The sequence below is a fragment of the Heterodontus francisci genome, chromosome 31, assembly GCF_036365525.1.
Source record: "Heterodontus francisci isolate sHetFra1 chromosome 31, sHetFra1.hap1, whole genome shotgun sequence".
Taxonomy (NCBI): domain Eukaryota; kingdom Metazoa; phylum Chordata; class Chondrichthyes; order Heterodontiformes; family Heterodontidae; genus Heterodontus; species Heterodontus francisci.
The window spans coordinates 36,044,614-36,172,233 of record NC_090401.1 but is presented as its reverse complement, the minus strand read 5'-3'; the positions used below and the strand labels follow the sequence as shown (position 1 = coordinate 36,172,233).

At 42.0% G+C, this 127,620-nt stretch overlaps 1 protein-coding gene across 4 annotated transcripts; it reads right to left on the bottom strand.

Moving 5' to 3' along the window:
- Window positions 1-20,386: 20,386 nt before the first annotated feature.
- LOC137347151 (transcription factor AP-2-beta-like) lies at window positions 20,387-100,384 on the bottom strand. Of its 4 annotated transcripts, none has more exons than XM_068011300.1 (8): window positions 100,327-100,384; window positions 98,425-99,380; window positions 97,311-97,772; window positions 88,829-88,889; window positions 53,232-53,457; window positions 48,638-48,756; window positions 30,876-31,017; window positions 20,387-21,513 (listed from the first exon to the last, which is right to left on the bottom strand). In XM_068011300.1, exons 2-8 carry the CDS (start codon window positions 98,449-98,451, stop codon window positions 21,222-21,224), a joined length of 1,329 nt encoding a protein of 442 aa, XP_067867401.1. In that variant the 5' UTR covers window positions 98,452-99,380; window positions 100,327-100,384; the 3' UTR covers window positions 20,387-21,221. The 4 variants fall into 4 exon arrangements, with proteins under 4 accessions (XP_067867401.1, XP_067867403.1, XP_067867405.1 ...); XM_068011302.1 differs by lacking the exon at window positions 100,327-100,384 and adding an exon at window positions 99,946-100,273; XM_068011304.1 differs by lacking the exon at window positions 20,387-21,513 and adding an exon at window positions 24,063-24,713.
- Between the last annotated feature and the right edge of the window lie 27,236 nt (window positions 100,385-127,620).

The window sequence follows — 127,620 nt, the reverse complement described above, 5'->3', positions numbered from 1 at the left end:
ATATTATAGAACATAGTAGCAGACTATGTGATGAATCATAGACAGGTGGACATTGAATGAGATGATTTTTCAGCATTCTGTGATTCTGCCTAATAATGTGACAGTATTGTATTAGAAACAAGGATAATGTGTTTTCAGAGTAAATCTGCAGTGCTATTATTCTACTTGGCATTGGAAGGATGAATGAGAATGGACAGATTCTGCTGGAGTTGTGTACCTACCACAACCTCCGCATCACCAACTCGTTCATTCAAACTAAACCCTCTCACCAGGTTTCATGGAGACACCCAAGATCACGTCGTTGGCAACAGCTGGACCTCATCGTCACAAGACGAGCCTCTATAAACAGTGTTCAAAATCACACGCAGCTTCCACAGTGCGGACTGCAACACCGACCACTCCCTGGTGTGCAGCAAAGTTAGACTGAAACCAAAGAAGTTACATCACTCCAAGCAGAAGGGCCGCCCATGCATTAACACTACCAGAATTTCTTACCCACAGCTGTCACAAAAGTTTCTCAATTCACTTGAAAAAGCCCTTCAAAACACTCCTACAGGGGATGCAGAGACCAAGTGGGCCCACATCAGAAATACCATCTATGACTCAGCTATGACCACCTATGGCAAACATGAGAAGCAGAATGCAGACTGGTTTCAATCTCACTTTGAAGAGATGGAACCAGTCATAGCCGTTAAGCGCACTGCATTGCTGAGCTACAGGAAAGCCCCCAGCGAGTTAAATTCCTTAGCACTTAAAGCTGCCAGAAGCACCGCGCAAAGAACAGCCAGGCACTGTGAAAACGACTACTGGCAACACCTATGCAGTCGTATTCAGCTGGCCTCCAACACTGGAAACATTAGAGGAATGTATGAGGGCATTAAGAGAGCTTTTGGGCCAACCATCAAGAAGATCACCCCCCTCAAGTCTAAATCAGGGGAAACGATCACTGACACAAGCAAGCAAATGAACCACTGGGTGGAGCACAGCCAGCAATCGAGTCTGATATAGGACAGAAAATATCAAGTACTTGGAGCAATATAATTTATTTAGGATCAGGCAGCACAGATTTCCAAAAGGCAGATCATGGTTGATGAAACTTTGAAGAAATAATAGAGATGATACATAAAGAAAAGGCGGTAGATATACTTTATATGGATTTTTACGCGGTATTACATAAGAAATAGTGAAGGCTTTGACTATTCAAAATTTTGTGGAAAGGAAAATTATGCCAGATAATTGGAGGGTGGCAAATGTAATGCCTCGCTTCAAAAAAAGAAACAGGGAGAAGCCAATTATTCCGATTTCATATGTTGGTAAACTACCACACTATTAGTTTAAGATTGATGGCAAAGATATTGGTACTGCAGAGATAGGGAGATGGTTGGAGGGCAGAAATTAAAGGGTCGGATAAAAACAAGTTTCTCAGAATGGTGACATGGCGAGTAGTGTTCCATAGGGGTCTGTGTTGGGATCACTTATTTACTTGAAATATAAGTGATCTGAATTTAGACATTTAGAGAACAATATCAGAAATTACTGATTAGACCAAAGTGGGAAGTATGGAAACTGTGACACAGATGGTGGAGGATTACAGGAGAACATAGAAAGACGTACAGGATGGGCAGAAAGGGTGTGGTAGAGTTCAATGATGAAAAAAAAATGCATTAGTGCATTTTGGAAGTGAGACTAGGAAAAGAATATATATATTAAATGGTAAGGTTCTAAAAGGACTGGAAGGGCAGAAGGACTTTGGTGTGTAGTTTGCTTGACATCACATACACGACCCCCAGATATCCATTTCTGAATGTATCTTGGCTTCTGGTGTTTAATATTTATATCGAGTCTGCTCTGGAGTTGGTGATCCACCCCGATCAGACCTGCACTGTACCGACAGGAAGATCTCTGATAGCCTTGCACTGCTCAGGGATACGATCGCTTATGTGCAGGACAGAGAGGTGGACACCTGCCTCATCAGCTTGGACCAAGAGAAGGCTTTTGACAGGATATCACACACATACATGCTCTCCAAAATGGGGTTTGGCGAGGGAATCTGCAATTGGATCCGACTGCTCTACACAAACATCAGTAGCGCAGTCTCAATCAATAGTTGGGAATCAGAAAGTTTTCCGATCAAGTCTGGAGTCAGACAGGGCTGTCCTCTCTCCCCTGCCTTGTTTGTTTGCTGTATCGATCCTTTTGCTGAGTCCATTAGGAAGGATGCGGGCACAAGAGGGGTGACAATCCCAGGCAGTGGAGGCACTCAGATCAAAGCCTCCCTGTACATGGACGACATCGCCGTCTTCTGCTCAAATCCGCTGTCCATTCACCAGCTGATGAGCATCTGCGACCAGTTCGAACCGCCCTCAGGAGCCAAAGTAAATCACAGCAAGAGCGAGGCCATGTTCTTTTGGAACTGGGCTGAGCAATCCTTTGTTCCCTTCACCATCAGGTAAGACTACCTGAATGTGCTGGGGATATGGTTCGGAGGGGCCGGGGCATGAACCAAAAACTGGAAGGAGCGAGTAGCTGTGTGTAGACCTCCAATACGCAAACTCCAAGTGTCACTACATGCTGAGCTTCTATCCATCCCCGGTGTTGCGAAGGATGGGTCTGGCCACATTGCCGCGGAACGCTCCATCCAGGTGGACTGTGCCATACCACCTATCCTTCGTGGAAAAGTTTGTGTAGAAAATCACCTTTGATCATCAATCCATCAGGCAGTGGTCTGCACGGAATGTTCTCAAGGCCCTACGGGAAAATTAAATAGTGGATCCTGTCGGATGGTTCCCCAAGCCGACTGCCAAAGTCATTTGGCAGAATGCCTCATCACCAGAACTTTCAAACAAGCACCAAGATGTAGCTTGGCTGGTGGTGAGAAGAGCCCTCCCCGTCAGATCCTTATTGCATGCCAGGGGTCTCATCGCCTCCACACGCTGCCCTTGAGGTGGTTGTGGTGAGAAAGAGACTGTTGTCCACCTCCTTCTGGAATGTGCCTTTGCAAAGCAGGTCTGGAAAAAGTTGCAGTGTTTTTTGTCGAGGTTCTTCCCAAGCAGCTCTGTAACACAGAGTCTGTGCTCTACGGGCTGTTCCCAGAGACACACACCGAGATAAACATCAACTGTTGCTGGAGGACCATCAACTCGGTGAAGGACGCATTTTGGTCTGATCAAAACTTGCTAGTCTTCCAGAGCAAACAGTTGTCCAAGACCAAGTGTTGCAGACTGGAACATTCCCAGGTCCAGGACTACATGCTGAGGAAAGCTTGGGGCAGCCGCCGCAAATGCTCAATGGGGAAAGGCCATTGTGTAAGGTCCTCCCACCATTATGAACTGAGGGTCTGGAACCTGTGTAAAACCCCTCGGGCTGTATGCACCAAAATGTTTTTTGCTATGTAATGCCAATTTACATAGCATTTACAATGGAATGGCAAGTATTGTGAGGCACTTCATGTTTTCTGTATCAAAGAAATCTGATCTGTATTGTACTTCCCGAAATGTGAAATGTGAACTGTTTTGTCATGTATTTTTGCAAATTTTTAATAAAGTATATTCTTGGGGTAAAGAAATCATATGTTAAGGTCAGAACTCACCCCCTTTGTTCTGTGAGGTCTTTTTCAATGTGACACAGTTCTTTAGATGCATGGTTTGTTTTCAAGGCGTCCCAGAAACTAGTTCCATTTTCTGAGCCAAAATGAGTGAGAGCTGATAGCTGTCAAATTATGGCTTGTTGGTGGCACCCAACCAAGAGAGATAGCTGTAATTAAAGATCTAATTAAATGGCTTTGAAGTGTAAATAAAATCTGCAGTGCACGATAACTCTACATTCTCATATGTGACACGGAGAAAGAAGAGCAAAAAAACTCCTGATTGGTTCTAATCCAACATCCAAACATTTGATGACACGTTACAACTCAAGTAGGGTCAATTATGTCATTAGGATTCTGTGACTCTTTAGGAGATGCCTGCTGTTTGTTCCTCTCTCACTTCAGAATATGAGGAGACATTTGGAACCTGGGAGTGTGCAGCAAATGAAGTTAGCAGTTGATTACAGTGACTGGTGATGATGACAGGTCAAGTAGCATCTCAATAAAACAAGCACAGCTTTGACTCGTCAACCCAACTCCAAACTATAAGCCTTAAATTTCTCGAGATGCCAAAACGAGTTTAAGTTTGTGTTATGCATTTATTTATCTTCCATATGCATGCATTGTGTGAATTTAAACATAAATAATTGTAAAAGTGACTGGACATGTGGTTGCCTGTCACACTCCCTCTCAGATGCCGCATGATCTGCTGTGCATTTTTGGCAATTTCTGGTTTTATTTCAAAACGTCAGATGGTCCTGATTTTTTTTTTCAGCTCTACCATTTTACAGAACAATTTTTGTTCCCTTAAATGATTTACGTTCTCAAGAAATTAATTCACATTTTATTCAGCCATTATACATATAGGTGTATGCACACTCATATATTTAATGAAGCAATCGTATATTTAGGTGTACAATCCCAAATGTATTTTGTGAAATTACTGTCTATGAAAGTGACACATAGATACATATAAGCATTCTTGGCACAAGTGCACTTGTACTGGGAGCAAGACAGATCCAGGCTCAGGCAGCTTGTTTAACCTTGGGTTCTGGGAATGGAGGGGGAAGGGCTGCATACTGATGGTCTCGTTATTGTTATATATGTGTAAAAATACATACATATGTCTGAATATCATAGGGAAAATTGGTTTGATTTGATTAACCAACCCTGGCATGAGTGATTTGTCATAGCTTGAATTATTTCCTCATGAATCATCCCTGTCTTGTAAGTTGTAATTATCCAAATCGCCATATCAAATGAATGTTATAATTTCCCTTCTAACTTCAAGTGATCTCCATGTTAAACATCACTGTAATTTACAAAGAACTTGGAAAAATATTTCCTCGTAATCATATTATTGTCAAGAAGATAAATGTACACATCTTTGAGACCATTACGTAGACCATAGATTTCTTTTTAATGGTGAAATGTGGTAGATTATAAAGTTATATTTGTAATTCCTGTGTGGCATAATCCTGTTCCTGGCTATATTGTCAAAGGAAGGTTCCGAGAGCCAAGAGGAGATCTGACACTGTCCCATAGGGAGGAGATGTGGGGATAACCATTCCTAGGCTGCTCCTGTATACCTCCTACAGACTGACTGAAGACTCAAAGTGGTAGAAGTTGCCTGCCCATCTCATTAGTTGGAGAATAACATGTGCCAAGTGGAGAGGCATAAAGAGACTGGGGATAAACCTTGGGCAGCATAGCATATCCAACTGTCAATATGCACTAGCCTGAAGTAGTCATGCCTGCAATTCCCCACTCAATGAATTACCAGTCTTAAGCATATCATCACGTGGAGTCAATAACAGAGACTGACCTCTTTCTCAGAGAGAAGAAGGAAATATTAAAGGGAGGTTCACAATCACATCCCACCCACTGGTCAATTAAAGAGCAGCACTGGAAGTAGTAAAATGGCCAGGAGTAAAATGGCCATTCTCCTGCCACCTTGGCTGGAGAAGGTGTGTGGAATGGATAGATGTAGCAAAGGAAAGAGACAAAACAATTTTAAACTGAACCTTTGTATTGTATTGATGTATCAGAATTTTTTTTTCCACATAGTTCCCTTGACCTCCAAAACTCTCTGTGCTGGTACTGCCCCAGCTACAAACAGGGATATTCATGCTGCCTGAAATTCCCAACATCTAAACATGTCAAACTATGGTCAGGGATTGAAATGTATGCCATGTCTCAGAAATAGATTTTTTTGAGGAAAATTACAATTCTGAGGCTGTTCCCACATTCTTCAAATCTCACTGGTGAGAAATTCATCTTGGATGCCAACACAACACGGGGTAGTTTCACATGGGCCACCTGTTATATACCTCCTTCTATATTCAGTCCTATTGAAGGCAATGGAAGTGAATACCAGACAGGGTGTATAACAGGAGGACAGGTTTGTACTACTGTCCCAGACATATTTCTCCCCAACTGACTTTTTAAAATTCTGATCAATTGTCCTTATGCTTTGGTTTGAAATAAAGTTTTGTGACAACATTGTATTGCTGATACTAAAGTCACAAATTTCTTTGTACAATTCTTCTTCTTCTTTGGCCTCCTTGTCCCGGGAGACAATGAGTACAATAGTCAGCAATTTAACAATAAAACATGTCTGTTTTGAGTGGTGGGGAACAGGAGAGTCACTATTTTTGTTAACTATCGTGTCCAGTCTCACTGAAATCCAACTCTTCAACTTGGCATCTCTGGAAATGCCAACAGTGTTGTGTACTTTATTAAACGCCTGTCATACCACGTCTGGAGTGTTGAGTTTTATTTGTATCACCACAGAAAGGCCTTCTGCTGTCAGCATAATTATTTTTTAGAATGAGCCAACTTTAAAACTGGCGCAAATTTGTTGGAGCATTTGACATTTAAACCACACTGGAGTTGAAAAGTGTTCCATATGTTCCACAGTGACAGCCCTGCTGCTGTTTGCTTGTTGGAGTTTAACAGTACAAGAATCAAGCTACAACACCCGCCTATGATTCGGAAACCTAACATGTTTCCTCATGGAAGAAGACAGATTTATCGATGCAAACTCCCTTCATTGTGTCCAAGCATAACTGCCAATGTCAGTGCATTGCCAAAGCACTGAGTGACATGGATGGCAAATCTAATAAAAGAATTAAGGATGTGTAAGACAGCCATATGAATTACATTCATATTTTTTAACATCGGTTTTCATGTAGGGTCTGGCAGAGCTTTTTGGAAGATATCTGGCTTCATTCACACAGCAAACTAGAGGGAATATTCTTCTCAGTGGATGAATGAGCTAGAAACTTGGTATTCAACCAGCCAATAGGGTTGATGCCAATTATCTGGCATTCTCCTAAGTTGTCCTGGAATTCCTATCTAGTGTCCAGGGTTCCGGAAAAGCCTGTTCATCTGAACAGTATACTTTTTTTGGAAAGTTCAAGTTTCAATGGGAAAGTAAATGTGATGGAGTGTACAACAGGCTGCTGACTTGCTATCACCTTACTATTCAAGACAAATTTTACTCCAATTCTTTCTATTCTACCCAACAACATACCTTTGTCAAAACTTCAGAAAAGAACCCTCCCCTATTGTAAGGCCATGTGTGAACCTCAACCCCTGCCAATTAGTTCTTGAAGTCCATGCGATCAGTCCTATTTGGGCTAAGATATCTTTTATTCTCTAGTTTATCCTGTTTGAACTTTGTGAAGGTTTGGATTTGATCATTTTAGACCTGGTGAATAAATCCTAATCAGAAAAACAAGGAAAGCAACTGATCATTTATGGAAATTAATAGGAAAATGAATTTCAACTGTGTATGTGGCCTCTGAGACTCCATTGAGTCAAGTAAAAGGGCACCCCTTTGTTATTTTCCATTTCCTATATCTGCTCTTCTTCCACCTGAATGGAACCTTTACAACCAGCAAATAAGATAAACTTTCATCCTATCAGTCAGGGCAGGATTGAATGCTGCTTCCAGAAATGAAAGGGCAGTTTTTCAGCGTTCTTCCTAATACTCTTCAATTCATGCTCAATAGGAAAGCCCACACTTTCTACAAACCAAAAATTAACCTTACACATGAAGTATGGGCTCTGACAACATCCCAGCTTAGTACTGAAGACTTCTACTCCAGAACTAGCCACACCCGCAGCCAAGCTGTTTCAGTACACTGGCATTTACTCGACAATGTGGAAAATTGCCCAGGTATGTCCTGTCTACAAAAAAGCAGGACAAATCCAATCCAACAAATTACTGCCCCATCAGTCTATTCATGACCATCAGCAAAGTGATGGAAAGTGTCATTGGCAGTGCTATCAAGCAGCATTTGCTCAGCAATAACCTGCTCACTGATGCTCAGTTTGGGTCCCACCACTCGGCTGTAGACCTCATTACAACCTTGGTCCAAATATGGACAGAAGAGCTGAATTCAAGAGGTGATGTGAGAATGGCTGCCCTTGACATCAAGGCAGCATTTGACCGAGTGTGGCCTCAAGGAGCCCTAGCAAAATTGAAATCAATGGGAATTGGGGGAAAACTCCCCACTTTTTGGAGTCATTACTAGCACAAAAGAAGATGCTTGTGGTTGTTGGATGCCAATCATCTCAACCCTAGGACATCACTGCAGGAGCTCCTTGGGGTAGTTTCCTAGGCCCTAGAACACCACTTCCCACCTACTGCCACTCTGAATAACTGCCCTTTACTCCCACTCTCTGCTTCTTGTCTTGAAACCAGCTAGCTATCCATTCTGCCACTTGCCCCCTGAATCTGCATTCTCTGACCTTATTCATTGGTATATTATGGGGCACCTTATCAAAGGCCTTTCGCAAATCCAGATAAATTACATCTACTGCATTACCATTGTCTACTCTCTCTGTTACCTCCTCAAAAAATGTAATAAGATTGGTCAAGCAAGGTTTTTCCTTTTGAAATTTATGCTGACTATCCATTATTATTTTTTTTCTTTTCTAGATGTCCGATTCTCTCCCTTAGTAGGGATTCCACTATTTTTGCTATCATTCATGTTAAGCTGACTGGTCTATAATTCTCTGAGCATGTTTTGCCCCCCCTTCTTAATTATAGGTATTATATTAGCTATCTGCCAGTCCTCTGGCACTACAGCTTTTTCTAATGGATTATTAAATACATGTAGTAATGCCTCTGCTATCTCTTTCCTAGATTCTTTTAAAATGTGTGGATGCAATCCATTGGACTTTGGGCTTTATCCTCTTTGAGTTTTATTATCTTATTCAATTTTAAATGCACTCATCTCATCATTCAATGTCATGTCCAACTGTTCTGAAACCCTGGAAAATACCAAAGCAAAGTAATTATTCAATATTTCTGCCATCTCTCTATCGTTACATGCGGTATTATCCTGTCTATCCCTTAATGGTCCTATTCCCATCGCAGCCTTCCTTTTAAAATTGATGTATCATAGAGTCATAGAGTTATACAGCACAGAAACAGACCCTTCGGCCCATCGTGTCCGTCCTGGCCATCAAGCACCTATCTATTCTAACAATCAATGCTGGAAATACTCAGCAGGTCTGGCAGCACCTGTGGAGAGAGAAGCAGAGTTAATGTTTCAGGTCAGTGACCCTTCATCAGAACTGGCAAAGGTTAGAAATGTAATAGGTTTTAAGCAAATAAAGCGGGGGTGGAGCAAGAGATAACAAAAGTAAAGGTGTTGATAGGACAGGGTTACAGAGAATAACTGACCAGGAAGTCATGGAGCAAAGGCAAACGGTATGTTAATGATGTGTTGAAAGACATACCATCCCTTTGGAATGCTGACAGGGGAGGGGAGGGGAAGATGCATTTGGTAGTCTTCCCCTCCCCTCCCCTGTCAGCATTCCAAAGGGATCGTTCCCTCTGTGACACCCTGGTCCACTCCTCCATTACCCCCAACACCTCGTCCCCTTCCCACAGTACCTTCCCCTGCAACTGCAGGAGGTGTAATACCTGCCCATTTACCTCCTCTCCTCACTATTCAAGGCCCCAAACACTCCTTTCATGTGAAGCAATGAGTTACTTGTACTTCTTTCAATTTAGTAAACTGTATTCACTGCTCACAATGTGGTCTCCTCTACACTGGGGAGACCAAACGCAGATTGAGAGAACACTTTGCGGAACACCTCCGCTCAGTCTGAAAACATGACCCTGAGCTTCAGGTTGCTTGCCATTTCAACACACCCCCCTGCTCTCATGCCCATATCTGTCCTGGGCTTGCTGCAGTGTTCCAGTGAACATCAACGCAAGCTCGAGGAACAGCATCTCATTTACCAATTAGGCACACTACAGCCTGCCGGACTGAACATTGAGTTCAATAATTTCAGAGCATGATGGGCCCCCCTTTTTATTTTCAGTTATTTTTTTTATTTTATTTTAGTTTGTTCCATTATTCATTTTTCTTACCATGTGCCTGCCCACTGTTTTTTCATGTTTGTGCTTTGGGACAGGACTGTTCATTTTTCTGTCCATTAACATCCTCTCTGCACTAATGCTTTGTCTTTCAACATCATTTAGTTTGTTCTTTCTTTTTAGCGGCATATATTTTTCCTGTGCTCTGTTGAACTCAATTTTTGTGCCTCAATCCAATGAATAAAGCATCCGAAATGTACATGCCATATGACAAGCAAATAAAGCAATTAAGTGTGAATGACATGATACAACAACCAATGAGATTATCGCAGAGGTTAATGGATCATATGTTTTCTCAAAGTTGGATCTGAAATCTGGGTATCCCAAGCTAGACTTAGGTAAGGAGAACTGCTATATCACAGCACCATGGTTTGAAGTGATACAAAAGGCTAACTTGTGGTATAGTTTCACCAATAAAAATACCGCAGCATATCATCAGACAAATTATTGAAGGGATTCGAGGCAGCTTGAATGCAATCGATGAGATTATGATACAGGCAGCCAACTAGGCAGAGCATGGGATGATGGCCATAGAATTAAATAGTACAGAAGTCGGCCATTTGGCCCATCGCACCTGTGCCCACTTTCTGAAAAAGTTATCCACTTAGTCCCATTCCCCTGCCTTTCCCCCATATCCTTTTAAATTTTTCAAATATTTATCCATGTCAATTTTAAAAGCTATTATAGACTGTGTTTCCACTACATATCCTAACAACCATCTGTGTAAAACCATTCTCTTAACTTCTACCTGTTTTTGGTGATGAATTTAAATTTATCCACTCCAGTTACTGACTCATCAATTTGTGAAAATTGTTTTTTCCAATTTACTTAATCAAAACTTCTAATGCTTTTTGATACCTCCATTAGATATCCTCTTAACCTTGATTTATCTAATGCAAAGAGCCCAATTTCCCTAGTCTCTCTTAATAACTAGAGCCTCTCGTCTCTGACAGCATGGCATATACCTTCACAGTATTCTGCACAAACTGCACAAAAATGGTCTTGCATGCCAACAGTGTGAATTTTATAAGAAATACCAGGAATATCTTGGCCTAGTCTTCATAAAGCAGGGAATGACATTAAACTTCAAGAAGATCAACAGACCTCAGTGCCATAGTTCCCAAGTGATGCATCAGAAGTCTGCAGACTTCTAGGTATAGTTACTTACTGCTTCTACTTCATTCCCAATTACAAGGCCATTCTGAGAATTAACAATTAAAGATCATAACTTCAAGTTGGAGTTCAAGATTGATCATGCACACTTCAGATCACGCAATGGCTGTCTAATCTTAAAGTAATAATCTATTTTGATATTGATAGACTAATAGCAACCTGTGTTGACGCCAGTCCTATGGGCTTAGGAGCTATTCTATATGCAGAAAGGTGATTTTGGTACAACTTGATCTCTCATTAAAGCCGGTCATTTGCTCAATTCCACAGAGCAACATGATAGCCAGATTGAACATGACTCATTGCTAATTGTATGCAATGATTTGATAGAGGTATTCAAAAGCATGAGGGGTCTGGACAAAGTAGGTAGGGAAAAACTCTTCCCACTCATGAAAGGATCAAGAATAAGACTGCACAGATTTAGAGTAATCTAAATTACTCTAGATTTAGAGTAAATCTAAATTTAGATTTAGATTCTATGGCTATCACCTTTTCACGCAGCAAGTGGTTAGAATCTGGAATGCCCTACCACAGACTGTGGGGGAGGCAGGTTCAATCGAGGCATTCAAGAGGGAAATGGATAGTAATCTGAAAAGGAGGAATGTGCAGGGTTACGGGAAGAAGGCGAGGGAATGACACCAAGTGAATTGCTTATTCATAGAACTGGTGCAGGCATGATGGGCCGAGAGGCCTCCTTCTTTGCTGTAACAATTCTGTAATTCTGTGATTCCACCTTTACATCTACGTTGATAATTTACCAAGCTATTGTCTAAACACATGTCTAGGAACCAGTGCTGGTTGTTGAAAGCAAAGGTGAATTTAAACCTTACTAAAGGGAGGTATGAGGATCCCGTTATGGATAATGCCACAGGGAAATATTCCACTGATGCCCTTGGTTTTGAAAACTACAGTGGGACTAAAGTTAAAAGCTGATTACAATCAAGACATTTTTTTTACAGAAAAATTAGGATGATTTCTGGTCATATCCAAAAAATATAATGATTGAAAAATTGTAACTTAATAGTCTTTTGCAAGACTTGCGGGTTAAGTGCTGATTCTGCTTTTATTGATGACTGTGGGAAAGAATTGCAGAGATTATGACCTAAGCCCTTCTACATCAGAATCCTGCAGAAAAAAAGGTCTAAATGATTCTAGGGTCTGTATGATTCCGAGACTGTTGTTGTGCAGGTTATTTGTAATTTAGTAACTGTTTCAATAAAGATAATTGGAGCCTATCCCTAAATGGAAATATTTATTTCAGTGTTAAAATTCGTGTTGATCAAGATCACTCTTTACACAATGTGTATTTTTTGCAGGACAGAAGTTAGACCCAAGTACAGACTAGAGGTAAGGGCGGTCAGGAGAGTTCAAAAGTTCATTTTGAAATGTGCTTGTTCGAGCTCTAAATGTAGACCTCAGATTCCTACACTGCCCATAGCATAGCAGTGGAATTTCTAAGCTGTGACACCTGTGTGCAAATGCTTGAGGCTGCCTTCACCTGAAGCACTCATTGCAGATTGTCCGCAGTGTGAACTGATGCAAAGTGCACACCTTCAGACTAATTTGTGCTGTTGAACAATTTCAAAGCTCACCCAGTGAATGGACACAAATGCAGAGAGATGATTTGACAGTCCCCTAAAGATAATGAAAAATTATAGGGCGCTGAGTAATTACAGTGCTACAAAGATTTAGTTTCTCGGTGAAATCCCAACGTACATGCTGGTCTTGAGTGTCATTTGCTATTTGCTTGCACAAGATAACAAGCTTTATCAGTGTTGGCTTGTTACCTAGGTCAGGAGGATGAGAAACTGTCAGCCTAAGAATCCATTCAATAAACAACCATGGTGCAACATTGACAGAACCGGCAGAGATGTTTTCAGGTTGCAGTTTGACAACCAATCGTGCAGTTGTGGGGAATTGACTTGTTGTGGGGGGACTTGGAAAGAAAGAAAGGAGGACTTGCATTTATATAGCGCCTATCATGATCACCAGATGTCTCTAAGCACTTTACAGCCAAAGAAGTATTTTTGAAGTTTGATCGCTGTGGTAATGTAGGAAAAGTGGCAGCCAATTTGTGCACAGCAAGCTCCCACAAACAACAATGTGATAATGACCAGATATTCTGTTTTTGTGATGTTGATTGAGAGATAAATATTGGTCAGGACACCAGGGATAACTTCCCTGCTCTTCTTCAAAATAGTGCTATGGGATCTTTTACATCCACCTGAGCAGGCAGATAGGGCCTCGGTTTAGAATCTCATCCAAAAGGCAGCACCTCCGATATTGTAGTACATCCTCAGTACTGTCCCAGAGTTGGACTTGAACATGGAACCTTGTGACTCAAAAAGCAAGAGTGCTACCAACTGAGCCACGAAAAAAAGGCAACACACCCACTTTTTTAATAAAAGAAAATGGAAACGTCAATTTGTTCTTATATGGTACAGAGACCTTGTAGCTACAGCAAGACATCCTTTTTATCCACAGATAATTTGTAACATGCTAATCACAGTAGCATGGGTGGGAGCATGTGTTCCAAAGCATAGAACAGAATCATGTTATTGGATCAGTGTTATCCAATATATTAGTGTTACATTAGACGGCTAATGTGGCGCATTGGGAATCCAGGTGTGGCATTTCTGATTAATTGCATTTCTGATTAATAAATAAAAGATGAATATTAGAAACCATTATTGCACATGTGATCTCAATACTCACATTCATACATTGTATGCAAGTGAACTTTAATCTTTTTGTGTATTTGCTGGTAAAATGGTAAGAGGAACGCAGAGTGTGTGAGTGCTTTACTTCCCTGGTTACAGAATGATGGTGAATGTTTGTTAAGTAAATATACACATATGAAGTATATTTACCTGTATTGTAAGGGTATGTAAGATGTTTCCTACTAAATCTAGTGAATGTGACTAAAACAGTGTCGTAGTGGCCACTCTTGTGGCTAGTCAACAATTTCTATTGGACGACACTGTCTTCGATCTCTGGTTCAGTAATGAAAGTTCAAGCAAATGACTTGAGGGAGGGAAGAACTATTACACTGGATTGCACACACATTCCAGCTAGCATTTTAAAAAGATTATTTAAGAGGATTCAAAGGCTGGTAAATTAAATTGACCTCAAAGAGAAAAATATATTTGCTATATAGTGCAACAGAATGTGCATGAAGAACCCTCCATAAGAACATATGTAACAAGATTTCCTGTGGCCGAGTACCTGTCTCTTGATCTGTCCCTTCGCTTTCTCATTTAGTTACTTCTCCAAAATTATTGGCCGTTTCAAAGTAACGTATGAACAGGAATTATTTCATAGGGTTGTGATTTTTCTTTAAAAATTATTTTCTATAACTTTTGTCAGGAGGACGAGCTTCAAAGCTTCCCTTTCTCAAACTCAGTTCACCATTCGCTGTATAAAATGCACCTTTACAGTATGAATGCAATTAGAATTACAATGGAATCTTGTTCTATGCACTAACTCAGGGCAGCACTAGAAACCAGTCTGATTACATGAGGAGCAAACCTGGGATTTAGCAGCAATTTATCTACATCAGGGCGTTTCCAGCAACGTGTCCATGTGATGACTCCACTTGGTCGCTGGATTCCTGTAGGGTGACACTCCAAGATTATTGTCAATGTTCTCCCTCACTGATATCATTGATTGCTAAATATGTGTTCTTTGTGAGACTCCTGCTCTGTCTCCTGGAATTAACCGAAAGAGCCAGATTTCTTTCTGTGTCACCTATTGCAGCTGCAGTTCAAAACTGTTCAGAAAATGAGTCGACCTCCTCGAAGCATTCCATATGTTTGCTCCTGTTCTTTTTCATCTTTTTTAAAGCTGCTCTTTAACTTTAACCTATTTACCGTCATATATTTGGGCTTGAACAAAATGTCCCCTAAACAGCATTAACTCAAATGAGCCTGAGGGAAGTTACTTCGGGCAACAAGATCATAGAAATTCTGTCAGCTATTATGACCAAGAAGCTAATCTGTTTAAAATAAATGGGGTAACAATTCCATTACATAGCAGAAAAAAAACCAATCTGTTACAAAAAGCTATTGCACAACAATATGTCAATGCATAATTTCCAGGCTAAATTGTTGAGATTATCCGGGAGACGTTTTGTTCATAGCTCTGATTAAGAGTCTCACCAAAATCTTAACCTCTTTTTCTCTCTCCAATGTTGATCATCCTGCTGTTTATTTCAGCATTTTCTCTCTTTCAGATTTATAGTCTTCACACTTTTTAGCCCGTCATGAACTTAGACACTTAGTTGCACCATGTGTTTTTTTTAATAATGTTTTTCTTCAGGGTCACATACTATGAATAAATTGGTGAATATTTGCAGTTAAGAGCACAATGGAGGCTGTGAGTTACTTCCTTCCTTACCCCACCCCCAGCTCATCCCATCACACAGACTGTTTCACATTCCAATCTGTTTTCATTACTTCTGCAACTCCAAACACATATTTCTCTACTCCCTGACAAATCAGGAACTGATTACATTCTCTGTTGAATGTTTCAATGGATAAAAGCATTTACTGTTTTATTTCACAACTCTAATAATAGTTCTTTAAGTTATATTTATTTGGGAATTTCTTTAGCAATGCTTCATTGTTGGAGGTACCATCTTTCATATGAGATGTTAACTTGAGCCTTTATCTACCTGTTCAGGTGGATGCAGAAGATCCAATGGTGTTATTCAAAGTATGCAGGGAGTTCTCCCAATGTGCTGGCTAATATTTATCCCTCAACCCCCACCACTGCAGCAATTTGCCAAGGCTTCTTTGGTAGCACCTTCCAAACCCACAACCTATACCACCTAGAAGGAGGGCAGAAGGTGCTTGGGAATGCCACCAGCTACAAGTTTCCCTCCAAGTCACACATCATCCTGACTTGGAAATATACCATTCCTTCATCATCACTGGGTCAAAATCCTTACCTAACAGCATTGTGGGTGTACCCTTGCCACACGAACTGTAGCAGCTCAAGAATGTGGCTCATCACTACCTTCTCAAGTGCAATTAGGGATGGACAATCAATGCTGGCCTTGTCAGCAATGCCCACATCCCATGAATGAACAAAAAAATTAACTGGTCATTTGCTGCTTGTGCAACCTTTCTGAGCACAACTTGGCAGCTTCATTTGTCTACAAAATGCTACATTTAAATATAATTAATTTACTATTAGGCACCTTGGAAAATCCTGCTGGTGTGAAAGACGCTTTCTTTTTGGTCAAGTTGTGAGTTCCCTAATTTGCACAAATTACCTCTTTACTTTCAGGTGATTGTTCACTGTCATTATTTTAAAAAGTTAGTCTATCTAATACCCTCCCTTCAGCTTTAAATTAATAAGAATTTGATGAAAATATTAATGGTTAGTTATAATTTTGAAGTAATCCTAAAATAGTTGAGAAAGATCAGCATAACCAGAGTTCAGTGCCGCATTCAGAGTTTCTGCCACTAGGGGAGCCCTAAGTAAATATTGCAGTTTATTTCAGTCCTATTGCCATATGCTCTTTGATTTAACTTCCTTCAAACTCATTGGCAGCGCTTTCCATTGAATGCGAATTCTTCAGTCCAGTTTTCCAATTATCTGGTGGTAATAGCAGTCTTCAAGTAAAATCATCTTCCGAGGGGCTGATAGATTACTGCCTATGGAGGCAGAATAGGCTAATGTGAGGGGGTAGGAGTACAGCAGAATCACTGACTGAAAACACCCCAAGGTGCAGGATTGATTGTTACAAAATAATGGACTTTTTCATCTTGAAAATAACAGCAGTCTTTTCCCTGTGAGGGTGCTCGTACACCAATCATGTGTTCCAATGTCACTTGTGGGTGAAAAGGAACTAGCTGTAATTTTATTTCATTGCTGTTTGTGGGAGCTTGCTGTGTGCAAATTGGCTGCTGCATTTCCCTACACTACAACAGTATTCAAAAGTACTTCATTGGCTGTAAAAGAATTTGGGATAGCCAGAGGTTCTAAAAAGCATCATATCAATTCAAGTTGCTTCCTTCTTTATTTATTTATTTCCAGCTCACACTTAGCTACTTCTCACCCATGCCTTTCCCTTAGCTGTAAGCATTCACGCCACACAAGTGCCAGACAATGAACATCTCAAACAAGAGAGAATCTAACCATCCCCCCTTGATGTTCAATGGCATTATCATCACTGAATCCCCTTCTGTCAACATCCTGGGGGTTACCATTGACCAGAAACTGAACTGGACCAGCCACATAAATACTATGGCTACAAGAGCAGGTCAGAGACTAGGAATTCTACATCAAGTAACTCATCTCCTGTCTCCCCAAAGCCTGTCCACCATCTACAAGGCACAAGTCAGGAGTGTGATGGAATACTCTGCACTTGCCTGGATGAGTGCAACTCCAACAACACTCAAGAAGCTCGACACCATCCAGGACAAAGCAGCCCACTTGATTGGTACCCCACCCACAAACCTTCACTCCCTCCACCACCGACGCACAGTGGAAGCAATGTGTACCATCTACAAGATGCAATGCAGCAACTCACCAAGGCTGCTTCGACAGCACCTTTCAAACCCATGACCTCTACCACCTAGAAGGACAAGGGCAGCAGATGCATGGGATCACCACCACCTGCAAGTTCCCCTCCAAGCCACACACCATCCTGACTTGTAACTATATCGCCATTCCTTCACTGTTGCTGGGTCAAATTCCTGGAACTCCCTTCCTAACAGCACTGTGGGTGTACCTCCACCCCAAGGACTGCAGCGGTTTAAGAAAGCTCATCACCACCTTCTCAAGGGCAGTTAGGGATGGGCACTAAATGCTGGCCTAGCCAGTGATGCCCACATCCCATGAACAAATAAAAAAAGTTTATCTGGCATTTAGATCGGAGCACCAGCAACTAATTGTTTAACTATTCACACCTAACACCCAGAACCAGCTGTGGAAATTTCCCTTTTTGTCTCCTTTTTTAAAATTACATTGCTTCCCTTCTTTTAGACCCTGAAACAATGCCATAAGATACTAGCGCACAAATGATTAATACGTTTGTCTGAAATTCCCATAAGCTACCATTTTGGCAAAGGCAGTAAAACTCATTAATTCCAGTGGCTCTATTTCAGGCCCCAATCTGCAGAAAAGCAGAAGATACTAACACTTGCAATCATGTTCTTAAATATACTATAGCCCACTTTTAATTATTTACAATTTCAAAATCCCCAAATAAAACGTACTATAAATTACATGTATATGTAGATTTGGGAGACTCAGATTGTTGGATGACTATCAGCTTTACTGGCATCCATCTCATAATGCTCATGTCTCCATTGTTCAGTCACAAAGCCAGAGATATGGGCATCAAACTGCTCAATACCTGGTTTTTAAAAATAATGCATGTCGGAGCAGAAACATCTTGTCAGTCAGTAATTTGTCACACTTTGTGATGATGCAAAGTGGTTTTCACTTCATATCAATGCAAAATGTACAATGAAAGTGTTATCATCCATATTAAATTTAGCTGATTCTAGATCATCTAGTTCTTCTTTAACATTTTCAATGTTAGCAGGGAGCTGACAGTCCCACTGAATCTTTCTTCATATTTTCCTGTACAGATAGCAGTATAACTTGGCTCTGCCAGCTTCACATTGTTCTAAGCAGGTATCTGTGGGAAAAAATGCTCTCTCACACAAAATCGGCAGCACATTTTCTTAAAGGATACCTTAGAATACCTTAGTAATCAGTGAGTAAAACTAATCAGGCCTCTTCAAACAGCAAATACTTCCTTATGGCCAGAGCAGTTTCGATTGGTTTCTCAACTGGATTGGGGCAGGAAAAGTGATTCAGAATTATTTTGTTAATTTTCAGGCTTAGAATAGACTTCCAGTGATTCAGCATGCCACCAATTCCTAGACCTAGCTTACTGTTCTGCTCATAGAGAATGGATCCAAAAAAAACCTGAGTTGGATTCATGTGATGTCCTTCAATGTTATTTCTTCTTAAATATCAAGAAACATTCAATAAGAGCTCATATATACAAGACAGTAACTGGGTTAATTCCACACTCTTGATTCAATGGCAGCAAACAGGAAACAACAGGAACTGTTCCTGAGAATGTATTTTTACTTTGCTGGATTTTTTAGTTTAGTTTAGAGATACAGCACTGAAACAGGCCCTTCGGCCCACTGAGTCTGTGCCGACCATCAGCCACCCATTTATACTAATCCTACACGAATCCCATATTCCAATAACATCCCCACCTGTCCCTATATATTTCCCTACCACCTACCTATACTGGGGTCAATTTATAATGGCCAATTAACCTATCAACCTGCAAGTCTTTGGCATGTGGGAGGAAACCGGAGCACCCGGAGGAAACCCACGCAGACACAGGGAGAACTTGCAAACTCCGCACAGGCAGTACCCAGAATCGAACCCGGGTCCCTGGAGCTGTGAGGCTGCAGTGCTAACCACTGTGCCGCCCATTTTGTACTGTGGCTTCATTTTTAAGGCATTTGTTCAAAGACACAGGTTTGAGTTTGTTATAATATAGAATGTGCTTGTACCTTAAGGCAACTTTTGATTAATTGCTCCTTAAGCTTAATGGACACCAGTGGAATGTTATAATGCACCCTATTACACAGCACCTAGGGCTGCACTTTCCCAAGAGGTATGGCAGTGAGACCTTACTGCTCATTGTAAAATGGAGATATGCCATCACAGTTATTTTGCAGTAATTATCTGATTTGAATATTTAAATAATCAATTGGTGGTATTCTGGTGTTTTAATTACTGGATAAAAAGGAATACCATCACAGGAATGGGATGATTGGGGGGAGGAATGTTCTGTTTAGAATTGAGGTGTGGATTGTGAGGAAAAGCACATAATAGGACTTCTGCCTATGGGATGCCTCCTTCTGTGTCTGATATGCAGCCCAATGTTTTTGCTAATGATTTGATGATATGACCCGCCCTATTGTTCTTTAAATGGTGGAATATCAGATACGGGTGGGTAATTGTGCCACTTACCCGGGTAACTCCACACTGACCACACCAGCAGTAAAGAATTTCTGCTAGTGCCAAAGAGATCAAGTTTAATCCAGTTTATCGTTACTACTGCCAGGTTAAAAGTAAAAATTGGATAGTGAAAGTTTCATCAGTTGCTGTGAAACCCAGGCCCTATATTTTCCCTTTAAAAAAAAATCAATCAAAGTAACATTTAAAGTTTAGCACCATTTAAATTATTATCTTTTATTAACAAGGCAGAGTGCCCCATAAGTTTAAAACCCAAACATTGGTTTATTTTAAGCCTTTTGTTTTGCAAAGTCCTGACAACCTTACTTTCATTACATGAAAGAAATATATAATAGAATTGTTCTGTATAGCAGCACAATTTATTCAACAATTTATGAAACACTCTAGACAAACAAATTAAGAGATTTGTAACCTCATACCTCACACGCCACCATTTCAAAATATGGTTCAGGAACACATTCACAAATATTCTTCTGTGCATCACTTCCACAAGAAAATACAATGACCTATACACAGATACTGCCAGTCTGTCCTTATCCTGTGCCTGAACCCTCAAGTTAAAAAAAAATCTAAAACCAAAGTCTTCATCTCCTATCACTCACTGCAGAAAACCAGGTCAGCAGATAAATAGCTTACACAGGTCTATTTAAAGTTCCCATTTAATTACACATAAATAAATATATACATATGGAACACTATTTGCTTGCTCTGCTGAGGCTGATGCTTCAAGCTTGTGCTTTGTTAATGTCGTCATGTTAAAGCTCCCAAATTCTGGATCAAATGTCCCAAGGTAATTCAATGTGCATGTCATTGACTGAGACAAGCCCGGATCCAGGCCTTATTTGGTCCTGACAAAACCAGGCTAACTCTTTTCTCTTGCTTCTTCCTCTCTTTTTCGCCTCAATTAGAAAGTTGTCACTGTGCAGCCACCTCCACACAATCCTCCTGATGATTTTTTTTTGTCCTTTTTTTTAATTGCACGTTGAATGACTGTTTAATCTCTTTAATAATTAGAACAGTTTGGTCCATGCCATCTGTCCCCGGTTATTTCCGATGTTTGGCCTCTTTGTCTGTGCTTTTAGTCACGGATTCCCCCGAGGGATGGCTGTTGGATGAGCTCAGGAACATCTTATCCAGCCCCTTTAGAGCCTCCACCAGGTAATTCTGGAAGGCGGTTAATGCAGCAATGATGGCGGGACTCCCGAAGCCATGTGTAATCAGGCTGAAGTGAGTCAGGCAGCTCTGCACTCCCTCTTCAAGGATTGCTGAGGGGCGGCTGTTCCCTAATGGAGAGCGGTCCTGAGCCAATAAATCTGTGAACTCTTTACAGATCTGCCTAAAAAAGAAAGGAAATTGGAACATTAAATATTGGCTGCCGAGGAATATATGTGTTGAAATCATACTGTGCAGTCAAAAGGAGAACTTTAAAGCTTTTTTGTAAAACTCCTTTGCCTTTTTAAATAAATAATTATTTATTTATTTTAAACAGATTGTCACCTTTGTTCAAATAGCAACGATTTTATATCATCACATTCAACACTTTGGTCACTATATTGGATTTAAGTCCCATTAAATATTTCCTCTTTTGCTTTTATGGAAAGAGTTTTGCCTATAAAATTGTTATCAAGAATTGTTAATGGATTTGGTATCCTTTCTTTAAAGCTTGGTTAAATAGTGAATATGGATGGCACTAAAGCAGAAATGTTTTGTGAGATTTAGCCTGATAGTCTGAGGGAACTGTATTAACAGCAGTCGGTAAATCCAGAGTCCATCAAAAAAATCAGCTCCAAAAGTGTATTCTTTCTCCTCCCACTGAAGGACCCAGTGGTGCCAAATTTCCTCTTAAAGTGCCATGTGCTCCAGTTCCCAGGGTGTTGGGCAGGGAAAATTGACCCATAAAGCCAGATCTCTGGCCTGTTTGAACCTTACATCCATTTCCTGGAGAATCCTGACTGGCTGAAACAGGTGGAAGTATTGAAATTGTTTGTAAATGTTGAGGAAGTGATGCCATAATGCTTCCGGTATCATTTTCTGGGAATTCCATTGAGTCGGCACCTTATCCAAAGACTTCCCGTGGACTGTGCATTAGAGTTACATGATGTAAAGGAACCGCAAGCAAACTCCTGGGCTTCTCTTTATGTCTATGGTGTAGTAGGGCTGCACTGAGGGATAGGAAACCATTTGGTTGCTGTTCCTCAGAGCTGTCAGCAGAACAAAAGAAAATGCCGGTAATTTGTACTGCCTTTAAGGCCTAGTCCAGGGAATAACTTGTCCTGCACCCTTCCACCGTTTGGAGAAGTAGTCCCAAGCTCAGCTAAAGCGGACTCAAGACACTTGTGAAAAACACATTGACTGACTTACAGCAGGAAGACAAAGCCCAACCCCAGGAACTCCTTAGTAACAGGCCAAAGTGATGTCATATTCAAAATTCAACAAAAAAAGAGAAAAACTTAAAGTGGACCATACTTCTCCATAACCTATTTCTTTTTAAACAGAAGTGATGTCATCTCTTCATGTTTTTATGGTAGAACTGAAACATTCCATTAATTTTATTAGTTTCCCCTTTGTTATTGAAGAATTTTTGCTTCTGGTAAGTCTTTTTAAAGTTCCAGTTGTATTAATAGCCGTGTCACGCTCAGTAAAACATCATTAATATCAGAAGTGTCCCCTTATAGAAAAGTAAACTTGCAGATTTGTCTCCATTTACTGTACTAAAAATTATAGAAGACAGTGGGGAAAAAATTGTTTAAAAGAGTGAAATAAAAGTGCCAGAGAAAATATAAGAAGCTAAAGCTGGATTTGGAGAATGCTGCTGAGTGACAAGTACAAGGACCAAGTGTACAACCTGTTTTTAAAATAAGATTTACTCTGCTCACAATACCCATAGGATATGAAAACAAAATGTGAAATAATTATAGGCCACATATTATAAGGGATACAAATGTCTGGCAGTAAGTTACCATGCAGTAAATCAATTAAGGGTTGTGATGTCACCATAAACCACGAGAGCAAAGTGGCTTACGAACCTCAGCAGAACCACAAGATTGAACTGCTGCATTAAATTTACTACCAGACATTTGTTATCCTTTATAATATAGAGTCTATAATTATTTCATATTTGACTTTTTAAAATTCTGTGGTTGGCTCACTAAGCCCAGGAAAGGTACTGAAATGTAGACAAGAAAGTGATGAAGCTGGGAAGGATTCAAGACCTGGAGGCATATGGTGATATGTGGCATTGGACAGTTCAGTTCAACTTCACAATATCAAGTATTGTACAGCAGCATACTGTAGGAAACACATAACACACTACAATACATATGACGATATATTAAGCCATGATTTACAATACATTGTATAATTTGCTCGTTGATCTCACATGTTGTTGCTCATGGGTAATCTGGGATCTAGTGTAATATTGTGATGTTCAGCTGTTTAAATTAATCTGTCCTTAACCTAGCCTGTCTCTCTAAAGCCACTGTTCACACAACCCAAGAGGGGAGTGATCTATAGGTACATTCTGAAATCATCTGGAGTCTAAATACTAGGAAAAGTTCTATAGATTGACAGCTACTTGTAAATTCCTGGCTCCTGCTCTAGGGTGAGTCCAGATTATCAAAATCAGTGAAATCAGCAGGCAATGGATCATTTTTTGCTTTTTTTCATAAGTCAGGTACTTTGAAGAGAGACAGAAATGTACTGGATTTTTATAAACCTTAACGGATCTCCCATAAAAATCAGTTGATGCATTGTTTCATAAAGGCAGAAGTGCTAAAACAAGTAATGTATTGTCTGCTATTCCACTAGTAAAATAGACTTTAAGGATACAAAGTCTAATTATTAAGTAAACAAAGCCTCAGGTAAATCATAGTTTAATTACTACTTGGTCAGGGAATTTAGCACGTCAGAATACAAAGTCGGAAAATATTTGTTGTTGAGTCAGGAAACGTTTCATATTGGAATACAAAGCCTCACATCAGTAATTATTTTGGAATTCTAAGTGTAAACAAAATAAAGCACAGTTTCTAATAATCATCTTCCTTTATCTCTCTGAACTAAACTCTTTGAATATAGGTTTGATGTGCAGCTTTCACTTAAAACAAAGTTTCTTAAATTCATCTTCCAGTTTGTCTTGAAATCATTTAGAAAAACAAACTGTTATAGCCTGAGTAAAGTTACAATTTGACATTGGTATTGATGCAAATAAATACATTTTCTGTGAACAACAATATTAGGATTTCTCACTGGGAACCAAACAAGGCACAAGTGGTGTATTCACTACTTTTCACACTAGCTCTGAATTAAAAATATTAAACTTTTAAAATTCATTCTCCAGTTTTCATCCCCATCATTCAGAAAAGCGAAGAAACTCAGAAATCCCATTACAGCATGAGGAAAAGCATACTTCCACTTGCACTGAGAAAATCATCTTAATGTTGGGAAATTCTTCACACTGCGTGCTCAGATTGTAGCATCATGGGAATCACAGGCACAGGTGTAGTTGATTAACTCTCTTCAGCTGACAGAGTGAGAGCTCTGGGAAAAATATCAACAGCAAAGCTCAGGCTTTTGAGAGAGGCTGACGTCCCCAAGTAAAAATCTTAATTATGGTACACAAAAGACAATTTTCATAGCTGAGCTTAATAATATAATTGGGAAATATGTAATTTTTACCATGTTTTTATTATATTAGAAATTGTATTTTGAGCCCACGTTCAGGCACCCTGAGTGGGCAAATGGTGGACTATAGAATTTTCACTAAGTATTCTGAGAGATTTGATTGGTTTGATTTCTTTTTTTTTTGGTAGAATTGTCTGACTGATCATTTAAGCCTGGTTGATTTCATAAATTCTTTGCAGTTTCTCACTGGTAGTTTTCCAGTCACTTTCCTTACTTTTGCTTCATATATTTTCTGATTCCTGAGTTCCAATGTGTCCCTGTTTACTTGATTGCATCAGTAAATTATGATACCAGAATGTGAGACTTGAAGTGCAACCGACAGGAAGCATGATTTTATAATCAGATACATTGGTTTACTATGAAATATTACGAAAGATAAATAGAAATATACACAATATAATATAATATTATACCCTATATGATTTGTTCTGATACACTATGTACTATATAATTTAGTTTATACATTGTGATGTTAATATTTTACAACATACTGGGGAGTGTACAATGCTTTCGCCATTCAGTATACTAGAATGATAGGAAGGATGATTCCATCATGATTCTCCCATATTATGAGCTTCTGACCACAATTCAGGCCCTTCCTCACAGAGAGGATGGGAAAATTAGAGGACTCCTCTGCTGCCAGCTCTAAAGCAACATTGACCACAGGTTGGGAGCAGGTCTGAAGACTGTCTTCATGTCCAAGGAAGTGCACAGGACAGGAAAAGTCAGAGGAAATAATACAAGAAAAACATATTTTATGACAATTGACTGCATTTATTTTTATGTTTTCTACTATATTATAATATGCATATATTTAAATATATCAGATACCTTATTTATTGTTTTTTTCTGACATCTTTATTCTTATCAATTGATTCATCATTCATTTATCTGGAAATGTCACCAGGGAATTTATTCCCGATTCCCATTTTCAGTCAACCTTTCTAAATGCAATATTATCACATATACAGATACCAGTCAGAATTACTAAATTCTCTTGGCTCCATTGGAACAGGTAATGGAACCCTGGGCAAGATTGCAATACCCACTGCTGCCTGGAATGATGGTCTCATTTGACATGGATTGTGCTAAATAATAGTTCAACTAGAAAGCTTCACAAGGGAAAACATCACACTCAAGTGAAACCCTAACACTGTCATTTCTTGCCTGGTGTCACTTACTAGCAGAGCTGGCAAATTGATGGTGACAGTAACAGGGATCCAATACAACACCAATTGTTTGAAATGTTGTGAAGATTATTCTTCCAAGAAAATTTAATGATATCACAGTGTTAAGCCCTGTGGGTCCAAGGTTGTTGGCAGGTGTACAAATTCCAGTTCAAACAAAATACACCCTGACGGCAATGCTTGAAAAACATTACATCATGACCTATTAATTAATACCAGACAGGGAAATTTGCCAGTTATTCCCCCATAGACGCACATACACCAGATACTGCACTGATATATCAACAGGCCAAAACCTTACTAAGCTAGAGCCCAACCTGTGGGCATATAAAGCACCCTCTCTTTGACTGGATGATGAACCTGTCTTCTGCATAAGTATCAACCATTTTCACTGGATAAATGACAATAATAAAAGCTGCCCCAGGAAATTCCAAAGTAGTCAGCAGGGGAGGGAGGAAATTGAGCTTCATCACCACTGGGTGACGTATCTCTCCCACAACCTCAATACTAATGAGAGCCATAGATAGTTACTCTGCATCAAGACTATCTCTGATATATTCTGAACAATAGCAAACAAATGAATTCCCTTTCATCAGTACACAACAGTAGAAACATCTTTGCATCAAGAGTGACATATTAATGAGCCTGATTTTCTTTGTATTTTTTCCCCTTCACTGCTGAAGGTGCTATCCCAATTCCATGGGTACTGGTTACCCTCCAATACCACACAAATAGCTATTCTTAATGTGTGAACTTGGGTAGTGAATGTTGGCTCTTTGTACATGTCATCACAGTCAAGCCAGATCTCATACACAAACACACACACACACACCTCACTGGACTACACTCTTGAACAGAAACCAAGGGGGAAAGACTTGTCCACATTGTGCCGCTTTGCAGACTACATTGATTCCCCACATGGCGTTCTTCAATTATATAAATGAGGAACGCCATGTGGGTAGCAGCCCTCATGCTGCCTGCCCACAGGGAATCAATGTTAAGTCAAGCAGCACTACGCAATAAAGATTTCCCTACCCCTCATGGCTGATTTTATTTTATTCCCTTCCTATGCCTAAGGACACCAAAATCAATTGTAGCACAACCATTGACATTTTAGCTAAGATCAGGAGCCTGCAGGTCAAAACGAGGATGATCCTGGTTGATTCCATGCTGGACAGTGGACTCACTGATATGAAGACTTCCCATCTTTAAATTTTTTTTTAATTTTAACCCTGTGATAACCTTCCAGCCATAATCATCACCATTCCATAGTTGACAGTGCAATTACTTCTCATATACTCCCCCCAAAAAGAAAATTCACATCTGAGGGATGATTTTCTTCTGCTCTGTTCCCAAATAGCACCCAAAAAAACAAGTGTAATGCTAAATAAAATGGCCACTAATCTATTCTACTCCTGAAAAGCACTGCACATGAATCTCCTGTATGGTTAATTTGATGACTGTTTCTGACTGTGCCTGAAAAGCATACAGCAATGTTAATTTGATACAGATGAATGTCAGAGAATTCTGCACTCAGATTTCCTCCAACAGTTCTGAGTGCAGATCAGGGGCAACTGGTCCCAGACAAACCTGTTGCTACTGATTCCAGTGCTGCTGTTCTGGTGCTAGCTGTCTCAAGGGGCAGTCTGGTATTATCAAGGAAAGTCTTATTTTTTGCTTTTAGAGTAAAAATGGGGTCATTGGTTTAAGACTTACTGCAGAATGCTGTTGTTCTTTTACATTTAGTGATGGAAGCCATGGTCAGTGCTGTGACCACTAATCCGCACCCCCCACAAAATCCCTTTGTGCAGCTGGATTGTATGTGTCAACTGTGGCTCAGTTGGTAGCATTCTTGCCTCTGAGTCACATGGTTCTGTGTTCAAGTACCACTCCAGGGCTTTAGCATAAAAATCAAGGCTGACACCCTACTGGAGTGCTGCACTGTTAGAGATTCTGTCTTTTGGATGAGACATTAAACTGAGACCCCATCTCTCTGCTTGGGGGAGATGTAAAAGACCCCATGTTGTTATTTTGAAGAGCAGGGGAGTTATCCCCGGTGTCCTGGCCAATATTTAGCCTCAATCAACATCACAAAAAACCGATTATCCAGTCATTTCTGTTTGTGGGATTTAGCTTGTGTGTAAATTGGCTGCCGCATTTCCTACATTACAACAGTGAATATGCTTTAAAAGTACTTCATTGGCTGCAAAGCACTTTGAGATATCCAGTGGTCGTGAAAAGCGTTACGTAAATGAAAGCCTTCCTTTTTTTTACATTATTTGGATGCCGATAAGGGGAAGCAACCACAAGCCCCACTGCTGAAGTCATTCACCCCAGCCTCTTCTGAGTCACTAACGACTGTTTCTCAACAACAGAGTTAACATTCGTTCTCTCCAGATCATGGGCTGAATTTTATGAGTGCACCACTGTTGCACTCTAAAAACGGCATGCATCCTGCACAGATGTGCCATCCCTGAGCTCCCGCAATACCATGCACGCCCCCGATGACGTAAGGGGGCGGCCACCGCGTCCCCGGCAACGGTGTCCGGTGCCACTGCGCAGGTGCCATTTTTAAAGGGCTTTAAGCCCTTAACACACATTTAAATTGTTAAAATAAAAACAAGAAATGCTGGAAACACTCAGCAGGTCTGGCAGCACCTGTGGAGAGAGAAGCAGAGTTAACGTTTCAGGTCAGTGGCCCTTCATCAGAACTCTCTCTCTCCACAGATGCTGCCAGACCTGCTGAGTATTTCCAGCATTTCTTGCTTTTATTTCAGATTTCCAGCATCTGCAGTATTTTGCTTTTATTTAAATTTTTATAAATAGATTGCACTTATAATATGTTTTTAATAAATAATTAGGAGATGGAGGCCCTTTCCCAACCGCAACTTCCCCCCCAAACAATGGTCATTTCATTGCCCGAAATGACCATCCATTAATTTTACAAAGACCTGAACTTCCCCCCCCAACCTTCAATCTTTTGCCCTTCAACCCCTTCCCACCATCCCCACATCCAATTAAAATTGATTTCCCTGCTCCTTCACCCCTCCCGCCCTGAAAATTCTATTGCTCCCCACTCCCCACCAGGTTCTCACCCGGAACTCCATGCAGAGTTCCGAAGGCGCGCGGAGCATGGATGGCGGCCACAATATCGGAGTGGGATGGCCGCCGCCCGCAGGTATGTTAATTTGAATGTCATTAGGGCTCATTTTTATATGGAGATGAAGGGCCTGCTCCCTCCTAGGTAGACTGCAGTGGTGCTTGCTCTGCTGCTGTTATCCCACCCTGCAGCACAACAGGGAATAGTGTCTTTAAATAAGCATGAAGACCACCAACTTGCAATCCATGGCTCTCTGGTACTTTGAGCAGCCAGCCACCATTAAAAATAGTAGTGAGAAGCCAAATGTAATGTATGTTTAAGGGCTATATAGTCCTCTATTTTTATTGTAATTTGTGATCTCAGGAGATAGTAGAAACATGTGGTTCTAGAGAAAGGGATGTTGTTAATCTAGATGAGAAAACAATAACAATCATACTGTACTTTCAAAGACCAATCTTAAACTCTTCTCAAGCAGCTAAGGAGTCACCAGGTAAATGTAGAACAATGTGCTGTTGCAGTTATGGCAAGGGTATTTTTTGAGGATAATGACTCAATGCCAAGTTCAAACAAGAAGACTTACTGACAATCTGACAACATGCTTGCATATGTTGGAAACCTCTGTTATGTCATACAGTCAGAAGTGTAACAAATTAGAGCTGCTACATTTTAATCTAAATGTTATTGGTAATGATATTTATTTATAGTCAATGACGAATACCACTATTCTTTTCGTAATCCTTTTTTAAATTTTCAAATCAAATAGTTATGTTCAAGAGTGACCAACTCTTCTAAGTGGTATTTTATAGCTCTGCATTATTTATTTAACGCATGGTTTAGATGCATTGCTATTGAGGCTTTGTACATTTAATTTTTCAGATCATTATAAATTATTGTGTTCCAGCTAAACAAAAGATATATTTTCTCTATTACAGTTGCAATGCCTGACTGCTGAGTGACCTTTATCAGCATTGCAGTTGCTCTGCATCCTCCAGTTAATTATGTACTGGAATAAGAGACTGGGAGAGCTGGTAACTAAGTGCTTCAATCAGCTCAAAGTACAGTATTCCATTGTGGAAACATCTGCAGACTGCACAAGATTATTGCTATTAAATGTAAAGAGTATTGATTAGAATAGTAAGGTCCTGTCAGGATTGAGAGCCTTGATTCCAACCAAAGAGCTTTTGGATACAATTCCAACTCTCCTAGTGTTGCACAAATCCTGGCTCCAATAGAACAGATGAAGCTCAATACCTCTGCTTCAACAAAAGCCAGATCCAGTAGAGACCTCAGGATTAACCCTTTTATGACAACCAGTTGAATTTCTATATCATGGTTAGAGAGTAAGAAACTTATGATTGCTCAGTTAATCTGGAGGCCAACAGTATAAAGAAATGAATTGGAATTTCTTGCATTTCCATAATTCACAGAACAGTTAGCTTTAGACATGTACAGGACATTGGTCTCAAAGGTGGGTATTAATGGATATGGGGATAAGGTGGAAAAGTAGAATTGAGGTAGGAGATCAACCATGATTTTAGTGAATGATGGAGCAGGCTCAAGGGGCCATGTGACCTATTCCTGCTCCTATTTTTGATGTTCTTATGTTCTTGCTGAATTTTGACAACTACAAATGTTCAAAAGGGTCCTGTTTGAACAACCAGAGCCCAAGTTAAGTGTACTTTAATATCTTCTTGACTGGATAAAGATATATATTGTAATTCTGGTACTCACTTGGTGGCAAGCAGCATATTTTTTCGAGCATGGAGCTCAGTTGGGTCTGAATGTTGTCGGGTCAGGAACTCTGCAGTTGCCTTTGCAGGGAACTCAGTCTCACAAACATACCCAAAATCCCGGGCCAAATGCACAGCCTCTCCTACAGAAAACAAAGCAGAAAAGAGAGTAAGTGAGGTCATTTAGTATCAGAGGATAGGAACAAAACTTATTAAGCATAAAATCAGAGGAATACAACAATTAATTTCTCCCACTGATGGCTCACTAAGGCTGGCATGGCATTGAGCTGAGTTTCAAACCACACTGCCTGTACAGTACCTAAGGCAGCCTATTTCCTTACCTCACCACCACTGCAGCTAAAACTCTAATTCAAACCTTTGACATCTCCAGGCTTAACTTCTCCAACCTTCTCCTAGCCAGTGTCCAGACTGCCACCCTATACTCTAACTCTTTCAGATTTCTGTAGCTACATTCTATCATGTGCTATGTCTCACACACCTATCGCCTTGCTTTATTTAACCTTATCTGGCTTCCCATCTCCTAATACATTGGTTTCAAAATCCTGACGTGTGTTTCCAAGTTCCTCAATGGCCCTTCGTCTGCTATCTCCTCCAGTTTACACTTTCAGATTCTATTGTGCTTGCTCCACTCTTCTCCCATATCGATGGCAGTCACTTGAACCATCACTCTCCTGAGCATTGTAATTCTTCCTAAACCTTGGTTCATCTCTCCCCAACTTCAAAAGCATCCTCAAAATTATTTCTTGGAGTACCCTTCCCTTACTCGCCACCTAATTCCTGCTCGGTGTTCACTTCACCTTCCCTTTTCTTCCCCTTGAAATGTTTTGCTTTATAAGTGTGTCATTTTTGTTTTTATCATAAACAACTAAATTCAGTGCAACCTTCTAATTACAATACCAGCTTGTTGAACTCTCAGATGGGAGAGCTGGTGTTTGAATCCCAGATATGGGTTTGCCCTTGCAAATGCATTTGATAGTAATCAGCAGGTTGTCTTAGATAAGCATTGGTCACATTTTGCCTTGGTCAAAAACATTTTCATACGATGGACCGAGGGCAATCCTGGACCACATCACGAATGCAGGAACTTAATTCATATAGAGGGAGCAAAAGAAAAACCAATAATGTTAGTTTATATGAAGAAAGAAACGATGGTATTCCCAGGTAGCACTGAGCCTGTATAACAGCTCTGATTTGTCTTACATGACCTCAGATGCATCTGGTGAAAAGCATTTCCTTTAATCAATACAGCTAAAAGTCACTTGTGAAATTGGGAAGTTGGATAAAAACTATTTTGTATTCAAGCTGAGTGCCTACCAGTGAATAGTCACTCTCCTCTGTTAGACCTTAAGGGAGCAAGAATGTTAGGCTTTAGATTCCTTTCAACTAGTGACAGCAATTTATTCTCAACAAATTTACAAAATAAAAAGGCCTTCACTAAAATATGTGTTCCTGAATGGTTTCATACTTTGTCCAACAGCCCTGCTGTCACAACATTTAAAAAGTAATTACAAATTTAGGAATACTAAAGGAATCATTACATATTCTGTATAAAGCCATCATATCCCAATTTTAAGTATTTTAAAAAATTGTGTTGATGCTAGTAACTCTGCAATGTTTTATTGTCTACTTTGGAATTTTACATTCTGGAGCTGACATCTCAGTGCTTAAAGAAGCACTCTCTTCATGAAAGGCTTTCTTCTTTGTTTCCCAAAAACTACAATGCTATGATGTCAAATCACATCTCACAAAATGCCATTACTTCATTTGAATATTATGACAAGAAGAACTTATAACGGTTTCACTACTCTTCCTCCCCAGGCACACTTCATGTATCCTTAAAACATTGAAATGTTCAACTGCTGCAAGTTTCAGGTGTATAGTTAATAAAATGGAACTTAATTCCCAAGATGTGGTGGTGAGACTTTATCGAGTATGGTTCAACCCCATCTGCAGTAGCGTATAACATTCTGGTCACTGTACTTCATATGGAATAGCCTCACTTTGGAAAAGGTACGTAGGAGACAATGAAACGGAGACTTGGGAAGCTGGAAATTTTACACTAAAGAAAAGAAAGCTTGCGAGAGCCTTTATTGATGTTCCTGGATTCTGTGGGGTACAAATAAATTGAACCAAAATAAACTGTTCGGCATAACTACAAATCCATTACTCAGGGCACAGACTTAAGCTGAGAAGAGGGAAGGTGCATAGATTGTTTAGATTAACAACTTCACACCAAAGGTGGTGAATGTGTTGAATAGAGCACCCACAGAGACAGCGAAGGCAGATAGTGCTGGCAAATTCACAAGCGAGCAGGACATTTTTGGCAGAACAACTAATTGGAGGCCTTTCGGGGCAGAGTACAATATGGGGCTGAATTTTCAGGGCCACCTGGCACTGGCAAAAATCATCAGGGTGGGCAGGAGACCCACTCTCCTCCCCATTGAGGCCAATTAAACTTGTTAAAAAGCTTGTTTAATGCTTGTTGAAGAGGGAGGGTGCAATATTTAAAGGGGTGCACAAGTTTCAGAAGCTGTCAGTTGCTGAACAGCTGAGAGGAGGCAGGTACGCAGTGTGGAGCCAGGCATGGCTACCCCAGAGCATCACCCTGGCCCCATAAGAGGGTCAGCAGAGCAAAGGGGGACTAGGCACTTGGTAAGGTGGTGCCCTTGACACTTCACAGGTGGGAGAGTGCATACTTGGTGCCCGGGCTTTAAATGGGGTTGGCATCCTCTGGCATCATGGAGGCAGAAGAGCAGGGGGCAAGGCTGCCAAGGACAATTGGGCGGCCATCCGGTTAAGAAGGCTCCAGCTGGCAATGAGGGCATGGCTGTCATATTTTGGGCCCAGTGGAGGGCACGGGAGAGGAAAGAAGAGCAGGAAGGCAATGAAAGCCTCAATGCAGGAACACAATACAGGTAGCCAAAGCTACCTGGAGATGACTGAGAACCAGTGCCACAGGAGACTACGACTCTCCAGGTAGATGGTCACAAACATCTGTGCCCTCGTCGCCAAAGACCTCACACCTTGCGGCACTGGTCACCATGCCTGCCAGTAGCCGTCAATGTTACTGTGGCCTTGAAATTCTTCGCTTCTGGCTCCTTCCAAGGATCAGCTGTAGACCTTAGTGGCATCTCAAAAACGGCTGCATGCCACTGCATCTCGCAGGTCACTGATGCCCTCTTTGCCAGAGCTAGACAGCATATTCATTAACGACAGACTCGGCCTCGCAGGGACAGAGGGCAGTGGGTATTGTCTCCATCGCTGTATTCCCCCAGCTCCAGGGCATCATCGATTGCATCCATGTGGGCATCAAGGCACCCAGCGACAGTCCAGATTCATCAACAGGAAGGGCTTCCACTCTCTCAGCGTTGAACTGGTCTTCAACTACAACAAGAGTTTCCTCTGTGTTTGCACTCACTTTCCTGGCAGCTTCCATGACTCCTTCATCCTCTGCCAGTCCAGGCTGCCTCAGATCTTCACTCCAACCCTTATGGATGGATCTCAGGGAACAAGGGATACTCCTTGAAGAAATAGCTACTCACCCCTCCAAAGGAGCCCCAGATAGAGGCACAGAGGCGATACAACCAATGCCATCTGCTCAGCTGGACAAGGCTATCAAGCTTCTGAAGATGCAATTCCAGTGCCTGGACCTGTCGGGTGGTGCCCTCCAATACCCTCGTAAGGTATTGCAAGGGTCTCATTGTGGTGGTCTGCTGCGCTCTTCATAACATGGCCCTCAAGGGAGGTGTGGACCTTGAGGATAGTGAGGCCCTGGTTGGAGACAGCTCATCGGGGGAGGAGCAGCAGCAGGAGGTAAGAGAGAAGCAGGAAGAGGAAACAGACGGAGATAACACTGAAAAGAGAGGTGCCCCTGCTGCATGACGAGGCGGCCACCTCCTGCTACAATCTAGGAAGAGGACATCCCTCCTCTCCTTCACGGCCTCCAGCATTCGATCCAGGCTGACATCAATGAAACGACTGTCTGCCGTGCTCCGTGTGCCAGGCCTCTGGCTCCCCGTGACACCTTGCTTCCCTCTGGTGCAGTGAAAGGCTTTGGCACAAACTGCAGATCTCTCCCTTAGGACAACAGCAGCCTCAGTGATGGCTGCCTTTGGGTGTCTAAACGAGTCCCACATTTCATCTGACCCAACTCCAAGTGAAACTAAGTGGACAGGCAATACATATCCATATCAATTAAGGGCTCACCCCCATGAAAATCCGAACTCTAATCAGTTTCCCACCGGTGGCGTGTTTCTGACCCTAAAGCAGACCTGTTCCTGTTTCCCAACTCCGTGGTGAAAATTTAGCCCATGGTGTTTTCTGAACTTTGGGATGTCAGATGGACTAGAAATGTGCTGAAGTTACATTTTGGTTTAAGATTTAGCCTGGTTCTCAGTTCTTTAATTCTGTCCAGGGTATATAAAGGCCTAAAACTAAAAGCCTGCTACCTGACCCGAACCCGACGGGACCCAACGACATGTGTCGGGTTCAGGTAGGGTTGGGTCGCTCTTCCGGGTCCGGCCTTTGGGCTCGGGTCGGGTCAGGCCGGGTCCGGGCCGGACACACACAGTACTCCACAGACTCTGAGTCTGCGCAGTGAGCGAGTGAGCGTCTCTATGGCGTCATTGCGCTCATGCTGCAGCAGTGTAGCTTCCTTCCATTCCATCCATCCAAAAGTGGTAAGTACAGTTAGTGCACTATGGTCGGGTCGGGCGCGGGAAAAAATGGAAGGACTCAGACCGGGTGGGGCTTGGGTCCGATGCGGTTCTGTCAGGTTCGGGTCGAGTTTTTTTTTCCAAACCCGAGCAGGCCTTTACCTAAAACCACCCTGACTCAGAGAAATCACATTCCAACTTAACCTGATACAATTGTTACAATTAGTTTGACTAAGGCAAGTATCTGAGCAAACCATTCAATTGAAACATCAACATTTGGGGGATTTGTTCAAATTTGTGTTTGCTATTTTCGTAGCTATTAAAAAAATATTACAAGCAGTTATTTAAATTTTCTGGAGTCTTGGGTCACATTTGTAAAGGTAATAATGAGCCTTTATCTTCAAATCTGTCAAAGGCAGATCATAAAGCCATAGCTTCTGTATAATAGGAGAAGAACTATATGTAAGAATATTTTGCACATCATAGTTATGCACAGTAGTTATAAACAATTTATTATTTCTGCTACATGAGGCGCTTGTTAAGCCTAAAAACTACTATAAAAATATATCTTGTGTTTTTATTTTATTTTACTGCTTAATAAATTTGTTTGGCAGTTAAAGCCTAAGTCAAAGTCTAACAGTGTTATTCTGCAATCTTCCGAAGACAAGAACAATCATGTGTGAACATGTGATGAAGCCAGTAGCTGAAATAAACTGAAGGAAGTTCTCTGTTCATTGTCTGGGCAGCCTACAAATTTAGCTCAATATCTGGACAAGTGAAAGCTGGATATAGGGAGCTGGAACTCACTTACATATCTGAAATGTAAAGGTCAAAAATACTTGGAGAAAAAATAAACACTATGTTCTTAGGTTTTACTATTTTGTTTCCTTCCTTTTCACTTCATCAATGATCTCCCTCTCTCTCATCTCCCTTCTCATATCTTTCAGTTTCTATCCCCTTGGAACTATCTACATCTGTCTTTGTTAAGAAGGATGCATTGCATGCTTAACTCTGAATTGAAAAGAAATACCAATGGCAGAGATGCACATTAAGGGGTTCAGTGCATGCAAGATATTTGTACATTTCTATTAAGTTTTGTCTGTGAGCAGTAAACCAGTTGCTCCTCAGGGGAGGAGTAAAAAGTGTGGGAATGCAATAGTTATAGGGGATTCAATTGTAAGGGGAATAGATAGGCATTTCTGTGGCCGCAAAAGAGACTCCAGGATGGTATGTTGCCTCCCTGGTGCTAGGGTCAAGGATTACAGGAGCGGTTAAAGGAAAGGGGGAGGGTGAACAGCCAGTGGTCGCAGTACACATTGGTACAAACAACATAGGTAAAAAAAAAGGATGAGGTCCTAAAAGCAGAATATAAGGAGCTTGGAAGTAAGTTGAAAAGTAGGACCTCAAAGGTAGTGATCTCAGGATTACTACCAGTGCCACGTGCTAGTCAGAGTAGAAATAGCAGGATATATCGGATGAATACGTGGCTGAAGGGCTGGTGTGAGGAGGAGGGTTTTAGATTCCTGCGGCATTGGGACCGGTTCTGAGGGAGGTGGGATCAGCCCAAACTGGACGGGTTACACCTGGGCAGGACCGGGACTGATGTCCTAGGGGGAGTATTTGCAAGAGTGGTTGGGGAGGGTTTCAACTAAAATGGCAGGGGGATGGGAACCTTTGCAAGGAGTCAGAGGAGGGGGGATCAAAGACAAGAACAAAAGACAGTAAGGGGAATAAGAAGTGATAGGCAGAGAAATCAAGGGCCGAATCAAACAGGACCACAGTGAAAAATAGTGGGAAGGGGATAGGTAATGTAAAAAGACTAGCCTTAAGGCTTTGTGCCTTAATGCGCGTAGCATTCGCAATAAAGTGGATGAATTAATCGCGCAAATAGATGTAAACGGGTATGATATAGTCGGGATTACGGAGACATGGCTGCAAGGTGACCAAGGATGGAAAGTGAACATCCAGGGATATTCAGTATTTAGGAAGGACAGACATAAAGCAAAAGACGGTGGAGTTGCACTACTGGTTAAAGAGGAAATTAACGCAATAGTGAGGAAAGATATTAGCTCTGACGTTGTGGAATCTGTGTGGGTACAGCTGAGAAACACTAAGGGGCAAAAAATGTTAGTGGGGGTTGTATATAGACCCCCAAACTGTAGTGGTAATGTTGGGAATGGCATTAAACAGGAAATTAAAGATGCATGCAATAAAGGAACATCTGTAATTATGAGTAATTACAAATGAGTAATAATCTGCATATAGATTGGGCAAATCAAATTAGTCACAATATCATAGAGGAGGAATTCTTGGAGTGTATATGGGATGGTTTTCTGGACCAATACGTTGAGGAACCAACTAGAGAACAGGCCATCCTAGACTGGGTATTGTGTAATGAGAGAGGAATAATTGACAAGCTAGTGGTGCGAGACCCCTTGGGGACGAGCGACCATAATATGATAGAATTCTTCACCAAGATGGAGAGTGACGTAGTTGATTCTGAGACAAGGGTCCTGAATCTTAGTAAAGGAAACTACAAAGGTATGAGGCGCAAGTTGGCCATGACGGAGTGGGAAACGTTACTTAAAGGGATGACGCTGGATAGGCAATGGCAAACATTTAAAGAGCGCATGGATGAACTGCAACAATTGTTTATCCCTGTCTGGCGCAAGAGTAAAGCGGAAAGGTAGCCAAACCATGGCTTACAAGGGAAATTAGAGATAGCATTAGATCCAAGGAAGAGGCATATAAATTTGCCAGGAAAAACAACAGACCTGAGGATTGGGAGCAGTTTAGAATTCAGCAAAGGAGGACCAAGGGATTGATTAAGAAGGGGAAAATAGAGTACAAGAGCAAGCTTGCAGGGAACATAAAAACTGACTGTAAAAGTTCTATAGGTATGTGAAGAGAAAAAGATTGGTGAAGACAAATGTAGGTCCCTTACAGTCAGAAACAGGGGAATTTATTATGGGGAATAAAGAAATAGCTGACCAACTAAATGCATACTCTGGTTCTGTCTTCACAAAGGAGGATACAAATATCATACCAGAAATGTTGGGGAACACAGGGCTTAATGAGAGAGAGGAACTGAAAGAAATCAGTATTAGTAGAGAAATGGTGTTGGGGAAATTGATGGGATTGAAGGCCAATAAATCCCCAGGGCCTGATGGTATGCATCCCAGAGTACTTACGGAAGTGGCCCTAGAAATAGTGGATGCATTGTTGGTCATCTTCCAAGATTCTATAGACTCTAACAGTTCCTACAGATTGGAGGGTAGCTAATGTAACCCCACTATTTAAAAAGGGAGGTAGAGAGAAAGCAGGGAATTATAGACCAGTCAGCCTGACGTCAGTAGTGGGGAAAATTCTAGAGTCCATTAACAAAGATTTTATAGCAGAGCACTTAGAGAACAATGGTAGAATCAGGCAGAGTCAGCATGGATTTACAAAAGGGAAATCATGCCTGACAAATCTACTAGAATTATTCGAGGATGTAACTAGTAGAGTTGATGAGGGGGAGCCAGTGGATATGGTTTATTTGGACTTTCAGAAGGCTTTCGACTAAGTCCCACATAAGAGATTAGCATGTAATATTAAAGCGCATGGGATTGGCGGTAGTGTATTGCGATGGATAGAAAATTGATTGGCAGACAGGAAACTAAGAGTAGGGATAAATGGGTCTTTTTCCGAATGGCAGGCAGGGACTAGTGGGGTACCACAGGAATCGGTGCTAGGACCCCAGCTATTCACAATATACATTAATGATTTAGATGAGGGAACTAAATGTAATATCTCCAAAATTGCAGATGACACAAAACTGGGTGGGAGGGTGAGTTGTGAGGAGGATGCAGAGAGGCATCAGGGTGATTTGGACAAGTTGAGTGAGTGGGCAAATGGCAGATGCAGTAGAATGTGGATAAATGTGAGGTTATCCACTTTGGTAGCAAAAACAGGAAGGTAGATTATTATGTGAACGGCTATAAACTGAGAGAGGGGAATATGCAGCGAGACCTGGGTGTTCTCGTACACCAGTCGCTGCAGGTAAGCATGCAGGTGCAACAGGCGGTAAAAAAGGCAAATGGTATGTTGGCCTTCATAGCGAGAGGATTCGAGTACAGGAGCAGGGATATCTTGCTGCAATTATACAGGGCCTTGGTGAGGCCACACCCTGGAATATTGTGTGCTGTTTTGGTCTTCTTATCTGAGGAAGGATGCTCTTGCTAAAGAGGGAGTGCAGCGAAGGTTTACTGGACTGATTCCTGGGATGGTGGGACTGACGTATGAGGAGAGATTGAGTCGGTTAGGATTATATTCGCTGGAGTTCAGAAGAGTGAGGGGGGATCTCATAGAAACCTATAAAATTCTAACAGGACTTGACAGGGTAGATGCAGGAAGGATGTTCCCGATGGTGGGGGAGTCCAGAACCGGGGGTCATAGTCTAAGGATACAGGGTAAACCTTTTAGTACTGAGATGTGGAGAAATTTCTTCACCCAGAGAGTGGTGAGCCTGTGGAATTCGCTACCACAGAAAGCAGTTGAGGCCAAAACATTGTATGTTTTCAAGAAGGAGTTAGATATAGCTCTTGGGTCTAAAGGGATCAAAGGGAATGGGGCGAAAGCGGGAACAGGCTACTGAGTTGGATGATCAGCCATGATCATAATGAATAGCGGAGCAGGCTCAAAGGGCCGAATGGCCTACTCCTGCTCCTATTTTCTATGTTTCCATCAATATCACCTGTTTCCAGAAAATAATGTTTAAGATTATTGTTTCATGATAAATTCTTTCATGTATTCTTCTTTCTGGATCAGAATGCCTTCCATTTATGAGAACTCAAAATGTCCAGTAATGTAAATCCTTTGTAAAAGTTTCTCTATTGGGCTAGAGATAGATCAACAGCTCAAAATAGTCACAGAAAATGTACAGAAAAATTACATTAAAATCACCCATCTGACCTCTGCACATTATAACATAAATTTCACCTCTTTGTAATAAAGTATTTGTCTGCATTTTACTGATGCCTGTATACAACGATCAACAGTAAATATTCAGCAAAAGAAATTTGCTGTCTTAGAAAAGGATAAACTGGAGCTTAAAGCATTAAATATGATCAATGACTAACCAGGTGATGATGGGTATTACTGAAAACCTACCATTTCTCAACTATTCATATATAAAATGAACCACGTGAAAAAAAACTGCATTTATAGCACCTTTCACAAATACAGGATATCCCAATTTGCTTTACAGCCAATGAGGTACACAGCAAACCCCCACAAACAGGAATGTACCGACACCACATGGGCTGCAGCAGTTCAGAAGGTGGCTCACCACTACCTTCACAAGGGCAATTAGGGATGGGCAATAAATGGTGGCTCACATGATGTGATGCTCACATCCCGTAAATGAATAAAGTTAACAGCAAACTAATTATTTTAAATAATATTTATTCATGATTTTGAGGCTGTGTTCAAATGACAGAGAAAATGGTTAAAAGACATGGTAATACAGAGAGACAGAAAGGGCAGTAAGGAGAAGCAAGAAGTGGCACCAGGAAGAATGTAACAATGAAAGAAAATGATAATGGAAAGAAAGTAATGAAAGACATATGCTTGCTAAAGAGAGCAATGACAAAAAAAGAAACAAGGAAAATTATGTCAAAAATACTGAGGAGGAAGTCAAGGAGAAAGACAACTTGCATTTATACGATAACTTTAAAGCTGAAAACAATTTCAAGGTGGTTAATAGAGAAGAAATGATGAAGAGCAGCGGTAGAACATTTCGTGATTTAATGGAGGTGACAGTAGGAATGGTTGATAAAGTAAGTTTTCAGGAGGATTTTGAAAGCAGGGGAAGAAGGAGCAACGAAAAGGGGTCTACAGCATAAATCATAACGATGAAAGATTGTTAGCGATGGTGGAGTGGAGGAATGGGGGGATGCACAGAAGGTCAGGGTTGGAAAAGCATTGAACACATTGGCAGGGAGGGCTGGAGGAGGTTACAGAGCGAGAATGGGACATGGGGCCGGAGGAGGTGGGGAATGGGGTTGTTATCAAGAAGGATGAAGATTTTGAACTCATTGCTCTGGGGGATGGAGAGCCAGTGGAAGTCAATGTGGATGGGGTGAAAGGATAGGTGTCAATGAATGAAAAAGAAAATGTTGGGTGAAACACTGCCCAATAGTACAGAATGAGACTGATTGAACAAGAAGGAAACAGCCTAAGGCTGTACAGGGATAATCTTTCTGCAAATATCACTGTGGGTGTGTGCAAGGGTACTTAGCCTCATTCTTTAGAATCACTTGGATTACAGTTAAGAAAGTTCAATACAACATAAAAATACCATCTAGATTAGCCTTCTTCAAAGTCCATGATTGAGAAAATAAACAGATCATCTATAAAGCAATTGTTTATTATTTGTCAAATGTTAGCAATTTCCTTTTAGAAACAGTTCTTCGTTTCCTTGAACAAACTCGAGCTAATCAGGCAGATAATTAGATTTGCCTACAAAAATGACCTGATTTCTCCTACCAGATTGCAGTGTCCACATTTTTCACATCACACCAGTCATAATAGCCTGTATTTTTTAAGTTTAATATTGCTTCAGTGCCTGCAAAGCAGCTTCAGAAGCAGAAAAGATTAGTTCAAATGCTGTTCTAGAACCAATAATGAGGGCAGGAGTCAGTGGCCTGATGTTGACTAAAAACAAAACTTCACTTAATGAAGGAAAAATTCAACTCATCTTTCCAGTGTTAAATCGGTGTTCAACCTCCAAATTTTGTGTCGTGATCTGCAGCACTGGTACTTTGCCAATGGTGCACCGGATGCCATATTGGCTCAGGTGACTTTCAATCATCCAAGGCACCCACCTGAAACAGGAATTAGGCTCCTTAAATATGCAAATTCAGATCCTATGCAGGTTGCAGGACCATGAATGCAAAATTCAGGTACAAATAGACAGAGCCTGTGCCACGCCTGCTCTGCCTAGTTATAGCTGAATTGGGGTCGCTCCTCAGGCCAGCACAAATCAGCAAGCAAAGCAATCACTTAGTCAATTTTGCACCCAGTTTAGCCTCAAGTTGAGTATCTCCCGCATGAAATTTGAATAAAATTCTCAAATAATTACCAGCAATTAAATTTAAAAAAAGATTCAGAGACAATAAAACAACAGCCAGGACTTGGTCCCAACCTGAGTCCTGTGTCTCGGCCATGGTTTAGTTGGAAGCATACTTGCCTCTGAGTTAGAAGGTTGTAAGTTCCAGGACTTGAGCACAAATATCAAGGCTGATGCTCCAGTGCAGTACTGAGGAAGTGCTGCAATGTCTGATCTGCTCTCTTTCAGATGAGACTTTAAACTGAGGCCCTGTGCATGTAAAAGATTCCATGGCACTCTTTTTTGAAGAAGAGCAGGGGAGTTATCCCTGGTGTCCTGCCCAATAGTTATCCCTCAATCAACCTCACCAAAACAGATTATCTTGTCATTATCACATTGCTATTTATGGGAGTTTGCTGTGTGCATATTGGCTGCCTCCTTTCCGACATCACAACAATAACTACACTTCAAAAGTACTTCATTGGCTGTAAAGCACTTTGAGATGTCTGATGGTCATGAAAGGCACTATATAAATTCAAGTCTTCTTTTTTGACTTTGATCAATCCCCTCTGACAAAGATCACAGGGAAACAGAAATGAGAGTAGAGAGACCTTCATTGTTCCTTGGTATCACAAGAGGTATCACATGTCTACACAATTATTTTCAGAAAAGAATATTTTATATTTATTTCTGCAGCCAGTAGTGAAGGCCATATTCAATAGATAGACCAACATCATTCTAATGTTGTCATCTATTTTGCTCACAAAGGGGTAAGAATAATTGCAGCGGAGACTTTAATCTCCTAAACCCAAATTGAAAACTGTACTCTTTTCCTCTTTCCAAGTATATTCCCTTTGCTTGTAAGATATATCATTAGTAACACTGCCCATTAATAACCGTTCAATATTTGCTTTTACTATGCGGACATTAAAGACACTGGGGGTAATTTTAACGTAGCTCACCGGACAGGAAATGGGCAGGTTCAAGTTGATTGCCCGTTCAAAATTGCCCACCTGATTTTACCCACCTTTGACTCCAACAGAGGGAGCTGACACAGAGCAGTCCATTTCCCACCCAGCGGGTAGGTTAAACTTACCCCTAGTGCAGCAGAACTAATCCCTCCCCAGATTCCTGGTCTGCATGGCTCATCTTCACACTGGGCAATGCCCTTACCAACTAAAGTACTGGGAGTGACCATGCAGGCATCTCGTCAGCAGTGATTAGCTCTGTGCAGCTTCCTTTCAGTAACTGGAAACAATGCCATCACTGCTGATTTTGCCCGAGAATGCATAGCACTAAGTAGATTGATGCCTCACCAATAAATAGAGACATTTACCAAGAATGTCCTGGAACATGCATGGAAAACTAGCAGCGCCAAGAAATTAACCCACCTAAATAATGCTAACAGACAGTATAACTCCATTCTCTGATTCTGAAAATTACAATAGACTATTCGTGTTTTGAGTATTGGATTTCTCTGATAAACATCACCATGAAGACATTAGCCCTGACTTTGCTGACATTGGAAAATCAGACTGCAGTTTCCATGCTGAACTCATCATCTCTTACTGAAATTGTTAGTATTGTAATTAGAATTAAGGATGTGTGTGTAACATGCGGTATGGCTAAAGTTGAACACTTGATTTTGTAGCAATAAAGCTACCATAATCATCAAAGGGTTAAACTAACAAAGCAGTAAAAGTATGAATCACTGTATAAAGTATCTTTACAGAGGAAAATGAGGGAAACTGGGAGAAATTCATCCTCACAAACCAAACGCTTGATGACAGACCATAAAGAGCTGGAGAGAAGAACAAGGAATTTCGTTCACTTCCCCCTCAGCTGATTTCTCCTTTTTCCAGAATTGCTCCATCAACCACCCCATGACTGACACCCAGTGAAACTCACCTACTGTGGAATAGCTGAATACATTTCAGGCAGGGGTTAAAGCATTCATTTCCTATGTGACAGAATGAAAATCCAATGCTCCACAGTTGAATCTGTCAGGTTACTGAGCATTGCTTTCTGCTAACTATTGAATATTTTTGTACTAGTGGAACAGTAGAAGGAGTCACTGGGGCAAATTATCATGTACTGGTATAGGTCAGTTTAACACTGGAAAATATCTTCTGAAGGCTTTGATACATCTGGAGTACAATTCCTCTGATACCACATCCATTATTTGACTGCAAGCCTAGGTATTGAATGGTTGAGGGCTATTTAATAGCAAGAGGCATCACTTTGAGCTTACTTGTGTCTTCAGTCAATGGTTGCTGGGGCATATCTTACAGCAGAAGTTACTGGATAATAATAAGGAATGGTCAGGGAAGCTGCAGACCACTATAGCAATGCTATTATTACCCTGATGGAATAATTTAACTAGTGATCTTCCTGGTCTGCATGGCTCATCTTCACATTGGGCAGTGCCCTTACCAACTGAGCACCTACAAACTAGTTTATCAGTTTCACAGAGCAACTGTGGGCTGGATTTTGTGCCCATGGCCGTAGTTTCACCAGCTGCCACCACCCGAAGTGAAACTAGTTGTGAGGCCTATTGGCAGCCCAGCGCTGGGATCCCTGTCCCTATAAAGATGGGGATCCTGCCTCCAAGAGCTGCTAGCCAATCACAGGGCCAGCAGCTCAGCAGTAATGGCCACGTCACGAGGAGTGACGGCCACTGCTGGTGCTGCAGAGGCCTTGGGCCCAGGCCCAGCCCTGGAGCCCGCATCCAAGGTCAATGAGATGGGATCGCTGGGGCCAGATCGGCGAGCCCTGCAAGGCGGGAGGGAGGGGGAAGTTTAATGCAGGGGGAGGGCGGTTCAGGGAAGTGCAGGTTTTCCCAGTGGGAGCGCTCTGTGGGCCATAGATGGCCCACAGAGGAGGGCCCCCCACCTAAGCCCACAGAGAGATCACCTCGTTTACTGGGTGACCTCCCTATGTGGTGGAGGCCCCCCTGTCGCTGATTAAATCTCAGTGGTGGCAAGAAGAGCCCATTAATAGGCCATTTAAGGGCCTCATGGCCTCTGGGCGGGAAGGCTGTCTTCGACCTATCCAGCCCCCAACAAAAGTGCGTTGCAATGGAGAGGTGACAGGCCCTCCACTCCCCACCTCCAGTTGCAATTTTATGGACCCCCTGCCTCCGAACCTATCTTGGGGGCCGTGTTTGTGAGTGCTAAGTCGCACTTGCCCCCAACTCCCCTCCTCACTAACTCACATTGGTTCCCTATTCCCAAGTACATTAATTGTTCTCAAATACCTCCAGGTTCTATCCCACTCTGTCTCTGCAGCTTCCTCTGTCTTACAACTCTCACTGTGTCTTTCTGTTCTTCAATTCTGGCCTTTTGCACTTTCAATCCCCCTCCCCTTCATTCCACTTTGAAAGGAGATTCTTCATCAACCTCAGCCCTACCCTTGGAACTCCCTGTATAAACTCCTCCATCTCTCCATTTCTCTCTCCACCTGTAAAAGCATTCTCAAAACCAAGCTTTGCATTTAAACTTTTGGCCATCTCTGCTGACTCTCGCACCATGGCTTAGCATCCATTCCATTATTCATTTTATCTGTTCAACTGCAACATTTTCTACATTAAAGGTTGGTGGCTGAGGGCTAATTATAGTTAGTCATGTTGGAGAATATTGCACTTAACCTCTTTTTGTCGCTCTGTTGATTTAAAGGCCCGGATTTTGTAGTTCAATGACAATGAAACTGTCAGCACCACCATATTACAACTGTGAAACTGACAGCAACTTCTGGCATCACATAGGTGCAGTTAATGTTGAAATTCAAAAGTTGCTGTCAATGATTCCCTGCTCGTCCACAGAGTGCACTGTTGCACTTCTTGCAAATGGAAAACTTAGAAATCACTTGCATTGATGTGAACTTCTACTTCTACACTATTAGTCTCACTGTAAAAACCCTTTAAAAAGTTATGCCTTGTTGAATGAGATGCTATTGGGTTTTTAGCAGTATACTAACTTCATGATTTCTGCTGAACAACATCTCTGGTCCTGAAAAACTAATTTTATATTTGTGGAATGTCAGACTTCTCAATTATGGTTTAAAAATGATTTTTAAAATAATAAAATTATTTGTTTTAAAGTTTGTTTATGATACTTAAGCTTCGACTTTATTCCCATGTGTATATCCCAATCTTTATTTCACTGTTTGAAAAATGATTAAACAGTGAAGGATAATCAGTGCTTTTCACTTCCTGGTCTGCTGTCTGTGAGAACTCTTCAATGTGATTGATTGCTTAGCCTGCTTGATGACATCACTGTTGCTAGACACCAGAGATCCCTTGGACTAATGCCAGAATTAAAGTAACGTCAGGAAACGGGAAATCCACCTCACAGAGATCAGTAGACCTTTAAGGGCAGCTTTATTTGAGGTCAGCAGCAAGTGCCAATATTTCACCACTGACCACAAAATCCAGACTAAACAGATGACTGGGCATCATAAGTACAGACTTGGAGAAATCACTAGATCCAACAGTATGTTGGCTCTATATTAAGAAACAGCTGCAGTTGCAGGACCTTGATTGTCTATATTGATGTCAATCGAACTCACTCAGACTACTGGGCTTTGCAGCTCCACAAGACCAGTTCTCCTTAAAGTGTCATTATCAACATTTACTGTTTAAGTAAAACAAATTAAAAACACTGAACCAGTTACAGCAAAAGGATATTATGGTTAATCTTTGTAATGGTTTGATTTTTCAAAGGACACAATAATGGTGAAGTTTACCCTTTAAGTATTCGGACAAAAGAATATTTGTTAAATCCTTTACTGTTTTCAAAGGGTTCATGCAGTATTTGTTTACTAAAATGGAAGACAGGCAGCATGAATAATCTGGTTTTGGCACTGTTTCGAACTGGAAGGATTATAAAGATGCTGCACATTTCAATGGGAGAAATTCATAAATGTATTTTTAGCCTCCAGGCCCAAAATTTCTATTTCTTTTACCCCTAATCTTATTAATGGAGTTTACCAGAGACAAGAATGGCAGCTGGAAAATTCCTGTATACTTTGTTCATTAGCAATGAAATTGGATTTTGAAATATCTTAATATACAGTATTAATGGTCTCCATGGTCTTGCCACTCCCTATCTCTGTAACTTCTCTCAGCGCCAAAACCTCCCCCTGAACTTACTGTTCCTCTGACTCCCCCTCCTTTTGCCCCCCATTTGGCAGCTGTGCCTTCAGCACCAAAGCCCCATGCTCTATAATTTCCTCTTCAAACCCCATTACTTGTCCACTTTCCCCTTCTCCTCCAAGACCCTCTTTGAAATATACCTCTTCACGAATTTTGTCACTCGCTCCCAATCTTGCTTTGACTCAGAGTCCTATTACTTTACACCTCAGTGAATAAACTTGGGATGTTTTTCTATGTTAAAAGTGCTATATTAATGCAAGTTCTTGCTATTGACTTGGTCTTTAATTAATTTTCTCCAGGTTGGATGAGTTTCTCCCTTTCGTCAGCGCTTTTGTAAAAGAATCCTGAATATGCAGAAGGTTCTGCTCGCTAGCTGTGTATTCATGTCAACCTGTTCTAAGTTCCTTATTTTGAATTATCTGATAATTCTGTTTGTAGCACTAAATTCCAACTTCACTGTTTTTACATTCCTAATTTGAGCAATTGGATCACTTGAATTTTTAAGGAAGCAGTCATAAAGTTGGCAGGCAACAGAATCACGTTATACTCCCTACCTCATTTACTTGCACAATGAATGCTGTGGATCTTCATGTAAATGTGTATCGTCATGCAGTATTAATATAAAACAGTTTGTGCTGAGTGCATGTTTGTTGCATACCTGAGAAACTGCCACAGGATTTCGCAGAATCAAATTCTTGAGTTTGAATCTCAAATCTAATTACTTGACTTTTTATGTGCAGTACATGAAATCACAGGGGCATAAATGCTTTCTGTGCTCTCTGTGCATTCCTGAGCATAAGCTTATAACACTGATGCCCTCGAATTGTTGTTGTAAAGTTCCTTACCTTCGACAAGTGAGGTGAGTAAGGTAACGTTGGCTGCTTTGCGCCTTCCTGCAGGCAAATTCAATCCAATCTTTTCCAACTTTTCTCTCAAAGATCTGCCTCCATTTTTTGATTTTGCCCTAAGGAAGACAGATACTTGTTTCAATCCTGTGTGCAGCTGGAAAAGTAACAATTCTATGAACTCCTCATCTTTTCATTCAAGATATTTATGGGCTTAGCTGTGTTTTATCAAAATATGTAAAATATTATTCATGCTCATTCTTACTTGAAACAAACTTAATTTCTATGTATTTTGCATTGTCTCCTTCCTTTTAATCTACTTCTCAGTATGCATTTTCCATTTCTTGTTAGTCTCTTTTCTTCGTCATTCTTTCTCTTTATTCATCTCCTCTTTTCCATTTCTCTTTCCCTTTCACCCTCAACACCAACATGTTTAATTTTATCTCACTGTTCAATCACAACATCTTTATTAATCTCTATTACTATTTTCTTAATATAGTAGGTAGTTGTTTTTTTAGGGAATCAAGGTCCCTAGTGTAAATAATCTAATTTTTGCGTAATTTAAGGGGATAAATTAAGGGTGTCATGGCAGGGCAGCTCGGCAGCGTGGAGTGCTCCTCCTGTTCAATGTGGGAAGTCAGGGACACTTCCAGTGTCCAGGGCGAACACGTGTGCAGGAAGTGTCTCCAGCTGCAGCTACTCAAAATCCGTGTTTCGGATCTGGAGCAGCGGCTGGAGATACTGTGGAGCAGCCGCGAGGCTGAGATCACCGTGGATAGCACGTACAGGGAGGTGGTCACACCGCGGGTAAAGATTGCTCAGGCAGAAAGGGAATGGGTGACGGCCAGGCAGAGTAGAAGAACTAGGCAGGTAGTGCAGGAGTCCCCTGGGTCCATCTCCCTTTCTAACAGATCTTCTGCTTTGGATACTGTTGGGGGAGATAACTTCTCAGGGGAATGCAGCAAGATCCAAGGCTGTGGCACCACTGGTGGCTCAGCTGCACAGGATGGGAGGAAAAGGAGTGGGAGAACTATAGTGAAAGGGGATTCTATCGTAAGGGGTACAGATAGCCGTTTCTGTGGCCGCAAACATGACTCCAGGATAGTATGTTGCCTCCCTGGTGCTAGGGTCAAGGATGTCACAGAGCCGCTGCAGGACATTCTGAAGGGGGAGGGTGAACAGTCGGAGGTTGTGGTACACACTGGTACTAACGACATAGGTAGAAAGAGGGATGAGGTCCTGCAACAAGAATTTAGGGAGCTAGGTAGCAGATTAAAAAGAAAGACCTCAAAAGTTGTTATCTCTGGATTACTCCCAGTGCCACATGCTAGTGAGTGTAGGAATAGGAGGATAGAGCAGATGAATGCGTGGCTGAGGAGAGGGTGCAGGAGGGAGGGCTTTAGGATCACTGGGTCTGTTTCTGGCAAAGGTGGGACCTGTACAAGTTGGACGGGATGCACCTGAACCGGAACAGGACCAACATCCTTGCTGGGAGGCTTGCTAGTACTGTTGGGCGGGGGACGGGGGGATGGGATACAGAGTAGAGGTACAGTAGGGGTTGATGCACAACCAAATATAGAAAAACTGAGTCAGTCTGGAAGGCAGAGCAAATATAGACCTGTTAAGGCACAAGTGAAAAATGCAAGGCTGGATTGCAACTATTTTAATGCAAGGAGTCTTACTAGTAAGGTAGATGAGGGCATTGATTAGCACATGGGATTATGATATTATTGCTATCACAGAGACATGGTAGAGGGAGGGGCAGGACTGGCAGCTCAATATTCCAAGGTATAGAATCTTCAGGCAAGACAGGGGAGGGGGTAAAAGAGGAGGTGGTATTGCACTATTGATCAAGGAGTCAATTACTGCAGTAAGGAGGGATGATATCTTAGAAGGTTCCTCAAATGAGTCCATATGGGCAGAACGTAAAAACAAAAAGGAGGCAATCACTTGGCTGGGAGTGTACTACAGGCCGCCAAACAGTCAGGGAGAGATAGAGGAGCAGATATGGAGGCAAATCTCAGAGAGGTGTAAAAATAATAGGGTAATAATAGTAGGGGATTTCAACTTCCCCAATATCAACTGGGATAGTCTTAGTGCAAAAGACTTAAAGGGGGTGGAGTTCTTAAAATGCATCCAGGAGAGCTTTTTGAGCCAGTACATAGAAAGTCCTACAAGGGAAGGGGCGGTACTGGACCTAATCCCAGGAAATGAAGCCGGACAAGTGGTAGAAGTGTCAGTGGGGGAGCATTTCGGGGATTGTGGCCATAACTCTGTAAGATTTAAGGTAGTTATGGAAAAGGACAAAGATGGACCAGAAATAAAGGTACTGAATTGGGGGATGGCCAATTTCATTATCATAAAACAGGATCTGGCCAAAGTGGACTGGAAGCCGCTACTTGTAGGAAAGTCTACATCAGACCAGTGGGAGTCATTCAAAGAGGAAAGAGTGAGAGTTCAGAGCCAACATATACCCATTAAGGTGAAGGGTAGGACCAACAAGTCCAGGGAACCCTGGCTGTCAAGGGATATAGAGGATTAGATAAGGAAAAAAAAAGGAGGCTTATGGCAGATTCAGAGGGCTGAAAACAACAGAGGCACTAGAGGAGTATAGAAAGTGTAGGGGGTAGTTAAAAAAGTAATTAGGAGAGCGAAGACAGGACATGAAAAAACACTGGCGGGCAAGATAAAGGAAAATCCTAAGGTGTTTTATAAGTATATTAAGGGTAAGAGGATAACCAGGGAAAGATTAGGGCCCATTAGGGACCAAAGTGGCAATCTGTGTGTGGAGCCGGAGGACGTAGGTGAGGTTTTAAATGATTACTTTTCATCTGTGTTCACTATGGAAAAGGATGATGTAGGTGTAGAGATCAGGGAGGGGGATTGTGATATACCTGAACAAATTAGCATTGAAAGGGAGGATGTATTAGCTGTTTTAGCGGGCTTAAGAGTGGATAAATCCCCAGGTCCAGATGAGATGTATCCCAGGCTGTTATGTGAGGCAACGGAGGAGATAGCAGGGGCTCTGACACAAATTTTCAAATCCTGTCTGGCCACAAGAGACGTACCAGAGGATTGGAGGACAGTGAATGTGGTACCATTATTCAAGAAGGGTAGCAGGGATAAACCAGGTAATTACAGGCCGGTGAGTCTAACATCACTGGTTGGGAAACTATTGGAAAGAATTCTGAGGGACAGGATTAATCTACACTTGGTGAGGCAGGGATTAATCAGAGATAGTCAGCATGGCTTTGTCAGGGGGAGTTCGTGTCTAACTAACTTGATTGAATTTTTCGAGCAGGTGACTAGATGTGTAGATGAGGGTAAAGCAGCTAATGTAGTCTACATGGACTTCAGTAAGGCTTTTGACAAGGTCCCGCCTGGGAGATTGGTTACGAAGGTAAGAGCCCATGGGATCCAGGGCAATTTGGCAAATTGGATCCAAAATTGGCTTAGTGGCAGGTGGCAGAGGGTGATGGTCGAGGGTTGTTTTGCGAGTGGAAGCCTGTGACCAGTGGTGTACCACAGGGATCAGTGCTGGGACCCTTGCTGTTTGTATTGTACATTAATGATTTAGACATAAATATAGGAGGTATGATCAGTAAGTTCACAGATGACACGAAAATTGGTGGTGTCATAAATAGTAAGGAGGAAAGCCTTAGATTACAGGACGATATAGATAGGCTGGTAAGATGGGCGGAGCAGTGGCAAATGGAATTTAATCCTGAGAAGTGTGAGGTGATGCATTTTTGGAGGACTAACAAGACAAGGGAATATACAACGGATAGTAGGACCCTAGGAAGTACAGACGGTCAGAGGGACCTTGGTGTACTTGTCCATAGATCACTGAAGGCAGCAGCACAGTTAGATAAGGTGGTTAGCAAGGCATGTGGGATACTTGCCTTTATTAGCCGAGGCACAGAATATAAGAGCAGGGAGGTTATGATGGAGCTGTATAAAACGCGAATTAGGCCACAGCTGGAGTACTGTGTACAGTTCTGGGCACCACACTATCGGAAGGATGTGATTGCACTGGAGAGGGTGCAGAGGAGATTCACCAGGATGTTGCTTGGGCTGGAACATCTCAGCACTGAAGAGAGACTGGATAGGCTAGGATTGTTTTCCTTAGAGCAGAGAAGGCTGAGGGGGACCTGATTGAGGTATACAAAATTATGAGGGGCATAAATAGGGTAGATAGGAAGAAACTTTTTCCCTTAGCAGAGGGATCAATAACCAGGGGGCATAGATTTAAGATAAGAGGCAGGAGGTTTAGAGGGGATTTGAGGGGAAACAATTTCGCTCAGAGGGTGATTGGAATCTGGAACGCACTGCCTGAAGAGGTGGTAGAGGCAGGAACCCTCACAACATTTAAGAAGTATTTAGATGAGCACTTGAATAGCTATGGGCCAAGTGCTGGAAAATGGGATTAAAATAGTTAGGTGCTTGATGGCAGGCACAGACAGGATGGGCCAAAGGGCCTGTTTCTGTGCTGTATAACCCTATGACTCTATGACTCTACCCTTCTGTTTGATTCCAACTCCCATTCTCTCAGTAGTTCCTCTCGCTTCTATAACTCATTCTCTCCCTCACTCACCTCCTGAGCACTCCTCCGAGTAGTGATGCGTTCAGACACTCTGGTGGTGACAGGCGCCTCTGAACCTCTCCCACAGTCACTTTGTACTTGGATGTGGAGCTGAGCAGTGACAGGCGGCCTGGGACGGAGCAGAACACTTCATTTGGGTTCGTCACACCTCCAATCAAGCCATCCTTTTGCATGCTTGCAGAAAGTGAACTCCCATTGGCTTTAATTGGCATTGGAACTGAAATAAAACAAAAAAAGACTCACTATAGATGATAGTGCATAAAATTTTGAATGTGTTCTTTACAGAAAAAATGGGGAGCAGGTGAGGCATTCCACAATGTGAAGAGTATTTATCAAATATCCATCAAGCAGTAAAATGATGCATATCATTTGTGTGTAGATTTTGATCATATATTGAAAGAACATATGGGACAATGGGTGGCCAGGGATGTTACTGAAGATATCCATTCAGAACAGCCTTGTGAATCTGTGGCAAAATCACAAACTCGTATAACAAGTCCCAAATTATCGTGGTATCCCAATGCGTCTTAGTTATTGTACCCAACCATCGTAACTTTGTATACAGGCTGTTCAAAATCTTTAAATAAAATGCTTTAAAGTGCCAGGACAATATAGAACTAAGCTTTATATCGGCAATGGGGTTCCCGGTGAAGGCACCAAGGTGGGAGCCGACCCCGCCTCAGCCCTCTATGGGACCCCCAGCTGAATTCAACGGTGGGCAGGCAATTAACTGCCTGCCATCGGGGGCACCATCTCTCTAAGGGACAAAATCCCACTCCAAGAGCTGCTGGCCAATCAGAGGGCAGGCAGCTCAGCAGTAACAGCAGCGCCACTGGGAGCATTGGTCACTGCCAGTACTAAAGAAGATCTAGAACAACGCAGATGGAAGGGACTCCAGGACCAAGGTAAGTGGAGTTGGGCAGGCCCTGGAGAGGGGGTGGTGGGGTGGGTGTTGCTGAGAGGAGAGGGGTGTGGTCTTGCATGGGGCAGCCATTACTGCCGGGGGGCCCTCTATGGGCCATGGATTGCTGCCAGGGGAGGGACCCGCCCCCCCCCCCCCCCCCACCAAGCCCAATAGGAGGCTACCAGCTTTCACCTGGCGGTCACTCCACACCGCAGCGGGCTCCTCTAACTTTGGCTAAATGCCAGAAGAGGCAGGAGGCAGGAGGCAGGCCTTAAGTGGTTCAATTGACCTCCCAGTGGACTTTCCATCCGCCACAGTGCCTACCACAGACAAAATGGCATGGGGGCAGGACAATGTTGGGCACAAAACCCGATGCCACCCCACGCCATTTTGTGTCCCCCCACCCCCGTGCCCCTCACCTCCCAACCCAACTCCAAGGGCCAGATAAAATCCAGCCCATAATTTCCTCAGAGCCTCTGGACGGAGGAGCTGCCAGGATTTCTGCTCCAGTGACCTCAGTAGGAACGTGAGTAGTTGGAATCAAACTAATTTTGCAGCAGTCCTGAACTCTGTTCCGAGGTACAAAGTATTTACCATTTTAAAAAACTAAAACTTCCCGAAATTGATGTTGACTTCAAGGGAGCAAGACACCAAACATCTGCCTTCCCTGAAATCATCGACATATTTTAATCTTGGTGAGGGGCAAGAACACACCTAGCCTATTAGTTACGAGCCTGGGCCAGATGTCTTTCCTTACCTTTTACTACCTAAGGAAGTGTGATTTTAGATGCAAAATGTGTGATTCTTGCTGGTGGTAAATTTAAATATTTAAACAAATGGCTAACCAGTGAGAAAAAGATCAGGCTAAAGCCCCTACTAGCTGTCTGGCCTGGCTACAGCTCAGCGTGTGAGGCCTACAGTACATGCAAGTGCATGGTATCAAAATTCATTCGCAATCCAATCCATATATGGAATAAATGTAATAAAAGCAAACTCTTGCCAAGTGCTAATCCAATTCAAGGAAACTGTTGTCACATCCCAAACTGATTGTGATATAAATTCTGTTCATACAACAGCAACATATTTCTGATTTTTGTTTTAATCATATTTTCTTGACAATTTTCTCTGCCAAATTCCACCCCCCACCCCCCCCCCCCCCGAAGTTAACTGCTCTTTACTAAAGTACAATTCCACAAACATCAGTTACCCACTGTAGCTAGACCAAGAGGCCATAATTCATTTTTGAACCTTGACAGTGAGTGTTCGTATGTGATTTTACCTTGGGGGCATCACAGGGCTGTTCTCAACAACTTCCATCTATCTCAGCTTCCAGCAAAAGGTGCCCGATAGTGACTGGGGGCAAACATGCAAAATGTTCATGTTTGGTCAGGATGGTCAGCATTTTGGGGCCTACTCTTGAACAGTGGTCCCAATCTCTTGCCTGCTACTGATCCTGTTGTGATTGATGACACTATCTACTATGAGTATGAATTCTCATTGGATCAGGAATTTTCAGCAACAGTCTAGGACCACCAGCAGGAGAGCAAATAAAAAGTAGTTAGGGGGAAAGAGAGGAGTAATGTGCAAACAGCAAGCTCACTGCACTTGCAGTGTAAGTACTGGGTTTCATATATCATGGTCTTTTACTCAGGATTGTTTTGGGCCGGCAGCTTTATTCAAACTGTTGATAAGCTTTTGGTAGTTTTCTAAGTTGGAATGTAAAGCAGATGTGGAAATCATAGTTAACTTGCCCTTCCCAGCGGCAATTGAGAACAAGTGTAGTGCTTCTACAACTGCCCCAGCTAACTCAACACAAATGGAGAAAGGGCCTGGCATCTTCATGATCGATATGACGCATTTACTTACTGGATAAACTGACTGAGCCATGGATTGGTTCCTTTATGGTGGTGGTGGGGTGGGGTGGGGTGGGGTGGTTTGGGGGGGGTGGGGGTTCATTAATTGTGGATGTAGGACATGCCAATCTTGGCCATTGCAAAATTGTCACAGATGGAATATTGCTCTTCAGTCAAACAATATGGCCACTGACCATATATATAGCCCAGTACTGAACCAAATTATTTCCATTTAGTTCCTTTGGAAGCTGAGCTCCCATTCTTTCCTTTAGATAGGTATTATGTGTTGAGGATATTGAGGCCTATTGTTATGAAAGTGCTTCCATTTTTAAAATATTTTTTAGGACTTATGTTTGAAGATTGTGGAGATGGATTTATCTGGAAGACTGAAGAGATTCCATAGATGATGGACTTCATTTTTTTTTAAAGTCACTGGAAGGACTTGAGATTTATGTTTAAAAACAGCTCTTACTGGATGTCACATGTCTTAAGCTAAATCAACAGTCTTCCGTCACTGAATCTCAGCTGCACCACCGTAAGGGGATGAAATGGGGTCAGGCACAACAACAGAGAGAATAAGTGGGGAGTGTTATCAACAGCCTTTATTAAATAACTCATGGTGTTGGCTTGAGAACTGCTGTAGGTCGAAATGGTGCACATGCAAGGTGACTAATGGCCCATGAAGAATGGAATGGAGAAAAACAGGGGAAAAGTTAGTACATAACGTACTCTCAAGCAAAAGAATGAGTGAGTGAAATACTGTAGGAATATCAATGCCTAAAATAACCACCTGAAATCACGATTGAAAAGAATTGCATTAGATAGATATGAAGTCAGGTGTATTCAATATACAATCTATAGACAAGCTTCCCATTTCATCCAATAATTTCTACCATGTATGAAAAAATGCCTTGTACCACGTTTATATTGCATAGAATTTTACAGCACAGAAACAGGTCATTCAGCCCAACAGGCCTATACTAGTGTTTATACTCCACACAAGCCTCCTCCCACCCTACTTCATCTCACCTTATCAACATATCCTTTTATTCATTTCTCACTCATATACTTCTCTAGCATCCTCTTAAATGTGTCTAAGGTATTCGGCTTAAATACTGCTTGTGGTAACAAGTTCTACATTCTAACCCAACTCTGAGTGTAGAGGTTTCTCCTAAATTTCTGTAGTCTTTTATACAGCTTCTTTCACGACCTCTGGCTGTCCCAAAGTGCTTCACAGCCAATGAAGTACGTTTTGAAGTACAGGTGCTGCTGTAATGCAGGAAACACAACAGCCAATTTGTGTATAGGAAGATCCCACAACCAACAATGAGATAATGACCAGATAATTTGTTTTTTAGTAGTGTTGGTTGAGGAACAAATCTTGGCCAGTGTTAAATATAACTATAAACCGTTACTCTGTTAAAAATACGCATTACAAAAAATATCCTGCAACTGAACCAGGCAGATATAGTCTACTAAGTACTCCTGTTTCTATTCTATATATTAAAAATGTTCATCAAATATAACAGTTAGCATTTATTTCTCTGTTTTGTTAAGATGTGCTTTATATAAAATTGTATTCCATTGATTACACAAAATTATTTACAAATATTACATGATTAATATGCATTACAGTTTCATAAAATCAATGCACCCTGACTCCCTGGAAATTACGAGGAAACTACTGCAATCTGTTATTCCGCTAATAATAATGTTATTGCATTATTTTAAAAGGTTCGAATGGCATTTGTTTGCACAAAGGTTTAAAACTCCACGATGTAGCACACAAGATAATTGATACAGGGGAGAGTCACAAGATGTGACTGATCAGTTTATGCACGCCACCTGAGTCCTAATGTCAATTATAGTTGTTACTCCCTCTGCGGTATGTCTCACTTCATGTAATATCCACTGCCTAACATCCATGGCATTTCAGTGTTTAAATATCCCATACATTGCTCACTATTTTGGCAGACAGGCCCTGAGGATTTAGCACTTTGGTTATATTACAAAATGCCAGTAAAAACTAGTCTTGAATTATCCAACATTCTGCATTCAAACTCTGCTCGGACTGGGTTATACTGCCACCTGTGTACAGGAAAGCCAGTGTATACACTTCTACTTTAATGTGATAGAAGAGTTACACAGTTACTTCTCATGTCATTGTAAAGCAAAAGCAGCATTACATCAAAGCAGCAGTAGCAATAAAATTGAAGTCTTACAAAACAAATGTCCAGAGTTAATCATCACCTATGGCAAATTATTTTATTTGCATCTGCATGCTTTTCACTGAGAAATTTTCTTTGAAATCTCAAACCTTTCAAATTAATTTCTTGAGCATAGAGTATATATGAATATTTTCAATGAACAAGTGTGCAAATATAATCCTAAATAATTACTTTGTACTGTCTTACATAGTCTCTCTTTGCATGTTAGTCTGGTTAACAATTCTGCCTTAAAAACTGTTCCAATATTAACAGCATGTGCAGAGTGACCTGCTAGCACAGGTTACTTTAGAAAAAGAAACAGTAAAAAGAAATATACCTTAAGTGAAAAGATGCTTAACACAAAGATGATAGGGGGACAAATGCATAAATCTTTAAAGCTGCGAATGCAAATAGAAAAGGCCATTCTGGATTGTATATATAGGATACTGAATACAAAACTATGTGAATTTGGACAATGTATTAGTTAGATCACAAGTGAAGTATTGCGTTCAGTTCTGGGTACACTATTATAGGAAGGACGTTAAAAGACTCGGAAATTTTTGTTGCACAAGGTATTAAGGATTATGGAACCAAGGTGGGTAGATGGAGTTAAGATACAGATCAGCCACGATCTAATTGAATGGCAGAATAGGCTCGTGGGGCTGAATGGCCTCCTCCCGTTCCTAAGTTCCTTAAAGTTACAGCAAAAATTTGCATGGATAATAACACAGATGAGAGGTTATAGTCAGAAAATATGTGAGTGTGGATATCAGGTGAAGGTAGGATCAAGCTTGACTGTGATCCCCACCCAGTTTACAAATAGTCTGCAGATACATATGGCTACAAATTCATGTTGGGGGATGGCACAAGATAGGTGGTATCAGATCAGCTGCCCATTATCCCCCACCCCCCCCGCTGATAATCAGTTTCATAGACCTCAATGGAACTGAATATCAAGCAGGGTGTAGAACGGATGCGTGGGGCACTGCTGCCCAAGATGAATTTCTACCCCCTCACTACCTCGGCTAGCACATGAAGCATTGCCTCTTGGATGAGGTATTAGAGGGCTGTCTGCTATTGTGCAACTGTACATAGCATGCATCACTGCCTGCAAGCAAAATGGGGAAGCAAATAGCCACAAAAGGCCTTGGTAGCCTTTCTGCAACCCTTAATACTCCCCCTCCCCCCCAATACTGTGCCTCATTCAGTAGTCTTAATTAAACAAAAAAGATTCTTCGATTGTGTTAACTTCTTTTTACATGCAACTGTAATGAGCATCATAAAGGGTCTCACTTAAAGCATTCCCACCACAGTTCATCAACCTAATTCGCTTTGCTGCATTTTCATGCCAGCCAGCTTCCTTCTTTATTATAATTTTCCTGAATTCATCTTAGAAAAAATACAAACAGCCCTTCAGCAGCATCAGATCCAACAAGCTGCGGCTTAACACACCCTGTGTTGTATTGGAAAAAAAAACAGCTGGTGCTCACTCTAACAGCACACACCTGAAAAGCCTGCACTGGTGTGATTACCAGAACAGAGTGCACATACTATGCTGATCGAGTGCACTAATTAATGAATTCTGCTCATTTGCACATTGCAGCAGAACAAGTCCCCAGGCCTGAAAATGACTTACTGCAGGCGATTCCTATTCTCTTTATGTAACCGGAAGAACAACATCTCTGTGTTCAAGATCACATGTGGCTCAGCAACACAAACTTAAGACATGCGCAGCCCTTGATCATTCAGTCTAGCAGGCATATGTTTTACTGACTGACAGATTCATTATAATGTTTGTCTCGTTGTTAATTTACTTCTTATTCCTCATGTAACTTATACGACTTAAGCATGTAACCTCAGCTAACACTTAAATGTAATACTAATCGAGCACTGTGTTGCCATCTCTTAGATTGTCTGCCTGCTTAGGTAGGCAGAAAATATTCCATGCTGTCTTTTTGATGTAAAGTCGGGAGTTCTCTCATTGTCCTAGCTAACATCCATCCTTTAACCAACATCACCAAAACAGATTAACTGGGGATTCATGGCATTGCCATTTGTAGGTGCTTGCTGTGCACAAATGGTTGCCACATTTGCCAATCCACTGTGAGTTCACTTTAAAAGTACTTTGGGTCCTCCTGAAGACATATAAATGCAAGTTCTTTCTTATTTTTTCTTTCCAATATAACTGATTCCAACACAAACCAATCCATTTTAAAAGAATAACGGTCAAGTTTTATAGCATATCGAACAAAGTAGAAACCATAACATTTGTATAAAAAACATTTTGGGCTGAGTTTTATAAGCCCACTGCCAAACAAAATGGCAGCCCGCCCACCCGTGCGGGCCGCACGCCAAAGAGCCGCCACGATTCCAGCTCAAGATTCTCATTTAAATAGCCGGGGAGGGCCACCCACCTTGATCACGTGGAGAAGGTGGGCTGTTCGTCCCCAGCAACGGCATCAACTGCCTCTGCGCAGGTGCTGATGCCATTTTTCAAGGGCTGTTAGCCCTACCAGCATATTTAAATATTCAAAGAAAGACGTAATGAAATTAATTATTTTAATTGATTTAAATATTCAAATTATGGTCTTGTTGCCCAGCAGCAGGATGGCCGCCATGGTGCCTCACTGCCCCCGGAAGGATCGGGCCGGGCCCTGACGGTGTCAAGGTCCGTGGCAGGCCTCATCCAGGGCCATCTTCAGGCCCCCTCCACCATAGATCCCGACGTCGAGGGCTCCTTAAAATCCAGCTCTTTATCTGAAAGGTTTTTTCTCAATTCTTCCTTTTCTTCCTTCCTGTCCTGACGATGGGTATGGTATGGTTCTATATATAAGTGTAGTCAAAAATCTCAACTAAATTTTCACTCACTAGTTCAGGGGCATTAAAATTATCATTGTTGCCTCCTATCATTGCTTTGGCTGAGCTTAGCTAACTTGATGTAGAGCAGGGATCAAACCTAAGACAATCGGGCTCAATCTAACACCAAGTGATGTATTTAGCCACTGAACCATATAGGGGAGCTCCACTAATATTCTTGAAGGCCATAAGACTGGATACTTTACTCAGTAGGCAGTTACTGTTGCTGATTAGTGAATCTACCTGGTTAATTTTTGGCTTGATTTCTACAGCTGTAAGATTCAAATATTCTATTCTCTGTCAGTTGATGTCCTACTGCTGTTTAGGATGGAAATTGTTACTGGCATGAATAGAAAGAAAGCAAGTTAACACAAGTCGCAGAGAGCTTAGACATCAAAACGGAAAATCTGTTTGCTGTTCATCTTCATCCAATGAATTGCTGTTGTCTGGAGAACTACTATGCTGTAGACAGAATTCCAGCTTTTCCCAAGCGAAGAGAACTTTTTTTTCTTAATTGCTGTTCTGGAAATGAGGGCAATTACCTGCATTTCGCTGGCTTTTGAAAAACAGAAAAATCAGCAGAGGAACAATAAACTCTCTGCCCCACCATTCAATTAACCATTTCCAAGCCTTTGGTGGCATTACTGGCAGTGGGAATTAATTTTCAAACCTGTTGGTAGCTCTTAATATCAAACAAAACTCTCTCATAAGTAGGAAGCTCATGGTTTTAGTTTCTTATCTTTGCAACAGAACGGCATTAATTAAATTATTTTTCGTCACCTCATTGGGACTGTGAAATTATGCCTTGGAACAGCTGTATATGAAGAAGGAAGAGGAAAAAGCCAAGGAAAAATGGGAACGCCAGAGGTGATTAAGTAGGGAATAGAGGAAGAAAGCCTTTGCTGGTGAGGTACTAGTTGCATTGAAGCTTACAGGAGTGGAAACACAGAATGGCTATGCTCTGGAGCTGAACCACTAGGGAAATATGGTGGAGGAAAATTGTGCAGTCAACCATGGCATGAGCCATGGAGAGTTGAGGAGATTAAGGAGGGATAATGCACCACAGTAGCAGTTATAGAGTATAAAATTGCTGACTGATCAGGGTGGGGGTGGGGGCAGGTTTCAGTGCTGTAAATAGGACAGAATGAGACTAGAAGGATTCCAACAGGGATTTGTGGGGTAGATGGGCACAGAATTGGGAAGCAGCAACATTGTCAGGAACCTGGAAGAGGACAGTGAGGATGGTGATCAGGCATGAATTGAAAAAGACAGATGGGACAAGCGTGGATATTTTGAGTGGGAAGGGGTGATGCCAGTGTTGTGGGATGATCTTAAGAGAACCACCTGTAAGAGCTGTAAATGAAGATTACTGGAAGAAGTGATGTCACATCACACATGATGAGAGAGTTGTGGGTGTAGCCTGATAGAATGAGATATGTTTAGATGTGCTCGTGCAATAATTGTTTGTATATATATGTTCCAGTTAAGTTTATAATAAAACTCACATTTTCACGTTTTCTTTGGATATTACTTGTGAGTCTTATAATCGTTCACATACCAAAGGGACAAGTAATATTATAGCCAGCAGTTTTTAATATAAGACGGACAATACTATGGCAAAGATGTGCAAATTTGGGGACCAAGTGGAGAGGGAGCAGGAGGCAGGTCTCATGGAAGGGATGAGCTTGAAAAAGACAAGATATGAAGACAGGTACAGAATGACAGAGGGTAGTAAATGGGGCTGTAGAATGATCAGGTGCGTGTGAAGAGGAGAGACAGCCAACTGCATAGATGGTCTCAATCTTTGAAACAATGCTGCTACATTTTTGTTTGAGCTGAGGGTGGACAAAATATGGTAAGCGAGCTTCATAAAGCAGTTTGTTGCATATAAGAAGCACCCTTAACATCTAGGATAGTCTTGGAGTAATGGTAGAATTTTAATGTGGAAACAGAGGAGACACAATGCTTGATATGGTCAAATGAGATATGGTAACCAGTATTGTGCCAAATAAATTCATGGCTGCAATCTTTGGACTTCAGGACTGAAGTAGACTGTACCCAGAGAGCAACAGGGGTAGACTATACTGAATGACATTCGTGGATGAGGGGCATCAAAGACAGAAAAAAGGAAACTGTTTAGCAGATCACCATCATCAGTGGTATCATGGCAAGTTGAGAGCCAGAGAAGAAGGAGTGGGGAGTTTGAAATCAAGTTGATAGAGAGCTGGGTGGAGTTTTTTCCCCCAGGAAATTGGTTGTATGAAAGCAAGGAGATGTGGATGGACAGACATATAAAGTGATGGGCAATAGCCTAATCAGTGACTGAGATCTCAAAGGTCGCAAAGCCACATGGCATGGGCGGGTCAGTGGGCAGCTATGGTTGTGGGTGGGGGAGTTTATGTAAAGGATGAGGTTCAAAGAACCAAAGGTGACATGAGGAAAATGCTTTTACGCAGCAAGAAGTTAGGATCTGGAATCCACTGCCCGAGACTGTGGTGGAAGCAGATTCAATTGTCGCTTTCAAAAGGAAATTGGATAATTATCTGAAGAGACAAAATATGCAGGGCTACAGGGAAAAGGCGAGGGAATGGAACTAGCTGAGTTGCTCTTGCAGAGAGCGGGCAACGACAGGCTGAATGGCCAACTTCTGTGCTGGAACCATTCAATGATTCTATGGATGGAATTTAGTCAACGCAGCAGTGACCCCGATAACGGGCCAGAAAATGGGGGGAATCCAGCCTCCGCCATTTGTGGCACCACCAGCCACATTTTTCATCCATCCGGCAACTAATTAGCTGCCATCGGGGCTCCCATCCCTTTAAAGGATGAGAGCCTGCCCCCAGGAGCTGCTGGCCAATTGGAGGGCCGTCAACTCAGCAGTCTCAGCAGCGTCACCGGGAGCAGTGGCCACTGCCAAGACTGCACCTAGCAGGGAGGGTGCCATGGGAGTGGGCTACCCTTCAAATCAGTAAGTGTGGTCTGGGATCAACAGGGCCAGTCAGGCAGGCCCCGGCAAGGGGGTACAGTTGGTGAGGGCAAGTGGGTTTGCCACAGGGGTGGCTATTGCCACAAGAAGACTCCTCTGTGGGCCACAGAGTGCTCGATTAGGAGGGCACCCTGCCTGAGCCTGCAGTGAGGCTGCTAGGGTTCACCAGGCAGTGGAAAGATGCCCTTAATTGGCCAATGAAGTGGCTCAATTGACCCCTGGGTGGGAGAGCTGCCCTCCACCTTCCCTGCTGCTGGTAAAATGCCATAGCGGCAGATGGATAATGGGCACCCTACCCCCTGCCTTCCCCTGCCATATTATGGACTCCCTCACCTCCCAGCCCATCCCTAGAGGGCTGGTAAAATCCAGTCCTATGAGTCTATTAAGTGAGACAGGAGGGCACAGTAATGAAGGGACAGCGGCCAAGAGAATTTAGGTGGCAGTTGAAAACGTCAATGATGAACAGTTGGTCAGTGCAGAGGCTCTGGCAGAAGAGGGAGACATAGGTGATGCAGTTGTCATATCAGAACAGCTGTACATGATGAAGACTACGAAAGAGTGGTAGGAGAGTTGGAAGAGAAAGAGGAAAAGGCCAGGTAGGGCACTCAAGCACAAACCTACACAAGGTTTGAGTAAAAACGTTTTTCCATATCCCTGACCTAAATTGTCTTTTCACTAACTTTAGCCTGCATCTCCCTATCCTAACATCCTGGTTTAGCTTGAAGTAGTACTCCAAATCTGCCTTCTATAACTCTTTTTTCAAAAGAGTTTGAGTTTCTCTAGTCTTTCCTTGGAAATTTGATGATGTTAATGATCAGCCTCTGAACTGTCTGCTTGGCTTAAATTTTTCTCCATTCTATCATTAGCTATTTCTACATGAGCCATAGTGAATGACTGGCATCCATTGCCCTTTTGGATGTGCAGTCCCTCATACTTACTTGTGATTTCCATATTTTATCTACCTCCTCTTTGAGCTATTCTGACTCAATCCCTCCCAACTACACCCCCTCCTACCTCCCAATCAGACCCAGTTTTGTATCATCTTTTGATTTGGCCAATTTCCACGGCATTAATATAGATATCTTTTCATGGAGGCGTTTTGCTGCATCTTCATGAGTTTAGAAAAGCAGACAAGCTTTAGTGGCATCAGTTCCAACTGGTAGTAGCTTAACACACCTTGTGTTGTTGTATCAACTTGCTTTGTGAATTAACATATTATTTTAACTTTGAGCGTACTTCTCGGTCTACATGTGACATCACTTGTTGCTCAATGTAAGTCTTTCCCTTGAAAAACAGTCCAGTTCTAAAATGGGCTACTCACAGCAAATATCAGTTGGAGACAGGTAGGAACATAGGAACAGGAATAGGCTACTTAACTCCTTGAAGCTGTTCCACCATTCATTGAGATCATGACTGATCTGTGACCCAACTCCATATATCCGCCTTTGCCCCATATCCCTTTGCTTAACAAAAATCTATCAGTCTCAGGTTTAAAATTAACAAATGATCCAGCATCAACTGCCATTTGTGGAAGGAGTTCCAAACTTCTACCAGCCTTTGGGCTGGATTTTGTTATGGCGGCAGGTGCGCAAAGTGGCGGCAGTCCCGACTGAGATGTATTCGGCCGCCCGGCTGCAATTATGCAGCGGGCAGCCCTTAGCATAATGACGGCTGCTGCCGCCCACCCCCTCAATCATGTGACGGGGGGTGGCATTGGCGACGCTGCTTATGCTGTCTCCTGATGTTGGATTGCAGAATTCCCCCCCCCCCACAGTACTAACTAGCAGAGCTCCCCCCTTCCCTCACATCTGCAGATTGAGCATAGTGGCAATGTCCAATGCCGGAAAAAAATTCATGAAGATAACAACTCATAACTTACCTAAAGTTTGCAGGCATCGAGGACTCCAGCCTTGGTGGTGCCAGCTTTACAAACACAGGAAAGTGAAGGCACGTGAGTGCCGCACATTGTGCAGAAGCTCGCGAACGCCTGGAGGGATCCTGATGAATTATACACTAATGCATGCAAAACTGTATTTAACACATTTAAACTACAATCCCGTCACTTCACGGCGGAGGTGCCACTGCAAAACTTCATCGCCTCCGAGAAAATCAGAACCCGGCATTACGGTGTTGGGTTCCGTGATGGGTGAATCTGCACCGCCCCCCACCCGCCAGAAAACCCAGCTTCCAATGGCACATAAAATCTAGCCCTTTGAGTGTAGAAGTGTTTACTTATTTCACTCCTGAAAGGTCTGGCTCTAATTTTTAAACTATGTCTCTTAGTCCTTGACTCCCCAACCAGTGGAAATAGTTTCTTTCTATCTTTCCTCTCAGTTCCCCTTAATATCTTGAAAACTTCAATCAAATCACCCCTTAACCATTTCATTTCCAGGGAATACAATCCGAGTTTGTGAAATTTCTCTTTGTAATTTCACTGGAGTCCAGGTATCACTCTAGTAAATCTACCCTGCACTCTCTCTGAGGCCAATATATTCTTCCTAAGGTGTGGTACCCAGCACTGCTCTCATTACTTCAAGTGTGGTCTAAGCAGGGCTTTGTATAATGAAACATGATTTCTACCCCCTATGCAAGTCCTCTAGATGTAATGGCTAGCATTTCATTAGCCTTTTTGATTAGTTTTTGTACTGGTTCATGACATTTTAATGATCTTTGTACCTGGACCCCCAAGTCTCTTTGGATCTCTACTGTTTCTAGCTTTTCACCATTTAGAAAGGCAGCTGAAGAAAGACGAAGCTTTGAAAGAATATCGGGATTGTAGGCGCAATCTGAAACGAGGAATTAAGAGGGCTAAAAGGGGTCATGAAATATCTTTAGCAAACAGGGTTAAGGAAAACCCAAAGCCTTTTATTCATATATAAGGAGCAAGAGGGTAACTAGAGAAAGGATTTGCCCACTCAAGGACAAAGGAGGAAGGTTATGCGTGGAGTCAGAGAAAATGGGTAAGATTCTAAACGAGTACTTTGCATCGGTATTCACCGAGGAGAGGGACATAACGGATGTTGAGGTTTGGGACAGATGTTTGATTACTCTCATTCAAGTCGGCATAAGGAGGGAGGAAGTGTTGGGTATTCTAAAAGGCATTAAGGTGAACAAGTCCCCAGGTCCAGATGGGATCTATCCCAGGTTACTGTGGGAAGCAAGAGAGGAAATAGCTGGGGCCTTAACAGATATCTTTGCAACATCCTTAAACACGGGTGAGGTCCCGGAGGACTGGAGAATTGCTAATGTTGTCCCCTTGTTTAAGAAGGGTAGCAGGGATAATCCAGGTAATTATAGACCGGTGAGCCTGACGTCAGTGGTAGGGAAGCTGCTGGAGAAGATACTGAGGGATAGAATCTATTCCCAGCTGGAAGAAAATGGGCTTATCAGTGATAGGCAACATGGTTTTGTGCAGGGAAGGTCATGTCTTACCAACTTAATAGAAGTCTTTGAGGAAGTGACAAAGTTGATTGATGAGGGAAGGGCTGTAGATGTCATATACATGGACTTCAGTAAGGCGTTTGATAAGGTTCCCCATGGTAGGCTGATGGAGAAAGTGAAGGCGCATGGGGTCCAAGGTGTACTAGCTAGATGGATAAAGAACTGGCTGGGCAACAGGAGACAGAGAGTAGCAGTGGAAGGGAGTTTCTCAAAATGGAGACGTGTGACCAGTGGTGTTCCACAGGGATCCGTGCTGGGACCACTGTTGTTTGTGATATACATAAATGATTTGGAGGAAAGTATAGGTGGTCTGATTAGCAAGTTTGCAGACGACACTAAGATTGGTGGAGTAGCAGATAGTGAAGGGGACTGTCAGAGAATACAGCAGAATATAGATAGACTGGAGAGTTGGGCAGAGAAATGGCAGATGGAGTTCAATCAGGGCAAATGCGAGGTGATGCATTTTGGAAGATCCAATTCAAGAGTGAACTATACAGTAAATGGAAAAGTCCTGGGGAAAATTGATGTACAGAGAGATTTGGGTGTTCAGGTCCATTGTTCCCTGAAGGTGGCAACACAGGTCAATAGAGTGGTCAAGAAGGCTTACAGCATGCTTTCCTTCATCGGACGGGGTATTGAGTACAAGAGTTGGCAGGTCATGTTACAGTTGTATAGGACTTTGGTTTGGCCACATTTGGAATACTGCGTGCAGTTCTGGTCGCCACATTACCAAAAGGATGTGGATGCTTTGGAGAGGGTGCAGAGGAGGTTCACCAGGATGTTGCCTGGTATGGAGGGCGCTAGCTATGAAGAGAGGTTGAGTAGATTAGGATTATTTTCATTAGAAAGACGGAGGTTGAGGGGGGACCTGATTGAGGTGTACAAAATTATGAGAGGTATTGACAGGGTGGATAGCAAGAAGCTTTTTCCCAGAGTGGGGGATTCAATTACAGGGGGACACGAGTTCAAAGTGAAAGGGGAAAAGTTTAGGGGGGATATGCGTGGAAAGTTCTTTACGCAGAGGGTGGTGGGTGCCTGGAACGCATTGCCAGCGGAGGTCGTAGACGCGGGCACGATAGCGTCTTTTAAGAAGTATCTAGACAGATACATGAATGGGCAGGAAGTAAAGAGATACAGACCCTTAGAAAATAGGCGACAGGTTTAGATAGAGGATTTGGATCGGCGTAGGCTTGGAGGGCCGAAGGGCCTGTTGCTGTGCTGTAATTTTTCTTTGTTCTTTGTTCTTTAAGTGAGGGGAAGTTGCCAGAGCCAGTCAGAAAGGCCCTGGTGTGGGTTGGTGGGAGGGTGGGCATTGTGCATAGGTAGAGGGTCCAGGGATGTGGGTTTATCCCAGCAGGGGGTCCTCCAGGGGTCATAGATTGTCCGTGGAGGAGGGACCCCCCACCCCCGCACCAAGCCCACAGGGAGATGCTGTGAATAATCCACTTCAGGGCCTCAATTGGCCTCTGGGCAGAAAGACCGTCGTCAGCCAATCCCACCCAAGACAAAACCACTTCGCAATGGGGAAACGACGGGCCCTCCACCCCATGCCTCCTGTCGCAATTCTATGGGCCTCCCCATGTCTGACCCCATCTCAAAGGGGCCCATAAAATCCACCCTCTTCTTTCCACCATGGGACAAATTTGGACATTGGCCGTAATACTGGACTGAGCGTGCACATGGAGTTTCTACAAAATCATGTTCACAACATTGTGATTCTACCGACAGATTTTCCCAATATCAAGGGACGGTCACACAGGCCAGCAGGATCAGGATCATACCACTATCCTGTACAGGGGACTCAGGTTACCTATGGCTCGAACAAAATGGTAGCCCAATGGCAGGCAGTGCAATTGCAGACATTTACCGTTGCCACTGAAAGCATTTTACTCCAGAGGGAGTAGTGTAATATAAATGTGGGATTAAAGGGTGGGGAAGCACCTTTTCCCAGTAGTCTGCCAAATGGCATTTTAATCAGCAACTTCAAGCATGAATGATTCATTCTACACTTTTACCTTCTCTCAGCAACACTTGCAGCATCCCCTAACCTGGCTGAGATCATGAATTCACCATGTGAGGGTCCACAGGAAGGAGCCCATATCCTATCACTCAATAGTGCTGTGCTTTAGTGTTTGGATGTGCTGCACCATCAAAGCTAATAGTTAGAATCTAAAAACATTTTGAAAAACTTGAACATTCAAGCTACTGTAAATTTGCTTAACAGGTTTCCCAAACAGCAGAAGCATCAAAGACTCAAACAACTGTAAGCTGTAATTTAAATTGTAAAATTTCATCAACAAAGCACAGAAAACTGTGTAACATCCATGGCCATTAAGCATTGGAACAGCCATGAAATGTAAGTTAAAGCTCTGAATTGCTCTAAACCTGACCCAAGACAAAATCCATGAAAGACAATTATGTTTGTTAACATTTACAATCCTCTCAATGGTAAAAGTTGACACATTAAATTCTTTATATTTTTAGGTTCTAAAAATGTTTTAAACATATTTTTATCTTGTCATGTACCTTTTTGCAGGATCTTCCTGTAAACCAGGGGCAGGATTTTCAAAGGGCTGCAAATAGGGAGCCGGAGCGGATATGATTTGAAAATCGCAGTCCTGGTGTTTGTCTCCAGAACCCAACGTCTCTGGGACAGTCCATGATTATCAATCTCAGGGCAGGGCGGAGGGAATGGGGTAAGTGCTTGCCTCAATTTAAAGGCCAATTAAACTCCTTTAGAAGTTTGTTAATGGGCTGGCAAGGTTGGCCCACAATTTTGGAAGGGGATTCTGGCGAACCCAAACAGTCTGGTTAGGGTTTGCTGCAGGGTGAAGGGAAAGTGTCTTTTAAGTGTTCAAAAATAGCAGATGCCCTGGTATCCTGTGCAGGGACATGTGCAGTACCTTTGTTTTGGCCGTTTCTCCTCCATTCCATTCATATCTGGTGCTATCCCTCTGAGGAGCTCTCCTTGCCAAGACAGCGGCAGGCCCCATCATGGCTGCTGCTTGCCTTTTCCTCTTGCACCAGGCAGGTGGCTCCCACCTCCTGGAGGTGCTTGGCACCACTGACTGAGGGCCATGCTTGCGTCCTGCCCAATTAGAACATTAGCATTTCAAAATAGCAGTGCATAGGTGGCACAGTGGAGATGCGGGGCTGGGATCTGGAAATTATCCAGGCATCAGGTTCCCGACCTCGGATTGAAAATCCTGCCCCAGAACTTCATACTGAGTTATGTTGTGCTACTGATTGACAGGGCACTCATTTGTGCTTACCCTGTAAAAAGGGTTTTGGCAAAAATAGGTACAAATACTTTACACAGGTGTGATTTGAGACAATTTCAAATGCATTGCTATTATTTTACAGGTGATATCCCTTCTATGCCCTGGGCATGTGTAAATTTTCTCAAAATACTTTATAAGTCAAAGGAAATGTATTAAGAGAAAAACAAAACCTGATTTTCAGGCTGTTTGTGTGCCTGCCTGTGCAAGACATTCATGTATTGATTGGGCAACAGCCAAAAGTATGTCACTCAAACATGTAGGTTATAGTGTGCAAGTTATTTCCCAATAATCTAATGCTAAAACAACCTGTGATACCAGTCATGTGATGTGATATACTTACCGGTACTATGCCATTCGTTTTTTTAGTTTCTTCATGCACTCTCTACTGCACACAACCCTTTCAACACGTAAAGGCTTAAAAATGCCAAAACTTGTGAATATAAAATTATAGGTTTCGCATTATAAAGAATAATAAACAGCTGGCAGTGAGTCTTGGGCAGTAATTTAAGCTTGGCGTTCTGTTGACGTTTACAGGTCTGCTTGAGCTTCAGTCTTGCCATTAATGGCGTCATCAGAACCACTTTATTGAATTACTGCTTTTGTAACTCACTGCCAGCCATCTGTTATCCTATATGTATGTGTTATGATGTAACATTAGACATAGATAAAAACCTTGCTGTCATTCAAATAAAAGAAAATTTTAAGTAACTGGAAATGGCAGACATAATGAAAAAAATCACTGTTTGTATTTCCCTGCAATACCTGCATACTGACATTTATCAAGGAGCATCTGTAAAGGAACCACAGGCTAAAAGAGCCAGCTATATCCACATGTGATCAGCTCAATTTTGCAACTGGAGTGTTAAGCTCTAAATAAAGCATTTAATTCATCAAAATCAAAACTGTATTAGAAACTATTGGGAAAAAACAAAGAAACATGTGTCTGCAAGCAAGAACTCCTACAGGTTTTATCCCTGAAAGTGCTAATGCTAAGTGTTAGTACTGTTAAATCTTTTGACAATACTTATTTTATATCTTTAAATATAATTGTATTGTAATATCTTATGACTACAACACATTGTAGCTGTTATTTCATTTTATATAAGGTGAGAGATCCCCATTGATTACTCATATTACAGGGTTTATCAAAAACACAATTACATGTGAACTTGACTGTCTATAACAGAAAATCACTATGTTTTGGTAATAACAGGAAGAAGCTTAACTGGAAATCTCTACTACAGCACTTCAACCATTATTTAAACAAAGTAATACCACAGAACAATGAAGTGTTGCTGTCTTAAATTGGACAAAGCAGTCGAAGTTACTCTTAAACCCTGACAAAAGTAATTTAGTTACAATAACAAAAGAGCCTGCTCTTGAAGGACAATGATCTGATGGAGGATGGCACCTTTATGCTGTCCTATGTGAAATGTCAATCTAGTTTATATGGTTAGCCACCTCCTGTGTCCAAAACCTTGAATATCTCCAAAAAATATTATTAACAGAAAAGCAAATGTCTAAGCAATTTGCTTTCAGTTAAAAAATTATCTCTCTTCTCTAACATTGCATCAAAGTTGATAGCATGGGACATATATTAAAGCTGAACATAAAGAACAGAGCAGTAATCAGTGTTGAAGCCATATTAAAAATAATAAGTTGGGACATCTTTTGAAACTTGACCCAATATGAAGACATTCTTTAATGGGTTCAGCTATATTGTTCTGACAGTTTGTATGATTTGTCTGCTTCTGTTTATTTAGGGATAGAGAATGCACTGTGACATATAAAATAGACCAGCAATAATCATTAGCTTAGCACGTAGCACTTGAATAATATTGTCTTTATCTACTCCAAAAGGTTACCTTATATGTTGTTTAATGAAGACCTATGTGATTACTAGGTTGCAGAGGTCTTATTATCATGATTGCTTTCTGATGAGGGCATGAACAAAACATACAACATAATCAAACATGTTTTTTTCTCTGGAACTCAGTCCTTCCTTGCTGCTTATTCCCTGGCTGCAGTTGTAACGTGACAGTAAGTGATTATTAAACAGGTTTGTAAGTGAATTGGCTTGAAGTTTACTGGTGTGCTGCGGTATGTTCATAGGGAGCAGGAGGCCACCCTGAACAGCTACAATTACACATCCCTTCCAAAAAAAAAAGTGCCTTTCTCAAAGACCTAGGCACTAAAATGCTGCTTCTTTTATGTCTTGAGTTAGAAGAAAGGTTTCACTGTCAAACGAGGAAACTGAGATAAAATTAGCACAATTCTTTATTAACATTAATTTTAAAAAGATATGTTTTGCATATAATGTATAACATTCTTACATGTGTTACTTTCACGGCAAAGCAAGTGCTGAATAACTTTTAGCAGAAATATTGCTTGTTTTCTTAATGAAAATAAAAGCCATCTGCTGCTGTTTGTCACTGATCAGTAATTATTACAAACTGTACAGATCCCCAATGTACTATGCAATATTCACTTAGCACTGCTGACACTGCACTGATTAAAGTCAGAGACTTTCAACATTTGAAATCTATAAAACCAAATAAATATATTGATTTACAACCACTACTAATTTCAGTGTAAATGAACATTTCTTACATCAAGTAAAATATAAATGTTCAGGAAAATGAAATATTATTAACTTCAAGAGAAACAGGTTTTGTTCTTAAAAGAAAGCATTATGAACAGCATTACTAATAAGTGAACATTTCTGTTAAGTGAAGAGAAACTGAGCACCAAACCCATTTGTGTAGCCACTAAATTTGCAATTCATTCGAATTGGGTAGAAATGGAAAATCCAAAGACGTAGTCACTGTTCCTTCCAGTTCACTGAATGCCTTTAGCTGTACATTCCCATTAAGTAAATAGGGATTGAACCTAAACCTGAAGATTTATTATGGAATAAACATTCCCATATTGCAATGTAAATTCCCTCGTGACTATTGTTAACATCTGTACGATATTTATGATATTTGTGGCAAACAATTTATGCACTGAACAGAAACCAACCGTATTATGATTTCCATCATTTTATTGTTAGGCAGATTCAGTGGAAGACATTCAGATCCAAGGGTACATAGCTGTCTCAATTTTTTTAATGCTTCTTTTGTTTTCAATTTGGTATGCAACCACTACGCTTCAATATCAAAAGCTTGTATTTAGAACTATAGTAAAATGCTCTGCTGACATTAAAATGTAAATAATTACATGCAATTCATTCTTTCTCTTGAATTAAAATGGATTCTGGCAAATATGTTAAAATTGCAGACTTTGTAAACACTTAAAACAATTTACAGTGATTCAACATTTCATCTTGATTATACTTCTATGTTTAATCATCCATTTCCAAAAAAATATTTTCTTAATGTTTGTCAGGTCTTCTCTCCAGCACACAGTGCTATCTAGCATGGAGGCTACTCAATAAATCTGATCCCAGAGCTATGATAATGTTGCTCTGCAACCCACTGCTTGGATGTGCCACTGCGTACTTTTCCCCTGACTTCATTCCTCCTTCTATCACAAGAAAAGCAGCAAACCTCTATGTGCGGATGGATCAGCTGAAGCTGAGAGCCCACAGTGTGAAGAATCACAGTGTAAGCCTGCAATCTGTCATTCCCTGGAGCACGACCATATTTTCTCTTAAAAAATACTTAACTTCATTGCTTTATTCCATTAATGTAGTTACTAATGAAATCTCATCTCTCTATTACTTCAGCTAAATGCACAAAGAAATGTTTGTAATAATTTTAATCCACAAAATTAAGCCAGCAGTTGTTTCTTACATCTCTTGGTTTAATAGAACTGCAGCCATACTTTTAAAATAGTTAAAAGTTAACTTTGCATATCATTTTTCTTTATTAAAATGAGTAGCATTCATTTACTATGAGGATATTTTTGTACCTCATATTATTGAAATATTGATTTTTCCTCCACCCCCACCCCCCACACACAAATCATAATAAACAAGTCCCATTTTGTGGATTAAGTTGATTCTTTTATTGTTATTTTTAATATAGTTGTATTAGCATTATGTAACGTTTAAATGAATACCTCTTATTAAACCAATGGGAAAAATGGTTGCACAAGCTTTTCAAATCTTACAAGGTCCTTCACACTAGGGCTGAATTTTACCGGCCCCTCGACGCTGTGGGTCGCGGCACGGGGGCCGGTAAAATTTTACGGGGAGAGGTGTGCCTCGGCCTGCAACATCGAGAAAGGCCCGCTGCATATCACCGGTGGCGGGGGTACCTCGGTGCGGCCCCTCCCGCCCCCCCCAACCTAGTAGTAGGCCCTTCATCAGCATATGCAAATTAACACCAAAGAGATGCAAATAAACATACCTGCAGGTGGCGGCCGTCCCACACCATAAGGAGCTCCGAGGCAAGAACCTGGTGGGGAAGGGGAAGGAATAAAATTTTCAGGGCGGGAGGGGTGGAAGAGTGGGGAAAACAATTTTGATTGGATGTGGAGATGGTGGGAAGGGTTTGAAGAGCAAAAGATTGAAGATTGGGGGGGTGGTGGTGATGGAGTTCGGGTATGGAGAAAAGCAAATTGTTGGTCATTTCAGGCAATGAAATGACCATTGGAGGGGTTGGGGAAGGGCTTACATATCTTTATTGTTTCTTAATGAAGAATTACACTTATGTACCTATAAATATTGAAATAATTGTAAGGGCTTAAACCCCTTTAAAAATGACGGCAGTGCCTGCGCAGTGGCGCTAGATGCTGTTGTCGGGGACACGGCGGTCGTCTCCTCTATGTCATCGGGTGGCCGTTCTGCCCCCTCTATTTAAATGAGCCCCCGAGCGTAATATTGCGGGGCTCCTCGGTGGCACTTCTGTGTCGGAAGGCCACTGAGTACAAAGCATGCCGCTGTGGAGCAAGTAAAAGTCAGCACTGTGTAACAGCCCCTACAAACAAATTTTTCTGCAGCACCTGTGGAAGAGCCTGTCACTCTAGAATTGGCCTTTATAGCCACTCCAGGCGCTGCTCCACACACCACTGACCACCTCCAGGTGCTTACCCATTGTCTCTCGAGATAAGGAGGCCAAAGAAGAAGGTTTTACTATTTTCTTCATTGGTCTTATAGAAGCCAATAGCCTAAGCATTGCTCATTAGTTTTGTCAATCCTATGTGACACTGTGGGCTGAATTTTATGAGCGCGCCGCAAATCGTGGCAGCGCACTCTGATCTTGGTGGTCTACCTGCGCGGATGCGCTGTCGCTGAGCCCCCGTGTTATTTTGCACGCGGACTCATTTAAATGGAGCAGGCCCTGATGACGTTGAGGAGACGGCTGCCCCGTCCCCGGCAACGGCGTCCGGCATCACCACACAGGCGCCTAGCACCATTTAGAAGAGAATTGAATTTTTAAAGTAATATGATGGTAAATTGTGTTGAAAACATTAAATGAAAGCTGGAAGCACTTTCCCACAAAACCCCAGCCCCACCAAACCTCAACCTCCAATGTTTGATTTTGGCCTATATCACCAAAAGTAACTTTATTCCCAACCCGAACTTGCCCCACTCAACCTCGTAACGTTTGCCCTTTACCCCTTCCCACCATCTCCACAGCCAATAAAAAGTGTTTTCTCCACTCCCCCCCACCAGGATAATTTCACTCCTCCCCCCTCTCCACCAGTGTCACGCCTCAGAACTCTGAACGGAGTTCCGAAGGCGCAGGAGTTGCGGGTGGCGGCCAGAATATTGGCGTGGGACGGCTGCCGGGATAAGGTAAGTTAATTTGCATGCATTAACCTTCATTAACATATTGAAATGAAGGCCCCATCGCTGAGCGGCAAGAGGGCCGCACCGAGGCCTCACCACCGCCAGCAAAATGCAACGGGGCCTTCACGGCATCCGGGGTTGTGGCAGGCCTCTCCCAGAAGAATTTTTTGGGTTCCCCTGTCACAATCCCTGATACCTTGTAAAATTCAGCCCTGTATCATAACAATAATCCAATAAAACAAGTAATTAAGTAATACAACTAATTCATTGTATAACTAAGAGTTTAAGGGAATTAGCATAAAATACAGTTCTTTAATTAAACATATGTGGAATTATTAATAGTTCACAAGGCCATAAATGTTTAACAAAATATATTTTTGTGAGATCACTTGGGATCATGAATATCTCCTAAAAATGGTTAACACCATATTAATAGATGTCAACCAGTTGGAAAGTACGAGATAATATTTGTCATGGCAACTCTTATTCATGAATATGACATCCCAAAAAAATGTATATGATATTAACGCCAATATGTATTGAACATATGAGGTAGATTTTCTGCTTTGGGTGCAATCGCAATTCCAGTGCAAATTATGCCCAAAATTGCATTCATTTTGAAAATTGTTTTCCTCCCAAAGTTTCCACTCAAAATTATTTGCATATCACTGAATGTAAAATTTGCCATGAACCAGCACAAATGTATTTTTAAAATATATCTTTTTAAAAATTTGTTTTAAAAAATATTCCTTGCTATATTTAAGAATGGTAACTTGGTAAAGTTTGATTAATGCAACTGAAATGTGTTTATCAAAAAAATAAGCATTGTAAATCACAGTGTCAATCCATCACCTGCGAGTGACCCTATTTTAAATTACTGAAAATGACTCTTAAAAGATATACAAAACTACTTTTAGTCAGATTGGGATAAAGTAGTCAGTTGTTTAGTAAATTAAAAAATATATATTCAAAACCTTTTAAAATGTACCTATTAGTGACCTTGAGTCCAAAAGCTCCAGTTTAATTTTCGGAGCCTCCTGGAAGGCCTGCAAATGAGCGCAATTAGCAGAAACTCCCAATGCTGATTAATTCACCCAGTGATCTGGCCAAGTTTGTGGGTGGAGCCTGCATCCAGCACAATGTTTTTAAAACTAGTGCAAAAAGATCACGGAAACTTGAATTGTTCTGAATGCAATTTTGGCTTAAAATTCAGTGATCTTTTGTGCTGGTCATACTAACTTTGGGCAGACTGTGCCAGAAAAAGCACAATCAAGCAGAAACTCCAGGTCATAATGTAGTATTGATAGTGTGAATCAAACTAGTCAAGATATGGCTATAATAGAATTGTTGTGCTTAAAGAACATAAGGCACTAAATAAAGGCAGATATTTTTCCTCGTTCATCACAAATCTATGTTTTTACCAGAAATATTCATTTAACAGGAATTTATGTTTAGAAACTAATTTCCATGTTCTGCGCCAGTACTTCTACTACACTTGTAATTGCAATTTTTTTACAAAGTAAACTATGCGTATCATTTTAATTCGAACTAGCTATGTTTAAGTGGGAGTGCAGAAACCACCTAAGAAGTTGCTTCGAAGCTGATTGTGTCAGTCGAGTTGCAAACATAACAAAAAATATGTCACCTACATTTAGTAAATATGGGCTTTCATTTAAAGTTGTCAGGAATCAATGCAATGATTGTAGATGTTGCACAAAAGGGTTTTTGTTCCTCAATCCCTTAACACAATATTGGATAGTCCCTTAAGTGGAGCTGACAGTACCATGTGAGTATAACTGATGAACATTGCTTTGGAAATTGTTATCCCAAGCAGTTAGAGAGTCTATTATTTATATGTACAGGGAATTTACCTCAAAAGATTTGATCTTTCTGGTTGTTACAGTGACTACTCTTTATCAGAATAATATTTTAGAGTTCACGGCAGCTTTTCCGGACCTCAGGTCTCTCTCTTCTACATTGATGGAGTGGCTGCAATAATGACAGTTGCTCAGTAAGCACTTTATCACCTGGAGAAGAGGCCACTGGGATCAGCCAAGCTCGCCAGGGTCCTGTGGAATAGGTACATCTAATCAAAGTTGCCATTATTTCTGTGGACCAGACATGTTGTGACTGATGTGGGGACAAATTGCTGATGGCGTGGCATTAATTTTATCTTACAGCTTAGATACTGCAGTTTGAGTCCCCAAGTTTATTCAAACAATAAAGTTAATTCCACAATGAAAGTTCCCATTGCATCCGAAAGTTGCAGCTCACAAATATGTTGTTCAGTGCAGGTGGAACTCAGTGGAACTCAGTAATGTGATTCATCTAAGATTATTTCCAGCACCTACCCAAATAATTCTGCATGGGGCTGAATTTAAGCAGATGATTTATTGCAGGTAAATAATTGACATAAGACTGCTCATACACAAAACCCATACTCATAATCAAAGCCAATTCAAGTAAATTCAGATTAACTAATAACCTGCTTCTGGTTTCCTATGTATATATTGACCTGTTGATAGGAAATTGGAGACAAGAGTTGAAATTTTCCACTGTTGTCTGTCTGTTGTAGTGGCATAAATCCAGAAACCAGTAACGAAAGATGGGCAGGAGTTCTACTCCACCAGAAATATGCCAGCTTTGCACCACAGCATAATTTCTTTGGGTTGTGGATTAGCAACACAGGAAGCACCTGTCTCAAACTGACAGGCAGTTCATTGAAATATTCATTTGGAGGTGGAGTTGTGCTGCACAACATTTCCCAACATTAAAGTGTGAGGAAAATCACTTCTAAAAGCTGCCCAGGTGAAAGAAGCGTCCACTGTTGCTGCAGAGGCAGCTATGTTAGTAGGTAATTTAAAGGCCACAAATGAGTTGAAGCTGCAATATTTCATTTTTTAACCACTTTTGATTTTTGTTTTTGCTGCCGGACCTTTGCGGCAACTGTTCAATTTTATTCTGCCCCTGTGGTTCCCAATGGGAACGTAACTATCAAATGTGTTTGAACAAAGAAAAGAAGGACATAAGGAGGAATGCAAGGCAAGTCAGCTGCGTGAGAGATGCTCCATACACACTCACTCATACACACAGACTTACAGAAGTCAACAGATCTCACTTTGACAGATGGTTAGTATATGGAGAAGGTCCTCTTCCCAAAGGAGGCTGGGACATCAGGCCCTATGGTACTATTAAGATATGTGAATGTATGACTAGCTATAATATTGGATACTTCATCACAAGTGCCCCAATACAATATGCCATGCTTTCAGTGGGAGTGCATAAAACAAGGCATGTTAGGGTAAATGCAGCTAGGCAGCAATACCTGATTGACCCAATCTACCAGGATGCTACCAGCATAATTGGTACTGTTGTACCTATCTGGCAATGACAGGTGTAAAACTATCTTCACAGGGCTGAGGGAAAAAATAGCCAAATTCAGTGTTGTGTCATCTGCTGCAAGGACGCCTTCAGTCAATATTCAGGATACCGTGGCACAGTAATGGTCAGCTGTAGCATGGAGGTTAGCTCTACCTCCTGCAGGAAAGCTATAATGTTAATCAACTGGGATGGTCCTTGGAATGACACAGAGTACCACCCTCCTCACAAGTACCTTGTGCAGTATCATGTCCACTCAGTGGTCTTCAAACAGAGGGTCAAGTGATAAGCTATCTTGTCACCTGCTTGTAAACTTGTAACTGCAATTTGGGATTAATTTCCCTTCCTTTTTGCCTGTCATTTCTCAGTCACCTCCCTCTTTGCCTTTGACATACCAGTTAAGATACACCCTGAGCTTTTCCAAAGTCTGCTGGAATTTCTGTGCCCTTCGCTTGACACTCCTCTTTAATTGTCTCCTTCCCTTTAGATTTCATATAAATGCAGTTTTATGTTCCCATCAATAGTGTGTTCCCTGCATCTGTCAAAATCTACAGCTAATGTTATGCAAAGCAGTAAACCTCAGAAAATTAGGTAAACAGTTTCATTTGGGACTTCCTAGAGCTACATTTAGGTCTAGGCTGTATCCACATTGGAAAACCTAGGCTAAAGTGTTATACCTAACATATGGACAACCATCTCCCTGCTACAAGCCCATTTATCTTTTCTTTGTTATTATTTTACACAAAAATGCACTGAACAATTTATTACTTAATATGCAGGTATTTTCCCTTTTTTTAAATGCTTTTGTTTCCTCCTTTCTCAGTAATTTGCTCCCATCCTCCCCTCTCCTAAGGAAATTGGCTTCTTGTTGGGGTATAGATTCATGGCTGTCATGTATTCTCCAATACTTCAAAGTGGCTGTTAATCGCTTATGAGCATTAATGATGTGTTTTGGAAGGCTATTGCAAATGACATCACAGCCAAACCTGTTCCTGACCTCACCCAACATGCAATACTGTTTTCAGCAGAGGTCACTGGTTTAGGAATCAGGTGTAGGAACACTGACCATGTTTCTTCTCCTTAGCTGAGGGACACTACAGCCAACTACAAGACCTTACCATTTCCCTGACTGAGATTCGCTATACCAGGGCATACAGTTGATTCTTTTTTGAATGACAAATACATGACAATTTCCACACTTAGGCATAATATTCTATTAATGCAAATCATTATATTATGAATGATTGTTCATAGTCTGTATTTTTAGAAGTGTATTATTAAATAGTCCACAGTAACCAACAGCAACTTTTATTTGTTAATATTTGTATTGTATAATGGATAATAGAAGAGGGAACACTATTTTTCGATAGTTAACGTTTTTTTTAATAGTAGACTCTAAATCTTCAAGTATAGTACACACTGTTTTCCCCAAATCAATTAAAAAGTGGGAAGTGTATATTGTACTCAGACGTTAAAAAGTATCTAAAATACTAAAACCTTCTTAAATCTCCTGCCCTGAAATGCAGAATGCAGGTGCATGTTACACTTGGCGATTTATAGTAAATATTTGTAGATGATTTGGACAGTTTCTCAGACTATCCAGGATGATGTGCTGGAAAATTATTTTTGCATGTGTATGTTCATGTTTGTGTGTTTCTCACAAACAAAACTTGTAGGCATTTCTGCCGCTTCCCATTGGTGTTATGTGGTCTAGCTTCAGGCCTGAATTTATGGATAATACAGGAACACAGTTCACTTTGCTTCTTTTTCTTTTCTTGGCAATGCACTGTAAGTGGCATCCATGTGGTATCTGTGGCACCACAACATTCCAAAGTATAGAAGTCACTTTCAACAGCACACAGCATTTATGAGTCTTGAGAGCAACCACTGAAGGTGGTGTAAAACATATGCTCCAATAGGCCTGCATTGCAACTGGCAACAATCCACAAGGAAAGAGAGTCATGGATCACAGACCTCAAAGGTAGCTGAGTCAAAAATCCCATTTCAGAAAGTTCCACACTACTAGTGTTGCTTTACCTTCCGTGTCCCATTCTGATTGAGTGATTAATTTTCAGAATGCAATGCGTTGAACTAAATAGTACATTTGCAATGTCAGTACAGCTGGATTTCTAACTGACAAGCAAACTAGATTTGGTCAGAATTAAGGATGTTGAAATAAAGAATATTTTGTTTTCTAAGTGTTTTCATTTCAGATAAATTTCATTCTGATGAGTTACATTCATTTCCAGGTGCAGTCATTATTTTTTGGGAGTGAAGGTCCTTCTGTGCATTTGACTATAGTCTTGGCTCTACTTATTTCAGTAGGTTAGTAACCTATGTCTGTTTTTCTCCAAAGAAAAATCACTGTTTGTAATGATCTGGCTAGGCAAAAGTAGAATTTTGATGCAATTTCCATACAACTTTCTGTTAAGTGATTTTCCAATTTTTTAAAGTAGATTAACAGTCACCAGATTATTTTCATTTGATGGAAGGCCACTGTACTGGGTCCTTGACCATCAGTATGTTTAAGACTAGTGTAAAGAATGGACACCATTTTCTTTGTCCAGCTTTATCACTGGATTTGGTTTTGTTGCTTGATATTTCCCAGAGGGACAAGTAAAAATAACTTTTACTGTTTATGGGGTGTAAAAATACAGATAAAGGTGAATGACTCTTAATTTTTGTTTTGCTTCAATAAAATCATACTCTGTTACAATATTACACACTTACTAATTTCTTGTTATATGAACAAGTCTGATAAATGAATAACATTCTGTGCCAGATTTTCCTCCAGGTATTTGTTTTAAGTTACTAAGTTCAGTAAAAAGCAGTTAAGGATTTTTCTTTCATTGTTATGATTTTTCTGCGTCTTGCTCCCATCCTAAAAAGGAAATTTGTAATTAAAAAAACTCCTTCCTATGCACTGTTAAGAACTTGTTAAAGGTCTCACCTCAGGAACATGCACTGAGAGATGTAAACGAGAAGTAAATTCTGAACCTACATTAAGGACTGATGTTAGTTAAAGGAAACAGTGGCAAGATTTCAAGTACTTATTGGTAAATCATTATTTAAATGACATGGTTCTTTCCAGTAAGAATACAAAGAGCCACAGCATATTCAGGTGTGTTTTATGAAAATTATATTATATAACCAAAGAAATTTAAGGACAATATTTTATTAAACATGCAAGACTGTTTTATGTGTTTGCCTCACTGCAAAATTTCAATTATAGTTTGTTTGAAGGAAATGTATAATTGAATCTATTGCAATGTTGTATCACTCTAATGGTAAATATAACATGATTTTACAATTGATTTGATCCACCAAATATGCTAGAGTTCTTAAACATTTCAAAGTCATTATTTCTTTCTCTATCTCTGAAAAGCAGCTATAATGCCTTGAACAAATGTGAAGTGGTGGTCTAACATAGATTTTAAAGTTTTAAGAGGGCAATATGAATTCAAAATATATGCTTAATAATTGGCACAAACATTACATGTTTGGCCTTGTGGGGTTGACAATATTTTACATAGTCTATTTAATAGATAGTTTATACTTATGGTGTAAAAGGGAGGCTAAATTAACATATAATTGACTGCCACTATAAATTGAATATTAGGCCTTCATCCCTTCCATTGATACTAGTAGTTCATGCATCTTCATATTCTTAATTCAGGTGTCTTATATTTTCCATCACATTTCAGACAAATTTCTAGTTAGAAAGTCTATTCCAATATTTGAAATACATTGGATAAATGTATGGATTATTTTGTATGAGTGTACATGATTTGTAAATATTATTTTAATGCATGCCATAAAAGCTACATTTTAGAAATTGCTTAACTATTTTTCAATTTCACACCTCATAAATTTATGCAATTGTACAACAGGTCCTAATTATAAATTCATATTTTTAGCTTGAAGATAGTTGTCTACAGTAAATCCCCACACAAAAGCTACCTGAGACTATTCACAGAGGAACTGCTGCATATCTACAGCTATCCTTTTTATACGAGGAAGTGTATATTTCAGTTTGTCTATCAGTTCAAGAAGGAAAAGGAACAAGAGTATGAACTGCTGGAAGATAGTATTTAACTAGTACTGTGAATATGGCGTAGTGCTGCCCAACTTCTTGTACGGGCCTTGTGTTAATTTAAATAAGTATGATCAGTATGATGCAATACTTTTTCGCTTATCGCTTTCTTCTTGTTATTTTCTGGTATCCTTTCTTGGTGTATCTTTATAATCTATGCATTGCTGTACAGATTTGCCTTTTCATTACAAAGTCACTGTTCTTTGATTTCACTTTTGCAATGTGTAATATCCATACAATTGCCACCCACTCAATATAGCCCTCCTTAGGCAACAAGAACTTGGCGGTGTATTATCCATTCTGACACAACCAGATGTCGGCTCCCATTTGTTAAACGGACATTAATTTGTTGGTACTGTACAGGAGTGGCAGCAATGGTCATAAGGACAACACATTGATACCCTCTACCCTCTCTTGTGTGACACATTCTTGCCTGTTCTTTTACAAATGAACACAAGTGCTGTGTATGCTTGTGTGATATCAATAGCATCTAAATGCAAGGGCTGGACGGAATTTGTTAGATCAAAAATGTAAATGCTCATTTCTCGTAGAAATTCGCGCTGAATTGCGCTCAGCCACCAATCATTTTTAACACGATTAAATTGTAGCAATATAAAAGCACTTTTTTAAAGGAGCTATTTGTGATCAAGATGGGAACGTCTAGGGTGAAAAAATCTCTATTTGTGCCGGGCAATTATATAAAAATATTGTGCACTCCACGATCATCGTTTCTACATCCAAGCGGCAAACAACTTGCTTGGGAAGTCTGAAATGAGCATTATTGTAGCAGTTTTCCAATCGGAGCTTCCAAATGTTCACAATAACAGATTTGTGTTTCACTAAAACGCACTTAGTCATCGTCTATTTTCGGCACTGAACTTCGCTGTGAGATACTTAATTAAGACGCCTTCTTCCCCCTGTTTTGGTGTAGATTGTATCGCCTCGCTAATACAGCAGAGGAAGATCTCAAGAACGAACGCACTAAGCATTGGGACCTTCGTATCTCACCGGGTAACGTCAGAGCCAGAGTTACTATCCTTTCTCCGAAAATGTGAGAAGTCTGGCCCTTTGTGATTGACATAAATCTGCTCGCTTCAATCTCAGGATCACCTCAATCCACAAACTCCTTCACTCCTCGTCCAACTATTTAAAACTTTTCGTAAAATACAACATAAGGCTTTGATTTGTATTTTTTAAAGAAACAAAAATTGAACGACAATTTAATTAGTATGTCGGAGGAGATTAAGCAGACGGTTGTACCTTTTTAAGTTTTATATTGTAAGCCGCGTAGGTTGAAATATTCTCTCGGTTATTGATTAAAGTAAATGATTCAAATCATAAGCTAAAATACGGGTTCCGGGTGAGTTACGAACTGTTGGCATTAACAAGAGTAACTGCAAAAATAACCCCTGGTCCTAACATTTTATCTGTGCTACAGAACATTAACCAAAAAGTGGACATAATGAATATGTATTCGAAATTCACTTTGTAATTCGTTCAGAATCAGTCCCAAGAAAGCAAACTTTGTAAAAGAGTAACACCACAGCCAGGAGAGATTCTTTCAGTTAGTCCCTACAATGGCTGTACTCGGAAACTCTCCCTCATATCGTTAACGTGTTATTACAGTACCTTTAATCCCTTTTTCCAAACTGGAAATATTGTGGAACTCTCATAAAAGAAGCATGAAATGTCACTCAGATAATCGTGTAACTCCTAAGGGGGTAAAATGAGCTCTTCTATTATAGATAATATATATAATAATGAGTCAATCTGTCCACCGAATAACAAGTATTCTGTAAAATATAAAAGTAAAGGAAGTCAACCCTACGGTCAGCCTATTGGGAAGGTTCCTTTCCGGCGGGGCGATGTGTGAGCGATCGAAGCAGACAGTGAGAAAGAATCAGAGGGACAGACACGGGGAGCGAGCACAGCACAGTATTTAAATGGTGGCAATGTCCCAGGCTGTTCCTAGAGCTAAGATTCCTCACCCCCGTGTCTGGCTGACTGCTGCCTGGCGCTGTAATAGCTCAACAGGGGCTAATCGTGAAAATGAGAACTAAACGAGCCCCGGAGAGGGTTAATGAACACCCATCTATCACACGGTCTCCCTCCCCCATTCATCGCTGCCGTTTCACTCTTATGTGTATTTGCTTCTTTACATTTTGTTTTATTTTGAGGGGATTTACTGCCTCTCTTGTCAATTTCTATGGCCGCTTTTTCTAAGGTTGGTTGTCTTGTTTATGGGTTTCGTTTGGTTAACTTTGTACTTCATTTTCGCACTCGCCCACCCCCCGCAACAAATCCCTCTCAATATATATATATATATACTTTCTGCTCATGTCACTTGTTCGTGTGTGTTGTTTCCAGAGATCCAACCCTCAAGGGGAACTTAACAACAGCATGGTTCATGAGCGCGGCTGAACTGACTAATTTTCTACGGCGTCTTTCAAAACTCGAAGTGGAAAATAGAGGGCCCCAGCGGCATTTCCTCTAAACTTAACAGTTCAGATTGGTAGTCCAGCAATATTCGTTTAATATTTATTTATATGGTTTTGTTTAATGTATTTAAACACTTGTTCAATGTATATAAACTTTCTAGATGTATTTTAACATGTATATAATATATAAACTAAATAGAACCATATGAGATGAGACAAAACCCGAGGACAGGCAGGCGCTGGTAACCCAGAGCCAACAAGAACTCAGTGCAGAAAGCATACACTCAGCCCGTCACTGTCCAAATTTTATTTTGCAGTAAGTGGGTTTGACAAACAAAAGATTGGAGATGATTTAAGTTGGCTTTTCATTAAATAGTTTATACAGGGAAATTGCAGTGAAATTGATGGTATTTTACTTTAAAAATCAATCAAAACTTTGGCTGCCCAAACAGTGCTAGGTCCCGCTGAAGTGATGACTGTGGTTTTGACTAGTTCACTGAATATGTCTGATTGTCTGGTGTTTTACTTCAATTGTGTTATGGGACAATTAAAACAAACGGGAAAAAGAAACCCGCAGACACGCACGTCACTCTTTATCCCAGTGAAATTCGTTGTTGACCTGGTTATGCCCGGTACTGAAACTGTTACGTTGCCAGTTAGATGCTTGGGATTCGCACAGAATCACGAACACTTACTTAGTGTAGTATTGGCTCATACTGCACCCTCAATCACAATATGGTCGGCATTAAACTCGTTAGTCTTATTGTAGGTTCAATCCCTTTAATACAGGCCCGCAAAAAACTGCGCTGATTGTTTTTTTAAAACACAATCAGCATTTAATCATGCACACTGCGAACCCGTTACACAGAACAGACGAATTCATTCAAGTCTTCCCTTCACTGCCCTGTGTGTAAGAAACTTACTGACTATCGGGACATCATTGCAACCAACATTTAGGCTTAACTGAGACTTCATTTACGCTTTTAAGCAGAATTGAAGACAACAATTGATTTTATTAGTGTTAGCAAATTTAATGTGTTTATCTCCTTTTAAAATAAATCTTTTTAGCTTTATTTAGCGCCTTTATCAGCTCTTAGTAATGTCTCGTGGGGTTTCACCCAGGAAGTATTAGTTTTGAAGCCTGCTAAAGAGGCAACTATTCCGGTTTCACTCAGAATAAAATCACTCATCAGATCAGTCACTTCCCCGCTCCCCTCATTTCCCCAAGAAGGCGTTTGTTATCGAGGTTCGGTTTCTATAAGCACTTCTCACTCTTACTCACAACAGCCTATTCTCTTACACCTGCCCTAACTTTCTCTTGAGGTTCCAGTTGTTTAGAATAAATTCAATCAAAAGATGGTGTTGAGATTTTATGTTTCAATTGTGTTCACAATGTGCCAGAAAGCCTTGGATAATTGTTATATTCGAAAAACATAGTCCCAGTCTCACTTGCGAACCACAGAAGTTACTTTTTTAAAACGTACTTAGTTCTTTACTGTGTATTTTTGTGACAGTTTTAGTTAGGATTCAAGAAATATAGATTTTCACAAATTCTTCCTATGACATAACAGCAAGAAACCCAAGCTCACCATTGGCAAGTAATTGCCAGTGTAGCAAATAACTTCTGATCAGGCTATAGGTTTGTACGAAAAAATAAAACGAACGGGGGGACGTGGAACGTGATTCAAAGCTTCAATTGTAACCTGAGTATTAATGTCCCTCCATTTCCACAACATTAAAAAAAACTCAACATGCTTCTTCTTGATCTTTAACGAACTTCTGGCAGGAAAAGTAGAGACTTTATTCCACTGATTCCTGTTTACTAGACGGGTTGAGATGCATTCTGCCAAATATATTTTAACTACCTCACATTATCATAATCCTAATATCTTTCTTTTTCTTTTCTTTTTCTTTTGGGCCTCCTTATCTCGAGAGACAATGGATACGCGCCTGGAGGTGGTCAGTGGTTTGTGAAGCAGCGCCTGGAGTGGCTATAAAGGCCAATTCTGGAGTGACAGGCTCTTCCACAGGTGCTGCAGAGAAATTTGTTTGTTGGGGCTGTTGCACAGTTGGCCTAATATCCTAATATCCTAACACTAATATGCTAACACTAATAAAATAATCCTAATATCATGTTACCATAAAATAGCCAGTACAGATAACGGTGAGATAGCAACAATTAACAAGTTGAAAATATAGATATATACTAAGTGGTTCCAATGTAAGTGGACTTCTGGTAAGGCAGAGTTTCTGTAGACAGTGAGTCCATGAATGTGAATTCGCAGCCATTGATGTTGTGGAACAAAATTCCGTTTAAAAGAACATATTAATAGTATCTCATTAAAATAAGTCAAATACGCGCATAATCATTTCCAATTTATTACAGCTTGAACAGAACAGGAGGGGTCGTTTACCTTTTTTAATTACAGACTGGTCCAATATATTCATCCCAGGGCTGCCGTTATCATCCACGGCCTGAAGGGGGAAAAGGAAAAAACGAAAAGATTAGATCGTTTATTTAACAGTCTTAACACAGTAACAATAGTCTCTCTCTCTCTTCTCACTGTGGAACTCGTTTGGTTCCTCTCCCTTTCAGCTAAAGCGAAACTAACCCGGTTTTCAATACATTTTAAACTTGCGAGAGGGGTAGCACCTAAAGTAGTGAACCCACAAGTTCCCATCTCTGTCGCTGCCTCTTTCTCCTTACTGTCACTTAACGCCTAATGTTGCAATTCCCCCATAGAGATTATCAACTTATTGTCACTAACAACAACAAAAAAACGAAAAAGCTCATGCAAAAATGCTTGCATTTATATAGCGCCTTTCACGTACTTTTGAAGTGTAGTCACTGTTATAACCAGATAATCTGATTTGTGATCTTGATTGAGGGCTAAATATTGGTTAGGACATGGGGATAACTCCCAGCTCTTCTTCAAAGAGTGCCATGGGATCTTTAATGTCTCCCTAAGACAGAGGGCAGGGCTTCGGTTTAACATCTCATGATGGGAAAGGCAGCACCTTCGGCAATGCAGCACTCCCTCAATATTAGACTGGAGTGGGATTTGAACTCACACAATCTTCTCTCCAAGGGGCAAGAGTTGCTATCAACTGAGCCACTATTAGCACATACGCGTGTATTTTGGTTTCAGGATGGTCAAACTAAATCTTCACAACATTATGTTCAATGCAGAGATTAAACAAAAGTCTAATTCTACAATTGTTCAACACACATCGAAAGACAATATGCGACACGCAAGTTCTAACAAACCTGAGAGAAATGACCCCGATATTGCTCCTCGTCATGGTTCTTGCCGTTTATTGTTTGAACTGTCCAATTTCTATCGTGTACTTTTGTTGGGTTAGGGAAAATAAAGTATTTTGACAGATCCATTCTTTTCAGACACACTAGTCAAATGACCAACTTGCAAAGAAACATTGCTTATTTTTCCCAAAATATGAATCCGGCAAAAAAGATATTTATTACGGACTGGAATTCATAATGATCGGGGAAAAGCGATGATCGGGGAAAAGCGATGATAGTTTTTCTACATACAGCCCCGCGTGTGGTGTTATTTTAAAATAAAATCCAGCATTGTCGGTGTAGGGCTAGTGGAGGTGTCATCATTTCACTCTTATGTGAATTTGTTTAAAAGTAGAGGTGCGCATATGTGTGTGCATATAGATAAATATCTATATTACCAAAATTGTGACAAGACACGGTACTCCGGAAAGGCAACATTAAACCAATGTAACTGGTGTTATTGGGAGGGGATATTGACTAATTTCCGTGTGTCCTGTCACTGATGGTTTCCTGGTTAACGTCGGTGATTGGTACAGTAGATACCATGGTCCTAAATGCCTCACGATTTATTGATGTGTGGAGTTTACTTCTAGGTTTCTTCTACTGATTTACTTTCAGCTTCTTAAATTCAACAAGGTTTATGATTGTAGATGGAAGAAGAAAGGGTTTCAGGGGCAGGATCGGATTCAAATTCATTATTACAAACATAATTTCAACAAAATTGAAAAGATAGTAATTAGAACGAAATGAATCCAGGAATTTAAAAGGGAGAACGTGTGCCATTAACTTATATGTAACAATAACCATTAAATGGCCTGAAAAATGATCCGCAACTTTAGTTTGATTGCTCCAGCCGGCCTGGGCATTCTTTCCATTTAAGGGCATGGATTTGAGATTTGCTCTTAAAGCGGAGTTTGCTTTAAACTCATGCCTGACCAAACCCTTAACCCGAACAAGTGATTAATTAGAAAGCACATTGTTGGATCAAACTTTTACATAGTGGAAGTAAGTGGGATCCAAACCCTGAATCTGAACTAGTAAAACATTCCCATATGTCAATCCATTTACTCTAATTACGTAGCAGGCTGATCCAAGAGTCAAATGTAATTTAATCATTAATTCATCAAAATTAAACTGTACATGCCCATAAACAACGTTTTTAATCTGTTTTTTTTCTGAGATTCCAATGTGGAAATTGTGACCGACAATATTGCTCCTTACAACATCAGAAAAAGACGAGCGACAGAACTTTTAACGTGCAGCATAAGCAGGAAAAAGTGTACAGAATGAAAATCTTGCTGTTAATTGTACTGCTTGAGATTTCAATCTGGTAGTCCTGGAGCGACATAAAAAGAATCACACACGGCTAGTTTATTTGATATATCAATGACTGTAGCATTCTGTCCATTGTAATTTAGAAAGCTGTACTGAACCAAAACAGATAAAACATTTTCATTTCCCCACTCCCACAGTTTATTGTTACATGAAATCCGTCGATATTTTATAAGCTGCAAGGGACAGTGGATATCTTAAAGGGTTAAAGCAGCTGTTCCACACAGTGCCCACATTAAAGACATGCAAACAGATTTGGGTTATAAGGCAACAGAATTAGCTCCCTCCATATGTCCTGGTTGTTTATGGTCACTTTGGGATTTAAGCTATAGCATCTGTGATACGACATAATCATCATCAACAGGAAATCCTATTTACATCCAAACACGTTGACAGAAAAGATCCGACTGCAGTTGGCTGTGCTGGCCTGTGGTGAAATAACTAAAGACACTGTTTGGGGCTCTTCGCCTGCCTCTCTTTTGCAGGAGTCGCGGTGAGCCTGTATGCGCGAACACACCACTTTACTGCTTACCGCGGAAAGTGGTCGCCATTGTGATTGTCTTGCATAAAATTGGATCATTATTCAGTACTAATTGTATTTCTTTTGTTTGGGAGTGATTATTCTCCATCACGCCACAGGAGCGTACACTGTACACGAATTGCAAAACTCGTGAATTTTGATAGCTATCGACACGAACAAGTTGGAATGAAAGTTGATATTTGGTGTTAAGGGGTACTGATGTGTACTGGAAATACGATAGGTCCCAGTTACTCTTCCAATGTAAGTCCACTGTCGCATTTATCTATTCCAGAGGCTCCAAGTGCTACATTGCTACCTACATGTGAAGCTCCCAGGTAATTTCATTGGTGCAGTTTATATACTACATAAGGTGAATTGGATGGAATTGGGCCCTGAACGTTTCGACGAGTCTTCCTTTGCTATTTACACTGCAGTATAAAACCAGGCATTTCAAAAATAGGTCTCATGATACAAGACAAAATGGGGACTAGGACCAGGTTAACATACAGGCCATTAATAGAGGGAACCCTTCAAAATGATATCTGTATCCTGCCTAGATCAAATATATTCCCTTCTTTGCAGTTCTTTTAATATTACGAGGACATGGCTCAGGACTAATTCAAATGTGTTAGGTACTCAATAGACAGGAAACAAAATTTAGTTTTTAGTTTACATTTCTCAGATAAAAGTTAAGCTAACAAATTGTATCAATATTTTTAAAAATAGAATTTGGGCTAATAATGCATGGACCCATATCTTGCTACATGCTCATCTAAACGGGTAACTAATTAAAACAAACCAAACTGTAACTTTTCAAAAAAATTTATCACAACCTGTAAGATCAATTTTTATCCCGGAGGTATAAAATAAATTATATTGGCTGATAGTCTTTTGAGAGCTAACGTATTTGAATTAATCTTCAAGCTGTATTTTTATAAAAACTGCAAAAAGGGAAATATGTCTGTTCCAAGCAGCGTTCAACTATAATTACACAAGTTAAAAAGAATGAATTAAACTGCACGGATCGTGTCCTTTACTACACTATAACTCTAAATTAGGGAGAGTTACGGTTTTTACTAAGTTAGAAGTTACTGAGGTCCTTTATGAATTGTGTCCGTTTTCTAGAAATAAGAACGCCTGTTTGATCACTGTTTCATACCAAAATAATTCGCATTCGGTAAGGGTAGGAGGGACAGTTTTAGAACCCAGACGGAACTTTTACTCAGGACGAGTTTGCTCTCCCAAACCTAACAGTAACCGAATTCTCCAATTATGTCAGCCTCGCACATGTAATTTTCTGTCCTGATTTTGCATATTATAATGATTTTAAAACAAGCAAGAACACACTGCACCGGTGTAGGTTAGGTTAGCTTGGTAAATATCCCTGTTAAGCAAACTGCTACCTCAATGGATCCATTGGGCTGGACTTTCTTCCGCTATTCCCTCAGTCTCTATCTGAGTTAAATGCCAGGATTTTGTACTTTTCTTTCTGCACTCTCTAACACATACAAGCAATGTCTAGGTCATTTCTAACTTTGAAAATAGTGTAGAAACAAACTTCAAATATCAATTTCCAACCATCATTAGAGGATAAACGTATAATTCTTTCTGTCCGAGATTTCAAAGGAAGTCCCCAGTTTTTTGCGTGTACACTTTAGTGAGGGTGATATGAGGGAAAATGTGATATTAGGACGAGTGTGATATTCGGTGGGATGTGACATTAGGGGGATTGTGGAATTAGGGGGAATGTGACATGGGGGATGTGATATTGGGGGAATGTGTCCTTAGGGGGAATGTGATATTGGGGAAATGTGACATTAGGGGGAATGTGACTTCGTGGGGATGATATTAGGGGGATGTGGCATTTGGGGGAATGTGACATTAGGGCAATATGATAGTAGGGGGAATGTGAGATTAGGGGAAATGTGTGACATTTGATTGACATGTGACATGGGAGGGATGCGCCATTAGGGGGAAATGAGATATTAGGGGAATCTGATTAGGGGGAATGTGATATTAGGGAGAGTGTGACGTTGGGGGAATGTGACATTAGGGAGAACGTGATATTGGGGGAATGTGACATGGGGGAATGTGACAGGGAAATGTGAGATTGGGGGAAATGTGACATAAGGAGGAAATGTGATTTTTGGGGAAGTGTGACATTAGGGGACGGGAGGTGACATTGAAGCGAAGTTCAGCAAATTGGACATTTCGCACCGTGTCATCTGAAAACATGTCTCTCAGCTTGTGCAGGCAGCACCTTCGTGTGTAACAAACTATTAAAAGCCAAGCAAGTTTGAACATTCCGCGAATTCTTCGCAATTAACTTCACTTTCCAGGTGCTTGTGCTTTCTGTTCTGATAGTTTACAAGATGTCCCGGGGTTCTCGATTTCTTTAAGGGCTTGTGTTCATAAAGCAGGAAGTCATCAAACTTCCTTTATTACCCAAAATATTTGACGAGTTTAAACAGTGTTTTCATTCCTGTTCTACGTGGCTATATTTTGGTTGCCAGGACTGCAAATTTTTTGTTGGTTTCCATCTCGGAAATTACTTGGAGAATATTTAGGAACTTATTTTAGTGCAGTTATATTAATATTTAGACTATGATTCGCACCTTATGTAAAACTACATCTAAATCCTTATTAAAGTATCATTAATCCGTCATTAAGTGTTATGTTGGGTGATGTTAAGATGAGAAATGGTACATGATAATTTTATAATTGAAACAAAATCTGCATTCGTCCACATTCTGTGGGAATTTCAGTTTTAAAGCGGAGAAAACAATGAAAACAGGAAGTTATTACTACAGTATTCTGGAATAATTATTTACCACAATCAGATACTGTGCGCGGGTGACAGCCCGTTTCTCATTGGACTGACCCTGGAATGGAAGGACTGTGTTAAAGACCCCCTTCACATTAAAATCGCACACCTGGTTTGTAACTTACATCGAAACTCGTGCAATGTGAATTGCACACTAATTCACCCTGCGGATGTAATAGGCCTGGTAACAAACACCCTCAAACTGGGTTAGCTGCTGCAGTGATTAAAACTCACTTCTATAAAAGTCCGGTTGTTATATAACTATCAGGTTACAGTGACGACAGAATTAAGCCTTCCAATAGAAAATATCACTTTTTAGGATGTATCTTCACTGGCCATTTTGCCAACCTTCCAACAAACTGAAATGTGCTTTTAAATCAAGTGGGAAAATGTTGGTGGAATCCAACTATAATTTGGAGTTGTTAATCTAATAAAACAAATTTTCAAAAATATTAATATTTTCAATGCATTTTAAACTGACATTCTGCAATAAATATGTTCAATCGTGCAAAATGGAAGAATGTATTAATGTTATGTATTTGTAGATTGATAACTCCTACCCCCACCTTCTATTAATTAGATTTTCACTGGCTTGATTCCTGGTCCATATTACGGAAAATGCAATATAATCTAGTTAAATATACCAGGATTTTGCTGGGAGCGGTGGATTGAGTGGGTGTTCAGGCGACAGGGGCAGGGTGAGATTTTCAAAAGCATTTGAGAAAACTCTAAAAGCAGTTAAAAAGAAGCGCACGGTTAGATTTCGGGATTTTTAATATATACAATGTTTGTAAATTACTTGCCAATTCGGAAACTTTTTAAAATCTCGTTCGTTTCCTCGGCATCTCTCCATTATATAGGAAACCTCATTAGATTTACAAAAGCCAAGCTCTGGCACTGGGACCGAGAAGTCAAAGAACACTTTGCAGAAACAATGACAGCACCAAAATCCCGCAATTAACAGTGAGAAAATCTACCACCTCAGCACACTTTACAATGGGGAGGGGTGACTGAACAGATCCAGCCAGAGAAAATCCCATTTTATGTCACTTTGCACCTGGTCATAAACTGATTATAAAGAATTATTGCAAATAACAAGGGAAGCCATGTCGCTATCAGAAGACTTGTTTTCCTTTCTAGTCACCATCCATGCAAAGCGGCTACTTTAAAACTGACCTTCACTCTTTTCATCTAATGACCAAGTCGAATTTTTCGATTCCGGACGTTTTCTCTCGGGTTTTTTTATTTGCCATTTTAAATTTGAAATTTTTTTTTTTTTGCTAAACGCTACACACAGCGCTAACGCACGGAGTTAATAAGGCGAGTAGTGTTTACAAAGCCTATAATTAGAAAAAGCTTTCAGTGGAACAATCCACCGAGACCAGGATTAACAAATCCCGCCAGTGCTGGAGCACCAGGAGCAACCGTACAGGACCCAGTGATATGTTCAGCTCCAGTCCTTCTTCAATTTATTAGGGGCAACTCACCCGCCCGGAATGAATTCAAACGAAGACTTCTATGTTCAAACAATCCGTATTTTATATAAATAAACAATTCTTTTTTGTGACTAGGGTTAACTTGAGTGAAGGCGGAAAGCGTATGACAGTACTACATGTGCCACTTGGCTTTATATTTAATTGTGGGAATCACTTTGCCTTTTATCACCAAGATTGAAGCTACAAAATGTTCCCATAACATTGCAATTACTAGGCACTATTTGTGCTTTTTTTGTGTTTCAAAAATGATATAACGCATCATGGGGTTGTCACTCTCGTATTGAACACCTCGGCACCCCTGGATCCATCGAGAAAAGCAGCTACAATAATAAATAACGTGATCTGAAACTCCGGAGCACTGTTCTCACAATTGCCCCGTTCAAATGAATATACAGTACCGTGTAAATCTGTACAGTATATGCTAAGGGGCTGCTGCGATACCGCTTCCAAACCCAGCCCTGTTTAGTGAAACTTGTCAGATTGTGTTATGATCACCCAGCCATAGTTTAAACACAAGCCAATCGACCGTACAAATCCTTCACACAGGTCGGAAAAAATGGGGGTGGGGGGGGGGGGGGGGGGGGTGGGGAAGAGAGCCTGATAAAGCGCACAGTCCAAAGTGTGACAATAATGAACCGTCTGTATTAATAAACTGTCACTTTCTCTTGGTTTAAGATGTCTCTTTACTTAGCTTTTCTTTCCAAAACAGCTTGTTGTTGTCAGGAGCGCTGCATACAGGTCAGAATGATTCATAAGTACTTGGACCCGTCATCATATGTTACATACTCATAGCCTTATTCTTCAGACAGTATCTCAGTTTGGCAGATAATAATTTGAAAATATGTATCATTTAACAATGAGATAATTATATATAATAATTTACTTTCTGCCAAATCGGTTGATTATTTAGAAATCAATTGAAATATACATTTGCAAAATGAAACTAAAACTCGTAATATGTTCTGATTCGAGTCAAACCCCTAATTCAAAAAATAAAGCCAAATGTACTATTATTTTCCTCAATATATTTATATAATAACAATTAAAACAGGTCATCTTTTAGGATTGACGAGTTATTACAAATACGGTTGTCAGCGTTTGCAAACAATGCAGCCTCCTTCTCCCGTGCTCACTGTGTGGCGAACGCATGGATACCGGGAGCGAGCATATAACTAGTCAGCTCATTGCAAACTTATCATGTACGTGTGTGTGCTCCCATTTATTTATTTATTTTAGTTTAATGTGTACAAATTGTCGTGTGTAATACAGTGTTAGAAAGAACTTGAAGTTTACATTTGTAAAATTTCTTAGGCTCGTTTCTTTTTCTTCAAAACTACTAAATTCTGAAATAATTGTTTCCTTTCGTCGTGTGTTATTATATACATATATTCATAGAGAGTGTTAACTGCATTGGACTCCTTACCTGCACATCGTCCAGTCCGTGATGGCTGAGAGCATGGAGAGCGAGCGTGTCGACCAGACCATGGTTTGAGTCGAGGCCGTGGCCGGAGTGGAGCAGCACGTCAGGCCGCCGGATCCCATGGTAATCCCGGCGGTGATCGAGGCTTGACAACTGGGACAGACCCCGGGGTTGGTGCAGGATGCCCTGCTCAGCCACCACCTCCTGGCGCTGCCTCTGTTGCCACGGGTGCTGCTGGGGCTGGTGCAAGGGACTGGCCAGGGAGTAAGGGTCGTTGACGTGAGCGTACGGCTCCTGGCTCTGGGGGTAGGGCAGAGGCTGGTAGGGCGGCGGGAAGTAAGGCGGCTGGAAGTCCGAGGAAGGGGTGTGCGAAAGTGGCGGGGCCGTGGAGTAGGGCGCCTGGCTCATGGAGCCGAGCTGGGCGAGCCGGGCACTGTGACTACCGTTCATTCCATCGTGCCGATCCTGGGAGAGAAAAGGAAGAGAGGCGATTACCAGAGAGAAACTCACTGCACCGAGTGAGGCAAAACAGCACAATCCTCCCTGGTTCATTCACTTCCCATGTTATTATTATCTGACCACTTTATATATATATAATTGATCCTTATTTTTAATTTAATTTTATTTATTCCTCGTCTTTTCTTACTATCGTTTCCAATTGCCTGTGCGATTAATTTCATTTTATTTCTCTGCCTGACAGCTGCCTCGATCTAAAACTGTATTTCCCCCCTCCCCCGATAAGTTACTGTGGGGAAATATATCGACTACATATCTGGAAATAAAACCAAACCGCCCAGCCCAGAGGAGAAAATACTCCCCCACTCCCCACCCCCCCCCCCCCCCCACACACACACACACACAGTTCCCGGTTTGGCTTTTCCTTGTGTGTTAACAAATTAAACTTTTCTCATGTGGCAGTTTCAGTTTATCGCTCCGCTGTGAAATGCGAAAAGTTGGCCAAAATAACGAAAGCGATGGAAAACAATGCGAGCCGGGTGGACCGACCATCTGTTGTACATTATTTGGTAAGAAAATCAACATTTTTCCCACACGATGCCATTAATTTAGTTTCAATCCCATATAAACGACTCCGTTTTCCCCTCCCTGCCGTACTCACCATTGCAGCATATGTGTGTACCAACATCTGTGCGATCTGGGGGACACCAAATCCCAAACAATCCCAGTTTCTTGTTTCTATTTTTGTTTCAATCGGAACAAACTCCAAAGAATTAGGAGGAAACGAGCCCAAAATCCATAAAGATCCGTGTGCAGGGGATGTGTTTGAAAGAGGAAGCCAAACTAAAGGAGATTGAGGCTAGGATCGGGTCCGAGTTTCTCTCTCCCTCTCTCTCTCTCCGTGTGTCTCTCTCACTGAGTCCCGGGCTTTCTCTTCTATTAAATATCAGCAAATCTTTAATCAGCCGAGCGTGAACGAGCGCCGCGCGTCCCCGACGCTCGGCACCAGGGACGCGCACTTCCTGTGTCAAATTGAACTACTGATCCGGGAGAGAAAGGGAAATATCGAAGGAACCAAACGAGAGAGAGATTTACATAGAAAACAAGAGACAATATAATGCATTTTGCACTTTTTTTCATAAAGACTTGTCTGTGCGCATCATTACTCCGCAGCTTCTCACATGCAGGACGCAAAGTGACTGGAGTTGGGAACAAATCGTGCAGAGCCCAAGGACAGTGGGCAAAAAGAAACAACCCTCTCGGAAACAGATTAATCGTTGATATTTTAAAGAAAATAAACACTTTTTTAAAAACTGCTTTGGTATTTAGAAAAACATAAAACGACACAAACTGCCGTTATGAGTTCTGTTCCAATCTTGTCTGAAGACAACTTGCTAAAAGTTTGAGAAGTCGGGACGATGGAAGCCGGCAATCGCCGCGGCGATAGGCTTTTTCTACCTTTTCTACCGTCCAGGGACGTTGCCCCGAGGGCTTGTTTTAAATCTGAATGCATCGAGCAGTTGGCGTCGCTTGCGGCTTCTGAACCAGTCGAAAGAGCGGCCTGGCTTGATGCTGAATTCTTGCCCGAGTTTCCAGGTCTGTCCCCAGCGTCCGAAACTACATCAAAACAAAAACAAAATATAGCAGTTAATCTTTGTTTAGACCTCCTTTGTAATAGCTCAGTGTATATATGGAAATGAAATCAAATTAAAAATTATACAGAGCACGGTATGAAATATTCATTAACTTCCTTCTGTGCAGTGTGTGTTGGTACAGGTAACTGTACACCGGGATTGTGTGTTATAGTCGGCATGTCAATATTTTAGATGTAACGGTTAAATATTTCTGCTTTAATATAACAAAAACATTTAACAATTTATGTTCAACAGTAAGCATCAAGGCCCCCCACAGTCTAGCCATGTATTTATTTAAAGTTTTGCATGGAACTCCGTTTGGACAGCTTTTGATAACTTCCTTTCTGGTACTCGGTCTTTTCTATCTTTCCTGCCCTTCCATATTATTTTCTCTCAATTCCTGCAGTACAGAGGCTCTTTCTCCAAACTAAGTCCAAACGATGGTGAGATGCTAACAAAAAAGTTTCAGATGACAACGGCATCCGTAAATGTGCAGCATTCCCATTGTATATAACATTAAAAACGCGCGCTGACAGAACCTTACTTACATTTGCAAATAAATGATACTGAAACGAAGATGATAATTAGCAGGTGTAACAAATGAGTTACCGGACTTTTCTTTAACCGCGGAACTGTGTTTGTGTTCTTCTTTCTAACTCCATTTAGCTGGCGATTGTAGAAACTTTCATTTGTGACACTTGCAGTGAATTTTTGCCCCCGTTATTTTTCAGTTAGAATTTACTTGGTCAAATGAACAGGAAAGTTTATAAATGGTTGCTAACACACACACACACAAACACAGAGTGGTCGTTGTACAACTGGAACAAGGGGCGAGTGGAGCGGGGTGGAACAGTCTCCAATTTAATCAGTAGGAACGTGGATCGATACAATAACTAAATCTCAGAACAATAATCAAACTTCATCGTTACCTGTAAGCCAGGCTGTGTTCAGAAATATCCCGTCCTCACTCCGACGTATGAATGCCCGCAATGTTAATAGTACTATAAAGTTTGGGTCAGTTATAATGACCATTTTGTGGCGGCATTGCCACAGGGGATGGCTGATTTACATTTTAAATCCCCAATGTGTCGGCTGAATGTATTGTGCTTCCACGATACATATAAATCGAACATTAGCAATTCAAATTCCTTGCAAAAAATGTTTAAGAAGCAAAACAATATTAAAAAAAACTTTCTCAAATTACCTGAAAGTTCAGGATTGTCCACGATAAATACTACTGGACTAAAAAATACACAACTCCTTTAGAATGATCTTTATGGCAGTACGGATTTGATTCAGACACTGGGCGTTACTTATGTATAAATACAAGTGAGGTTCCGAAAGTCGTCAATTTTAACCGAACAGCATTTCAATCTTTTGCGAAAGACGAGAGCTTTCTCCACGATTTGTATGAGACGTAATACATCTTTTGTTACACAGAGAGATTGTTGAGTGAAGAAAAGGCCGTTGTGAGAACAGGAATTGAGTAAAACGGAGAGCTTACGCCTATAGTAAGTGTGCTTGGGTGTATGAGAGAAAGATTTGTTTGTGTTCACAAAAAAAAACACTTATTTGTGGCTGTGAGAAACATTGTGTGAGAGGGGGGTAGGTGATCAGTGTGCAGTTGTACTGATACTAGTGCCTCTCACTGGCAGTAATACTAGTGCACAATATTACAACACACTGGGGACTTTCTTCCGTTCATTCCAACGAAGCATTGCACCTTGAAAAATCAAAAGTTTGACGAAATGGGTTTTCCAATGCAGTTCAGGTGATCTGATCACTGAGAACAAATTTCATTCAGAATGTTCAAAATATTCCAAAACATTTATAATTTGTCAAGCTAAAGCATTTCGGGAAACCCACATAACTGGAAGAACGGGTTCTAAGAACACTTTGCACTCTCTCTTAAATGCCGTTGCTCCTTACATACTATTTAATTTCTCACTCACAGCTAAACAAATATATCATTTGAATGACGTCTTATTTCCTGATAGATTTATTATAGACTAACAGCTGAAACCAAAGAAAAAACGCATTTTCATTTCCGTTGTTTTAAGAACATTTTATGGGATAATCAAGAACTTGGTATGCAAACAATACATTATAGGATATTTCCCCCCGCCAAACATTTATTTTTTAAAGGACAGATATAATCCCGGAAAATCTACGGGGAAATCTGTTCTGTCAAATTTAACTGAAGACGGATATCAAGATAATCAACCATTAAAAACTGTTTACATCCATGTCCATACATACATGTAAATATGTACATACATTTGGGAAGGCTAGTTACAGCTTCAGTGCGACCGAATACATGTTTTGGTCTCATTAAGGGTTCGATCAGCTTATCATATTCGTAATAAGTTTCATACTTTTTGGCAATGGGGTTAAAGCCAGTGTCACATGTAAGGAGGGAAATAGATTGAGGGGTTTTATAAATACTGCGCATGGATTCCAAGGGGAGAATACAAATGTTTCGTCCTTGATAAGCTGTGGTAGTCTGCAAAAGTACTCCGCAGTTATTCATGAAGCAGAGTATAACAGAGGGTTAGTCGGACCTCGGGAAACTCCGATATCTAGAAAAACAATAAAGATTTGTTCCTCCAGGTTTCGTCATTTTTGTGGGTTGACGGGTAGGGAGAGTGCGTTGCTTGTTCGCGCTTTGCAAAAGATTTTAAGGGGTTCCGTAAAATAATAACAAATCTTTTAAAAGTTTTTTTGAAGGGTTGACATTAGTTATTCAAAAGATATTTTAAATAGAAGACTGTGTCTTATTAGCATGAACACAATTTATCAATTGTCCCAAACACCGGAGATGTGCCTCTTCCCATGTCTCTTCCAGTTTTCAAAACTACACAAGTCAATCGATACGCCAACATCCGCACGATTTCCTAGTGGTGAACGTCAGGAAGTGATAATACTGAAATCATATGGCAGAAGCAAGTGGCGTTTGACTCTCGGTATTTTCTCAATCCTCTAATAACAATATTACACATATTTCAATGCGGAAATGCTTTTGCAGTTTTTAAACGATTATATCCTCACAATTGACTTTTCAGCTTTTTTCGATTATATTATATCGAAACGATTTCTCATAGATGTTAAATATTCCCATCTGTGCAAATAACGTATGTTTTGTAAGCGGTCCCTATTTGAATATTATTTCTGTTATGTTCCATTTTTGAGTTTCCATGTTAAATTATCCAGTTAATGATATTAGTTTTTCTATACGAGCTGTGATCTCACGTGTTATTTAATATATTTTATTAGCATCCTTTAACTGTTTATAATACTAAACTGTTTTCTTTATGTCACCTTCATGGCTGATTGTTGTTATGCTTTCTGTTATAAATTTGTATGTGATTTAATTCTCTCGCTCTCTCTGCCATGTCTTTGTGTAATTCGTGTGTTAGGAGATTTAGTCCTGGTTCTTGGTGTCAGCTTTGAGGGACATTCACAGATTGAAGATCTCACATTAAAATCAATTGAATTCTCCCTCTGTCGCCTGCAGCGATCCCCGGCTTTTTGTTGTTCTTCTTGGGTAGAAGGAGGAGAGAAGCGGACGGGGGTGAACCATATCGTCTTTGGAGCGAACTAAATTCATTCTAACAGTTTAATTTCACCTTTAATTAAACCCACTATTATACGGTTCTGGTTTACAAATTCCATTTTCCCTGCCACAAATCTACTAACGCATTCACTTTCTTATTTGGTTGATTTTTTAAAAGAAATCTCAAGCCTGTCCGTCGAATGACTGATTTTAAATTCTCCTGTCAGAATGTTAGTTAAAACGAATTATTTTTCAGAATGGCCCTTCTCCGTTAACTAAATTTATGGCTTCATCCCCCACATGCGCGTACACAACAATGCACACATGGGATGCAAATATAAGAGAAGATGGTTAAAGTTAAAACAAATCAACTGATTGGTGAGTTATCTCTTTCCTTGAATGATATGCAAAATAAGTTGTTTTAAAACGAGACTTAAACTGAGGCATTTATAAGACTCATCCTTGATTCGAAGATCATATAGCTCGTCAACGGCTAACATGACTTAAAAACACACTGGTGTGCGTGTTTATTTTTCACGGGTCGAGCCTCTATTCTGCATGATGTTCTGTTCCCCTCTGCGATCCAAGTCCACTTACACGCTCCACCTCAGCTGCACCGTGTACCAGTGTTACAGCGACACCCAGCGGAACACACACTTTCCAGTTGATTGAAACATTTTAGGTTCATGTCTGTTGCAACCTCAGCATCCAGGCCACCGTCACCTCCCAAATGACATTCCTCACCGGGAAAGATCAGATTTCAATGCTCTGATGGGTGTTTCATGTAAACCGAGGAGAAAGACAACAGTAATCGTCACCCGCTCCCAGCCTAAATTGTAATTTTGCTGTGGGACCTAGGATTCCAGAACCGCCTGTTGCTGGTGTCAACAATCCATCCATTTGTTTGCCCTGCTGTGAGAAGCAGAATTTGACGATTTTTGTTAACATTCTGGCTAAACTTTTCTATGCCGAGCTACATGTGTGTCAGAAACTGCGATTACAGATACAAAGAAATCTGTCACTGATGGCGTATTATTTAAATTCATGGGTAAAACTCAATCTCTCTGCACGAAAGCCACACTGTGCCTCAGGGTAGACGCGCTCGGCCAGCTTCTGGAGCCTGTTCAGAGCGACTCGAGCAAAGACTTTCCCCACTATGCTGAGCAGGGAGATTCCACGGTAGTTGTTGCAGTCACCGCGGTCACCTTTGTTTTTATAGAGGGTGATGATGTTGGCATCGCGCATGTCCTGGGGTACTGCTCCCTCGTCCCAGCGCAGGCATAGCAGTTCATGTAGTGCTGAGAGTAGAGCAGGCTTGGCACTCTTGATTATTTCAGGGGTAATGCTGTCCTTCCCAGGGGCTTTTCCGCTGGCTAGAGAATCAATGGCATCACTGAGTTCCGATTTGGTTGGCTGTATGACCAGCTCATCCATGACTGGTAGAGGCTGGGCTGCATTGAGGGCAGTCTCAGTGACAGCATTCTCCCTGGAGTACAGTTCTAGGTACCATTGACATGCTGTTCTCCCTTCGTCAGATACAGGAGAAATGCCGTGAACAACAGATGCCCCTCTACATTGCTTTCATTGATCTCACCAAAGCCTTTGACCTCGTCAGCAGACGTGGTCTCTTCGGACTACTAGAAAAGATCGGATGTCCACCAAAGCTACTAAGTATCATCAACTCATTCCATGACAATATGAAAGGCACAATTCAACATGGTGTCTCCTCATCAGAGCCCTTTCCTATCCTGAGTGGTGTGAAACAGGGCTGTGTTATCGCACCCACACTTTTTGGGATTTTCTTCTCCCTGCTGCTTTCACATGCGTTCAAATCCTCTGAAGAAGGAATTTTCCTCCACACAAGATCAGGGGGCAGGTTGTTCAACCTTGCCCGTCTAAGAGCGAAATCCAAAGTACGGAAAGTCCTCATCAGAGAACTCCTCTTTGCTGACGATGCTGCTTTAACATCTCACACTGAAGAGTGCCTGCAGAGTCTCATCGACAGGTTTGCGTCTGCCTGCAATGAATTTGGCCTAACCATCAGCCTCAAGAAAACGAACATCATGGGGCAGGACGTCAGAAATGCTCCATCCATCAATATTGGCGACCACGCTCTGGAAGTGGTTCAAGAGTTCACCTACCTAGGCTCAACTATGACCAGTAACCTGTCTCTAGATGCAGAAATCAACAAGCGCATGGGTAAGGCTTCCACTGCTATGTCCAGACTGGCCAAGAGAGTGTGGGAAAATGGCGCACTGACACGGAACACAAAAGTCCGAGTGTATCAGGCCTGTGTCCTCAGTACCTTGCTCTACGGCAGCGAGGCCTGGACAACGTATGCCAGCCAAGAGCGACGTCTCAATTCATTCCATCTTCGCTGCCTTCGGAGAATACTTGGCATCAGGTGGCAGGACTATATCTCCAACACAGAAGTCCTTGAAGCGGCCAACACCCCCAGCTTATACACACTACTGAGTCAGCGGCGCTTGAGATGGCATGGAAGATGGCAGGATCCCCAAAGACACATTGTACAGCGAGCTCGCCACTGGTATCAGACCCACCGGCCGTCCATGTCTCCGCTATAAAGACGTCTGCAAACGCGACATGAAATCGTGTGACATTGATCACAAGTCGTGGGAGTCAGTTGCCAGCATTCGCCAGAGCTGGCGGGCAGCCATAAAGACAGGGCTAAATTGTGGCGAGTCGAAGAGACTTAGTAGTTGGCAGGAAAAAAGACAGAGGCGCAAGGGGAGAGCCAACTGTGCAACAGCCCCGACAAACAAATTTCTCTGCAGCACCTGTGGAAGAGCCTGTCACTCCAGAATTGGCCTTTATAGCCACTCCAGGCGCTGCTTCACAAACCACTGACCACCTCCAGGCGCATATCCATTGTCTCTCGAGATAAGGAGGCCCAAAAGGAAAACTCAATGGGGAAAGGTCACCGGAGCCTCTGCATGTCTATGAAGGGCCAAAAAGATCTACCCGAGAGATTGAAATGAACATCAAAGCTTCTGAAATAAAAACAGTAAATGCTGGAAATATCCAGCAGGTCAGGCAGCACCTGTGGAGAGAGAAACAGAATTAACGTTTCAAGTTGATGACCTTTCAACAAGATTAACGTTTCAGATCGATAACCTTTCATCAGAATAAAAGCAAAATACTGCGGATGCTGGAAATCTGAAATAAAAACAAGAAATGCTGGAACCACTCTGGTCTGGCAGCATCTGTGAAAAGAGAAGCAGAGTTAACATTTGGGGTCAGTGACCCTTCTTCGGATGTTCTGATGAAAGGTCACAGACCTGAAACGTTAACTCTGTTTTGCTCTCCACAGATGCTGCCTGACCTGCTGAATATTTCCAGCATTTGCTGTTTTTATTTCAGATTTCCAGCATCCACAGTATTTTGCCTTTGTATCAGAGCTTCTGAAGTAGTTTAAGATCACCTGAAGAAGGCAGTTTGACCACGCCAACTTGTTTAACTGCAGCCTGGGAAGAATTCACATTCTAAAAGGCCCTGGACAATAAACTGAATCTGCTGGGAACTTTATAAATTTCTCCTACCCCAAGTAAAGGCTGAAATTTGCCTGCAGGCTCCCAATATTAAAAATTAACCACTCAGGGACAGGGATTTATTTGTGCAACCAAGCACAGCCTTTTTGTCACTAACCTCAATGTAACCCACAAAGAAGTGCTGGTACAATTCTAGTCTGCTTTACTGAGGTGAGTCAACTCAAGCAATTCAATAGTACACAGTGGGCTTTTGTTGCTCCGCTTTGCACCAGTTACAGAATTGTGAAACTTCTTAGGCAATTTACTGAACTGCATCAAAGTTTAATATTGGCCCAGGTTTTGCTGTCAAAATAATGACGAGGCTAATGGCATTCACTGTTATTTAAGTGTAAATGGTACAGCAACATCAGGCAAGGGCCAAATGTGCAGTTAAATGCCAATACCCAAAAGTTGCTGCCCTAGTTGGGCTACTCCTGAAATGCATTGAATGGCATGAAGTTACTGTATTTGCTGTAGATACAAATTAAACTCAGCAGAAAGTATTAAGTCTTGCTATTACAAGCACAAGTATCTTTTAATGACATGGTAACTGTAAATTATTGCCATTCACCTGTCTAGCAATGCAAATTAACTATTATAAGTGTGGAGTCTCATTACTTCAGTTATCAACTGTTGAGATTTAAATTTTAAGATTTAAAATATGTCAATTGAATTTTTTAAAATTGCTTTTCCTTTCTGTCTACCTTTTCTTGCTTTACTAATCCATTTTTTTTCATTCTCTTTCCTTCTTTCTGCACCTTTGACGTTTAGTTCACCCCTCTCTAATTTACACTTCCTTCTCCATCCTCTGTTTATTTCACAATCCTTCTATCTGATTAGTTGAGGAGATACAGTTACTTGCCCTATTCACCTAGGTCCCAGAAGCCATGTTTCCCTCATTGCAGCAGAAAAAAAGTAAAAATCTTAAATGTGAAAGAGCAAGTCTAACAAACAGCAGGTGTTATTAGATGTCCTCCTAAAACAAAATCTGGGCTATTAAATTTTTCAAAATTAGAAAAACTGATTGAATGATCAATAACAGCTTACATTTTTACATTGCATTTCATGTAGTAAAACATTGCAAATTGTTTCACAGAAGACAAAATTTGACAACTCTAACTTTAAAAATTTGACTGATAGTTGAAGGTAAGTGGGTAAAATACTGAGCGTGCATTTAAATCAGCATGCACAGAGCTCTGTTTTAATTGAAGCAGTATAACTCAATACTGTTCACATGCACTGCCCTAAAAATGCCCGCTTCACATATAACTGTAATATGAAATAAGAAGAATAAAGGTGAAAAGTAAAAAAAGGTTTCTGTAATGTGCATGAACTATCAGTCATAATCTAACTGCACAGTACTGTGGTCAGACCACTCCTTGAATACTGTATCTAATTCTGGTCACTATGACACAGGACTCAAACACTGGAGGCAGTGCAGCTAAGAGCCATGAAACTGACCCCTAATGTTAGAAATCTAAGTTATGAGGAAAGACTAGAGAGACTTGGGCTTTTTGGCCTTTAAAAGAGATGTCTAGATGGTTGTGCCATGGAGATCTGCAAGACTGTATCCGGTACAGAAAAGGTAAATCTGGATAATTGTTTGAAATTAAACCACCCGAATAGAACAAGCAGCTATAGGTTCAAACTAATAAAAAGCAAATTTGGTACTGATTCAGAAAGTTCCTCTGCATACAAAATGTGATCAAAATTTGGAATGGACAAATACAAAGGCAAAATACTGTGGATGCCGGAAATCTGAATCAAAAACAGAAAATGTTGGAAGTACTCAGCAGGTCAGGCAGTATCTGTGGAGAGAGAAACAGAGTTAACATTTCAGCTTGATGGCCCTTCATCAGAACTGGAACATTTTAGAGATGTAACAGGTTTTAATCATATACAGAGGCAGGGAAAGAAGCAGGGAGAACAAACGTCTGAACAAAGGAAGGTCTGTGATAGGGTGGAACACAGGAGAGATTAAATGGCAAAAGTGATGATGCTGGAAAGTAAAAGGAGATAGTAATGGGACAAGAAAAGAAGCAAAAGACAGATCCTGCTGAGTTGTAAATGGGACTAGCAGAACCATCACCAACAGCTGCCAACTGAAAAATGAAAGCAGAAGTTGTGAATTGAAATTGTTGAAACCAAAGTCCGGATGGCTGTAAAGTCCCTATTTGAAAGATGAGACACTGTGGCTTGAACTAACGTTCAGCTTAGTTGGAACAGTGTAGGAAGCCAAGGACAAAGAGGTCAGTTTGGGAGTGGAGTGGAGAATTAAAATGATAAGCAACCAGAGCTCTGGGTCACTCTTGCAGATTGAATGGAGGTGTTCTGCAAAGCGGTCATTAAATCTTCCTTTGGTCTCCCAATGTAGAGGAGTCCTCCACCATTTTCATCACCTCCAGTGTGATGCCACCACCAATTACAGCTTCCCCTTCCCTTCCCTTTTAGGATTTCAAAGAGATTGTTCCCTCCTCAATACCTTGGTCCACTCCTCAATCACTCCCAACACCCTTTCCATTTCCCACTGCACCTTCCCATGTGAGTGCAGGAGATGCAAACACTTCTTCCAGACGAAACAGCAATTTACCTGGACTTCTTTCAATTTGGTATACTGCATTTGTGCTCATTATATGGCCTCCTCTATCCTGAGGATAAAATTAGCAATATCACAGAAACACCATTATCTCCAAATGACATGTCATCCTGAATGGACATATATTGGCATTCCTTTAACATTGCTGGTTCAAAAGCAACAAATTCTCTACATAACACCATTGTGGGGACACTATCAGAGAAGGACTGCAGCAGTCTAAGAATAAGACTCACCAACACCTTTTCAGGGCAACTAGGAAAGGAAAATAAATGCAACCTAACCAGCATTGATGACATTTAAAAGCATGCATATTGCAGAAGACTGGCCTTGGCTTTGGTTAGAGCTGGCAGTGGTAGTAGTTTTACTTGTTTGTATTAAGTTCAATATTTGATTTTGGATTTATTGGAAAGTAAATGTAGAAATAATGGTTTGTGTTAAATATGCATGCAAAGCTTCTTCCGTTAGCTCAGTTGGTAAAGGCAATGTGCAACTGAATCATAACTCAAGTTCATTTTACAGTCTGTGCTGAGTTGACTGATCTCAACTATGATTTACATCCAAGAATCTTACAATAGGCCACAGCTTCCCTGGATTCCCACTAAACATTATTATCTGGTGACATCAATTGGTCAGTGTGCATGCGAAGAGAGGATTGGGCTTGGCTCTGATTCTCTCACAGTACAGTAGCCTGCCAATATTACCTATCCAGGTTAACATGAGGAGTGGCCAATTGGGAAAAGTGCTGAAGGGTTACAGACACCTGTGGAAGTGCACCCAGCAAAAAGTGCTTTTAGAAAAGGAGAACAATGTCAAAAGAGCATGTGTTTTTCTAATTTATTTATTTCTGTTGTAGATGTGAGTTTCAGTATTCTGATCAATGAAAATGGTTCCGTGGTATAACTGTCAGAATTTGTTGGATTAGTGGACAAAATTTGCTTGTATAGAATGATGTTGAAGCATGTAACATATGCAGTTAATTTTCCTAATGAGTCCCCACTCTACAAAGAAGTTAAGGAAGTTTACAGATTCTAGATTGAATTTGCAGATACTAATTCTGGATTTGTCAGATTTTCTATCTCTTTGTGGACAGATATACAGAATTGTCGATGGTTGGAATCAAATAATTCAATTAGGAGGTTCAGATAATATTATAAACCACAACAGCAAATCTTAACTGTTTTATGGATGTCACTTTAACCCCTGGATTAAATTATAGTCCTATTACTCAATACTAACCATACATTATTTTTACAATATATACATTACATGGTTTCTGTAAAATGAAAACAATGTGAATGACATTTAAAAACAGTCAGGATCACAATGGTTGAAGGTTGTAAATGGCTATGTGATGTCATCACCACAGAAGATTGTCATTCAAGACGTATGTACAACAAGCAGGTTCTTTCGCTGCTGAACTCAGTAAATGACTTACATTTAAATGCCTGTTTACATTGTAGATGGATATAACATTTGTTCCTTATTTATGTTGTCACCCTACCCCCACAATTCCGCACCCCCCCCCCCCCCCCCCCCCCCCCACAACCCCTCAAGATGCGGGATTATAATTTCATAGCTTCTAACTGCTCTCCTGTACTCCATCTTTGTTGGCTTTCCTCCTATATGGACATAGGCAGTGTGACTAAATAGGATATTTAACCATAGGCAGCATCACTGCCAAGCTTGCTCCTGACAATCAACATCTGGACATATTCCAGGAGGAGCCACAGGATAGGGTTCAGGAGTGGAATCTCAGGCTGATTTTGCCCTCTTCACCACAAGGGTACTGAGACCAATTATCGTTTGGTTTTATCCATTATTGGCAAGGCCAACAGTTATTGGCCACCTCTAATTGCCCTCGAGAAGATGGTGGTGAGCCACCTTCTTGAATTGCTGCAATCTGTGTGGAGAAGGTAGGGTTTCCAGGGTCTTGACCCAGTGACAATGAAGGAACAGTGATATATTTCCAAGTCAGGATTGTGTATGACTTGGAGGGGAACTTGAACGTGGCAGTGTGCCCATGCACCTGCTGGCCTTGTCCTTCTAGGCAGTAGAGGCCATATGTTTGAGAGGTGCTGTCAAAGAAGACTTGCTGCAATGCATCTTGTAGTTGGTACATACTGCAGCCATGCTGAGCCAGTGATGTAGGGAGTGAATGTTTAAGGTTGTAGATGGGGTGCTAATCAAGCTTTGTCCTGGATGGTGTCAAGCTTCTTGAGTATTGTTGCAACTGCACTCATCCAGGCAAATAGAGAATATTTCATCACATTCCTGACTTCTGCCTTGTGGATAGCGGAAAGGCTTTGGGGAGTCAGAAGGTGAGTTAGTTACTGCAGAATTCCCAACCTCTGACCTGCTCATGTATCCACATTATTTATGTGGTTGTTCCAGTTAAGTTTTTGGTCAATGGTAACCCCTAGAATGTTGATGGTGTGGGATGTGGCAATGGTAATGGCGTTGAATGACAAGGGGAGGTGGTAAACTCTCTCTTGTTGGAAATCTTCTTCTTCTTAGGCAGTCACTTGGGAACGAGGATGATTTTATATTCATAGAGTCATAGTTATACAGCCCATCGTGTCCGTGCAGGCCATTCATTCCCTAGGATTAGGTCCAGTACCGCCCCTTCTCTTATAGGACTTTCTATGTACTGGCTCAAAAAGCTCTCCTGGATGCACTTTAAGAATTCTGCCCTCTTTAAGCCTTTTGCACTAAGACTATCCCAGTTAATATTGGGGAAGTTGAAATCCCCTACTATTACCCTATTATATTTGCATCTCTCTGAGATTTGCCTACATATCTGCTCCTCTATCTCTCCCTGACTATTTGGGGACCTGTAGTACACTCCCAGACAAGTAATTGACCCCTTTTTGTTTTTAAGTTCTACCCATATGGCCTCATTTGAGGAACCTTTTAAGATATCTTCCCTCCTTACTGCAATAATTGACTCCTTGATCAATAGTGCAATGCCACCTCCTCTTTTACACTGCCCCCCCCGCCCCCACCCCCGTCATGCCTGAAGATTCTATATCCTGGAATATTGAGCTGCCAGTCCTGCCCTTCCCTCAATCATGTCTCTCTGATAGTAATAATAGCATATTCCCATGTGTTAATCCATGCCCTCAATTCATCTTCCTTGCTAGTAAGACCCCTTGCATTAAAATAGATGCAATCCAGCCTTGCATTATTCGCTTGTGCCTTAACAGGTCTATATTTGCTCTGCCTTCTAGACTCACTTGATTTCTCTTCTATATTTGGCTGTGCATCACCCCCTATTGTACCTCCACTCTGTATCCTATCCCCCACCAAATTAATTTAAACCCCCCCCCCTCTCCCCCCCACAACAGCACTAGCAAACCTCCCAGCAAGGATGTTGGTCCCGTTCCGGTTCAGATGCAACCCCTCCAACTTGTACAGGTCCCACCTTCACCAGAAACAGACCCAGTGATCCAGGGTTGTGGGTCCTTAGGTGATTGAATAATCCAATTCTGGAGCCGCACTCTGTCACAGGTGGGGCAGGTGGTGTTTGGTGAGGAGTGAATGGTATACTCAAAATTCTGAATGCTCCTTCTGCTGTTTGGCCTTGGTCACTGCCTGGACATGTCGACGTTGTTCGAACTGGCTGGCATCATCGCAGATGCATCTTCTCCATTTTGGGCAGTCTTGGGCAAGAGAGTCCCATGAATCGGTGGAGATGTCACATTTTTTCAGGGAGGCTTTAAGGACATTCTTGTAGCGTTTCCTCTGCCCTCCTTATAGCCTCTTGCTGTGATGGAGCTCGAAGTTGAAAGCTTGTTTTGAGAGTCTTGCATCAGGCATGCAGATGATGTGGCCCACCCAGCCAGTGTCTCGATACTGGGGACGCTGGACTGAGAGAGGACATTGATATTGGAGCGCCTATCCTGCCACTGAATTTGCAGGATCTTGCGGAGGCACTGCTGGTGATATCTCGCCAGGCTTTGAGATGTCTGCTGTACAGTGTCCATGTTTCCGATGCATACAGGAGGTCAAGTAACACTGTGGCCCTGTAGCTTGGTGCCAGGTTTGAAGTCTTTGTCATCAAACATTCTTTTCCTCAGATGTCCGAAGGCTGCGCTGGCACACTGGAGGCAATGCTGAATTTCATTGTTGATGTCTGCCCTTGCTGACAGAAGGCTCCCAAGGTATGGGAAGTGATCAACATTGTCCAGTGGTTCGCTGTAGATCTTGACAGTCGGGGGACAGTGTTGCACTGTGGCAGCAGGCTGGTAGAGGACCGTTGTCTTCTGAATGTTTAGCTTAAGGCCCATTCTTTCATACTGTCACGAAGACCCCACCTGCCACGAATGAGGCATATTAATTTTGTCATATGAAGCATTAATTTTAAACTATTGCTGGACTGAAAAGATGACTTGTTTAAAGAGATCAGCAGTGGCTGGAAACATTTGCATTATAAGACACAGTTGCCTGGAGAGACAATGGAACTGCTCCCTGAGCCAATTAACCCAAATGGATTTTGATCACCAGACAATGAGGGCTGAAATTTTACCAGCCCCTCGATGCTGCAGGTCATGGCGGGGGGGGGCCGGTAAAACTTTGCGAGAGGCCCACTTTGACCCGCGAGATCGAGAAGGACCCACTGCAAATTACCAGTGGCGGGGGGACCGCGATGCGGCCCCCCCCCATCGCTTGGCGGCAGCACTCCAGTTAACATATGTAAAACAGTACTTACATCTGCAGATTATGCAGCCCGCCACCTCTCTTGCAGACATCCGGATTTTACTTTGAACAGGCAGCTGTCACGTGCCGTCCCGTTCACAAACAGAAAAGCCGGCGGGTCCTCAGAGGGTGAAGGTTACGCGACGGAAGGTAAGTTCCGTTTTCGGGGGTCTCACTCTGCATTCTTAAAGGGAAGGGGGGGATTACAGGGGTCTCATTCTGCATAGTGGAAAGGAGGAGGGGGCAATTACAGGGGTCTCAGCTCTGCATTCTTAAAGAGACGAGGGAGAGGACTACAGGGGTCTCACTCTGCATTCTTATAGGGAGGAGGAAAGGGGTCTGGGATTACTGGAGGGAAAGCTCTCCAGGCATAAAGGGAGGTACTGTGTACCCTCCCTCTGTAAACAGTGTACGCTCTGCGTTTGTTTGTGTTTGTGAAGGAGCAATGGCACTGTACTCACCCTGCATTAAGGTAATATGGATGGTGGGGCAATTGATTCGGCTGGTAAGATCTTGATGTGGTCATGCTGTGCCACTCTGAGTGTTGGCCAAGATGGGCAATGCCAGGGCATGCCACATAGTTGATCCATGAAAGCACCTGATGTACCCACCCATCATCACCAATCCCTGCGCTGTTAGGAACCTTCGAATACATGAAGGGTTCAACTTTATTTATCACATGGAAATAGGTATGGCTCATCCTACATTAAATGATCCTCTGCTTGTGAGGATCCATATGCGCCAGAGGCAATATCAACAGGCTGGTGCGATCCACGTAGAGGCCCCCGGTCATGAGCAGCAGGCCCCAAGGGGAGCTTGCCATTGGATGTCAGAGCACCAGTGTCAGTGGCAATTATGTAGAAAGGGTGGTGACACATCTCTGTGCCCTGCTCAAAGATGACCTGCAGCCCATGGGCTTTGGTGGACATCCTATGACTTTGGTCCTCATAGTTGCAGCGGTTCTCAAGCTTGATGCCTATGCAGCTTTTCAGGGACCCACCAGAGACCTTTGTGGGGTCACACAATCAGCAGTGCACCGCTGCATCAGGGAGGTCACCAATGCCCTGCACCGGAGGGCCAGTGAGTATGTCCGCTTCAGGACGGACTCTCACAGCCAGGCCCAGAGGGCCAGCGATTTTGCACCATTGCCGGAGAACCATAGGATTTAATGGTCATAGACTGCACTCATGTGGCCATCAGGCCTCCTGCCAGGCTGTCACCCGCAGACGTCACCATTAAACAAATCCTCTCAATCTAGGTGAAGCTGGTATGTGATCACCGGAGATGCTTCATGCAAATCTGTGACCGCTTCTCAGGCAGCTGCCATGACACCTGGGACCTGCGCCAGTCCCAGCTGCCACCGCTGCTCACTGAACTGGCTCAGATGGCGGGGTTGCTTCTTGGAGATAAAGACTCTCCTTTGCAGACATGGCTCCCAACACCAGTGAGAGACCCCACCACTGCTGCAGAGGAGAGATACAACACCAGCCACTGAGCCACAAGAGCCACCATTGAGCAGGAGATCAGCAAGCTGAAAGAGTGCTCCCAATGCTTGGATGGATTGGGTGATGCCCTGTACTCGGGCCGAAAAGGCCAGCTCCTTTCTTTGCTGCACTGCACAACTACGCACCCAAGAGGGGCCAGACTTGGCATGATGAGGAGAGACGTCAATAGGATTCCTCCGTGGATTATGAGGACGCTGAAGACCTACAACATAAAAGATGCATGGGAGGGCAGATGGCACCCAGGCTCTGCATGCAGGGCTTAGCAGACAAAGGCTCTCTGCTTCATAGGAACTAACATGAGCTCTGCAAGCCACACATCACCCTTGCTCATCTGCTGTGCACCAGTCCACATCTGCCACATCCCGGTCTGAACCATTACAGGCAGAAGCTGATTGAGCCAATGTCCATGTCACTGCATCCGTGGAGACGCTCATGAGTAATGGTGGGATGGCAAAGATGTTATTGCATACATTGGCTCTCCTGAAGGGCCAACGGTGCAAAGGGGTGTGACATTGGCGCTACATGCTGGCACACATGTTGGCGAGGAACATTTAGTGAAAGAGGTATTTACATTGCTGTGACACCCGTGCATTCCCATTTGTGTCAGTGTGTTCTCTGTAAATGGAGAGGTTGCCCCTTCTTGGTGAAACCTCTGCGTTAGCAGCCTGACTGGAGGAAGGCTGCTAATCTGATTGCCCTTTTGCTGTGGATGACTTTGGCGCTCATAACCTGTGCGCACGAGGCCTAGCGGGCCCCGGCTGGCTGGAGGAGTGTTCATTCACCCCCTTCTAACCCCACAGCTATTCACCTCCTCTGCCATCTCCAGCCAGACTGCCTTGTTCAGGCGCGAGGACCTCTTCTTACCGTCTGGTGAAAAGGATCTCCCACCTTGTCCGCACAGCCTGGAGAAGAGTGAGCAGGGAGGCTTTGCTGCACTATGGGGCCACCCTAGAGCACCCCACTGCCATCCTCGGCTTTTGGTGTGGTCCATTTAAATGCAAAGGTGATCCACCGTGTAACTGCTCTAACCTCTGGCTGAAAGGTTTGCCTTACACATGTTTGAAAACCAATGCAGGACTGGTGAGGAAATCTGTGCTGTTGTCATGGATTTTCAACTGTTACACATCGGCACATGTTCACGAACACTTTGTTTCTGCAATATTTATTGGTGTAATATTTTGAGTTGGCAATGCAGCTAGAATATGAATATATTTTCCTGTTTATTAATAAAGATTGTTTAATTGCAGTATTTTCACATAACAATTAGCAGAGAAATGAGTACAGATTCCAAATGCATATTAGTCTGCGGCTTTTCACAGTCAGATGATTAGAAGCTCATAGTATGTAAATATTTTTCAATTATGGTTTTATTCACCCAGGTGTGGCACGCCTAAACTGGAATGTTACACTTGAGTGGAAGAATAGGATCGCAACTTCACAGGACACTGGGACACAGCAGGGTAAGTATGTGGCAGCAAAGCAGAAAGTGCTGGGGAAACTCAGTAGGTCAGGCAGCATCTGAGGAGAGGGAAGCACAGTTAACTTTCAGGTCTGTGAACTTGGTCAAGTCAACTCTGCTTCTCTCTCCACAGATGCTGCCTGACTTGCTGAATTTCTCCAGCACTTTCTGCTTTGCTGCCAGATTGACAGCAGCCCCACTCTTCAACAGCGAGGTAAGTATTTCTTTGACAGCTGTCAGGAAGCAGGTGCTGGGGTGCTTTAAATAGGGCTCCAGCACCTGCTGCACAGCTGTCAAAAGGTCTCTCACTGCGCCAAATGTCCCACCTCTCCCCACGTAATATGGGGGGGGGGGGGGGGGGGGCGGCTTGATGCAGTGATGCTAATGAGCCCCGGCACGAAATATCATGGGGGCTCTGCGGCGGCCGCTGAATGCGGGCACCCCGCCGAGTTTAAAGGGTGCCGCCGCTGAGCATGGCACCTGAATAAGATTCAGTCCTGAATGTGTAACAAGCCAGCATTCAAGCCACAAACCCCACCCAATGAGGTTGTCTGCTAAGATGGAGAATCCATAAAAAACACAGAAGAGTTTGTTGAAAAGATCTAGTCACATGACCAACATGCTGGCCCAGGGTTTTTGAATTATGTTCACAAAACAGTATGAAGACAAAAGAGAAGGAAGGCTCTCTCTCTCTCTCTCTCACGTATTTCCAGATCCACTAAAGCCACATAAACCTCAAGAGAGAAGACTCCTACTTCGAAACAAGTTTGAAAGTGTGCACTGGGCCCCAACGAAACAGCAAGATTTAACTGCAATCAAGGACACTACATCGAAAAAAGTAAATGAACTCCAGCTATTGCTTCAAACTTTTCTCCTTTATTCTTTCTCCTTTTCTGTCTCTATCTGCGTGTATGTTTATCGCATGTGCATGCTAGTGTGGTCACATTGTGGTTACATTGTGTATTCTTAGTAGTTTTAACCAAATTAGAGCGTTAAGGTTGATAAACTTAACACTTTCTAGTTTAAATCTAAGAAAACCTGTCTGGTTGATTTCTTTGCCTTACAATTGGAGAGCAGTGAACAAGGATTCACTGAGGGGAGGCTAAAAACATGGTGTCTTTAAAAATTACACCCTGTTACGGTCAAACCAGGCAAAGGCTGAGAAGGAACCCCTAGACCCCTTTCTCACCTGGTCATAACAGAAATTTGGGGGCTCATTCAGGATTTGACCCACATATAAAAGATAAATTGGAAGTGGAAAGTCAAATTGATCCCAATCAAAGAGAGAAAAGATTTCAATACAGGTTTTCTTGTGGTTGTGTGTGCTAGAATACTAACATGTCTGCGATCCAAGCCAGGGTGAAGTAAGTTGGGATAAGTTAAAAGCACTGTCTATGGAAGAGTTGAGAAAAATGGCTGAGCAGTGTGGGATCACTGTCCATGCCAAGGCTAGAAAGTCTGAACTCCTAAGACTTCTGGCTAACCATTTTTCCCTTGAACCTGAAGAAGCAGAAACAGGGTATTGCGAGCAGAGATATAATTGAAACAGAGGAAACTTGAATTTGAAGAGAGAGAGACAAGAGAAAGAGAAAGAAAAAACTTTCTAGAAGGAACATGAAGAAAGAGAGGAGAGAAAGAAAGAGAAAGACAGCAGAAAGAAAAAGAGAGAGAGAGAGCCTTCCAGAAGGAATACAAGGAGAGAGAGCTGAGAGGGCCTGAATTAAATAGGGGGCGACAGAGTAACTCCAGTGAAAGCATGGCCAATATGGAGGATCGTAATTCAGGGATGGGTACTGAATTGCTAACATTTACTCAACTGATCCCGAAATTCAATGAGGGAGACATGGAGGAATTTTTTGTATCTTTTGAAAAACTTGCAAGGCAGTTAAAGTGGCCATTTGAAACTTGGACTCTGCTGTTACAAAGCAAGCTAACAGGAAAAGCCCATGAGGTTTATTCTATGTTGCCAGATGAGAGTTCATCAAATTATGAACTGGAAAAAAATGCTATCCTCGGGGCATATGAGCTAGTACCGGAAGCCTATCGCCAGAAGTTTAGAACTCTCAAGAAGCAAGCTGATCAAGCTTACTTGGAGTTTGAGAGAAATAAGCAGCTGGCTTTTGACCAGTGGTTGAGGGCTCTTAAAGTGCAGCCCACCTATGAAAATCTCAGGTAATTTTGCTCGAGGAATTTAAAAACTCTCTCCCACTCTCCATAAAGACACATGTTGAGGAACAAAAAATTCATAAGAGCAAGCCACAGTTATGGTTGATGTGTTTGCTTTAATCTATAAGTCAGCTCCCTAGAGGAAAACCTTTCCTGGTCACCCCCACAACTCCAAAAAGGACAAAGGGTGGGAAGGTAATAGAAGCCCAAGAAATCCTGGGAGAAAAAGAAAAGCAGGAGACAGAAGGGGCCCTCCTCCAGCCAAAAAGGATAGTGCTGTAAGTAGGAGTGGGACCCGGAGACCGGTGTGCTTCCATTGTAATAAAGCAGGTCAACTAAGAGCTGACTTGGTAGGGTTAATCAGGGCACACCCGCTCAGTGAAGGAGAAAGGACCCTGATGGAAAGCACAGCAGAACAAGCTGTGGCTTTAACTGCGGCAGTAGTAAGACCCAGGAAGCACGCTGCTGTAGGTGCAGGAAAATTTAATAGGACTCCTGAAGGTGATCAGGGTTTTGTGTCTGAAGGGAGAGTAACCCCATACCCCTCGGGTGGGACAAGCAAGCCCATAGTAATCCTCAGAGACACAGGGGCTACTAGTTCCCTTTTGCTGGGAAAAAGCATGACCTTTTCCCCAGTGAGTGCAGTAAACACCAGGATGGTGGTGAATGGTATTGGAGGGCAATGTATGCCTGTACCTTTACACCAGGTGTACCTGGTGTGCAACCTTGTTTTGGGACCGGTGACCGTAGAGATTGTCCTAGTTTGCCTGTGAACGGGGTTGACCTGCTCCGAGGTAATGATCTGGCGGGGGCGAAGATGGTAGCTTCCCCAGTAGTGAAAGAGAGACCGCAGGAGGTCAGAGAGACAGGGCAGTGGCTGGAAATGGTCCCCTGCAATTTCCCTGAATGTGTAGTGAATCGGGCCTTGACCAAACCAGCTCCCCCAGAGGAGACTGAATTGGCACTGCAGGCAAATGACCATGAGGTCTGTCTGTGTAAGACTTTCTTTGGAAGGTTAGAAGACCCAGGGAAAGAATTAAATAGATCTTCCCTAGCCGAGGCTCAGCAAGCCGACCCAGTATTGAGAGTTAGCACAGGCTGCCCAGTCTGAAATTGAAGCAAAGGGAGTCCCTGACTGCTACTCTTTAAAGAATGAAATACTGATGAGGAAGTGGAGTTCTCCTCACAGACCTGAGAGCAAGAAGTTGACAGTGGTTTACCAGTTAGTGGGGCCGCAGAGGTACAGGAGAGAAATATTAGGAATAGCCCATTAAACTACGACCGCATTTGTTGACAACGCGAACGGTAGGTGGCGCTGTTTTGGCACATGCGCAAATACAGCATGTGTCATGAAAACGTCACAGATTGTGACTGTAGCAGCTGCCAGGACTAAAGATGGCGCTGCTCAAAGAATCACACAGAGGCAACCTAACGAACACGTGGCAGTATACAATGGCCGGAGTGAGAGAGCAGCGCGGGGGCCGGGGAGAGCAGCGCGAGGGCCGGGGAGAGCAGCGTTGAGGGTGTCGGGGGGGGTGGTGAAAGAGAGGGGGGGGAAGAGAGGAGGGAGGGGGGGAAAAGAGAGGAGGGAGTGGGGGGGAAAAGAGAGGAGGGGGGGAAAGAGAGGAGGGAGGGGGAAAGAGAGGGAGGGGTGGGGGTGAAGGGTGGGAGTGGGGGGGGTGGGGGAGAGTGGGGGGGGGGGGGAGCAGCGGAGCGGAAGAGGAGTGCCTTTTTCTGTGCATGCGCCAGAAACACAACAGCAAAAGACTTACCGGCCAGTCCCTGGACCCGGCGACACCGAGGTCTTCGCACACTCGCTCCCCGCATCTCTCTACGGCCTCTCGCATCCGGCCCTCTCCATTCAGCCGTTCCCTCCAGTTGCGGATGCCCAATCCAGTTGCTTCTCCCCTACTTCTCCACAGTACTTCAGGCATTGCAACTGTCTGGTCCCTGCATTTTGCATGCTCCCTCTCCCCACCCCTCCCTGCTCTCCCCACCCCTCCCCCCTCTCCATCTACCCCCCTACCTCCACCCCTCCCTCTACCCCCCTACCTCCACCCCTCCCTCTACCCCCCTACCTCCACCCCTCCACCACAGTTGAATATCTGAAGTGCAGTTGCAAAGTCGGGGAAATAGCATGCAAAAAAAAGCCTCAACAATTCTGGGTTTAATTATTGAGAAGTTTTATTAAGTTCATTAAGCATCCGCGGCACTGCTGTGCATGGATACATGAGTGTTGTGTTTCCAGCATTCCCATTAGACAGACAGGCCGAGTCTCTGCTATGCACAGCTAAAGAGATTGTTCCTGGAGAGCCTTGTGGTGAATGAATGCTTGGCTCTCTATTCCACTACTGTATTGTCCATATGAAGAAGGCAAAGTCACAAGAGTCTGAGCTCAGTCTATTCTTGTTGAATGTTCCCCAAACGCATCCCAATGTGCACTCCCAATTCATCCATAAATACAATGTTCCTTTCCACATCGTAACCAGCTCCGCAGCATGATCCAGTTGCCTTCATTGCTTGAATGCTGACCTTAAGTCTCAAGGATTGTTTTCTCGACGGCATGTTTTACATGAAAAGAAATAAAGCAAATCAGAGTCAGAGCTTGCCTCCCTCCAATGAAATTACTGTTCAGCATGCTTTGTGTTCTGTGGTAAAGGCATGTACTGATAACACCGCCAATGAATCACTTAGTACCCACCTCAGCTGTAGGAGGCAGGTAGGAGGCAGGATGATGTTACTGCCCCTATCTCGTGATGGTTCAATGCTGCTCTCAGGGAAAACATGAATGATGTGAGGGTGCTGGAAAAGAAGCACATTCCTTTTGGGCTATGAACATAAAGCTGGCCATTTAGCCCAGCAGTTCCCTGCTAGTGGTTATGTTACTCGTGTGTCTTCCCATCCGTTCCCATTTAATCCTGCCTACTACTATCACCAGTTGTGTTCACAGCAAGAGCATTCACATTTCTGCTACCACTGGACATGGCATGCTTGTTTCTTTTAGTGCTCAGTCTCTTCTTGCTGAATGTTCCCCAAGTGCTTGACCCCTTTGGACGCCCTCTCTGCTTGACAGGCAGCAGCTGGCAATTGCGGAGTCTCACAAGGCTCTGCATGGTTGTTTTATAGGCGGATGGGGAAACACGTGGCTGTGTGCCCACGTGCACTGCTCTGATGGGTGTAGGAACAGGTGGCTGTGTGCCAATGTGCACTGCTCTGATGGGTGTAGGAACAGGTGGCTGTGTGCCCATGTGCACTGCTCTGATGGGTGTAGGAGCAGGTAACAGTGTGCCCATGTGCACTGCTCTGATGGGTGTAGGAACAGGTGGCTGTGTGCCCATGTGCACTGCTCTGATGGGTGTAGGAGCAGGTAACTGTGTGCCCATGTGCATTGCTCTGATGGGTGTAGGAGCAGGTAACTGTGTGTCCATGTGCACTGCTCTGATGGGTGTAGGAGCAGGTAACTGTGTGCCCATGTGCATTGCTCTGATGGGTGCAGGAACAGGTGACTGTGTAACTGAGCAGCAAGGAGAGGGTACCGCAGGTAGGGGAAGTGGAGCTTTGAACAGGCAGGCATTTGTATAGTCCATCAGATCATTAGGCCAGGGGGTGAGACGCTCAGGATCCAGGGTTTGTGACACGTGACTGATGTCCAGCGCGTGGCCACCTCCATCCGAAGGTGCTTCCGGGCAATTGTTGGGCATAGTAAATGGCTCCATCGCATCAGCCAGTCCTTGCTGCCAGTGGAGAGTCTGTTGCCGCAGCCAGTCCAGTCTCCTCACGGGAAACATGAGATGAGATAAGAAATACAGAATGCACTCCATTAAAACGTCACAAAAACGAAAGTGACCGTTAAGACGGTAGGTTGCAGCACATGTACTGCCTGCACACAGCAACTCACAACAGGGACTGGAGAACATGCGGTGGCCCAGACAATGGAAATGTTTTCAAAGCAACTTACGAAGGCAGAGCAACTTACCTTGGAACAATCTCCTGTGTCAAATAAAAATGAAGCTGTCTCCAAAACGAATAAATAATTCAGATAAAATGCGAGAAAATGCCCGACGAAACCTCTCCTCCTTCCACTTTCAAAAAGTCGCACCGAAGCTTTGACGCATGCACAGAGGCCAACCTGGCGCGTAGCCCGAGGAAGACGACGTAACGTGATGACGTCATCTGTGCATGCGCAAAATGGTCCTGTCAAGTCGGACCGCAGCGCATGCGCAGAGATCAGGAGACCGTGTGTGCATGTGCGTACCGCGTCATCTGCGCATGCGCAAAGCGGTCCTGGCAAGCCGGACCGCAGCACATGCGCAGAGGGCATGAGACCGTCTGCGCATGTGCGCACCGCGGCGCATCCTGATGACGTCGGCGATGACGTAGCGTTGTCATGAATTACTTTGTTAAACTACAGTGGCTGTACATGTCGGTATACAAAAAATCAAAGCCCGCGTAAGACAGCAGTTGACTGGCCAAAGCTCCACAAAGATGTGGTGGAGTACTGTAGGAGTTGCCACATGTGCCAGGTTGAGGGTAAACCCCAACCTACAGTGAAATCTGCACCCCTAAGTCCTGTATCGGTGTTTGGAGGACCCTCCAGCAGAGGGCTGGTGAACAGTAAGGGACCCCTGCCAAGAAGAAAAGGGGTCAGGCAGGCATGAGGCTGGCAAAAGGTTAGAGAGGAAAGGGGAAAAAGGGACAAAGAGGACAGGTTAAAGGAGATCCGAGAGGAATTCCAAATGGAAACCCCTACTGACCGGTCAGTCAACCCCGAAGTGTTTGAAAAATTAAACCCCACATCCTCCTATGTAAATGCAGACACCAGAAGCAACCCACCAGAGTGGCTAATAGCATTTACAGAAACCTACAGAGACACAGAAAGTCCTCAAGAGGGCAGAGAAACTGTGAGGGTGATGCCTCACCTAGTCGAAGTGCCACAGGGGCGTGCAATAGAATCTGGACAAATACCTACAAGCAGGAGTATCCCAGAGGACAAAGGGAAGATTAACAAAGAAATTTCCCCCACAGTCAGCAGAAAAGGGAACCAACCATCCCCCAAGGTGAAAAGCCCTTGCATGACTCATCAAAGCACTGAAAGAGAGTACAGACTGGATCTGCCCCACTGCTGACTCCCATGAGCCGTACTCCAACTTAGGGCTAATTAAATCTAACCCTCCCCCTGCAGACCTCAACAGGAACAAAGACACCCTAGGCAGTCATGGAAATGTGTAAACTGAAAAACTTCCCCAAAAATCGCATGTTTATTGTGATGTCAAAAAGGGCAGTTTAAAGCAGCACTGCTGCGGTAACAAATTTTCAGGGTTTCTGAATGAATGAGAGTGATGCATGTGTGTTTTCCTGTACTTACTCTTCTCTCTAGTCTTGTTTAATGAAATGCTGTTCTAAAAATCGCATTTCATTCTGCTGAGTGTGGAGGTATCATGAAGACCCTACCTGCCACGAATTAGGCATATTCATATCGTCATATGAAGCATTAATTTTAAACTGTTGCTGGACTGAAAAGATGACTTGTTTAAAGAGATAAGCAGTGGTTGGAAAGATTTGGATTCTAAGTTACAGTTGCCTGGAGAGACAATAGAACTGCTCCCTGATCCAATTAACCTAAATGGATTTTGATCACCAGACATTGAATGTGTAACAAGCCAGCATTCAATCCACGCAGCACCCCCCCACCCCGCCTAATGAGGGTGTCTGCTAAGATGGAGAATCCACAAAAAGCGCAGGAGAGTTTGTTGAAAAGACCTAGTCACATGACCAACCTGCTGGCCCAGGGTTTTTGAATTGTGTTCACAGAACAGTTTGAAGACAGAGACTGCAATCTGAAGACAAAAGAGAAGGAAGGTCTCTCCCTGGCTTGCTCACCTCACGAATTTCCAGATCCACTAAAGCCACTTAAATCTCAAGAGAGAAGACTCCTACATCGAAACAAGTTTGAAAGCGTGCACTGGGCCCCAACGAAACAGCAAGATTTAACTGTAATCAAAGACACTACATCGAACTCAAAACAGTAAATGAACTCCAGCTATTGCTTCAAACTTTTCACTTTATTCTTTCTCCTTTTCTGTCTCTATCTACATGTATGTTTATCACGTGTGCATGCTAGCGTGGTTGCATCGCGTATTTTTAATAGTTTTAATCGAATTAGAGAGTTAAGTTTAATAAACTTACAGCTTTCTTGTTTAAATCTAAGAAAACCTGTCTGGTTGATTTCTTTGCCTTATAGTTGGAGAGCAGTGAACAAGAATTCACTGAGGGGAGGCTAAAAATACTGGGTTTTAAAAAATTACACCCTGTTACGGTCAAACCAGGCAAAGGCTGAGAGGGAACCCCTAGACCCCTTTCTCACCTGGTCGTAATACACTTCTGTGAATGCATTGACGAGGGTTTGAAGCTCAGCCTCTTAGTGTGCACATACGCAAGCATCATCAGCATACTGCAGATCGATGACAGAGGCTGGAGTGACCTTGGTTCTGGACTGATACTCGTGTGGTGCGAATGTTACTTGCCACTTATCAGCCCGAGCCTGAATGTTGTCCAGGTCTTGATGCATGTGGACACGGACTGCTTCATTACTTGAGGAGTTGTGAATGGAACTGAACACAGTGCAATCAGCAAACATCTCCACTTCTGACCTTAGGAGGAGGAAAGGTCATTGATGAAGCAACTGAAGATGTTCAGTAATGAAGCAGTCCATGCTCACATGCAGCCAAACCTAGACAACGTTCAGGTGTGGGCTGATAAATGACAAGTAACATCCGTGTCACACAAGTGTCAGACAATGACCATTTCCAACAAGAGAGTCTAACCACCTCCTCTGAACATTCAAAGGCATTACCATTGTTGAATCCTCCACCATCAACACGTTGGGGTCACCGTTGACCAGAAACGCAACTTGAGCTAGGACACTACCCTGAGAAACTGCTGCAGCAATGTTCTGGGGCTGAGATGGTTGGCCTCCAGCAACCACAATCATCTTCCTTTATACTAGGTATGATTCCAGAAAGTGGGGAGTTTTCCTCCTGATTCTCATTGACAACAATTTTGCTAAGGTTTCTTGATGCCACTCTTGGTCAAATGCTGCACTGATGTCAAGGACACTTCCATCTCACTTCTGGAGTTCAGCTCTTTTGTTCATGTTTGGACCAAGGCTATAATGAGGTGTGGAGCCAAGTGGTCTCGTGTGAGCATTGCAGAGCAGGTTATTGCTGAGTAAGTGAAGCTTGATAGTGCTACTGATGACCCTTTCCATCACTTTACTAAGGTGAGAGTAGACTAATGGGATCATAATTGGCCGGATTGGATTTGTCCTGCTTTTTGTGGACAGGACACACCTGGGCAATTTTCCACTTTGTTGGGTAGATGCCAGTTTTGTAGCTGTACTGGAGCAGCATGGTTAGAGGTGCGGCTAGTTCTGGTGCAGAGGTCTTCAGCACTTCAACCGGGATGTTGTCAGGGCCCATAGCCTTTGCAGTGTGTTCAGCCATTTCTTTATATCATTTAATGTGAATTAAATTGGCTGAAGACTAGCCAATTCTGGGGACATCAGGAGGAGTCTGAGATGGATCATCCACTTGGCAGTTATGGTTGAAGATGATTGCAAACACTTCAGCCTTGTCCTTTGTATTTACGTGCTGGGCTCTGCCTTCATTGAGAATGGGGATGTTCGTGGAGTGTCCTCCTTCTGTTAGTTGTTTAATTGTACACCACCATTCATGACTGGACTGCAGAGTTTTGATCTGACCCAATGTTGTGGGATCATTTAGCTCTGCCTACAGCATGCTGCTTCCACGTTTTAGTATGCATGTAGTCCTGTGTTGTAGCTTCCACAGGTTGTCATCTCATTTTTAGGCATCCCTCATGCTGCTCCTGGCAAGTTCTTCTACACACCTCATTGAACCAGGGTTGGTCCCCTGGGTTGATAGTAATGATAGAGTGAGGGATATGGCGAGCCATGAGATTACAGATAGTGTTGGAATACAATTCTGTTGCTGTTGATGGCCCACAGTGCTTCCCGAATGCTCTGTTTTGAGCTGCGAAATCTGTTTTGAATCTATCCCATTTAGCACAGTGGTAGTGCCACACAATACAATGGAGGGTGTCCTCAGTGTAAAGACGGGACTTTGTCCCCACAAGGGCGGTGGTCACTCCTACCAATACTGTCATGGAAAGATGCATCTGCAACGGGTAAGGACAAGGTCAAGTAGGTTTTTCCCTCGTATTGATTCTCTCACCACCTGCCGCATGCCCAGTTTGGCAGCTATGTCCTTAAGGATTCAGCTAACTCATCAGTGGTGGTGCTACTGAGCCACACTTGGTGATAGGCCACACCCAGAGTGCATTCTGTGCCCTTGCTTCTTCCAAGTTGTGTTCAACATGGAGGAGTACTAATTCAGCAGCGAAGGGAATGCCTCAACCACACTGGCTGTGATCAGCTAACTCAGCTCATGACCGAGATTGAAACATATTTTCAAATTGTACATAGTTACGAGGTTGATAGAGTCATAGAGTTATACAGCACAGAAACAGGCCTTTCGGCCCATCGTGTCCATGCAGGCCATCAAGCACCTATCTATTCTAATCCCATTTTCCAGCACTTGGCCTGTAGCCTTGTATGCTATGTCGTTTCAAATGTTCATCTAAATACTTCTTAATTATTGTGAGGGTATCTGCCTCAACCACCCTT

Coding starts and splice junctions, on each gene's coding strand:
- LOC137347151 (XM_068011300.1), bottom strand. CDS start 98,451: ATGTTGGTACACACATATGCTGCAATG. Junction 53,458..88,828: donor CCAGTCTGTAATTAAAAAAG/GTAAACGACCCC, acceptor GTTTTATTTCAG/TTCCAATGCCAATTAAAGCC. Junction 21,514..30,875: donor AATATGCTGCTTGCCACCAA/GTGAGTACCAGA, acceptor TTTCTTTTTTAG/GCAGATCTGTAAAGAGTTCA.